General features: G+C 43.1%; 5 protein-coding genes across 9 annotated transcripts in view; 2 read left to right on the top strand and 3 right to left on the bottom strand.

The window, feature by feature from the left end:
• Positions 1–1428: 1428 nt before the first annotated feature.
• Positions 1429–65705, top strand: LOC121575320 (cyclin-dependent kinase 18-like). 3 transcript variants are annotated; one of them, XM_041888319.2, is made up of 17 exons: positions 1429–1694; positions 36399–36534; positions 44039–44187; positions 45804–45950; positions 51517–51573; positions 55037–55151; positions 58634–58728; positions 58847–58909; positions 58987–59110; positions 59561–59681; positions 60814–60911; positions 61061–61166; positions 61280–61322; positions 61418–61508; positions 61638–61715; positions 61850–61914; positions 65028–65705. In XM_041888319.2, exons 2-16 carry the CDS (start codon positions 36417–36419, stop codon positions 61882–61884), a joined length of 1440 nt encoding a protein of 479 aa, XP_041744253.1. In that variant the 5' UTR covers positions 1429–1694; positions 36399–36416; the 3' UTR covers positions 61885–61914; positions 65028–65705. The 3 variants fall into 3 exon arrangements, with proteins under 3 accessions (XP_041744253.1, XP_041744254.1, XP_041744252.1); XM_041888320.2 differs by lacking the exon at positions 65028–65705 and adding an exon at positions 62608–62834; XM_041888318.2 differs by lacking the exon at positions 65028–65705 and having other exon boundaries at positions 61850–62834.
• A 403-nt stretch (positions 65706–66108) lies between these two features.
• LOC121575317 (major facilitator superfamily domain-containing protein 4A) lies at positions 66109–74204 on the top strand. Of its 2 annotated transcripts, XM_041888316.2 has the most exons (10): positions 66109–66616; positions 70476–70674; positions 70891–71145; positions 71387–71516; positions 71805–71920; positions 72051–72224; positions 72675–72822; positions 72897–72967; positions 73049–73169; positions 73255–74204. In XM_041888316.2, the coding sequence occupies exons 1-10, from the start codon at positions 66384–66386 to the stop codon at positions 73305–73307; spliced, it is 1500 nt and encodes a 499-aa protein (XP_041744250.2). In that variant the 5' UTR covers positions 66109–66383; the 3' UTR covers positions 73308–74204. The 2 variants fall into 2 exon arrangements, with proteins under 2 accessions (XP_041744250.2, XP_041744251.2); XM_041888317.2 differs by lacking the exon at positions 73255–74204 and having other exon boundaries at positions 72925–72967; positions 73049–73138.
• A 1588-nt stretch (positions 74205–75792) lies between these two features.
• LOC121575316 (ETS domain-containing protein Elk-4) lies at positions 75793–91521 on the bottom strand. 2 transcript variants are annotated; one of them, XM_041888315.2, is made up of 6 exons: positions 91456–91521; positions 81976–82190; positions 80132–80866; positions 79724–79978; positions 78919–79044; positions 75793–78289 (listed from the first exon to the last, which is right to left on the bottom strand). In XM_041888315.2, exons 2-6 carry the CDS (start codon positions 82180–82182, stop codon positions 78191–78193), a joined length of 1422 nt encoding a protein of 473 aa, XP_041744249.1. In that variant the 5' UTR covers positions 82183–82190; positions 91456–91521; the 3' UTR covers positions 75793–78190. The 2 variants fall into 2 exon arrangements, with proteins under 2 accessions (XP_041744249.1, XP_041744248.1); XM_041888314.2 differs by having other exon boundaries at positions 91011–91491.
• Positions 91522–106572: 15051 nt separating this feature from the next.
• Positions 106573–118017, bottom strand: si:ch211-117k10.3 (Krueppel-like factor 15). Its single transcript, XM_045222879.1, has 3 exons — positions 117896–118017; positions 111641–112730; positions 106573–109599 (listed from the first exon to the last, which is right to left on the bottom strand). The coding sequence occupies exons 1-3, from the start codon at positions 117906–117908 to the stop codon at positions 109431–109433; spliced, it is 1272 nt and encodes a 423-aa protein (XP_045078814.1). The 5' UTR covers positions 117909–118017; the 3' UTR covers positions 106573–109430.
• A 941-nt stretch (positions 118018–118958) lies between these two features.
• The window catches only part of slc45a3 (solute carrier family 45 member 3), a 10373-nt gene continuing 7435 nt past the window's right edge, over positions 118959–121896 (bottom strand). The window contains exons 6-8 of the mRNA XM_041888313.2: positions 120876–121141; positions 120437–120664; positions 118959–120284 (exon numbers count right to left, since the gene is read on the bottom strand). Of these exons, the coding sequence (XP_041744247.1) occupies positions 120093–120284; positions 120437–120664; positions 120876–121141 (686 nt within the window). The 3' untranslated portion in view covers positions 118959–120092. The remainder of the gene's footprint in view (positions 120285–120436; positions 120665–120875; positions 121142–121896) is intronic.

Genomic DNA, 121896 nt, shown 5'->3' with positions numbered 1-121896 from the left:
ACAAAAATAGCCACTGACATACTTACTTACTGTAGGTAGACAGGAGAGGAGAGGAAGAAAACAGAACAGAACTTCTGTCCTTCTTTCCCCCTCCCTCTCTCTCCCTTCCTTCCAGCCAGCCTTGCCTAGCGGGACAGTGGCCAGTTACATTTGGAGGGATTTGTGTTAATTCCACTGCAAACCAATAATACAATTAATCCTATAAGCATCCAATCATCAGCAGGCCTTTGTTACCCTACTTCCTGTTTCCTGGCCTCATTCTGGGCCGGTCGGCACTCTGATCCTGACCTCTGAACCCTCAGCACCATTGCCATCAGTTACAAAACAAACATATGCGCTGCAAAGACCACTGCTCACACCGGTACACCTCCATTGACATGTTCAACACGTCACAAGTTCTTCAATACTTTAATGTCTGAATGTCTATTAAATGTTGTTGGTTGGTTGTCCGATAGACAATACCAGGCAAATATAGACAGAGGCAGGCACAGAAGAGTAGAGTAGTCCTTTGTTGGCATCAAACGTCTGTGGCCATGTGGGCATCACCATGCCAATGGAATGCAGACAGGCCTGAACCAGATGCTGGGAGAGTAGTTCATGTCTGTCTGAGGAAAGTTCACTTCTACGTTAAAGCAATATGAGCTCTACAGATAACATTTAGCACTTTAATTTTCCTAGCTCTCCATTCAAGGCCAGGTTTGGTAACCACTCACGGTTCTACAGACATTGTGAGTGATTGTATGTCTCCTTTCAGTGTCCTTGACTGTAAGTCGCTTTGGATAAAAGCGTCTGCTAAATGGCATATTATTATTATTATTATTGTTAAGTCATGACTAGGATACAGTCTTACTGTCCTAACTAACTGAAAGAAGCCATCTGGCTTCAGCTCTCATGTAAGACCATTCACATTAGCCAGCTGAGCTGAAGCCTAGATGTTAGGTTTTAAGGGTTAACCTGGGTCTTCAGGTGTCAGGCAAGGTTACTCATCAGGTGAGGATTGCTCAGGGAACTACCCCTGCTACATTCACATGTCACTGAGTTCACTACTCAACACTAATAGATGTTGACTCACACACATTCACACACACACACTGCTGAAATGGCTCTTCTAGATGTTATGTCATTACAACTATCACCAGTTCAAACATCACCAGTCAACTGTCACCATGTTCAAATAGTTATTTCTTCTGTAACACGCACACGCACACACAAACACACACGGACTAGGAGGCATATTGCATTAGCTGGTTAAAGTGAGAATCATGTCAACACTGCAAGGCTGGCTGAGGAAGGCTTGTGCTATGCTGAGCTGTGATTGGCCGTTGCTATAACAATGAGGGAGGGGGATAAAGGGGTAGGGGGGCGGAGAGAGAGGCTGATTATAAAACCCTCCATATAGCTCTCTCTTCTCCTCTGGGGATTTTCTCTTCAGTTTTTTTAGTTTGTCTTTTTTTTCAGGCAGCGGAGTGATTGCATGCAGGTGGACGGAGGGGTTGAGTCGTGCACTGTCAGAGGGGAAGACTGGAGTGGTTGTTTCTCTCTACCATTCTCTCTCTGTTTCTCTCTCGGTCTGGTCTGCGTCTTCTGCCTACGTCCGTCAGAAGAACATTAAGACACACCTGGGAAGTCTTTGGAAGCCGTGAGCAGAAGGAGAGAGGCTTCTGTTTCCCTTCGCGGACAACCTCTTCACTCCTGTAAGTACAACTGTTGCTGCTCTCTGTCTTTTTCCCTCTCTCACTCTGTATCTCTTTCTCTGTATATCTCTCTCTCGCTCTCTTCGTATCTATTTCTGTGTCTCCTTACTTTCTGTCTTTCTATGTATCCCCCCCTCTCTCTCACCCCTTCCCTCCCTCCTCTATGTCAAACAGCTGACATCAGGTGTAGACTGACCCTGAGACAGTGTGTGTGTGTGTGTGTGTGTGTGTGTGTGTGTTTCAGTTAATCCAAGTCACTCCGTGTTTCACTCACGCAGCATTTTATTGTCAGAAATTTTATTATGAGAAAGACTAACTATGTGTGTGTGTGTATATACAGTGAGCTCAAAAAGTATTGGGACAGTGACACATTTGTTGTTGTTTTGGCTCTGTACTCGAGCACATTGGAATGATACAATGACTATGAAGATAAAGTGCAGACTGTCAGCTTTAATTTGAGGGTATTATCATCCATATCGGGTTAACTGTTTTTTTTCTTCATCAATCTACACACAATACCCCATAATGAACAAGCGAAAACAGTTTTATTTTGTAAAAATGTTGATAAATTATAAATAAATAAAAACTGAAATACCTTATTTACATAAGTATTCAGACCCTTTGCTATGAGACTTGAAATTGAGCTCAAATACATCCTGTTTCCATTGATCATCCTTGAGATGTTTCTATAACTTGATTGGAGTCCACCTGTGGTAAATTCAATTGATTGGATATGATTTGGAAAGGCACACACCTGTCTATATAAGGTCCCACAGTTGACAGTGCATGTCAGAGCAAAAACCAAGCCATGAGGTCGAAGGAATTGTCCGTAGAGCTCCGAGACAGGATTCTGTCGAGGCACAGATCTGGGAAAGGGTACCGAAAATGTTCTGTAGCATTGAAGGTCCCCAAGAACACAGTTGCCTCCATCATTCTTAAATGGAAGAAGTTTGAAACCACTAAGAATCTTCCTAAAGCTGGCCGCCCGGCCAAACTGAGCAATCAGGGGAGAAGGTCCTTGGTCAGGGAGGTGACCAAGAACCTGATGGTCACTCTGACAGAGCTCCAGAGTTCCTCTGTGGAGATGGGAGAACCTTCCAGAAGGACAACCATCTCTGCACCACTCCACCAATCAGGCCTTTATGGTAGAGTGGCCAGACAGAAGACACTCCTCAGTATAAGGCACATAACAGCCCGCTTGGAGTTTGCCAAAAGGCACCTAAACGACTCTCAGACCATGAGAAACAAGATTCTCTGGTCTGATGAAACCAAGAGTGAACTCTTTGGCCTGAATGCCAAGTGTCACGTCTGGAGGAAACCTGGCACCATCTCTACGGTGAAGCATGGTGGTGGCAGCATCATGCTGTGGGGATGTTTTTCAGCGGCAGGGACTGGGAGACTTGTCAGGATCAAGGGAAAGATGAACGGAGCAAAGTACAGAGAGATCCGTGATGAAAGCCTGCTCCAGAGCACTCAGGACCTCAGACTGGGGCGAAGGTTTACCTTCCAAGAGGATAACGACCCTAAGCACACAGCCAAGACAATGCAGGAGTGGCTTAGGGACAAGTCTCTGAATGTCCTTGAGTGGCCCAGCCAGAGCCCGGACTTGAACCGGATCTAACATCTCTGGAGAGACCTGAAAATAGCTGTGCAGCAACGCTCCCCATTCAACTTGACAGAGCTTGAGAGGATCTGCAGAGAAGAATGGGAGAAACTCCCCAAATACAGGTGTAACAAGCTTGTAGCGTCATACCCAAGAAGACTCGAGGCTGTAATCGCTGCCAATGGTGGTTCAACAAAGTACTGAGTAAAGGGTCTGAATACTTATGGAAATGTGATATTTCCGTTTTTTACTTTTTTATAAATTTGGGAAGATTGTATCCCCCATATAATTAACATTCTATTGATAGCAAGAATTTTATATAATAATTTAAATTGAAAGATTCTAAGTTTTGAATCCGGCGTCGTTTTGCGAATCAATTCATAAACACTATGCCATGGAATCGGTACGTCAAAAATCTCTTCCCAACAATTTTGCAATCTATATGGGACGGCTGTCAATCCTTTGGTCCTTAAATGAAACTGGTATACTTTTTTATTTATCACCATTTTCTTTAACCAATTATATTCTTTAATGCAAGGCCGACAGAAGAGTTCCTTACTTTTTCCCCCTTCCACTTTCCTTTTTTCTTTTTTTTTTTGCGGTAATGCTGCAATTATTTGGTTGTAATTTTGGGTAGAGCAGACATTTCCATATGGTTTTGTTAGCTGCATGTGCGACATAACTCCACCAGTCCTACATTTTTTAAACATTTTGTCCAAAAAAAAAGTTTTTTTATCAATTAGTATATTTGAGTTTAACCACAATATTTGTTGCATTATTTGTTCTGTCGTTTCTGGAGGATTAAATTCAAATTGCAACCAACTTTATATGGCTTGTTATTTTTTTTTTTGAAATAGTGATATTTGGGAGATTATTTCCTTCCAAATAACTTAAAGTGAGAGGTTGTAATCTGAATAAAAGGAAAAAGTCCAGTGTAGCTCAGTTGGTAGAGCATGGCGCTTGCAACGCCAGGGTTGTGGGTTCGATTCCCACGGGGGGCCAGTATGAGAAATGTATGAAAATGTATGCACTCACTAACTGTAAGTCGCTCTGGATAAGAGCGTCTGCTAAATGACTAAAATGTAAAAAGGCCATTCTTGAACATTGGGTGAGACAATCTTACTAATTTGCTAGAGAACCAGTTCGGATTTAAGTATGACTGAAGCTTTTAGTGATAGGTCTAATGCTTTAATATTTGATCATTTCTGTCCTCCGAATTCATATTCATTATATAAATAGGCCCGTTCAATTTTGTCTGGCTTGCCATTCCAAATAAAATGAAATATTTTTTTCTCATATAATTTAAAAAACTGTTCGCTAGGCGTAGGCAAGACCATAAGCAAATAGGTAAACTCGGATAATACTAAAGAGTTAATCAGGGTGATTTTTCCACAAATTGACAGCTTTTACCTTTCCATGGTAGCAAGATCTCATCTATTTTTTCTAAATTACTATTAACATTTATTGGAGTGAGATCATTTATTTCATTTGGGATATGTATTCCGAGTATATCCACATCACCATCAGACCATTTTATTGGTAAACTACATGGTAATGTGCAATTAAATTTTTTTAGTGATCCAATACGTAATATAGTACATTTATCATAATTTGGTTGTAATCCAGAGAGGTTAGAAAATGTATCTAGATCCTCTATGAGGCTGTGGAGGGATTCAAGTTGTGGATTTAAAAGAAAACATGAATCATCAGCGTACAATGACACCTTTGTTTTTAAGCCCTGGATTTCTAATCCCTTGATATTATTGTTGGATCTGATTTGAATAGCTAACATCTCGATGGCAATAATAAATAGATATGCCGATAGTGCACAACCTTGTTTCACTCCTCTTGACAGTTTAAACATTTCTGAGAAATAGCCATTATTTACTATTTTACACCTAGAGTTACTATTCATGATTTTAACCCAATTTATAAGAAATTGTCCAAAATTGAAATGCTCCAGGCATTTATATATAAACCCCAGTCGTACTTTATCAAATGCCTTTTCGAAGTCTGCTATGAATAGTAGGCCTGGTTTCCCAGATTTTTCATAGTGTTCTATTGTTTCCAGTACTTGCCTTATATTATCTCCAATGTATCGCCCATGTAAAAAAAGTATTTAATTGCATCCAGAAGTTCCTCCTCTGTAATTTCACCTTCACATGAGTCTATCTGTATGGCTGTTAATTTTACATTATCAATAGAAAACAAATCTCTACAATTTGCTTCAGTTAGAGGAGATGGAGGCGACTGAAATGAAAACATATGCTTAAAGTACTTTGTTTCCTCCTTCAAAATATAATTTGGTGAATCATGGGTGACTCCGTCATTTGTAACCAGTTTCAATAAATTAGTTTTGGTAGCATTCCAATGTTGAAGATTAAAAAAGAATTTGGTGCATTTTTCCCCATATTCCATCCAGTTTGCTTAATTTTTTATAATATATTACACTTGATCTTTCTTGAATAAGTTTCTCAATTTCTTTATTTGAGCTGTTCTTGCCATAAAATGGACTTGGTCTTTTACCAAATACAGTGGGGGAAAAAAGTATTTAATCAGCCACCAATTGTGCAAGTTCTCCCACTTAAAAAGATGAGAGAGGCCTGTAATTTTCATCATAGGTACAGGTCAACTATGAAATACAAAATAAGGAAAAAAAATCCAGAAAATCACATTGTAGGATTTTTAATGAATTTATTTGCAAATGATGGTGGAAAATAAGTATTTGGTCAATAAAAAAAGTTTCTCAATACTTTGTTATATACCCTTTGTTGGCAATGACACAGGTCAAACGTTTTCTGTAAGTCTTCACAAGGTTTTCACACACTGTTGCTGGTATTTTGGCCCATTCCTCCATGCAGATCTCCTCTAGAGCAGTGATGTTTTGGGGCTGTCGCTGGGCAACACGGACTTTCAACTCCCTCCAAAGATTTTCTATGGGGTTGAGATCTGGAGACTGGCTAGGCCACTCCAGGACCTTGAAATGCTTCTACGAAGCCACTCCTTCGTTGCCCGGGCGGTGTGTTTGGGATCATTGTCATGCTGAAAGACCCAGCCACGTTTCATCTTCAATGCCCTTGCTGATGGAAGGAGGTTTTCACTCAAAATCTCCGATACATGGCCCCATTCATTCTTTCCTTTACACGGATCAGTCGTCCTGATCCCTTTTCAGAAAAACAGCCCCAAAGCATGATGTTTCCACCCCCATGCTTCACAGTAGGTATGGTGTTCTTTGGATGCAACTCAGCATTCTTTGTCCTCCAAACACGACGAGTTGAGTTTTTACCAAAAATATCTATTTTGGTTTCATCTGACCATATGACATTCTCCCAATCCTCTTCTGGATCATCCAAATGCACTCTAGCAAACTTAAGATGGGCCTGGACATGTACTGGCTTAAGCAGGGGGACACGTCTGGCACTGCAGGATTTGAGTACCTGGCGGCGTAGTGTGTTACTGATGGTAGGCTTTGTTACTTTGGTCCCAGCTCTCTGCAGGTCATTCACTAGGTCCCCCGTGTGGTTCTGGGATTTTTGCTCACCGTTCTTGTGATCATTTTGACCCCACGGGGTGAGATCTTGCGTGGAGCCCCCAGATCGAGGGAGATTATCAGTGGTCTTGTATGTCTTCCATTTCCTAATAATTGCTCCCACAGTTGATTTCTTCCAAACCAAGCTGCTTACCTATTGCAGATTCAGTCTTCCCAGCCTGGTGCAGGTCTACAGTTTTGTTTCTGGTGTCCTTTGACAGCTCTTTTGGTCTTGGCCATAGTGGAGTTTGGAGTGTGACTGTTTGAGGTTGTGGATAGCTGTCTTTTATACTGATAACAAGTTCAAACAGGTGCCATTAATACAGGTAACGAGTGGAGGACAGAGGAGCCTCTTAAAGAAGAAGTTACAGGTCTGTGAGAGCCAGAAATCTTGCTTGTTTGTAGGTGACCAAATACTTATTTTCCACCATAATTTGCAAATAAATTCATAAAAAATCCTACAATGTGAGAGTGTGCAAAGCTGTCATCAAGGCAAAGGGTGGCTATTTGAATAATCTCAAATATAAAATATATATATACTTTTTTGGTTACTACATGATTCCATTTGTGTAATGGGAGACAGGTAGCTTAGTGGTTAAGAGTGTTGTGCCAGTAACCGAAAGGTCACTGGTTCTAATCCCCGAGCCGACTAGGTGAAAAATCTGTCGATGTGCCCTTGAGCAAGGCACTTAACCCTAATTGCTCATGTAAGTCGCTCTGGATAAGAGCGTCTGCTAAATGACGTAAATGTAAATGTATTCTTTCATAGTTTTGATGTCTTCACTATTATTCTACAATGTAAAAAAATGTAAAAATAAAGACAAACCCTTGAATGAGTAGGTGTGTCCAAACTATTGACTGGTCGTATATATAATTTATATACTTAACAAAAATGTAAACGCAACATGCAACAATTTCAACTATTTTACTGAGTTACAGTCCATATAGGAAAATCAGTGAATTGAAATAAATTCAGAAATCTATGGATTTCACATGACTGGGCAGAGGCGCAGCCATGGGTGGGCCTGGGAGGGCATAGGCCCACCCACTGGGGGTCCAGGCCCACCCACTGGAGAGCCAGGCACAGCCAATCAGAATGAGTTTTTCCCACAAAAGGGCTTCATTACAGACATAAATACTCCTTAGTTTCATCAGCTGTCCGGGTGGCTGGTTTCAGACAATCAAGCAGATGAAGAAGCCGGATGTGGAGGTCCTAGGCTGGCGTGGTTACCCGTGGTCTGCGTTGTGAGGCCGGATGGACGTACTGCCAAATTCTCTAAAACGACATTGGAGGCTGCTTATGGTAGAGAAATTAACATTAAATTATATGGCAACAGCTCCAGTGGACATTTCTGCAGTCAGCATTCCAATTGCAAACTCCCTCAAAACTTGAGACATCTGTGGCATTGTGTTGTGTGACAAAACTTTTAGAGTGGCCTTTTATTGTCCCAAGCACAAGGTGCACCTGTGTAGTGATCATGCTGTTTAATCAGCTACTTGATATGCCACACCTGTCAGGTGGATGGATTATCTTAGCAAAGGAGAAATGCTCACTAACAGGGATGTAAACACATTTGTGCACAAAATTTGAGATAAATAAACTTTTTGTGTGTTGAACATTTCTGGGATCTTTTACTTCAGCTCATGAAACATGGGACCAACACGTTACATGTTGCGTTTATACTTTTGTTCAGTATTTTTGTTCAGTATATATACATACATACTAACTCGTGGAGGCCATGGGTGTTCAGTGGCATGTGTATGATGCGCCACTCAAACCACCTCGCTGGCCGGATTGAATGGGCCCGCTGGCCATATGTTTGACACCCCTGTCTGTAGAGTGTGTGTGACGTGTGCATGCTGCCATGATTGGCTGCTCTGTGCCAGGAATGGAGATTGCCCAGTGTTCATTGGCTGTGTGTGTGTGTCTCACCTGCACTGACCCCAATTACAAGCAGGCAGTTGTTTTGTGTTGTGTTGTGTTGTATGGGGCACATTACACTATTTACATAACTCACGTTTTATTGTTGGCTCTCTGACTCATCTAACACCCCCAAACCCGTTTTTAATCATGTTAATATGAAGCAAGAACCACGGCATAGAGAAACAATGGGCCTGGATTAATCAAAAAACACCACAGATATAAATACACTCACTGGGAATACAATCAAGCCCAGATTTATACACACATGCTAAGCCACACACCAAGCTGGTATCATTGTATGTGCGGAAAAGCATGTGTGTTTCAGTCAAACTTCTCACCTCTCCCACTACAAGATGTCCAGGCTGCAAAGTGATTCCCTTGGTGTGAGGAAAGGAGAGAGAGAGAGAGTAGAGAGCTGGGCCCGGTTTCCCAAAAGCATCTTGTTGTGGGAGAGGTGAGCAGCTAAATTCATCGTTAGAACCTTTGTAGGAGCATCGTTAAATCTCTGAGCTGTTTCCCAAAACCATTGTTATTAACACGTAATCTAACACCTGCCTCAGGCCATTCGTAAAACAGCTAATTGGATCGTTAGATGCTTTTTTGCCCTCTTGTGTCACTTTATACACTGAACATCTCCGCTGAACATTGTTTATCCGCCTCTCTGTAACCGCCGATAACTTCAGAACAAAATTGGCTACAAATACAAAAGTTGCCAATGTCTTTGCAACTAATAAAAAACCAGCAACGTATAAAAAGATGCTTTAAATTAAAACTGCATTAAAATATAAATACAGTGTGCTATAGGCTAGGCCTATTTCAATCATATTGAAATCAGTGGCGGCCGCTGATTGGCTGAATACCCGGGGCGTGAGGTGGTTGGAGTTGTCAACAAAGCAGCATGACAGAAATATGAAGCCAAGTTTTTGAACTAACGGTAGTTTCTTTGAGAAGATATATAAAGCGATCTGTGCATTTGAACAACAGCATAAATACACCTATTTCACTTTTGCATGTAAAAAACCGAATGACCACTGCTATACATGCTGCCACTGATTTGAACAGATTACATTATACTATTTATAACGAGCAGCCAACTCACGTCATGAAAGAATGAGTGCACCAGGGAGAATGCAACAAGCATGCAGATGCAATAAGTGATAACACATTACGTACCTGGGGATAGCTAGCTAACATAATGTCACAAAGCATGATGCGCTAGCCAGTTCACTATAATTCTGAAATAATTTCATATTTCCAAGTTAGTCATATATTAGTTTGGAAAGACTTGAACTTGGCATGGGAGCGAACTATCTAGCAAACTACCAAATGTAGATAACTGGTTAATTTGACCAAAAAATCAACCAAACTATTTCTCAATGTTTAAAAAAATTACTGTAGCTGGCTAAATCATTTGATCATGCTTTCTGATACACCCGGTTTTATGCTGTTTTAGTCCACACAACATGTCGCACTTTCACCTACAGTAGAACCCGATGAACAACATGGGGGGAAAAAATACAATTTGCCAAGCTTTTTTGTCCTACCAGTTCCGCGATGAGAAGGTTCTAGCTAGTGTATCCCTCTGTCCTTCGACTCTTGTTGGATGTAGTTGTCCAGTTTATCAGGTCCCAGGCTCCCATGACTGTTACGATTATTTATTTACAAGTTAATTACAATTTGCTTTTTGCTTTAGCGCCATCTGTACCTGATAGAGCAGATCTAGTCTCACGTAAGCCGTCTGGCATGAGAGACTCATTGGGAGGGAGACTAGAGCAGACCCAGAAGTTCTGACTGAACGGACGCAAATTTGAGTGCCCCAGGACAGTCCTTTTACTTTGTGCTGTTATAATTTATGCTATGAAATCCTGATATTTTAATTAGGGCAGTTCCTCCTCATATCAAATAGCTGGCAAAACAATCCAAGCAATGATCGCACGGCCTATGCGCCCACGGAGGCAGAGCTGCTGCTGCTGCTAGCAGACACAAATGGGCAGAGTATTAAGTAACTGAACAGCTTGTTTTGAACTATATATTTTTTCAACAGGAAAATGTACACATTTACCACACTTTTATGAGCATTTAAAACATAATCCATTAAATACAAATAGTTTTGGGGGACCAATCACAAGTGAGGCACCGCCCCTAACACCCTAATTGGCGGGCCGCCGCTGATTTAAATACATTTAATGTTCAATCAATTGAATTCTATTTTGCTACTTGTAGGCTACTGTCCGTAGTTTGTCTCAATATATTTCATGATGTGTAGCCTAACGTGCACAATGATGTGCCAAATCTTGATTTTGTGCATTATTATAGGGTAAGCATTAGAATAAGCTGCCTCAATATTTGCAGCCATAGATTATAATATCTTTCTAGGAGCTGATCCGTCGTCAGTATTGTGGAATAATTCTAATGTTAAGGTAAGATTTGAATGGAGAAAGCTGATCCGAGTGCAGCTTGCCTTTCTTTCGATCCTATCAGTATCGACACTTAGCGAACGTTCTCTCTGGGTGGTGTTTTGGGAAACGTACACTACCATTCAAAAGTTTGGGGTCACTTAGAAATGTCCTTGTTTTCGAAAGAAAAGCAATTTTTTTGTCCATTAAAATAACATCAAATTGATCAGAAATACAGTGTAGACATAGTTAATGTTGTAAATGGCTATTGTAGCTGGAAACGGCTGATTTTTTATGGGATATCTACATAGGCTTACAGAGGCCCATTATCAGCAACCATCAGTCCTGTGTTCCAATGGCACGTTGTGTTTGCTAATCCAAGTTTATCATTTTAAAAGGCTAATTGATCATTAGAAATCCCTTTTGCAATTATGTTGTGCTGATTAAAGAAGCAATAAAACTGGCCTTCTTGATACTAGTTGAGTATCTGGAGCATCAGCAATTGTGGGTTCGATTACAGGCTCAAAATGTCCAGAAACAAATAACTTTCTTCTGAAACTCGTCAGTCTATTCTTGTTCTGAGAAATGAAGGCTATTCCATGCGAGAAATTGCCAAGAAACTGAAGATCTCGTACAACGCTGTGTACTACTCCCTTCACAGAACAGCGCAAACTGGCTCTAACCAGAATAGAAAGAGGAGTGGGAGGCCCCGGTGCACAACTGAGCAAGAGGACAAATACATTAGAGTGTCTAGTTTGAGAAACAGGCGCCTCACAGGTCCTCAACTGGCAGCTTCATTAAATAGTACCCGCAAAACACCAGTCTCAACGTCAACAGTGAAGAGGCGACTCCGGGATGCTGACCTTCTAGGCAGAGTTGAAAAGAAAAAGCCATATCTCAGACTGGCCGATAAAATGAAAATATTAAGATGGGCAGTCTGAGATATGGCTTTTTCTTTGCAATCAATTTGATGTTATTTTAATGGACAAAAAAAATAGCATTTATTTCGAAAACAAGGACATTTCTAAGTGACCCCAAACTTTTGAACGGTAGTGTATGTTACATTTTTGTCTGTTGTAGGAAAGATGCATTGTTAAAACACTCGTAAGCCTAAGTTCCATCACTATCGGGAAACTGGGCCCTGGTGTCTTAGCCAAGGTCAGTCTGACATTATCAACCAACTCAGTCGAAATGTGATTAGACACCATGCTAAACCCAGTGAACTCTCCCTCACTCTCCTGGGGGTGTGATTGAGCTTAGAGGAGAAAGGGGAGCACACTGTTTAGATGCAACAGACACACTAATGCAGCTCAACAGGAACAGTCAGCACATATGAGCTTTCATGAAAGACACACAATAGCCGCTAACCTCTAGCCCCTTACCTCTCCCATGTTTGCATATCTGAAGTAATCGGATAGATAGATATAAGCAATATGGTGAGGGCCTACGCCCTATTGCTTAAACCTATACGGTTTCCACAGAGCTGCCAAACCAGGCTCAGTGTGGCATTGTCCTGACAGTATTGGTCTACACTACAGTAGGTGTCCCCCCCGCTGCAGCACATCATGTGCTCCTCCGAGGCCCCGGCAGAGACAGCAGATCAGGTGTGCTGCTCATAACAACAGGCATGTAATTCACACAATCCTTGCAGTCTGCAGACATGGGGTCAACTTTATTCCAGAACAATCAGTCATTTATTCCTGGAAGCTACAGTGTTTTCACAGAAACCATTTGCCTGATGTCTTCTGCCATGAGAAAAATATGTCAATCCGATGAGGTATTTTCCCATCCAGACACATAGTTGTTGATAGTCAGAGCTTCTAGTCTTCCAGCTTTATAGTCTTGTTCAGCGACTTCTAATGAGATGCATGCAGAAAATTATCTGAGGCAACAAATTCTCTACAATGATCATTCCAGTGACATCTTCATCTTTGGCACTCTTGCACAATCACACTGTTTGAAAATAAGGATCTTTCTGCTAATTGTCTCTTTCTGGTATTTTCCCTCTGAGTTGTGGAGTGAACTGTTGAGAACTCTGCCTGCTGGTCTAGTAGACTGTATTCTAATCTGGCTGGCTGTTCTGAGGCAGTCTGATGAGGTGATTTTAGATAATTGCCAGCTTGGTTCTCCAGAGGCGAACGCTGGCTGGGTAAGAGCTCATTAAAGACACTGGTCGTGTCCGAATACCCATACTAGCATACTACATATTTAAACTGCATACTATTTACTCATCGTCGCACACTATTTATCACGTACTGTTTAGTCAAATGTATGCAGTATGCCAAAGCCACAACACAGTAGCGGCTCCTGATTGGCTGAGTAGGTGTGTTGAGGCCAAGTGCGGGTGGATTTTTTCCAAATTCAACAAACATTTAGTTGTTGAACCAGCCAAATAATACACTCTGAATAGAATAGGAATGGAGATATAGGCCTACTCAGGTTGGTTATAGGCAGACTATCACATTCTATATACAGTGCCTTCAGAAAGTATTCATACTCCTTGACTTATTCCACATTCTGTTGTGTTACAGCCTGAATTCAAAATTGATTAAATTGTTGTTTTTTCACCCATCTACACACAATACCCCATAATGACAAAGTGAAAACATGTTTCTAGAAATGTTTATTTTTTGGGGGGGTAGATCAGCTTAATATTGCAGATAGATTGTAACTTCCATCAATGTAATTGTCTGCATCACTTCCAATTGTCTGCATCACTTTTTTTTGTGTATATATATATATATATATACATATATATACATATATATACATATATACATACACACATACACACACATATACACACATACACACACACATACATACCCACATACATACGTACATACATACACATACATATCCTTAAAAAAATAATATATATATATATATATTCCCCTTTATTACTTTCCAACCCTGCCACCCTTTTCCTACTTGGAGTAAACTAGTGAACAACAATGCTTAGGCCTCTACTTCCAGCCCATACTCATTACCTACATCCTATGAACACAGTCAATTTTACAATAATTACATTTTGTCTGTTCTCTCTCCTGAACTTCTTCTACTCTCAACCTCTCCGATCATTTTCATGATGTCCATCCGGTTTGCTTCTATATGCCATAGCTTTCTAACTGTGCTCCTTCACAAAAGCTCCCAACCTACAACCTATACATTTATTATGTACACAGCGTGCCTACATTATTAGTTATCTTGTTATTGTTTGTTGTTAGTTGTTATTATTCCCATCCTTCAATTCCATTCAACACCTCCCATCTATCTTTTAACACCATCCATATAGGATTTCTATTTGCCATATATATTTCAACTTTACTGTGATGTCTTACAAAAGTTCTGAACCTTTCTATTCTCATTGTTTCTACAGATTGTGAATTGAAAATAAACATTTTTGCTAATAGTATTATTATGTTATTGATCGATTGACTATGACTTTTCAGATCACCCAGTAGTGCTATCTGCAGGGTTAGCTCCAGGTAAATATTGCAATCCTTTAGCCATTCCTGGACCTGTGTCCAAAAACAAGCTACAAATGGACAGTACCAAAACAAATGATCTAATGATTCTGTATCTTCGCAGCAAAATCTGCAGAGCTGGGAAGATTGTATCCCCCATATAAATAACATTCTATTGGTAGCAAGAATTTTATATAATAATTTAAATTGAAAGATTCTAAGTTTTGAATCCGGTGTCGTTTTGCGTATCAGTTCATAAACACTATTCCATGGGATTGGTACGTCAAAAATCTCTTCCCAACTATTTTGCAATCTATATGGGACGGCTGTCAATCCTTTGGTCCTTAAATGAAACAGATGATTATGTTCTTTAATGCAAGGCCGACAGACAAGTTCCTTACTTTCTCCCCCTTCCACTTTTGTGGTAAGGCTTCAACTATTTGGTTGTAATTTTGGGTAGAGCAGACATTTCCATATGTTTTTGTTAGCTGCATGTGCGACATAACTCCACCAGTCGTACCGATGATATAATTTACAAAGATTATACCTTTTTTTTTAATTTTGTCAAAAAAAAAGTTTTTTTGTCAATTAGTATATTTGAGTTTAACCACAATATTTGTTGCGTTATTTGTTCTGTCGTTTCAGGAGGATTACATTGAAATTGCAACCAACTTTCTATGGCTTGTTTTAGAAATTGTGATATCTGGGAGATGATTTCCTTTTCAAATAACTGAAAGTGAGTGGTTGTAATTTGAATAAAGGGAAAAAGGCCATTCTTGAACATTGGGTGAGACAATCTTACTAATTTGCTAGAGAACCAGTTCGGATTTAAGTATAACTTTTGTATGACTTAAGCTTTTAGTGATAGGTCTAATGCTTTAATATTTAATCATTTCTGTCCTCCGACTTCATATTCATTATATAAATAGGCCCGTTTAATTTTGTCTGGCTTGCCGTTCCAAATAAAATGGAATATTTTTTTCTCATATAATTTAAAAAACTGTTCGCTAGGTGTAGGCAAGACCATAAGTAAATAGGTAAACTGGGATAATACTAAAGAGTTAATCAGGTATTTACCTTTCCATGGTAGCAAGATCTTATCTATTTTTGCTAACTTTCTATTATAATTTATTGAAGTGAGTTCATTTATTTCCTTTGGGATATGTATTCTGAGTATATCCACATCACCATCAGACCATTTTATTGGTAAACTACATGGTAATGTAAAAATTGTATTTTTTATTGATCCAATTCGTAATATAGTACATTTGTCATAATTTGGTTGTAATCCAGAGAGGTTAGAAAATGTATCTAGATCCTCTATGAGGCTGTGGAGTGATTATAGTTGTGGATTTAAAAGAAAACATGAATCATCAGCGTAGAATGCACCTTTGTTTTTAAGACCTGGATTTCTAAATCCCTGATATTATTGTTGGATCTGATTTTAATAGCTAACATCTCGATGGCCACAATAAATAGATATGCCGATAGTGTACAACCTTGTTTTACTCCTCTTGACAGTTTAAAACTTTCTGAGAAATAGCCATTATTTACTATTTTACACCTAGGGTTACTATACATGATTTTGACCCATTTTATAAGAGATTCACTAAAATTGAAATGCTCCAGGCATTTATATATAAACCCCAGTCGTACTTTATCAAATGCCTTTTCGAAGTCTGCTATGAATAGCAGACCTGGTTTCTCAGATTTTCCATAATGTTCTATTGTTTCCAATACTTGCCTTATATTATCTCCAATGTATCTTCCATGTAAAAAACCTGTCTGATTAGAATGAATAATAACCGACAATACCTTTTTCATTCTATGCGCTATACATTTTGCTAGAATTTTTGCATCACAACACTGAAGTGTAAGGGGCCTCCAATTTTTATAATGGACTGGATCTTTATATTTTCCACTTATATCCTGTTTCAGTAATAATGAGATCAGACCTTCTTCTTGAGTGTCAGATAATCTACCATTTACATAGGAGTGGTTAAAACATGCTAATAACGGTCCTATTAGTATATCAAAAAAGGTTTGGTATACCTCGACTGGTTTGCCATCCAACCCTGGAGTTTTCCCGGGCTTAAAGTCTTTAATTGCATCCAGAAGTTCCTCCTCTGTAATTTCACCTTCACATGAGTCTTTCTGTATGGCTGTTAATTTTACATTATCAATAGAAAAAAACTCTCTACAATTAGCTTCAGTTAGAGGAGATGGAGGCGACTGAAACTAAAACATATGCTTAAAGTACTTTGTTTCCTCCTTCAAAATATCATTTGGTGAATCATGGGTTACTCTGTCAGTTGTAACCAGTTTCATTAAATTATTTTTGGTAGCATTCCTATGTTGAAGATTAAAAAAAGAATTTGGTGCATTTTTCCCCATATTCCATCCAGTTTGCTTTATTTTTTATAATATATTACACTTGATCTTTCTTGAATAAGTTTCTCAATTTCTTTTTGTTTTTCCTCTAATTTATTCTGAGCCTCTATGTTACAGTTTTTATTGCCATCTATCTGTTCTGTTAGACTTTCTATTTCCTTTGTTAGTATAAACTCTATTGACCTAAATTGCTTTTGTTTTCGAGATGAGTACTGAATTGCATGGCCTCTAAAGGCACATTTAAAGGTGTCCCATACAATAAGGGGATTTGCTGTACCTATGTTATATCGGAAAAAGTCAGTTATAAATTCCTTTGTCCTAGTTAAAAATAAATTATCATACAATAGGCTTTGATTAAATGTCCAATATCCTCGCCCACGTGGAAATTCAGTAAGAGTAATGTATATGCCAATTATATGTCCCCTATCAACACTTTTTTTTTACTTTTGGTGCCAACGAGAATGAGATAAGAAAGAAGTCAAGACGACTAGCTTGAATGAGTCTCCGCCATGTATATCTCACTAGATCAGGATATTTAAGCCTCCATATATCTACTAGTTCTAATGTATCCATGACATTCATGATTTCCTTAAGAGCATGTGGGTGATTGTTTGTGGTGTGATTTCCTATTATATTCCTTCTCTTTGAGCCATGTAAATATTGTTCTTCTTTTGTTATTATCAGCTAAGCCATTACAATTATAACTGGCTATACTTATTTCACCATACACCATAATGAGATATACATTTCAAGTCTATTTATCATTATATATGTTTGTACATTTACCAATAAAAAATACCGTAATGATTGAGTGTCCATATAGCTGTACCGTGATATTTGCATTGCTACTAAGTATCCCTTCAATTGTTCTCCACTAATTCCCCCGCTAAAGCCCCCTCCCCATCCCAAGTTGAGCCGTCATCCCAGTTATCGGCATCCCACCCACATCCCTCCGGATCCCTAGGGCCCGAGAGGCCAGGACCCATCCTTCGAAAACAGCACACATTGCCACGCACAAAACAGAAGCAGATTAACCGCCAAAAGCATTTCTAATGCTGTCACCTCTATATATATAACTATTTAAAAATATATATCTATTCAAATATCTTGCATATCTTATTTTCCATCATTATCAATTAATATGCGTAATAATGTCGGCAGTTCATGCGTAGGATTTTAACATATAACCCGGATTGCCATTGTATTACATTAAATTTATTGACAAACAATTATTATCCTAGCAAATAATTACCGCGGTCCATCCCATACCCCCCCCAACATCCCCCCCACAACAGATGCCGGACAAACACACACGCACATACTCACATACTCCAACACACTCAACACACTCAAACTCTCTACAATTAGCTTCAGTTAGAGGAGATGGAGGCGACTGAAACTAAAACATATGCTTAAAGTACTTTGTTTCCTCCTTCAAAATATCATTTGGTGAATCATGGGTTACTCTGTCAGTTGTAACCAGTTTCATTAAATTATTTTTGGTAGCATTCCTATGTTGAAGATTAAAAAAAGAATTTGGTGCATTTTTCCCCATATTCCATCCAGTTTGCTTTATTTTTTATAATATATTACACTTGATCTTTCTTGAATAAGTTTCTCAATTTCTTTTTGTTTTTCCTCTAATTTATTCTGAGCCTCTATGTTACAGTTTTTATTGCCATCTATCTGTTCTGTTAGACTTTCTATTTCCTTTGTTAGTATAAACTCTATTGACCTAAATTGCTTTTGTTTTCGAGATGAGTACTGAATTGCATGGCCTCTAAAGGCACATTTAAAGGTGTCCCATACAATAAGGGGATTTGCTGTACCTATGTTATATCGGAAAAAGTCAGTTATAAATTCCTTTGTCCTAGTTAAAAATAAATTATCATACAATAGGCTTTGATTAAATGTCCAATATCCTCGCCCACGTGGAAATTCAGTAAGAGTAATGTATATGCCAATTATATGTCCCCTATCAACACTTTTTTTTACTTTTGGTGCCAACGAGAATGAGATAAGAAAGAAGTCAAGACGACTAGCTTGAATGAGTCTCCGCCATGTATATCTCACTAGATCAGGATATTTAAGCCTCCATATATCTACTAGTTCTAATGTATCCATGACATTCATGATTTCCTTAAGAGCATGTGGGTGATTGTTTGTGGTGTGATTTCCTATTATATTCCTTCTCTTTGAGCCATGTAAATATTGTTCTTCTTTTGTTATTATCAGCTAAGCCATTACAATTATAACTGGCTATACTTATTTCACCATACACCATAATGAGATATACATTTCAAGTCTATTTATCATTATATATGTTTGTACATTTACCAATAAAAAATACCGTAATGATTGAGTGTCCATATAGCTGTACCGTGATATTTGCATTGCTACTAAGTATCCCTTCAATTGTTCTCCACTAATTCCCCCGCTAAAGCCCCTCCCCATCCCAAGTTGAGCCGTCATCCCAGTTATCGGCATCCCACCCACATCCCTCCGGATCCCTAGGGCCCCGAGAGGCCAGGACCCATCCTTCGAAAACAGCACACAGTGCCACGCACAAAACAGAAGCAGATTAACCGCCAAAAGCATTTCTAATGCTGTCACCTCTATATATATAACTATTTAAAAATATATATCTATTCAAATATCTTGCATATCTTATTTTCCATCATTATCAATTAATATGCGTAATAATGTCGGCAGTTCATGCGTAGGATTTTAACATATAACCCGGATTGCCATTGTATTACATTAAATTTATTGACAAACAATTATTATCCTAGCAAATAATTACCGCGGTCCATCCCATACCCCCCCCCCCAACATCCCCCCACAACAGATGCCGGACAAACACACACGCACATACTCACATACTCCAACACACTCAACCCCCCTCTACAATCCACCATAAAATCAGATACTCAACGGTTGTTATATCCCAGAGCCCAACTCAAGAAAGGACCTGATTTACGAGTGCACATACAGTTACAGCTGATTGAGAGAGCATGCAAGATTGAGCAGAAATTGACAACAATGTGAGATTTGATTAATCTAAATCTATGTCAAGTCCTAGGTAATGGAGATCAGATCCACCCTCTTCACCTGAGACACAAACACTCTGGTTCCCTGTTGTAACCATTTTCCCCAAGCATCTCCGTGCATTCAGACCTTTGATTATTTTGTGCCACTTGGGCCACAATGATAAACCCCCTCTCTGATTGTCCGAGTGTGACCCCCTCCCCATGGGTTACTGCAGCCAGTGTTGCCAGCACTGCCACTACCTGGGTGGGGGTACCCCACCGGAATCCCCACCGGCTAGGTACAAGGTCGTCAAGGTTCTCATTAGCAGCTTTGAGAATTTCCTTGTATATAATGCTCTCCCATCAGGGGGCTCTGGCTTTGTAGGACCAACCCTGCCAGGCAGGCTCAGAATCTTGAGGGGGCGGTGCTGCTCAAGTAGGTCTCTGACCGCATTTATTTCTCTGTTTAGGCTGCATACTCACAGCAGGTCCATAAAAGAGATGGGAACTTCTCTTTGGTGTATGGGTCACTCAGGTGGGTGTCCAGGATATAGGGTTGGGGATCTTTCCATCATGATAGGGCAATTAAACATTAGATTAGATGTATACTATATTTAAAAATGTATATCCCTCGTCTACACAAAATTGAAAGCTCTCTCTCACTACCCCTGCTCATAGACACCCGTCGGCTCTGGGATATGCAACCATTTTCCCTCTCACTCACTTAACACCGCACCTTTTCAAACACCAAAAATGCACACCACATGGTTGACTGCGGAGGAAATGGGCCGAGTGTGCAAACGCACCCACATCCCACACCTGCCGCAAGGGGGAAAGGACGCCAGGGAGAACACAGGACCAACCCCAACAACCGTCCGCCAAAACAACAATTGCCCGCCAAAAATGCCATGTTCTAATTAGTTGTATTTGAAGATGTATTATTCTGCTTGTTATCTTTTCTTGTTATATCGTTTTATCCTTTTTTAAATACTATACTTACTATAATGTTATTTAATATTCCAATCCCTATCATTGCTAGTATTGGGTGTTCCATTATTTGACTCCTCTATTACAACTTTTAGAATATCCATGGAGTAGTCTTTGTGTCTCTGAACATTTGGTTGTCAATATATAGTTTATCGACAACGAGTGCAACACGTTTCCCTTTTAATCTATTTTCCTTGAAGATTGGATACAGAACTTTGCGCCTTTCTGCAATCTCCCTCGGGAACTGATCATTCATGCCTATTTTTGTGCCAGCAAGTCTTTTACCAAGGCTTTTAACCATTGCTTTATCCTTAAAAAATGCAAATTTGGCAACAATTGGGCGATCATATTTCTGTCCTCTTTGTCCAAAACGGTGTACACGTTCGAGTTGGATTTTATCGACAGCCTCGAGTGGGATTTGAAGTGCTGTATGCCGGAAATCCTTCATAATATTCTTGGTTATTTCTCCCTCCTTTTCCTGAATACTCGTAAGTACTAGATTTTCTCTCATCGATCTAGTTTGGATGTCTAGTAAGGCTTCTCTCAGAAGGTTGTTCTCCTTTTTAAGTTTCCTAACGTCTTTTTCCATCTTAGTTACTGTTACTTTAAATTTTTTGGTTTCTGTTTCCATTATCGCTGCTTTTTCGTCACTCATTTCAAGACTCGCTTTCAACTCTTCTACGTCCTTACTGACCAATTCTAGTATGCCCAATTTGTCATTTATCGACTTCAACAGGTCACTTTCCACACTTACCAGTCCCAGCGGTGAAAAGCATAAATAATCTGTATCAGTCGACGAGTCGCGTTTTCTCTTGGGGATTGGTTCTCCTCGTTTATCTTCCGCCATGTTTGGTTGTTGCGTGTTATTGTAACATTTGTCGATATATTTCTCTTGCCTTATGATTTGCTTTGTCTTATTATCCATATATAATTTTATTTACTGCGAATATATGAAATGCTAATATTTAGTCTAACTTACTGATTTTGAATATAATGTTTTTATCTTGAGGTGGTTTGTACCGCTTTCTATTCAATACGCCATCTTGCCTCCCTGTCTCTCTCTCTCTGTGTCTCTCTTTCTCTCTCTCTCTCTCTCTCTCTGTCTCTCTGTCTCTCTCTCTCTCTCTGTCTCTCTGTCTCTTTCTCTCTGTCTCTCTCTCTCTGTCTCTCTCTCTCTCTCTGTCTCTTTCTCTCTGTCTCTCTCTCTCCTCTCCTCTCTCTCTCTTGTCTCTCTCCTCTCTCTCTGTCTCTGTCTCTTTCTCTCTCTCTCTCTCTCTCTCTCTGTCTCTCTGTCTCTCTCTCCTTTGCACATTTATTGAAAATGAAATACAGAAATATCTAATTTATACTGAACGAAAACATAAACGCAATATGAAACAATTTCAACGATTTTACTGAATTACAGTTAATATAAGGAAATCAGTAAATAAATTCAGTAGGCTCTAATCTATAGATTTCACATGACTGTGAATACAGATATGCATCTGGTGATCACAGACACCTTTAAAAACAAAAGGTAGGGGCGTGGATCAGAAAACCAGTCAGTATTTTGCCTCATGCAGCATGACACTCCTTCTCATAGAGTTGATCAGGCTGTTGATTGTGGCCTGTGGAATGCTGTCACTCCTCTTCAATGGCTGTGCGAAGTTGCTGGATATTGGCTGGAACTGGAACACGCTGTCGCACATAAGTATTCACACCCCTGAGTCAATACATGTTAGAATCACCTTTGGCAGCGATTACAGCTGTTAGTCTTTCTGGGTAAGTCTCTAAGAGCTTTGCACACCTGGATTGTAAAATATTTGTACATTATTCTTAAAATAATTATTCAAACTCGGTCAAGTTAGTTGTTGATCATTGCTAGACAGCCATTTTTAAGTATTGCCATAGATTTTCCTGCCGGTTTAAGTCAAAACTGTAACTAGGCCACTCAGAAACATTCAATGTTGTCTCGGTAAGCAATTCCAGTGTATATTTGGCCTTGTGTTTTAGGTTATTGTCCTGCTGAAAGGTGAATTTGTCTCCCAGTGTCTATTGGAAAGCAGACTGAACCAGGTTTTCCTCTAGGATTTTGCCTGTGCTTAGCTCTATTCCATTTATTTTTATCCTATAAAACTTCCTAGTACTTGTCAATGACAAGCTTACCAATAACATGATGCAGCCACCACCATGCTTGAAAATATGAAGAGTGGTACTCAGTCATGTGTTGTGTTGGATTTGCCCCCAAACATGCCTCAAACATAACACTTTGTATTCAGGACAAAGTTCATTTATTTGCCAATTTGGCCTCTGCATGCCTCCGGAGGCTCTGCAATTGCGTCACACCTCCATACGGAGCCTCCGACCACATTTTCGGATCAAGCATAAACTGGCTTTTAGCCTTAGCGCTGAGACCTGTAGTGACGGTCACTCCTCAACCATGATATGCGTAGTGTTGATTTTCTGGTCTCTGAGGCACAGACGTATGGGCGAAAGGCCAGCAGTCAGCGCCAACCTTCTATGTGGCCTCTATTATACACGCAGGCACACACACACACACACACACACACACACACACACAGTTTTAGGTTATTGATTGTGAGAGAGCTGGGGGACAGACCGTAATAGGCGATTTGAGAGTACTCTGACAGATAAAACCATCAATAGAGCCAATACGTCACCACTCAATGACAATCAGTACTGTTTAAATGGCCAGGCTGTGACATCTAAAATTGATGCCACATTCAGTATGCTCAAATCTAAGACCCTTTCAAAACCATTTACTAAAGTGATATGATTAATCCTTTTGCTCGTAATGTCATTTAAATTGAGTAACACCAATGACACATTATTTAGACACACCAAATTATCAATGGAATCATAAAATGTATGACATGCTAAAGGGTATAAAACATTGGGACACAATATGTTATGTTACTTGTTATGTGTGACAAATGCACATTTTAGAGTGGCCTTTTATTGTCCCCAGCACAAGGTGCACCTGTGTAATGATCATGCTGTTTAATCAGCTTCTTGATATGCCACACCTGAGGTGGATGGATTATCTTGGCAAAGGAGAAATGCTCACTAACAGGGATGTAAACAAATGTGTGCACAACATTTTTAGAGAAATAAGCTTTTTGTGCATATGGAACATTTCTGGGATCTTTTCTTTCAGCTCATGAAACATGGGACCAACACTTTACATGTTGCATTTATATTTTTGTTCAGTGTACTAGTGATTTGTATTGTAAGGGGGGACTTGCTGATGTGTATTACCCAGTTTTGTGCAGTTTAGGAAAACTAAGAAAACTGATATTATGCTGTATATGATGGATATGGACTCAGACCTTGGAAGAAACTGACTTACAATAATAACAGTGATTGCTGTTGGGGAGGGTGGGGTATATTGAGCCATTTTCTACATTCAGCATCACTACATCAAGGGAAATATAGTATTCTTTCTAACAAAGATATCTACATATATTTCAGGATGTTGTCTATCCCTGGAAATAATCAGAATTGATGTTGTCCAAAAAAAGTGGCACAACATACCCCAGGTATGGGGTAAGTTGAGCCACCTTGGGGTAAGTGGGGGATGGTGTTGATAGGTCAAAGTTTAATTCATGGAATGGGGGTGTGGTATATTGTATATCTTAAATGTATGCCTACATTCAGATATAGATCTCTCTGTTCAATATCACTTACCCTTCCATTTCTTGACCAGTTGTCTGGGACGGAGATGTTGTTTCGATGTGCCAACTCGTAGGCAAGTTCTGTGCATTTGAGGTTACTAAGCCCATGAAACTGATCTGCGAGATTCTTGATATGTTTAGCAAGCTCAGAGTCATCAGGTAAGTAAGACCTTATGTGCCTCTGCTACTCTATCACAGCTCCTCCTTCGCACAGCTACTGTACATGTATATTTTATTTTTTGTCAATGTACCTCTTCAGTGTCATTCAGTAAATTTTTTCCTCCCTTGCTGCTGATCGAATTGACTTTATCCCTTCTCTCACTTCCTTGTGTAACCGGTGTGAAATGGCTAGCTAGTTAGCGGTGCGCACTAGTAGCGTTTCAATCGGTGACGTCATTCGCTCTGAGACCTTGAAGTAGTTGTTTCCCTTGCTCTGCAAGGGCCGCGGCTTTTGTGGAGCGACGGGTAACGGTGCTTTGAGGGTGACTGTTGTCGATGTGTGCAGAGGGTCCCTGGTTCAAGCCCAGGTAGGGACGGGAGCAACACTGTTACACTTGGCTGCTCTCTTAAGAACCTCACGGGGGGCTAGACCCCTGCTTGTTTTACATTAAATGTACATTTTGTATACATGGGCAATGATGTCTGCTCTGTAACAATACAAAGGCACTTTACAAAAAAATAATCTAATCTTGCATTCATGGCTCAATTTATCCCAAGGCAAACATTGACTATCTTAGCCCACACAGCTACAAGGATGCACTTTCATGCTAGGTTTAGGACCTCATATTGTAGTTTATAGAGACCCCAACTGATCTACTTTGATTTAGATACAAGCGTCATGAAACCTATAACGCAATAAATTCATTTGACTTTGTGAATAAAAATGTTGGACCTAACTTGATTACCACTTTTTCCATGTGGTTTCTTCCTTCACAGACTCCATGAAATGATGACCTCTTCCTAAATATTTGGTCACATTATTCATTTTGTGTATGGTTTCCTAGAAACAAGGGTGGCTCAACTAACCCATTGGCTCAACTTATCCCACTCTCCCCTAGTTGGAATTCAAGCACACTGCTTAACATAACACGCACACACACCATAACATCATACCCAACTGTGATTTAATTAGTGTGTGTGTGTGTGTGTGTGTGTGTGGGTGGGTGATTTAAGTATTTTAAGACGAATCATCAGCAGTGACATTTCTAGAGAGCCATCCAAGCCATACTACTCATGATGACATCCCTAACATGTTCTTATCTGCTTTCTCCTGTGTGTGGTGGGACAGACTGATTGACAGATGTTGAATCTAAGGCCCAATTCTCACTATTGACCAAACCATACTACACTCTTGAATAATGCAAGAATTCACAAGCATGTGCAGACAATTAAAGGGTTTATTTTCTTGTCTATAGGTTATATACATTACATTTTAGCTTCAAGACAAAATTACAGAGTTGCTAACAGCAGTCTTCATCAAGTAACAATAGACTATCAAATGAACGATTAACCCTCTCATACAAATATAAAAATACAGTAAGCCTACCGTACAACATTACAACAAACCACGCTTCATTTTTATCAACATCATGCAAATCATTACATGTAGTAAAAGCTAATTGCGACTGATAATGTGAGTATAAGTGAATTCACTGCCACAAGCTGTTTTATATGGAAGCTCAAACCTGCCACAAAAAATATAAAATAAAATGCCTCATGATTTGTCAACGTGCACAATTAGTCTGTGGTTCAGTCTGATCAACTGTAGTATACTGTTAACCACAGCTGCAGGTAGCCTAGAGAAGCCTATGCACTCTGATCCAATCTAGACCTGGCCAGGGGAAACGTAACGTCATATTTTTATAGCCTAAGCTATGTATGTATAGCCTAAAATAGGCCCATTTATTTATGTTCAGGAAAATGTGAATGTGATAAAATTTGGTTTATATTCAAACATCGGCTGGCTAGGCTACCTAGTCCTTTTCAATCCAAAATGATTGACTGGAATTAATCAAATCAACACATTTGATTGACATACTGTATGAGTATATTTTTATTACAGATGCAAAGGCCTACACGATGCAACCCTGCATACAGCGAGCTCAGCCCTGTTAGTTTTATTGTCCAATCGCAGTTGTTGTCTCTTTGTCTGTGTAAAGGGTTTAATGTTTTCATCCTCACTAGGGCCAGGCGTTTTTCCAGCCTCCTCTGGTGGGTGAGTATAGTGAATGACACTCTGCAGTAATACCCTCTGCAGCGCACTGCGATCAACACAGCCAAGGTCGACATCTGATGTTCCAGGTGCAATCAAATCACATACACCTGCATAAGCACATGAACAAGCACACACACACACACACAAATTTGCAGGCTCACAAACACACATGCTCACACACACATTTACAATATACACTTTTACAATATTTACACTTGCAAACATTGAGTGCACACAAAGCCCTTGTAATTACAAGCACAATATGACTATAACCAAAAAGCAATTGACCAAAGATAAGAAGTGTAACATAAATTACCTATTACATAAAGCTGCATGGCCAGCTGGAACACAATGGGGCACTCTGATGTTGACCCAGCAGAGTGAGATATTTGTTTTTCACTCAGGCCCATGGTTTACAGTAGGCCTTCTGTTCAGAGAGAGAGAGAGAGAGACAGATGCACATACACTAGACACACACACCAGACCAGAGAGAGAGCGGGGGAGAGACAGCGAGGGAGGACAAGAGAAAGACCAAAGAAAGGAATATTTGTTTTATTACGAAGCATCTCTGCCGCTGGCGAGAAAAATACAAAAGGTCATCTTTATTATTGTCTCACCACGGTTTAGGAGAGAGGGATGGATGGGGAGGAGGGAGAGCGCGGGGGAAAATTCTCACCATGCATAGTCCGTCTCTTGAGTGCATGAGACACGTGTGACTGTGATGTTGAACACATGACAACAGTCCCTATGGAACATGACCAGAGGAGAAACAAGACAGCCCTTCACCATTGTACTTATTATCTATAGTCACACACAATTACCACAACAGCCCTTTAGAATTAGAACATTTCACTAAAGCAAATCAGTGCTTCCAATTCTCTCTGTTTTCTTTGTGCATAATCTTTGTTTTATGTTCTGAGAGTAGCCCGTCTTTTTTCCTCTTGCACCTGGAAATAACCAACTTTGCACAGGACTGGTCAGAGGCAGTATGTGTCTGTGTGAGCTTGCGCGTGCATTGGTGTGTATGTGATCTGTACGGGGGACAGATGTTCAATGTTCCTGTGTGTGCCTTCTGTCTGCCGTCCTCTGGGGATATTCTCTTTAGGAGTGAGTTGTGCATGTTGCGCATGTGTGTAGAGACAGAGAGTGTGTGTGTTAAGTGCGTTTATGTAGACAACGAGTTTGTGTTGATGAATGAGCGTGCATGTGAAATGTGTGTGTGTACTTGTTTTCCTACCTTATCAGGACCCCAATGTCCTAACAATTCCCCCGAATGTCCTGACAAGGTAGTAAAACAAGTCCTGAATTTGTTCAAATGCTATTTTAAGCTTAAGGGTTAGGTTTTGGGCTTAAGGTTAAGTTGAGTTTTTTGGGGGGTTAAGGTTAAGGTTAGAGTTAGGTTAAGGAAGAAAAAAATATGTAATGGTCAAACATCTTTACTCCCCAAAAAGTCCTGAAATGTCATGAAAATAAAGATGTGAGTGTTTGGACAGCTATCGGCGGTTACACAGGCAGCACTTGAATGAGCAGTCTTTTAGTGCGTGTGAACTGTTGGGGCGAGAGGTAATATGACCACAGGCCCAGAGTGGGCCTCACTACTGTGCAGACACGCACACACACACACTGCAGAAGAACGGTCTGTCCGTAGTACAGTACAAAGACACACACTCATTCATTATTCTTCCTGAATTTCATTTATAAAAATAAACACTGTCTTTTTTTCTCTTCTGCTCACACCCCCCTCTCCTCTCATCACGTGCCATTCCTGCTGCATGTGCATGTGCTTTCCATCTTTCTAAACTCCTCTTTCTAAACTCCTCTTTCCATCTCCTCTTTCTAAACTCCTCTTTCTAAAATCCTCTTTCCATCTCCTCTTTCTAAACTCCTCTTTCCATCTCCTCTTTCTAAACTCCTCTTTCCATCCCCTCTTTCCGTCTCCTCTTTCTAAACTCCTCTTTCCATCTCCTCTTTCTAAACTCCTCTTTCCGTCTCCTCTTTCTAAACTCCTCTTTCTAAAATCCTCTTTCCATCTCCTCTTTCTAAACTCCTCTTTCTAAACTCCTCTTTCCATCCCCTCTTTCTAAACTCCTCTTTCCATCTCCTCTTTCTAAACTCCTTTTTCTAAACTCCTCTTTCCATCTCCTCTTTCTAAACTCCTCTTTCTCATCACAGAATTCATAGAATGGACAAGTCCATCAAACCATGTCAATGGCAACCCAATATGCCTGAGATAGTATTAAGGATTGTGATGCATACTTGCCATGGGACTTTTAACACATATTCCAATTTTCTCATCCTCTCTTTTTCCATGGAAATCTATGTGTATCTGTCTGTGTGTGACTGTTATCTCCTCTCTGGTGACCAGAGATAATGTTATTATGTTGGAGTGGACAGAAGGTCTGCCAGGTTCATAGGAAGTCTGATTGGAAAATCACAATCACCAGATTAGACTGCTGACCCACTGGGTGGTAATGGCTTTTCCTACCACTGAGCCCAGAAACACATTTCAGCCTATTCCAGACTATTTCAGGTGTGGATGAGCCAGAGAAAGAAAGAGAGAAAGAGACAGAGATGAGAGAAAGGGATGAGATGAGTCAGAGAGATCAGGGTAGCACCATTAAGGCCGTCTGTGTCCAGGACTGATCAGAGGGAATGAACGGCTGGACTGAGCACCCCAATACGACCAGATGCTCTTTGATAGTGTGACACCCACACGGGAGACTAATAGAGGGTAGGAGACCATATAAACCAGCCTTCACTGCTGCTCAGAGAGAGAGAGAGATGAGAGAGAGAACAATGAGAGAGATGGATAGAGAGAGAGCGAGATGTAATGATTGTGTGTGTGGGGGTATGGTTATATAAGGTATTGACACAGCAGTGTCTGGGCCATGACAGAGAGGTGACTGTATTGATTAAATGCTCTCCTGCTGTTTCTCTGCCTCATTATTCCATCCATCAGTGATCTGAGATTAGCATCAATAACAGCCAGGGAACACAACACACAGAGACTGCCTCTGTCTCTCTGTTCCTGACCTCAACCAAAGACCACAACCCAATCACTAGCTGTTCTGTTTGGTGTGGGAGGGCATGCAGTGCACATTAGGTAAGGGAACATTGGCTGAGCAGAGGTCCGCCTGTGCAGTGGGATGGCAGGATGATACCATCCCTTTATTATACAATTTAGTCATTTAGCAGATGCTCTTATCCAGAGCGACTTACAGTTAGTGCATTCATCTTAAGATAGCTAGGTGGCGCAACCACATCACAGTAAGTATATTTTTCTTCAATAAAGTAGCTATCAGCAAAGTCAGAGCTAGTACGGAGGGAAATAAGTCAGGTGCGATAAGTTGCAGGGGTTTGATGGCTCAAGCAGGGAGCCCAGCCAACAGAGAGTTGCAGTAGTCCAAACGGGAGATGACAAGTGCCTGGATTAGGACCTGTGCTGCTTCCTGTGTGAGGTAGGGTCGTAATCCATGGATGTTGTAGAGCATGAACCTGCAGGAGTGAGTCACTGCTTTGATGTTTGCAGAGAACAACAGGGTGTTGTCCAGGGTCACGCCAAGGTTCTTTGCACTCTGGGAGGGGGACACCGCGGAGTTGTGAACCATGATATAGAGGCCTTGGAGCGGGCAGGCCTTCCCTCGGAGGAAGAGCAGCTCCGTCTTGTTGAGGTTGAGCTTGAGTTGTAGGATGTGGAAAGGGAGGAGAGTAGGGTCGAAGAGGCAGAATCAGGAGACATAAGCATTTAATAGAAAGGAGAGATGATAGGATAGAAGAGGAGAGAGTAGTGGGAGAGAGAGAGCGAAGATTGAGACAGCGCATTAACATCTGGGTAGGGGCTTAGTGGATAGGGTTGGGGGAGAGGGTGACAGAAAAATAAACAAAGTAGTGATCAGAGACCTGGAGGGGGGTTGCAGTGAGATTAGTAGGCGAACAGCCTCTAGTAAAGATGAGGTCAAGCGTATTGCCTGCCTTGTGAGTGGGAGGGGACTGCGAAAGGGAGAGATCAAAAGAGGCAAGGAGGGGAAAGAGAGAGTTGGAAAGAAATTACTTGAAGGCAGACGTCGGAAGTTTGAAGTAGCCAAGTACGAAGAGTGGTAAGCCATCATCAGGAAATTAGCTTATCAAGGTGTCAAGCTCATTGATGAACTCTCCAAGGGCACCTGGTGGGTGATAGATGACAACAATGTTAAGCTTGAGTGGACAAGTGACAGCGACAGCATGGAATTCAAATGAGGAGATGGACAGGTGAGTGAGAAAGAAAATAGGAAATCTCCACTTGGGAGAAATGAGTAGCCCTGTGCCACTACCACGATGACCAGATGCTCTCGGACTATGAGAGAAAACGTAGTCAGATGAAGAGAGAGCAGCTGAAGTAGCAGTGTTCTCTGGGTTGATCCATGTCTCCGTCAGGGCCAAAAAGTCAAGGGACTGAAGGGCAGCATAGACTTGAGATGAACTCGGCCTTCTTGACCGCAGATTGGCAGTTCCAAACGCTGCTAGAGACCAGGAATTCCACATGGGTTGTGTGCGCAGGGTACACTGAATTAGAAGGTTGCAGCCAAGGGGTTGGGAGCATCTGTAAAGCCTACAGGAAGAGGAGCGAACAGGTATAGAAAACACACACAGTTGCCAAAGCTATGAAAAAGAGTGGTGTGGAGCCTTCCTCAATTTTCCTTCCTCGAATAACTCCGCAAAACAACTAGTCAAAATGTATTTGTTTCGCGACGAGATCGCCGCTAACACAACCACCGGTGGAGACTGAAGTACTAATACTAATTGCTAATTGCCTTGCAGAGGTGAGGTGTGAAATATCGAAATGTCTGTTTGTAGCCAGCACTTTAAGCCAGAGGATTTTGAAACAGAACTGAAGTCTCAACTGATGGGGTTGCCATGTTGTCGAATGTTGAAAAGGGATGCTATTCCATTGATTTTCCCCTTCACTTCAAAAAGGAAGGCATCCGATCAGCCAACATCAGCGCAGCAGAAAAGAGCGAGCTAGCTTTCAGAATATACTGGCTAGACATTCCAAAACATATCAATGTAATTAGCCAGCTTATATATGGCAATGTGATTTGTAACATTGCCGGCTAACATTAGCTTCGTTAGGTTACGTTAGTTAACCTTTAGCTAGCTAGCTAATGAACTACCACAGATGGTAACGCAACTGTTTTCTATTTAGAGTCCGATCCCATGAACATCTGCAGATGCATCAACATCAAGCTCAGCACCAGGAACTAGTGTAAGTCACAATCTAATATCGACTAAATCTTTCCATGACTCCACGATGAGCAAATACATCTACTGGAACTAGGCATAAACATGGTTTGTGTCTTGTTGTCATAGTTGGTGTGTTTACAAGTAGGCTACAACTTCTAATGTAGTTCTCTGTATTATGGAGGCTTAGTTGATTGTTCATGCAAGGCTTGAAGTCTAAATTGGAGAAAGGGAGGTATTAGAAAGGAGGGGATGTTGTTGGTGACTGACTGATGTCTGTTGGTGGTGGGTATTGTGTGTGAAGGTTAGTATGCATGATATATTGACATGAAGAAAAAAAACTGCCTATTCACTCTATTGTTGGCAGTGCTTGTCTACATAACAGCACAACCACAAGCCAACACTTTACATGTTGCATTTATGATTTTGTACATTATATAAGCGCAACATGTAAAGTGTTGGTCCCATGTTTCATGAGCTGAAATAAAAGGTCCCAGAAATGTTCCATATAAACAAAAAGCTTCTCCCAAATGTTGTGCACAAATTTGTTTACATCCCTGTTAGTGAGCATTTCTCCTTTGACAAGATAATCAATCCACCTGACAGGTGTGGCATATGAAGAAGCTGATTAAACAGCATGATCATTGCACAGGTGCACCTTGTGCTGGGGATAAAGGCCACTCTAAAATGTTCCGTTTTGTCACACAACACAATGCCACAGATGTCTGAAATTTTGAGGGAGCGTGCATTTGGCATGCTCATTGCAGGAATGTCCACCAGAGCTGTTGCCAGATAATTGAATGTTAATTTCTCTACCATAAGCCACCTCTGTTGTTTTAGAAACTTTGGCAGTACGTCCAACTGGCCTCACAATCGCAGACCATGTGTAACCACGCCAGCCCAGGACCTCCACATCCGGCTTCTTCACCTGCTAGATTGTCTGAGATTGTCAGAAACTGTCTCAGGGAAGCTCATCCGCGTGCTTGTCGTCCTCACCAGGGTCTTGACCTGACTACAGTTCGCCGTTGTAACCAACTTCAGCAAATGCTCACCTTCAATGGCCACTGGCACGCTGGAGAAGTATGCTCTTCACAGATGAATCTGTACCCGGCAGATGGCAGACAGTGTGTATGGTGTCGCGTGGGCGAGCGGTTTGCTGTCACCCTTAGAGTATGTTTGGAATGCTCTGGATCAACATGTACAACAGCGTGTTCCAGTATCCGCCAACATCCAGCAACTTCGCACAGCCATTGAAGAGGCGTGGGACAACATTTCACAGGCCACAATCAACAACCTGATCAACTCTATGCAAAGGAGATGTTTCGCGCTGCATGAGGTAAATGGTGGTCACACCAGACACTGACTGGTTTTCTGATCGACGTACCACGTACCTACCTTTTGTTTTAAGGTATCTGTGACCAACATATGCATATCTGTATTCTCAGTCATGTGAAATCCATAGATTAGTGCCTAATGACTTTATTTCAAGTGACTGATTTCATTATATGAACTATAACTCAAAGAACTGAAATTGATGCATGTTGCGTTTTATATTTTTTGTTCAGTGTAATAACCATCATATCGAAGTAAACTTGAAATCACGCGAAGATATGGTGTGTGGTCCTCCCACCACGACTTGGGAAAGCATGCAATTTATTAGACTACAGACTAAATAAGTTATGATGAACTTCACAGGGTGGTGAAAGTGCAAGGTGATTCGCTTGATGCTCCTTTCCAATAACTATCGAGGGTCCTATTCTGGTGACATGATGATCGATGCTTGGCTGCCATTAGACAAATTAAAACAATATTGCTCTTTTGTCAATAATAATCTCATCATGTAGGCTATACCTGCACTGTATCCGCGAGCTGTTTTTTTTGAGTGCACCTGCCAATACCAGATTGTGCACATTCGCTATATAGCGCAACATTTTTTGTGACAAAACCATCAGTAGGGTTGAAAATGCGATGGAAACTCATTTAACTTGTATTTTTTATTCGGTACATGGGAATTTAATCGCAAAAGTTTTTGTTAATGTGCACTACGTCATCACGCACAGACTTCTATCCGCAACAAGTCAATTTGATGGAAACATCTCTGGTGGGAAAATGTGCATATTTTACTTATGCATATTTTAGAATATTCACATGAAAATCTGTCGCCAATTAGATGGAAACCTAGTTACTATAGCAAATAAGTAGACATGGCTTGTATTCAAGAACACAGCAGCATGCAGGAACAGTTATGACATATACAGTAGAATAAAAATATACTACTAACGCTTTTAATAAATAGTAGAGTTCTACAAAGGGATATGGTGTATTTGGGTGGTGCAGTGAGGTGTTCGGAGTCACTTTGATACAAGGGGAGATTGTTGTTATGGGACCTTTCACATCTCCTCTTGAGTCATCAACTTCTTTGTATTCAAGCGGTATTGTCTGTGAGAGAAAGACGAAAACGCTATTACACATTCATGAGCAATCATTGTGTACTGTCTGTATTCCTACTGTAGCAGCATTGTGTAGAATGAGATATCTCACAGACACGTTACCTAGCTAGCTACTACACACAGGTATAGTTACTCCAAGACTAATATGAGTCATGAAGCCAAAGTCATTCCTTTACCCTCCGCCATCATCAAAACATTTCTCTGGTTTTGCTCCTAATGAGAGGCACTGAGGCTAGCTAGGCTAGTTAGCTAGCTAGCGATAAAGTTAGACTACAGTACATTTTAGGTATAGCAAACACAGCTAGCTAAACTTGGCTAGTAGTGGTACTAGCAAGCCCCGTTGTACTGTACTGAACAACTGCCTTGTGTAAAAAAGAACGCTTATATTGCTAGCTAGCTACCGACAGCAAAACAACTTACTCGTTTGTCATATACCCTTCTGAGTCCTGGTCCAGCTGGTCTCGCAATTATTTTTCTCGCTGTCTCAACAGTTCTTCAGTGTATTCCGGCTCAAATAAATAGGGCTGTATGTTCCTATGTAAAAGAACATCAAAAAATGTTTTGTCGTCCAGCTCTTCTTGGAAAGAGGAATCATCAGAAGCAGCAATTGTAGCTAATTATTTAGCAATCTTGGATAGACAGTGCACGGTAACATAGCTCCGGTGAAACTGTAAACTAGTACTGCACCCGTTTTGAAAATCCTGCCTTTGAGGGTGGGAACAAGGAAGTATGGCTCCCGTCAGGCTGTCTTTACAAAACCAGGGAAAATGAGTCAACCGAACTGAGTTATCCTGCAATGTCCTGGCAGATAGGAACCAATGGCTCTATTGAACAAGGACAACCATACCTACACATGCTGCTAGTATGATACACAAAGGCCACAATAATTGCTACAAAACATGACGCCATACATTTTTAGATCAGACAGCAGGCTCAATCAACCAAGGACGTCACAAAAATTCTAAAATTCAGCTATAGTGTATAATTATGTCAGAAACACCCTCTCATCACTCATAATTATGTAGGGAGACTGAAAAATCCCAAATATTGTCTAGTGGTGAAGTTTCCCTTTAAAGTAGATGGCCCTAGCTAGGAAAAACACAGTACTAGACAACAGATTAAGACTAAAATTATCCTTACCACTCCTGCTGCTGCTACTCTGTTTGATTATTTATGCATAGTCACTTTAACTCTACCCACATGTACATATTACCTCAATTACCTCGACTAACCGGTGCCCCCGCACATTGACTCTGTACCGGTACCCCCTGTATATAGCCTCACTACTGTTATTTGATTTTACTGCTGCTCTTTAATTATTTGCTATTTTAAATGTTTTACTTATCAATTTTTTTACGTAACACTTTTTTAAAATTTTCTTATAAACTGCATTGTTGGTTAAGGGCTTGTAAGTAAGCATTTCACTGTAAGGTCTACCCCGGTTGTTGTCGGCACATGTGGAAAATTAAATTTGATTTGATTTGTGTAATAATAACAACAAAGGAGAAGTTACAAATTCACTTTCCTCTGTTCAAACAGTCTAATCGTAATTCTCTTTCACCCAAGGGGTTATGGTAAGTGGTAGTTAATCATATGACGTGGTTGTAGCCTGTAGAGTGGGACTCTTCTACTGTAAGTGTAAAGGACATGGTGTTGTTTGAGTAACTTTGCTTTGGATCTGAAAACTTGTGTTAGATCCCAGGGCTAATGCTTTGGCTTTACCTCAGTGGGCTAACATGGCTTGGAGTGATACAGAAAAACAATACCCAGTCATTTACATACATGTATGCCTTGTCTGACTGTCTCGCGCTCTCTTTCTCAGGTACGGCTCCTCAGCGCCATGAACAAGATGAAGAACTTTAAGCGACGTTTCTCTCTGTCCGTCCCTCGCACCGAAACCATAGAGGAGAACGAGTTCACCGAGCAAATCAACCAGCTCAACATCCAACACACTCAGGGTAAGACCTTTAACACTACCTAATTCTACCCAACAATGTCAAATGACACACAGCAATTCTCTCCTCTGTCCTTGTCTCCAGTGGGTCTTGCTGTTATGAGCGTTGCTAATGAATGACCAGTCCCTTTCACAGCGTATTGGGACCATATTTAGACACAGGAAGCTCAAAGTCCTGATCCCAGAACTTACATTACTCCCTCCCGCCATTCATTCATTCCTTTATTAATGGATCAGGCCATTCTTGGATCCATTTGTAATCAAACCACCAGCCCAGTCATCTCTGTACCAGCCCCAATTAGTCTCCACAGCCCGATTAGTAGCACTGATTTCCGGCTGGGCTGAGGGAAGGCTGGGGGTTAGATGAGGTTAAGACACACATTTATACAAGCTCTGAGTGGAGAGATGGAGGAGAGGTGAAGGAGAAAGGGAGGTGTGTGTGAGAGAGAGAGTAATAGGGGGTGCTAGGAGCTGAGGCTGATGACAGTAAGCAGGGTTCAAGACACATTTATACAAGTCAATCTCCCTCGCTGTGGGCCACTGGGTCAGAGTAACAGCCATCCTCCCATCTGGCCCCAGTCTACCCTGCATCAATGACAGAAAACAATGTTGATAATATTGATTATCATTATTTTAATTATATTAATATTGTAAATCTCCAAAGTAAGCTTTGGCAATATGTACATTGTTACATCATGCCAATAAAGCACATTTAATTTAATTGAAAACCTTTTAACCATTGTGTTCTTGGTGTTCACCATTTCTCATGCACACTTGACACAGCAACACTTGACCTCATAGTTACTTCTCTCACTATTGAGGCAGCTAACCTTGTACTGAAGTTTAGTTTATTAGGATCCCCATTAGCTGGTGCATATGCAGCAGCTACTATTCCTGGGTTCCACATAAAAAACATGTACATGAAAGATTACAGAACAGTTATAGACAAGAACATAAGAAGTCAATGAGCACACTGGGATTCAGAATGGAGGTCAGGATGGATGGGAATGTAGCGTTGTGTTATGCCAGCGGTTGTCAGCTGTCTGGGGGAAGCAGCTGTGTCTGTGATCTAACCCCAGAGAGTCCTGTACCCCTCTGATGCAGACACAACTCCATGTCTGAGAGAGTGAGAGAGTGAGAAAGAGAGATAGAGGTGGCGACAGAAGTGTTAATAGGCTCTCTGTCAATCCAGACATTCTACCCTTCACAACCCCTTCTTCCATCACAGCCTCTTTCAGACAATAACTGAACAAAAATGTCATGAAATAATCCTTGATTTGAATCAGGGCAATGCTGTCCAACTTTCTGACCATGTTTGGAGACGGACTTGGCTCACATTCTTCCCAGGATTAACCACATTCCCTGGATATTCCTTTCAACTCCTAATGAGGTTGGGATTCAACATCAGCAACATAACCTTTCCTAGACTTTCAAATAATGTTTTTTCACATTCAAATATAGTTCAATCAAATTCCTTTACACTGAAATACCATAACACACAATACATTTGTCACATCAGAGGAGCTGTCTTTACAGTGGTCATATATTTATTGTTTCAAATACATCTTTATTGCAAACAAAAAGAGAATAACACAATCAGGTCGCAGATCAGAATTACTATCTAGGTTCCTTAGGGAAGCTTTATCAACATAATATCCCCTTCAGTCGCCCATCTCAGCTGGTAAGCAGCTGCATCAAACTTTAAAAGACAGAGAAAATTCACACCTGAATTAGACTGATTAATTCAGTATCATACCCCACAGGCTAACACACAGACACATCTACAGCGTTACAGCTAATCTAATGAGACATCCCAAATCAGTTTGGATTCACACACAAGCCTAACACAATTACCACTCCACTACTGCAGGATTAGCTCCTAGCTATGTGTGTGTGTGTGTGTGTGTGTGTGTGTGTGTGTGTGTGTGTGTGTGTACCAGGGAGGCCACCCGCCTGCCACTATCAGTCTAATCTTTAAGTCAATCTAATACAGCAACCTAGTTTATATCCAGTGCAGCTTCTCAATTAAATCATCACTTTGAAATTCTAACAAGTGTACTGATGGAAAGATAAATCAGTTAATCAGTTCAGATCATCACATCAATCACTGTCATACTAACCTTTAACAGAGCCAGCCAGAGAAGAATGGATGCCCCCTCTGTAGAAACATATTAGTAGCCTACAACCATAAGCTTCATTAGAAATCACCTGTAGTGAGGAACCAAAAGACAGCAGACAGTTCGGGCTCCATTTTAACAAACCTAACGCAATGGTAAATCTAAGCGCAGGCGGTAGCTCTATAGGTTCAGGGGGGTTTCAGAAATATTTTTAGCTATTTTCACTATTATAATTATCAGCGCACTTGCTGGCATTGGCGCAAAAGGGTTGGGTTTTGATGAATAAACTAGTTGTGGTTGTGTCGAGGCTTGGCCCCGCACTGGCCAATCAGAATGTGCTCCATGGGGATAATGTGGTTGCTTCAAGCTGTGCATTTACGGTCTTATGTATTGCCTTGGAATCAACTCCAATTCTAATGTAGTCCGTTATAGTCAAATGGTTTACAGAAACTAAATAACAAAATGTAGACCTATCTTTGCCAAATATGTTAACTTGAACCCATTTGCAGTCCACACTGTTCCAAGTAATTGCATGGCTTCAATAGTATTCACACTGAAATAGGGGCTAGGCCTACCGTAAATTGCATTATGGCTGAGCATGGACATGCCAAACATTGTCAATAAGCAAGATTAAATTCATTATTGATAAGGCCTAAAAAGAGAAAGAATAATTCTAATCAAATTCTAAACAAAACAACAACTTGTTTTAAAAAGGCTATGACACACTTACAGGCGCCATCATTTCTCCCAGTGGGCATATACTATTAAAACAAGGCAGAGTATGTTGGTTTTTACGCACATCCAAACTTTTCATAGTAGCTGAACAAAGATCCAATATAAATATAAAGGGAGAATGTCCACTCACCTTTATACTTCTCCAAAATAGGCCTATGTTTTATGAACATAATCAGAACCATCTTACAGATCACATCACATTCACACATCTCCAGAAGTTGCATTGCATGCGCGCCACGGATGTTGTAACCATAAAACCAGGAAGGTGAATCATTCTAATAAGATTGGTTGTAATACAATTCAAACGAAAAACAAGCAATGTTGTTTTTTAAACAATAAATACATGTAAAATGTAATGATATCATAAGATGGGCAGGATAAAAAAAACAGGCATTGCTGTTGAACCAGCCTTCGTTATAGTAGGCCTAAGGGGGGCTTGGGTTTTACAACTGAAAACAAGCTATTTTTATAGGTTACAGATAACTTCTAAATGCGAGGTTCCCCGGTATTCACCACGGTACTCATCTCTCGTTTCACGATGGGCATGGACACGTAGCCTACATCATGGAGGGGTTTTTACGCACGTCCAAAACGGGACCTACATGGCTTGTCACGCCTGCTCCCGCTCCCCTTCCCTGGCGCTCGAGGGCGCCAGGCTGCCCATCATTACGCACACCTGTTACCATCATTATGCGCATCAGCGCTCATTGGACTCACCTGGACTCCTTCACTTTGTTGATTGCCCCTTCTATATCTGTCTGTTCCCCAGTTTGATCCCCGTGTCTGCATTAATGTCGTTATGTTTCCCCTGTCCAGACGCTGTCCATGTTTTGTTTCATGTCTGTATGTATTAAATGTTCACTCCCTGTACTTGCTTCTCATCTCCCAGCGTCTGTCCTCACATGGCTAAAATAAATGTGGGCCTGCCTGCAATGCATACTGTAGATACAAAGGGAATTTCAGTTCAGTTTTACTCCTCTCAAACTTGACATTTTAATAAAGCTTTGGTGATTAAGATTTTTTTCCAAGAGGTCTCAGGAGGCAAACCCTTTATCGGCAGTCTTGACTACTTCGCGATTGCATTGGGCAGACAAAGAAAAGCCTTAATTGAGACGAGGGCAGGCTATGCTTGGTTTTTAATCAAATAAAACAAAATGGGGAAAAACATTAGCTTATGTTTCTAAATACAAAGTATACAGGCATCAAAAGCACATTGGGCTACTCTTGTTCCATGCGCATATGGGCAGTGTGTGTCATGGCTGGATAGGCTGTGTTTCCGCTGTCAAAATTCATGCCATAACCAACTGCTTTACTGCTAAAACCAGCTTTTGGTTGGTCTTAAATATCCCCATCAGAGCTTCCTGAAATTAGCACTTTGGATAATGTTTTTACAGGACACATCTCAAATAAACAGCAAAAAAATAAACTTCCTTTTTCAGGACCCCGTATTTCAAAGATAATTAGTAAAAATCCAAATAACTTCACAGATCTTCATTGTAAAGGGTTTAAACACTGTTTCCAATGCTTGTTCAATGAACCATAAACAATTAATGAACATGCACCTGTGGAACAGTCATTAAGACACTAACAGCTTACAGAAGGTAGGCAATTAAGGTCACAGTTATGAAAACTTAGGACACTAAAGAGGCCTTTCTACTGACTCTGAAAAACACCAAAAGAAAGATGCCCAGGGTCCCTGCTCATCTGCGTGAACGTGCCTTAGGCATGCTGCAAGGAGGCATGAGGACTGCAGATGTGGCCAGGGCAATAAATTGCAATGTCCGTACTGTGAGACGCCTAAGACAGCGCTACAGGGAGACAGGACGGACAGCTGATTGTCCTCGCAGTGGTAGACCACGTGTAACAACACCTGCACAGGATCGGTACATCCGAACATCACACCTGCGGGACAGGTACAGGATGTCAACAACAACTGCCCGAGTTACACCAGGAACGCACAATCCCTCCATCAGTGCTCAGACTGTCCGCAATAGGCTGAGAGAGGCTAGACTGAGGGCTTGTAGGCCTGTTGTAAGGCAGGTCCTCACTAGACATCACCGGCAACAATGTCGCCTATGGGCACAAACCCACCGTTGCTGGACCAGACAGGACTACCAAAAGTGCTCTTCACTGACGAGTCGCGGTTTTGTCTCACCAGGGGTGATGGTCGGATTCGCGTATATCGTCGAAGGAATGAGCGTTACACCGAGGCCTATACTCTGGAGCGGGATCGATTTGGAGGTGGAGGGTCCGTCATGGTCTGGGGCGGTGTGTCACAGCATCATCGGACTGAGCTTGTTGTCATTGCAGGCAATCTGAGGTGGCAATCTGGGGTGGCAGGTAGCTTAGTGGTTAAGAGCGTTGTGCCAGTAACCGCTGGTTCTAATCCCCGAGCCGACTAGGTGAAAAATCTGTCGATGTGCCCTTGAGCAAGGCACTTAACCCTAATTGCTCCTGTAAGTCGCTCTGGATAAGAGCGTCTGCTAAATGACTAAAATGTAAATGTAAATGCAATCTCAACGCTGTGCGTTACAGGGAAGACATCCTCCTCCCTCATGTGGTACCCTTCCTGCAGGCTCATCCTGACATGACCCTCCAGCATGACAATGCCACCAGCCTTACTGCTCGTTCTGTGCGTGATTTCCTGCAAGACAGGAATGTCAGTGTTCTGCCATGGCCAGCGAACAGCCCGGATCTCAATCCCATTGAGCACGTCTGGGACCTGTTGGATCGGAGGGTGAGGGCTAGAGCCATTCCCCCCAGAAATGTCCGGGAACTTGCAGGTGCCTTGGTGGAAGAGTGGGGTAACATCTCACAGCAATAACTGGCAAATCTGGTGCAGTCCATGAGGAGGAGATGCACTGCAGTACTTAATGCAGCTGGTGGCCACACCAGATGCTGACTGTTACTTTTGATTTTGACCCCCCCTTTGTTCAGGGACACATTATTCAATTTATGTTAGTGACATGTCTGTGGAACTTGTTCAGTTTATGTCTCAGCTGTTGAATCTTGTTATGTTCATACAAATATTTACACGTTAAGTGTGCTGAAAATAAACGTAGTTGACAGTGAGAGGACGTTTATTTTTTTGCTGAGTTTATTTCCATCTCGCCCATCTGAGCGCAAGTGATCTGATATAAGACAGGTACATTTCCGAACATGGCGTTAGGGCTGGAAAATGCCAGTGCTCCAGTTTACATGACGAAAATTGCAAACTAACGTGCGTTTGACACTAGCGCTACCTTAACGCCAGCCGGAAATAAAGCCTTTCATGTCTTTGTCCACTTCTCCAATGATTGTGTTTCCTAACTGGCTTAACCCTTTACTACATAATTCACTTCATCAGATACATCTCCCATCTCAGATAGGATAGGACTAGAACATTGTGTGTGCGCGTGTCTCACCTGCCCTGGCCCCAATTAAAAGCAGACAGATCAAAGGGTTGCTGTAACTGTGATATTTAAATGATGAGCCAAAACAGGCTCCCTTTCTTTCTCTCCCTCTCTGTGCCCACTCACAGCAGGAATATTAATCAAACTTAGAATCAAACTCACCATTCATCTATTGCCACTTCATTCCATCCAATTCCCTCTCTCTCTCCTTCATTGATCTCTCTATTCGATCTCTCCATCGCCCTTTTGTCCCATCTATTTTTGTCACCTTTTTCTAACACCATTAAGAGAGCTGGTTAGATACTTGCCTCCTGCCTCTGAATCATTAACTTTTATCTCAACTCAAATCTATCATCTAAATCTCCATCATCACCTGAATGCATGTACACCAAAAATGGTATCTGTGTGAGTCTCTGTGTGTGTGTAGGAGTAGCCAGGGCTTTTGAATTTCCACTAATAAAAGGAAGGCTGTGATATTGTATCTGTCAGAGAGAAGGAGACAGAGAGGGATGCAGACAGAGAGAGAGAGAGCTCACTGGGCACACACTGGTTGAAACAATGCTGTTAACACGTCATTTCAACGAAATTACGTTGAATCAATGTTGAATAGTAATTGAATTGACATCTTCGCCTAGTGAGAGAGAGAGGATATCTCCCGCCGTTTAGCCCCATGCTCACACGCTTTTGTTAACAATCAGTGTCTCCATGGAAACACGGAGTTAAAGAGCTCACTGCAGTCTACATCAAACACCCTGAGAGGAAGCGGGCTGAACACACATTCACATGCGCACGCGCACACACACACACACACACACACACACACCCATCCAATCAGTATACATACAGGTATCCACATACACAGACACACATACACAGAGGTGTCAGTCGATGCGCTGGAACAGACATATCCACTCCAAACACACCCAACAGCAGCTAGACCAACAACCCATTCACACACAGGATCAAACCAAGGCTGAAACGCGAGCTGTTCAGAGGACTGTAAACACATGCACACATTTCCACACTGTAGCTGATGCAGCCTTGTGTAGTGTCCAGACTGAATGAGTGCTGTATTATTTATTCATAAAGAGCAATTGTCCACTCAATCTGCTGTGTACAACACTGAAAAAGAGAGGTTGTTCAAGCAAGCCTGTCTTTGTGTGTGTTTAAGGCTACAATATGGAGTATTTATCAGCATCTGTGTGTTGCATGTTTTTCCATAACACTAAAGTGTGCGTTCTCGCTCTCTCTGTCTGACCTACAGCACTGACTCCAGACAGCCTGACCCTGCCTTCGCTGCACCCCGAGGCCAGTCCCAGTCCAGTGAGCCCTGAGCCAGCCACGCCCGGAGCACAGTCCCCCTCCTATCTCCAGTACCGCAGCAAAGCACCACACCGACACTTCTCTATGGTGGTGAGACAGGGAGGGATAGTTACGGAGAAGGAGAAATATAGAACGTTTAGAAATGATAAAGTTCACATTGACATTTGATATTTTATTAGGATCCCCATTAGCTGTTGCAAAAGCAGCAGCTACTCTTCCTGGGGTCCACACAAAACATGAAACATTACATAATACAGAACATTAATAGACAAGAACAGCTCAAGGACAGAACTACATACATGCCAATTAGTATAGTATAGCTCAAAACACCAAAGTGGTTCCAATCCGAAAGGAACTGCTATACTGAGAGGGACACCAACATAAATATAGCCTCCTGTACAAATTAGGTAACACTTTACTTGAAGGGGGTATACATAAGACATTCGTAACACCTTTATAAAACCAGTTATTACACCTTTATGATATCATAAGAGCTACTGACTGCGTTCCTCTCCTCCCTCTCCAAGCTGAGTGGCCATAACGTCCTCTCAGCCTCAGAGCAGCAGCTGCTATACAGCCCACAGGGAATTACAAGCCATCGTCTGAATGTTCTTTCTTTTCCATCTCTTGCCTTCTTCTTTTTTTTGGGTTCCACATAACCCGCCGTGCCAGACACCTTTAGTTAGAAAATTAAACCGTCTTACTTTTCAACAAAAATAACTGCAAAGAGCGACAGTCACAAACACGTGTTTGTGCATGCACAAGCACACACACACCCATCCACCCTGGGGAAATTCACATACACACAAACACCTTATTTTAGACAGTTCCAGATGTGTGCTGCAGGGGGAAGTGTGAGATAGATAGTCACTCACAGGAGAAACTGTGTCAGAGGGTGGGAGAACAGATGAACTGAACAGAGGACTGATTCATCTTGTCTTACATTAAGACAGGTCTCCATTCAGAACCACAGACAGAATAGACCCACAGACAGAAGATGACATTCTCAAACTAATGGTCATCTAGTCAATCCTAGCTTTAAATAGCCACAATCACTCCTTACCTCTATACTGTAATAACCGATCACAACATTAACCTAAAACTAACCCTACAAATAGCACTGTTGGCAATTTGGAAAGTCATAGTCAATCAATTAGCAATATAATAATACTCTTAGCAATACTCTGAGATTAGAAAGGTTCAGAATTCATGTAAGATATCAGCACAGTTGAAAAATATATGGCACATGGAACACAAGAGAGGGTGGTCTACAGAGATAGGTGGGATGGGCTGAGAGTAGCTGTGAGGTGGGATTAAAAGCTCATGATCTGTAATAGTTAAGACCGAAAATACCATATATACACACCGGTTATGTCTGAGTACCATTGAATGTGTAAATCAAACTATATTTTCTGTCATGTAATACTGTGTATAGAAGTACCATGTATGTGAAATGTATGAATAATGTGTATGTAACAAAATGGCTGTAAAAAAGAAAAGGAAAAAAAGTTAAACAAAGTTACTTTTGTCCTCCGAAGATGGTGGGGTGGTGGATGGAGCAATACATAATAATAATAATGAACGTTCTGGTGCAATGTTTCATTGATCATGTGAGAATATTGCCCATTTATGATGTGTGTATATTGACAAATAATGATTGATTGTGTGTGAGTATTGCATATCGATGACTGATTGATTCTCTGCAGGATGTGAGTAAGCGTATGTCTCTGCCCATGGACATCCGCCTGCCTCCAGAGATCCTCAAGAAGCTGCAGATGCAAAGAGAAATGGAGATTGAGAACAACTCTCCTCCCTGCAAACCCCTCAGCCGCATGTCCCGACGGGCTTCACTGGTTAGTACCCCTATATACTAATACAGTGGTTCCTGACCTTTTTCGGTTACTGTATCACCAACTGAATTTTGCTCTGCCCGGAGTACCCCTGAAGTACCCCCTCATTTGAATTTTACCAGTAGGCCTATGGTGTCATGAGTCTTCTCGAGTACCCCCTGTGGATAGGCCAAGTACCCCCACTGGTCCTAGTACCCCTTGTTGGGAACAACTGCTCTAATACCCCTATACCCTAACCCAAACCCCTCAGCCGCATGTCCCTACGGGCTTCACTGGTTAGTATCACATACCTCAAACTCCTATACACCCACACCGGAATACCCTAATACACCCATACCCTAAATCAATCCACTCAGACGCATGTCGTGACGGTCATCACTGTTCAGTACCCTGTACCCCCTTATACCCCTTTACACCCATACTGCAGTACCCTAATACACCCATACCCTAAATCAAACCCCTCAGCTGCAAGTCCCTGCGGGCTTCACTGGTCAGTAGACTACCCCCTATACCCAATATCACAGTATCCCAATAACATGATCCCTAAACCATATGGTCATAACCATACATACAGTGCCGTGAAAAAGTATTTGCCCCCTTTCTAATTTTCTCCACTTTTGCATATTTTTTTTATACTGAATGTTAATCAGATCTTCAACCAAAACCTAATATTAGATAAAAAGGAACCTGAGTGAACAAATAACACAACAATTACATACTTATTTAATTTATTTCATAAACAAAGTTATGCAACACCCAATGCCCCTGTGTGAAAAAGTAATTGCCCCCTTACACACAATAACTGGTGGTGCCACCTTTAGCTGCAATGACTCCAACCAAAGGTTTCCTGTAGATTTTGATCAGTCTCTCGCGTCGCTGTGGAGGAATTTTGGCCCACTCTTCCATGCAGAACTGCTTTAACTCAACGACATTTGTGGGTTTTCAAGCATGAACTGCTCCTTTCAAGTCCTGCCACAACATCTCAATCGGGATTAGATCTGGACTTTGACTAGGCCATTCCAAAACGTCAAATGTGTTGCTTTTTAGCCATTTTCACGTAGACTTGATTGTGTGTTTTGGATCATTGTCTTGGTCCTGAGTGTGCATTCCACAGTAAGACCCTCATACCAACGGTCAAGTAGTGTGATGGTGTGGGGATGCTTTGCTGCCTCAGGACCTGGACGACTTGCCTTAATAAAATGAACAATGAATTCTGCTCTGTATCAGAGAATTCTATAGGAGAATGTCAGGCCATCTGTCAAAGTCCAGACCTAATCCCAATTGAGATGTTGTGGCAGGACTTGAAACGAGCAGCTCATGCTTGAAAACCCAAAAATGTTGCTGAGTTACAGCAGTTCTGCATGCAAGAGCGGGCAAATATTCCTCCACAGCGATGTGAGAGACTGATCAACAACTACATGAAGCGAAGTCAGGCGCAGGACACAGAGCTAATCGAAAACGTACTTTACTCGTAGGTAACGTAAATCACATAACCTCCACGCAGGGAGGAACAAACCCGCTCACCAGACGACAACCAAACATGAAAAAACACGCACAAAACACAGTGGGAGCCAGAGGGATAAATAGGGAAGAAATCAATACATAATGGGAACCAGGTGTGAACAATAAAGACAAAACAAGTAGAACACAGAAACATAGATCGGTAGCAGCTAGTACTCCGGCGATGACGAACGCCGAAGCCTGCCCGAGCAAGGAGGGGCAGCAGCCTCGGCTGAATCCGTGACCCCCCCCCCGACGCGCGGCTCTAGCCGTGCGCCGACAACGGCCTTGGGGACGGCCAGGAGGACACGGCGCAGGGCGAGTCGGATGACGACGGTGGAAATCCCTCAACATGGAGGGATCGAGGATGTCCCTCCCAGGGACCCAGCACCGTTCCTCCGGACCGTACCACTCCCACTCCACGAGATACTGCAGGCCCCCCACCCGACGCCTCGAATCCAAGATGGAACGGACCGAGTACGCCAGTGCCCCCTCGATGTCCAGAGGGTACCCCCTCGATGTCCTCAGACTCCTGAAGTGGACCAGCTACCACCGGCCTGAGGAGAGACACATGGAACGAGGGGTTAATACGATACTCAGGAGGAAGCTGTAACCTATAACAAACCTCGTTCAATCTCCTCAGGACTTGAAATGGCCCCACAAACCGCAGACCCAGCTTCCGGCAGGGCAGGCGAAGGGGCAGGTTTCGGGTTGAGAGCCAGACCCGGTCCCCCGGTGCATACACGGGAGCCTCACTGTGGTGGTGGTCGGCGCTCGCCTTCTGTCGCCTGATGGCCCGTTGCAGGCGTACATGGGCAGCGTTCCAGGTCTCTTCCGAGCGCCGAAACCACTCCTCCACCGCAGGTGCCTCGATCTGGCTCTGATGCCAAGGTGCCAGGACCGGCTGATAACCTAACACACACTGAAATGGAGAAAGGTTAGTGGAGGAGTGGCGGAGGGAGTTTTGGGCCATCTCTGCCCAGGGGATAAAACCCGACCACTCCCCCGGCCAGTCCTGGCAATAGGACCGCAGAAACCTACCCACATCCTGGTTCACTCTCTCCACCTGCCCATTACTCTTGGGGTGAAAACCTGAGGTCAGGCTGACCGAGATCCCCAGATGTTCCATGAACGCCCTCCAGACCCTTGAGGTGAACTGGGGACCCCGATCAGATACAATATCCTCAGGTTCCCCGTAGTGCCGGAAGACGTGTGTAAATAGGGCCGCCGCAGTCTGTAGGGCCGTAGGAAGACCGGGCATTGGAATGAGACGGCAGGACTTAGAAAACCGATCCACAACGACCAGGATCGTGGTGTTCCCTTGTGACGGGGAAGGTCCGTAACAAAATCCACCGATAGGTGGGACCACGGCCGTTGTGGAACAGGTAGGGGTTGTAATTTCCCTCTGGGCAGGGGTCTAGGTGCCGCTACCTGACCAAAGCCCCGGATAAACCTCCGGTAGTAGTTGGCAAACCCTAAGAATCGCTGCACCTCCTTAACCGTGGTTGGAGTCGGCCAATTACGCACGGCCAAAATGCGGTCAATTTCCATCTCCACCCCTGACGCGGACAGGCGGTGCCCTAGGAAGGAGACAGACTTTTGAAAGAACAGACATTTCTCCGCCTTGACATACAGGTCATGTTCCAACAGTCGACCAAGCACCTTGCGCACCAGGGACACATGCTCGGCTCGTGTAGCGGAGTATATGAGAATATCATCTATATACATCACTACACCCTGTCCGTGCAGGTCCCTGAAAATCTCATCTACAAAGGATTGGAAGACTGATGGAGCGTTCATCAACCCGTACAGCATGATGAGGTACTCATAGTGCCCAGATGTGGTACTAAATGCCGTCTTCCACTCATCTCCCTCCCGGATACGCACCAGGTTGTACGCGCTCCTGAGATCCAATTTTGTGAAGAAGCGTGCCCCGTGCAATGACTCCGTCATACTAGCAATGAGCGGTAGTGGATAACTGTACTTGACAGTGATCTGATTGAGACCCCGGTAGTCAATGCACGGGCGTAAACCTACATCCTTCTTCTTCACAAAAAAGAAACTAGAGGAGACAGGTGAAGTGGATGGCCGAATGTATCCCTGCCCCAGAGATTCGGAGACATATGTTTCCATAGCTGCCGTCTCTTCCTGTGACAGGGGATACACGTGACTCCGGGGAAGTGCAGCGCCTACCTGGAGATTTATCGCACAATCCCCCTGTCGATGGGGTGGTAATTGAGTCGCCTTCTTTTTACAGAAGGCGAGAGCCAAATCGGCATATTTGGGGGGAATGTGCATGGTGGAGACCTGGTAGGTGTTTCCATAGGTTGCCCCTATGGAAACACCTCCCCGAGCACTGACTTGACCATCCCTTGAGAGCCCTCTGTTGCCATGAAATCGTGGGGTCATGAGAAGTTAACCAGGGAAGCCCCAACACCACTGGAAACGCAGGAGAATCAATCAGATAGAGACTCATTTTCTCCTCATGACCCTCCTGCGTCTTCATCCAGAGTGGAGCTGTGACCTCCCTAATCAGGCCTGACCCTAAAGGGCGACTATCTAAGGCATTTACATGGAAGGGCACATCAACAGGAACAATAGGAATCCCTAAACTACTGGAAAACTGACGATCAATAAAGTTCCCAGCTGCGCCTGAATCTACAAGCGCCTTATGCTGGGAATGAGGGGAAAACTCTGGAAATATAATATCAATACACATATGCGCAACAGGGAGCTCTGGGTGAGTCGGGTGCCTACTCATCTGAGACGGTCCACCAGTGCTCTGCCTACTGCCTCGACTCCCTAAAGACCCTCCCCAGCACCGACCAGCAGTGTGTCCTCTGCGGCCACAGTTGGTGCAGGAGATGGCCCTTCTTCTGGTCTCCCTAAGCACAGCACCTCCGAGCTCCATAGGGGTAGGGTCGGAGGTGCTGGGGGGATGGAATGGACGGCCCCTGATCCGGACGTCCGCGGGTTGCCAACAGGTTATCCAGCCTTATCGACATATCCACCAGTTGGTCCAGTGTAAGGGTGGTGTTCCTGCAGGCCAGTTCCCGACGAACGTCCTCTCGTAGGCTGCATCGGTAGTGGTCGATCAGGGCCCTCTCATTCCATCCTGCGCTGGCAGCCAGAGTCCTGAAGTCCAGTGCGCTCCTCTTCCCCTGTCTGAGGTGGAATAGACGTTCCCCCGCCGCTCTCCCCTCCGGTGGATGATCGAATACCGCCCGAAAGCGGCGGGTGAAATCCTCATAGCGTACTGACGCTACGTCTATTCCTCCCCACTCGGTGTTGGCCCACTCGAGCGCTCTCCCCGACAGACAGGAGATGAGGGCGGACACGCTCTCGTATCCCGAGGGAGCCGGGTGGATGGTAGCCAGGTAGAGCTCTACCTGGAGCAGAAAACCCTGGCACCCGGCAGCTGTACCATCGTATGCCCTCGGGAGCGAGAGCCGAATCCCACTGGACCCAGGTGACGAAGGGGTGGACAGCGGTGTGGGTGGTTGTGTAGTTGGAGGAGCTGTATGATAACCACCTCTCTCCCATCGCTCCATGGTGTTCAACACGCGCTCCATTGCGGTGCCGAGAGTCTGGATCATGGTCGCCTGCTGTTGGACACGTTCCTCCATTGATCCGGACGAAATGAATGTACCTGCTGACTCCATTAAAGGTGCGTGTTTCTGTCAGGCGGTCAGTGTGATGCGGTAGGACGAAGTCAGGCGCAGGACACAGAGCTAATCGAAAACGTACTTTACTCATAGGTAACGTAAATCACATAACCTCCACGCAGGGAGGAACAAACCCGCTCACCAGACGACAACCAAACATGAACAAACACGCACAAAACACAGTGGGAGCCAGAGGGTTAAATAGGGAAGAAATCAATACATAATGGGAACCAGGTGTGAACAATAAAGACAAAACAAGTAGAACACAGAAACATAGATCGGTAGCAGCTAGTACTCCGGCGACGACGAACGCCGAAGCCTGCCCGAGCAAGGAGTAGGAGCAGCCTCGGTTGAATCTGTGACATATGCTAACTTTAGGCTACCTTGTGTGTTTTTCCATACAGTCTGACATTGGCTTTGGAAAGCTGGAGACGTATGTGAAACTGGGAAAACTGGGAGAGGCAAGTATGTCACTATGGTTACGTTCTTTCAACTGCAGTTTAAGGCACACATCCAGCTGATTTAGTAGGTGCAGGATACAGAGAAATTAGAGTTTTTTTAACTAAAATGTGTGTGGGTATTCCCAGTGTGGTTATTCAGTGCGTGGGTTTTCACCTTCCTTTTAACCCATGAAGTGAGGGGAATTTGTGTATTTCATAAGTGAAAGTAAAATAAAGTATTTTCTTTATAAACATTTGAATTATGAAAGATTATGAAATTACGTTGAAAAGCGGAAAGGTTACATTCCAATCCTATTTCTAAGCTGCTTGGTCAAGCCATGTGGGGGGGTGGGGGCATTGCAATTTCTATAACCATATTAAAGAAGGGGGCATTGCAACTTCCAGAATACAATACATCCCAAGCTCTTTTGTGCTGTTGCTATAAAGACCTCCCTTACCAGTAAACACGAACACATTTGGCCGACATATCAAAATGTGTTGGGAATATGTAGTGTGGAGAGCGTTTGCACATTGGGAAGACGTCGCTGAGACATCAGAAAATAATGTTGATGCCTGGCCGACGTACAGTGCATTGGGAAAGTATTCAGACCCCTTCCCTTTTTCCACATTGTTACGTTACAGCCTAATTCTAAAATTGATTAAATTCATTTTTTTCCTGATCAATCTACACACAATACCCCATAATGACTAAGCAAAAACAGTTTAGACATTTTTGCTAATGTATTAAAAATAATAAACAGACCCTTTGCTATGAGACTCGAAATTGAGCTCAGGTGCATCCTGTTTCCATTGATCATCCTTTAAATGTTTCTACAACTTGATTGGAGTCCACCTGATTTGGAAAGGCACACACCTGTCTATATAAGGTCCCACAGTTGACAGTTCATGTCAGAGCAAAAACCAAGCCATGAGGTCGAAGGAATTGTCCGTAGAGCCCCCGAGTGGATTGTGTTGAGGCACAGATCTGGGGAAGGGTACCAAAAACATTCTGCAGCATTGAAGGTCCCCAAGAATACAGTAGCCTCCATCATTCTTAAATGGAAGAAGTTTGGAACTCTTCCTAGAGCTGGCCGCCCAGCCAAACTGAGCAATCGAGGGAGAAGGGCCTTGGTCAGGGAGGTGACCAAAAATCCGATGGTCACTCTGACAGAGCTCCAATGTTCCTCTGTGGATATGGGAAATCCTTCCAGAAGGACAACCATAATATAATAATAATAATAATAATATGCCATTTAGCAGACGCTTTTATCCAAAGCGACTTAGTCGTGCGTGCATACATTTGTGTGTATGGGTGGTCCCGGGGATCGAACCCACTACCTTGGCGTTACAAGCGCCGTGCTCTACCAGCTGAGCTACAGAGGACCATCTCTGCAGCACTCCATGAATCAGGCCTTTATGGTAGAGTGGCCAGACGGAAGCCACTCCTCAGTAAAAGGCACATGACAGCCCGCTTGGAGTTTGCCAAAAGGCACCTAAAGGACTCAGACCATGAGAAACAAGATTATCTGCTCTGATGAAACCAAGATTGAACTCTTTGGCCTGAATGCCAAGCGTGACGTCTGGAGGGAACCTGGCACCAACTTCGGTGAAGCATGGTGGTGGCAGCATCATGCTGTGGGGATGTTTTTCAGCGGCAGGGACTGGGAGACTAGTCAGGATCAAGGGAAAGCTGAACAGAGCAAAGTACAGAGAGATCCTTGATGAAAACCTGCTCCAGAGCACTCAGGACCTCAGACTGGGGCGAAGGTTCACCTTCCAACAGGACAACGACCCTAAGCACACAACCAAGACAACGCAGGAGTGGCTTCGGGACAAGTCTCTGAATGTCCTTGAGTGGCCCAGCCAGAGCCCGGACTTGAACCCAATCAAACATCTCTGGAGAGACCTGAAAATAGCTGTGCAGCGACGCTCCCCATCCAACCTGACAGAGCTTGAGAGGATCTGCAGAGAAGAATGGGAGAAACTCCCCAAATACAGGTGTGCCAAGCTTGTAGTGTCATACCCAAGAAGACTTAAGGCTGTAATCACTGCCAAAGGTGCTTCAACAAAGGACTGAGTAAAGGGTCTGAATACTTAGATAAATGTGATTTCAGTTTATTTTGTATACATTTGAAAAAAATCTAAAAACCTGTTTTTGCTTTGTCATTATGGGGTATTGTGTGTAGATTGATGAGGGGGAAAAACGATTTAATCAATTTTAGAATAAGGCTGTAACGTAACAATGTGGAGTAATTCAAGGGGTCTGAATACTTTCCGAATGCACTGTATAAACTATGTAGAACTGTAGAATTTAGAATGTAGATATTCTAAATATATCTGTGAGACGTCTTGCCAATTAGCAAACGATGTCTAAACTGCATCTTCCCGATGCATCATGTATACATCCCCTGGGCAGAGGTATCTGTCCTATCTGGGTTTGTTGTCCCTCTCACACATTTATTCTGTCACACACCGACACAAACACACGCATACACAGAAAATGTAATATGTTGTTCTCAAGGCATAAAATGCTGAATTCTGTGTAGAATATTGTTCAATCAAAGACAGGCTTGGCTATTTCTAAGACTATGTATGCTATATTGCTTAATTTCCTGCTACAAAAGGAATAGGCTACTAGCAAACATTGTGACAACCAACTACATACTGTGTGACAACCAACCCCGCGATGGGGTTGGTTGTCACAAGTGGACAGTGTGTGTTTGATGGCTTATAACTCCATGTTAGAATAAGATGAAGATAAAAAGGGTCCCCATTTCAACCCAAGACCTTTCTTTCTATTAAATGTTGAAAAGAGTCTTGTAAGACATACTCGTGCTAAGAAATACACACAAGAGTGAAAAGTGTGACAACCAATCCCAGTCTCCCCTACTACATACCTAGTTCTACATAGCAATATGAGATTGATTTATAGAACTGGGTATGTACTCTCACACACAGTGGCTACTTCCTTTATCTGTTGTCTCAGACTGTACTCATGAATGCCCAGCTACTGTTATTGCAGAGTAGAAGTCAGACTGAATAGGCTACATCTGTCCTAATCATGCTCACTCATAAGGGTCAACAACTGGGCTGCATCTCATTTCAGATAGTTGTCCCCTTCCATCCGCCCTAATTCACTCCCTTTCACAATAGCTGGATAGGTGTAAGCAATCCCTGTACTTAGTTTAAAATACCTTACATCCTGCCATGAGACAAGCCAGTGTTTCAAGAAAGAGACAGCAATGACATTAAGCTACCTGGTAGCCAAATGAACCTTGTTCTTTATAGGCTAGGGTTAAGGTTATGGGTTAGGGTTAAGGTTATGGTTAGGGTTAGGCTCAGTAGTTAAAAGAGTCAGGGTTAGACATTTGGCATGGCCATAAAGTGACGACCATTATATATATAAAAAAAACCTGACTGATGTGATTAACTAATTATTCCCGTTTGCTATTTCCCGTTTCAATTACTTCCTGTTCCTGTGTAGGGGACGTACGCCACGGTTTTTAAGGGGCGGAGCAAACTGACGGAGAACCTGGTGGCGCTGAAAGAGATTAGGTTAGAGCATGAAGAGGGAGCGCCCTGTACAGCTATCAGAGAAGGTAAAAACACACAACACCCTATACAACCATAGTCTCGGAAATGCCAGACCTAGAGCAACAGCACTAGGTCTGGGAATTATTTTGGATTTTGGAGGACGCTCTTCACACAGACAACTCTCCCAACAAATCACGAGTTTGGGTAGGCGGTGCTTAAAAATAATCCCCTTGGAAACATGACAGAGGCGGACACACAATGCGGACGAAGATAGCTAGGCTAGTTTTAGCCACAGCCAGTCAGTGGTTATAAGCTTGTAACACTAACGTCATGGTGCATGCAAACTACTCGCTTGCAGAATACACTCATTGAAAATATCCTATGCGAGCTCCATCTAGCTAGCTGCCGGAAACGTTTACAGCAGGGCTCTGGGCTGATTTTCTGGCGTCCAACTCCACCCTTTCCTCTCTGCCAAACTGATGTCGGTAAAAGTACAGACGTGTATGCTGGAACATTGGTACATTGTGGGAGGCAACCTGTATGTCTAGAGCAGGGATGTCAAACGTCCGGCCCGCGGGCCGGATCAGGCCCGCAAACGGGTTTAATCCGGACCGCGAGATGATTTTGTAAAGTATAAAAATGCGCTGCAATTTTTCAATAAAATAAACTGCTGTTCCAATTGCGTCCACTGGATGGCGCAATAGCAATTGTGTTAAGCAAGCAAACTGTTTATACCGGGGCAGAGCAAGTAGGTCAAGCACGTGCAGCCAATGAGCTACTTTGTTTTGCCCGCGATATTTATTACGGCTTCTACTTTTAACATTATGTGCTTTGGCACCCTCATTGCCCCAATATGTCTCTGTCAAAAAAGAGAAAAGTGGAAGCAGAGTGCAGAGTGTTCCAAGAAAAATGGTCATCCTCCTATTTATTCACGGAATTGAATGGGAAAGCTGTATGTTTGGTGTGTTCACAGCATGTTGCAGTGCTGAAAGAATATAACCTTCGTCGCCACTATGTGAGTCTTCATGCCGACAAATATGACAACTTTCAAGGACAGCGGAGAAGAGAGAAGGTGAATGAACTGTTGGCGGGTCAGCAGTCTGTGTTTACTCACAGCCGAGACATCAGTGACGCTGCAGTGAAAGCTAGCTACCTCATTGCTAATGAAATCGCAGTGGCTTCAAAACCATTTAGTGAGGGTGAATTTGTAAAAACATGCATGATGAAGGCAGCGGAGATTGTGTGCCCTGAAAAGCGTCAGGCTTTTGTAAATATCAGCCTGACAAGAAACACAGTTGCAGACAGGATTTACGATCTTTCAGTGGATTTGGACAGCCAGTTGAAGCAAAAAGTAAAGTCATTTATTGCGTTTTCGGTTGCAATTTATGAAAGCACGGACATTACAGATGTTGCACAACTGGCCATTTTCATCCGCGGAGTTGATGACACATTGACCGTCACCGAGGAGTTCGTGGAGTTGGTGCCGATGACCGATACAACGACAGCAGCTGATATTTTTACCGCACTCGTCGGCGCGCTGGACAGGGTCGGAGTGGACTGGTCCCGCGCTGTCAGCCTGGCTACAGATGGTGCGCCCTCAATGATCGGGAAAAAAGCAGGCGTTGTGACAAAGTTCAGAGAGAAAGTGCAATCTGCAAATGGAGGACGTGATTTTTTGACTTTTCACTGTATTTTGCACCAGGAGGCTTTGTGTTGCAAGTCATTAAAGATGGATAACGTCATGAAGGTGGTCATCCAAACTGTTAATTTCATCCGATCCAGAAGCCTGAATCACCGTCAGTTTGACAGCCTTCTCAGAGAGAAAGACCACATCTATGGCCTGCCATACCACACTGAGGTAAGATGGTTAAGCCGAGGTGCTGTGCTGAGGCGTTTCTTTGATTTACGAGAAGAAATTGAACAGTTCATGGAAGAAAAGGGCAAACCAGTGTTAGAATTTCATTCCGCAGAATGGATGCAGGACCTTGCATTTATGGTGGATGTTACAGAGCACCTGAATAACTTGAACAAACAGCTGCAAGGGCGCAACAAAGTTGTCACGCAGTATTATGACAGCATACGTTCTTTCAAGTTGAAGCTGTCATTGTGGGAGACGTAACTTGCCGGTGGTGATGCAGCTCACTTCCCCTGTCTGAAAAATGTGTGCGCGACCCAACATGTGGCAGACATGAAGCGGTTCAAAGATAAAATAACGGGACTGTTACGGGAGTTTGAGCAACGCTTTCAGATTTTTGGTGAACTGGAGAAAGACTTCAACGTTTTTTGCTCGCCATTCACCGTGAATCCCTCTGATCTGCCCATCAGCATCCAACTTGAAATAATAGACTTGCAGTGTGACTCGGATTTGAAGGGCAAATTTGCCGCAGCTGGCTTGGACACATTTTATCAGAATCTCTTGCCAGGTTACCCCAACTTGACAGCCCTCGCTGCAAAACTGTTGTGCATGTTTGGAACCACATATCTTTGTGAGCAAGTTCCCTGTAATGAGCATAAATAAAACAAAGCTGCGCTCAAGGCTCACGCACAAGCACTTGAATCACATCCTGAAGTTGGCTGCCACTCAGGATGTGACGCCTGATATTGATGCGCTGGTGAAAGCTAAAAGATGCCAGGTATCAGGAGTCAAATAAACTATGCAACCCCACTTAAAGTGCTGCATGAGACACCCTGATATAGTTCTGTGATCTGTGATATACTTCTGTGAATCACTGAGGCATTGTGTGTTTGTGTGTTCTTTGTCCTCAGAACTTTCAAATAACTTGAGGTGTTTTATGATTAATAGTGATGTTGTGCTTTTGGACACACTGTCCTCAGGCTCCAGCTTTATGTTATATGTTTTTATGTTGATGTGCTATTGTTTTTAATTGTTTTTATTTTATTTGTATATTTAACCTATTCTTGACTCTGTGGTTTTTGCACTTGTTTGGGGAACAGGATTTCATTCTTTTTATCTACATTTCTGCCTGAGAAATGACACCCTGATATAGTTCTGTGATCTGTGAAACAGTTCTGTTAATCACTGAGGCATTGTGTGTTTGTGTGTTCTTTTTCTTTAGAATTTTCAAATAAACTTGACGTGTTTTATGATTAATAGTGATGTTGTGCTTGTACTATTTTGGACACACTGTCCTCAGGCTCCAGCTTTATGTTGTATGTTGATCGTATTAAAACAAAGAAAACAATCTGAAGTTGTTGTTTTTAAGTTATATATACCATGATTTTTCCGGTCCGGCCCACTTGGGAATAGATTTTCCTCCATGTGGCCCCTGAGCTAAAATGAGTTTGACACCCCTGGTCTAGAGAGACTAATACAACCATCAAACCTCTCCTAACCTATTCTCACCCCTCCTAACAAAACACATACTGCAACAACAGGGTTTTTGCCTCAGATTTACTACAGTAGCTTTTCAGAAGAACTCAGGAGTAGAACACTGCCACCCAGTGGAGCTAAAATGTCAATGGCATGTCCTCATGCCTCCATGCAGCCAGAGCAGCATCCAACCATTTTCTCTGTGCGTCTCTGCAGTGTCTCTACTGAAGAACCTAAAACATGCCAACATTGTCACGCTGCATGACATCATACACACAGAACGCTCCCTCACTCTAGTCTTTGAGTACCTGGTGAGTAGAACACACATCTTTCAAATACTTCATGATCAGTATAATAACCAGAGTGTTATATCTGCTTGTTTTACTTACAAGTTAAAGTTCTGCAATGGTGTGTCTGTGTGTCTCTCAGGACAGTGATCTGAAACAGTACCTGGACAACTGTGGAAACCTCATGAGCATGAACAACGTTAAGGTTAGTCAACCCTACTGAACACTTAATCATCATCATCAGACAGAGAAGTGAAGTCTTCTCTCCTTCTCTCTCTGTAGATCTTTATGTTCCAGTTGTTACGTGGTCTGTCCTACTGCCATAAGAGGAAGATCCTTCACAGAGATCTGAAACCTCAGAACCTGCTAATCAACGACAAGGGAGAGCTCAAACTAGCCGACTTTGGTATGATGCACACACACACAGTCTTCCCATACAGATACACTGACATTGGTAACCTAGCAACAGATCTCCTTCTATATTATCTAGGGCCGGGACGATAACAGCATCGCGTTACTCGTAAGTATCGTGGCAAGGAAACAAAACACGAAGCAGATTTAACTTCTTTAATGTTAGAAACAAACAGTATGTTGTCATCCAGAGTAATTTATTTATTTTCCAAGCTATAGCACACTATTTTACATACAGCAAGTTTTTAAAGGACCAAAGAGTTTGGTCTGCTTCCTGTTTTCTTTCTTGGCATAGAAAAAATATTGCGATATTGGTATCGTCCCAGCCCTAATATTATCCCTAACCTTTTCAACACCCATCCTGCATGTAGATAGAAGACCAGATCAGTAGATAAAATACTCCCTCTCTGAGATCCAGCTCATGACTGTTTATTTGATTGGTCAGGTCTGGCCCGGGCCAAGTCTGTGCCAACTAAGACCTACTCCAACGAGGTGGTGACTCTATGGTACCGCCCCCCTGAAGTACTGCTGGGTACCACAGAGTACTCTACACCCATCGACATGTGGTGAGTACATTACACACGCGCCTCCATTCTGACTCACAGAGACATTTCAACAAACCTACTCACTGTCACATTGATTAACCTTCATTAACACTACCAGAGTGAAAACCTAAATGAGGGAGAACATGTTTTGATTAGATTTGTATACAACACTATGAATCATCACAGCAACATAGCTATGCTGTTCCTTACCTTAACTTGCATGTAAGCCACCACTCCTGATATGGGCAATCACCATGGTGATCATTTCTGCATCACATTCATTAACCTTGAATCTCCAAAGGCTGTTATCCAGCAACACAACAATAGAGAACCTTTCATAAACTAATTTGCAAAACATTCCTTTCATCAGTGGATGGGTCTCCATCAGAGCAGACACCCTCAGTGATAAACAAAGGGAAAGTGTACTCTATGACACCCTGCCTCTTACACAGGCCTGCTTGTGATCCCTACACACAGTCTTTGATGTATGTGTGTCTCTCTGTTCTACCGACGAACCTCTTGCTGTCTGTCTGTGTGTGCGTGCGTGCGGTCCAGAAGTCCCCACAAGAATAGTAAACAAACAAAAATTAGACCAACTGGGGACATTTTGCCAGTCCCCACAAGGGAAAAGGCTATTTCTAGGGGGTTAGGGTTAGAATTATTGTTAGAATTAGGGTTAAAGATTATGTTTAGGAGTTAGGGTTAGGTTTAGGGGTTAAGGTTAGGGGTTAGGGAAAATTTGATTTTGAATGAGTCAATTGTGTGTCCTCACAAGGTTAGCAAAACAAGACTGTGTGTGTATGCGTGTGTGTGCATGCTGGCCCCCATGTGATGTAATGTTATGATTCCATCAGTGTGTGCGTGTGGCTCCAGGGGTTTGTCATTTCCATGGAGACACTACCACCTCCCTTCAGGCATTAGTCTCCAAAGATACATTTGGCTGTGTTCGAGAGCATCAAAAGCGTGATGTATCATGGGTACATTGTGTCTGACTGACTGATCTACAAATAATATGGAGTAGTTATTTATGACACAAGGTGATTTGTAGATCAGTCAGTCTTGACTCAACTTTAAAGTCGGCTGTAATGTCGAACGTGCCCCCTTCACTTTCCATTTAAATCCTATGTGTCTGTGCTTTCTGTGTGTGTTAAAGGGGCGTGGGCTGTATTCTATTTGAGATGGCAACGGGTCGTCCCATGTTCCCCGGCTCCACAGTGAAGGAGGAGCTGCACTTGGTCTTCAAACTCATTGGTAATTCTATTCTTTCATTTATACCACAGAGAGCAATCTTCCTGGGGTGAGTAGTTAGGATTCAAATACATACATACAGACAGACAACCCCCCCCCCATACAGACATAGAATATGAAGAATGACCCTCTCCCCTCACCCTCTCTCTCAGGTACCCCAACAGAGGACAGCTGGCCAGGTATCTCCAATAATGATGAGTTCAGATCCTACATGTTCTCCCAGTACAGACCTCAACCACTCATCAACCACGTGCCCAGGTTACACAACCACAACACAGCCACAACACAACCACAATAAGACCACTCACCAACCACTTGCTCAGGTAACACAAAATCACAACTAAAACACAAGTACTGTGTTTCCTCTCCAGGCTGGATACTGAGGGGATTGACATGCTTACTGCTCTACTCCTGGTAAGAAACCACCCCCACACCAACCTGTAACCACTAGTGTTGAATACCAAACCAGTATTCTGGTTTTAAGTGTGTATTTCTCTGTTTTATTTCAGTATGACACTAGGACCAGAGTCTCAGCTGAAGCATCTCTAAGACACCCCTACTTCCTCAGCCTGGGAGAGAACATCCACAGCCTCGCAGACAGTAAGACACACACAGATGTATTTGACTTTAGTCGTGTGCTGAGGATGATGTATTAAGTGGCAATTTATGTTTTGTGCATTATGTACAGAAAACACCATTGACCAATATTTCTCTCACCCCTCACCCTAGCCTCCTCAGTGTTTTCCCTCAGAGAGATTAAACTGCAGAAAGACCCAGGCCACCGCAGCTCAGTGTTCCAGCCTCCAGGTACAGTCTCAACACACTGCAACACATATTACTTCCATAAACCATCACAATAATACGAAACAACTACTGGAAATAAACCATGAAACATGTTCAGTTCAGTCATGTCATCCCCATGTTCTCTTTACCAAACCCAGGTCGGGGGAAAAACAGAAGGCAGAGCATATTCTAAAGGACGACCAGCCAGAGGAGTGCAGACAGGGTGAGACTATTCTGAGAGAAAGCCTCAAGGAGGAATTGGCTTTAAAGACAAACACACACCAATCCCCCATACAAACACAAATACAAACATCCAGGTCATATCCAGAGCCCTATACTACGAATGTAGTTTGAGGAGTTAGCGAGGTCACTTGGGTCAACTCTGAGTTCAACTTGGGATAACTGGTACCACGAAAGTGGCACACCTTTTAGCCAGGTACATTTTTATGCCAACAAATCCTTCAGATCTAACCTGCTCCGGGACAGGCTAACTCAGAGCCGTGTGTTGAGGACCAATGAAATCAGATTCCCTCCCTCTCACAAAGATTGTATCATCATCCACTTCATTTGAGGAAGACAACTGATGAAATACTTTATTCATCAAATGTGTTTGTGCATGTAAAAAAAATAGTAATGTTAAAATACCTATCACATTACGCATTTTATTAATGACAAATGCATTTGAAACTTCACGCACAGTAAAACTTTTGTATGACTTTATAAAATGATTTTATTGATAGGAGTGGGGGAAAAAGGTGCTTGTGCATTTATAACCACACCAAATAAATAAAAACTTCACTTCTAAAAGTCGATTTCAAATAATAGCCTGCTGAATTTGCTAGATAACTCTTCATTTATTTTGATTTTGGCACAAATGAAAATGTGGCACTGACTTGCCCATGAATTTATGTTTCAGCATTGTCTCAATGAAGAGTTTCGGTGTTCGACTAGCCACATGCACACGCAGTTACAACCCTGCTAGAGTTAGCGGCAGGCAGACGAGCAATATCCACCATCGTAGTACGGTTGAAGCCCGAGCTGGAATGGAAGCTAATTGAAGCTGGCTAGCTTCAGAAAACACTCAGTAGATACAGTGCATTCGGAAAGTATCCCTTGACTTTTTCCACATTTTGTTACATTACAGCCTTACTCTAAAATTGATTAAATTGTTTTTTTCCCCTCATCAATCTACACACAATACCCCATAATCACAAAGCAAAACCAGTTATTTGGTAATTTCTGCAAATGTATAAAAAATGTAAACCTGAAATATCAAATTTACATAAGTATTCAGACCCTTTTACTCAGTACTTTGTTGAAGCACCTTTGGCAGCGATTACAGCCTCAAGTCTTCGTGGGTATGATGCTACAAGCTTTCCACACCTGTATTTGGGGAGTTTCTCCCATTCTTCTCTGCAGATCCTCTCAAGCTCTGTCAGGTTGGATGGGGAGCATTGCTGCACAGCTATTTTCAGGTCTCTCCAGAGATGTTCGATCAGGTTCAAGTCCGGCCTCTGGCTGGGCCACTCAAGGACATTCAGAGACTTGTCCCGAAGCCACTCCAGCATTGTCATGGCTGTGTGCTTAGGGTCATTGTCCTGTTGGAAGGTGAACATTTGCCCCAGTCTGTGGTCCTGAGCGCTCTGCAGATCTCTCTGTACTTTGCTCCGTTCATCTTTCCCTTGATCCTGACTAGTCTGCCAGTCCCTGCCGCTGAAAAACATCCCCACATCATGATGCTGCCACCACGTTTCACCGTAGGGATGGTGCCAAGTTTCCTCCAGACGTGACGCTTGGCATTCAGGCCAAAGAGTTCAATCTTGGTTTCATCAGACCAGAGAATCTTATTTTTCATGGTCTGAGAATCTTTAGGTGCCTTTTGGCAATCTCTAAGTGGGCTGTCATGTGCCTTTTACTGAGGAGTGGCTTCCGTCTGGCCACTCTACCATAATAAGCCTGATTGGTGGAGTGCTGCAGAGATTGTTGTCCTTCTGGAAGGTTCTGGAATGCACCTGAGCTCAATTTCGATTCTCATTGCAAACGGTCTGCATACTTATGTAAATAAGGTATCTGCAAAAATGTCTAAACCTGTTTTCACTTTGTCATTATGAGGTATTGTGTGTAGATTGAATCCATTTTAGAATAAGGCTGTAACGTAACAAAATGTGGAAAAAGTCAAGGGGTCTGAATACTTACTGTAGCTTGCTTCGTAGTATACCCCTCTGGTCAACCTCAAAGGTCTTTCCTGGTTAAATAAAGGTACAAAGTTTAATTAACACAAACACACATCTAATCCCCTCGCGCTCCCCACAACAGAGGATGGATACAGACAGGGTTTCTGAGAATGAGCTTGCACTTAATCTCAAATGGTTTGGAGCTTAGGTCCCTCACTCCATACAGATCCTATTAAATTACTAAAGGAGCTATGTCATAAACCCTCAAAGTTCCAGAATGGGATGATAATGGCAGCCATTTTGGTCAGGGAGAAATCCAAAATAGTTAATTGGAAAGAATGGCAGTAGAGGCATAATCTTGATTTTACTTATGTAGGAAAATAAAAGTAAGATGTGGTATATCAGAAATTGTGTAATAAAATTGTCAACCTAAAATATTGTCATATAATTATAAATACAGTTTATAGGGGTTTTATACCAATTATCTATAAATAGCCTCTAGAATATGTAAACAGACCATAAATGTCTAAATTATTGATTTCTTCAAAAGCTATGAGTGTTAAATGATACACAATCAGTACTTGTTGCATTTACAACTTGTCTAAATTCTATCATCAATTTCAGCCAGGTTATGGCTGTTGATTGACTGCATTGTTTGTTTGGAATGTTGGCAGTTAATTTGACAAATTATTGGAATCATTCCACTTAAACTTGTTGGCTAACTAGATAATTATACTGTGCAGATAATCTTCAAATTCATTGTTTCACAGCACTGGCTGACCAACTCCCTTACCAAAATGGCTGACCTTTTATACTGTCATAAGAAGGTTAATTTCCATTCTCTCTGATGCTCAGTTGGGCATCAGTCCTAAAATGAATGTTCAAAACAATAGGTGATGAAACCTGCAACCCATGAATATTAGCCTTCTACTGTCATGTTAATAATACACTGGATTCCCACTGCTGATTCTGGGGACTGACCAAGAACTCTCTCCCATTCTACTACCCAGTCCCCTCCCCTCTCCACTCAGCCCCCTGCAGACACCCAAGCCAACCAATCACTCTGCATGTTTCACTGACTTCTTCTCTTTTCGCCATTTCCACATCTCCCTTTCCCTTCCTCCTCTCCTTCTGTTTATGCCTGCCATGAATCTGCTAAAAGCCTGTCTGCCCAGCACTTTCACATCTGATGAAGTAAAGGAGACAAGGAAAGGAAGCCACTTTAGACTACTGAGATGCAGTTCTCTCTACCCCACACTGGAGAAGAAGCCAATACTCTTCTAGAGCTACCTTTCCATGCGTCCTTTCCTTTCTCACCCCCAAGCTGAAACAATTGTTAGAGGTGAAAGCAATATGGTGGACCTGTCAGTGGTCATGAAGGAAAGAAGGTGAGAGTGAAGCCATGTAAAAGCATTGAGACCCACTGGGAGAGATGTGTGTTACACTTTAAAAGTTCCCCTCTCTTTATTTTAGCAACCCCTGGGGCAGAAGTATTATTGTATGTGTTTTGTTGTGGTAAATGAAGATATTTTAAATACTGTAATGAAAAGAAATAATATATGTATTTTAACAGATGTTGTCATGTTCTTTCTCAGTGAATTTTATGCCAGACAAAACAAGAGATGACTGTATTAAATGACTGTAGACGATGTCTAAATGTTTTATAAAATATATAAAGTATATTTAGATTTTGTATGAAATGTGATATTCAATATTTTGTGTGATTTGTTTACTGCGCAATTATTAAAACCAGAAACTGAATGTATTGTGACTGCCATGAAGCCAAAGGTGATCAAATAATAACAAATAAATGATATCACTCTGTAGTACAATGACCAGCTCTCATACAGTACTAATACAGTATACAATACCGTCTATGACTGAGTGTCTTCCATCATGATTGAAAAGAAACAGAAAGAGAGAAAACATTTTAAGTGTTCAATAGGTGCCACAATTCCCAATCTGGCCCTAATACTACCTTGGCTATCTAATCATCCCAATTTTGTCACTGATGATCCTTTGCACTTAATCTCAAATGGTTTGGACTGTAATCTACCTATTGAGATCATGAGGACCGACAGGAGGCGCTACATCCACAACACAGAGACCAAATAGACAGGTCTATAGATCTATTCAATAGAGAGGTCCAGAAAACTTAAACTCATCCATTCAAATGCATTACACGGAAAATAACGTGTAATCATGACACTTCACATCGCCGTGGAAGATGCCATAGTCTCCTACACAGCAGCACAGTTAAGTGATGGACATCAGTCTCCAGGGGAGGGCACTGCTAGTTCGACAGGTCTATCAGCGTGACGTGACTGGGAGGCAAATAAAAGTTTATCAACTCTACTTACCAACCATATATGCTAGCATCCCAACTTCGCCAGTCCACTTTTAAAAAACATCAGCGCGCGTAAAGGTTCCTTACAACCGTCCTCTCAATGAAAGGAGGTGGTTTCCCTCTCCTAACCTGCTCCAGCGTTCATCACGGCGACCCACTAGCAACAACGAGATGATGTTTGTAGATGATCGGGTCTGGGCTCTGTTCAAGCGCAACTGGCAGCACACACTGACTTACTGGAGCGTGTTCTTCAGTTTCGGGCTGTGTATCGCGTTCCTGGGGCCGACCATCCTGGACCTGAGGTGTCAGACCCAGTCAACTCTGCAGGAGATTACCTGGGTTTTCTTCGCCCAACAGCTCTTCCTCATGCTGGGGAGCGCCTTGGGAGGACTCTTCAAGAAGACGTGAGTGAAAGCTGTCTGGTTATGACGAGATGGTATACAGTTTGTCAGAATTGATTTTTCGTAGCAGGTTAGGATAATTAACGTAGGTTCTGAGAATTAGGTTAAGGTTAGGCTAGCTCAGGGTTTCCCAAACTCTGTTTCCACCCGTGCACATTTAGATGTTTGCCCTAACACTACACAGCTGATTGAAATAACCAACTGATCATACAGCTTTCATTATTTGAATTAGCTGTGTAGTGCAAGGGCAAAAAACTTGCACCCAGTTTCTGATGAACTCCACCAATGGAGTTGAGCAGAGACCAGGCTTTGTGGAATTCAGCTTCGACTACATTCGCCCCAAGGTCAATACTTCCAATAATTTTATTATGAAACGCTTACCTTGTACCCATGTTTGTCCTCTGTAGTTGCATGATTTGTTTGCCAAAAGCCATACTTTTTAATAAAACGTTAATCAAATATAACCAGACTGTATCCTTGTTGCCAACTTAGAGCAACAGCAATGAGCAAACAGTCATTGGTTGTATTTGATTAACGTTTATTGAAAAAGTATGGTTTCAGCAAACAAAGGCACGCAACTACAGAGGACAAACATAGGTACAAGGTAAGCATTTCATAATTACAATTTTTGGAAGTATTGACCCTGGGCAAATCGATGTAGTCTGAGCTGAATTCCTTAAAGCCTGGTCTCTGCTCAACTCTGTTGGAGTGCATCAGAAACTTATTTCACCATGGAGTTGAGTTTAGTCAGCTAGGGTAAGGCAGGAACAGACTGGGACCAGAAATCGGGCCGGCATCTCTGACACACCTGACCATTATTATTTTTCTCGAGGCCCCATTACTAGCCAAATAATAATTTATACAGGCCCAGTAGGATTACTCATTATACACTGAACACAATTATAAACGCAACATGTAAAGTGTTGGTCCCATGTTTCATGAACTGAAATAAAGGATCCCAACATTTTTCCATACGCACAAACAGCTTCTTTCTCTCATTTTGTGCACAAATTTGTTACCATCCCTGTTAGTCCGTATGTCTCCTTTGCCAAGATAATCCATCCACCTGACAGGTGTAGCATATCAAGAAGCTGATTAAACAACATGATCATTACACAGGTGCACCTTGTGCTTGGGACAATAAAAGGCCACTCTAAAAGGTGCAGTTTTGTCACAACACAATGCCACAGATGTCTCAAGTTTTGAGGGATCATGCAATTGGCATGCTGACTGCAGGAATGTCCACCAGAGCTGTGGCGAGATAATTCAATGTTAATTTCTCTACCATAAGCCACCTCCAACATCATTTTAGAGAATTTGACAGTACGTTCAACCGGCCTCACAACCGCAGACCATGTGTAAACACGCCAGCCCAGGACCTCCACATCCGGCTTCTTCACCTGCTAGATCGTCTGATATCAGCCACCCAGACAGCTGATGAAACTGTGGTTTTGCACAACCAAATAATTTCTTTACAAACGGTCATCTGCATGCTCGCCATCCTCACCAGGGTATTGATCTGACTGCAGTTCAGTGCCGTAACCGACTTCAGTGGGCAAATGCACACCTTTGATAGCCACTGGCATGCTGGAGAAGTGTGCTCTTCACGGATGAATCCCGGGTTTCAACTGTACAAGCCAGATGGCAGACAGCGTGTATGGCGTTGTGTGGGCGAGCGGTTTGCTGATGTGAACAGAGTGCCCATGGTGGGGTTATGGTTTGGGCAGGCATAAGCAACGGACAAGGAACACAATTGCATTTTATCGATGGCAATTTAAATGCACAGAGATACTGTGACGAGATCCTGAGGCCCATTGTTGTGCCATTCATCCGGCATCACCTCATGTTTCAGCATGATAATGCACTGCCCCATGTCACAAGGATCTGTACACAATTCCTGGAAGCTGAAAATGTCCCAGTTCTTCCATGGCCTGCATACTCACCAGACATTGAGCATGTTTGGGATACTCTGGATTGACGTGTACGACAGCGTGTTCCAGTTCCCGCCAATATCTAGCAACTTCGCACAGCCATTGAAGAGGAGTTGGACAACATTCCACAGGCCACAATCAACAGCCTGATCAACTATGCGAAGGAGGATGTGTTGTGCTGCATGAGGCAAATGGTCACACCAGATATTGACTGGTTTTCTGATCCACCCCCCTACCTTTTTTTAAAGTTATCTGTGACCAACCAATGCATATCTGTATTCCCAGTCATGTGAAATCCATAGATTAGGGCCTAATTTATTTATTTCAATTGACTGATTTCCTTATGAACTGTAACTCAGTAAAATCTTTGAAATTGTTGCATGTTGCGTTTTATATTTTGTGTTCAGTGTATTAATAGTCTGATTTAATCAACAAATACGATAGTCCTTTTAAAAAAAGGTTAAGGCAGTAGTTCCCAAACTAGGGGTCGCGACCCCATGTGGTGTCGCCTGATATAAATCCTGGAAAAATGCAACAAAATATATATTATAATATCGTCTTTGTATCTCAATCATTGTAATGTGGTTAACCTTAAAAACATTCAATTCAACCAGAGAGCACCCTTAGATCATGGGTAAAGGCCGCACTTGACCATTACACTTGAATCATTCCCACGGTGAATGGCTAGGTTCGCTACGCTATGAAACCACACACTATTGCAGAAACCTTTATATTACCGGCCGGCGGCCGCAATTGATATGGTGAAAACAATGTGTGGTGAGGCAGAGGCCATACCTTTGTCAGATAACTGTTAAACAAAGAATTTATGCTATTGCTAGCAATCAAGATGAAACTCTGACTGAACAACTCAAACTCCCCAGCTTATACTCTCCAAATGGACGTTAGCTGTGAGGGCCGAGATGCCCATGCAATGACTTTTGTACGCTATACATGTCGGGGGATGCTATCCACGAGGACATATTGTTCTGTCTCACGATTCCCAAGCATGAAACAGCACAGGGGATGTTCAGTGTGCTGCGTGGCTATATTGACAAAAGATGCCAACAAGGCCTTGTGCCTGGCTGTGTGTGAATCTCTCAGTGATGCTCATTAATTGGGAAGTTGAGTATTTTTCTCTCTCACCACCCCAGAATATAACAAATGACTGCCCTCTGACAACTGGCAATATTGTTCCTATACCAATTAAGTTTGTTTCAACCAAATGTATCTGTCTGTCCCTGTGACCTTCACAGATCTCCAGTCCAATAGTTCTGCCCTGATACGTTTCCTGATCTACTGCCACATGACTGTTGTTTAAATACACACACCTGTATCAGAGCTGAAGAGATAACAGAGAAAGGGAGATATAGAGAGAGGAGGAGAGCGAGAAAGTGGTGAGAAGAGAGTGGGAGAGACGTGGGGAGGGAGAGAGCTAGAAAAATTGAGATTTACATTCTGGTTTTAATTGCAGCTTGTTGAACTGAACATTACTACTGAGGCCACTACACAGACAGTTAATGGAAAGTTGGCAAGAAGGCGGTGTAGATAAGGCGTCTCCGCTGTACACTAGGTGCCTCAGGGGGTCTGATAAACCGGGTAAATAAATAGCACTTACCTGGGTATTGGGTCAAGGTGACATTCCAGTTACAATACTGCCCACGTTAGCAGAGCTGGAAAAACAGCCCCTCAGCTACCCCTCCATGGAGTTTCCTCTGGGCCCCGGGCTAAGGCCAGAGAGGGAGCGAAAGAGGGCTGGGTCCCGTCGCTACCTGGATGGCAGACCAGATGAGACTGGAAGTGGAGAGAGAGGGCCAGTAAGGGGGCTCAATTACATCAAACAGAGGGAGCTATAAATTGTAGTTAAATGAAAACAGTTCTCTTTCCCAAAAGAGTGCTCTAATATCCTTTCTCTCTCCCCCACCTCTTTCCAGGCTCCGCTGCTCCCTCTCAGCTCTCTTCGTCTCCAGTCTTGTCATCTCCATGGTGTTTGCCATCATCCCACTTTGCCACCATGTGCTGATGCTGGCTGTTGCCATGGCGATATCTGGCACGGCAATGGGGGTGATTGACACCATCGCCAACCTGCAGCTGGTGACGCTCTACCAGAAGGACTCAGCAGTTTTCCTACAGGTCAGGGAGAGGCAGGCGTAAGGGAGGGGGAAGGAGAAGGGATGGAGGGGAGGAGAAAGTAAGGGGGGTCAGGGATATTTTGATCACAAATTATGCAAAAATGATTCAAAGAACAGGTGCTAATTTTCTTTCCCTCTCTCCTTCCTTCTCCATCTCCCACCATACCCCCTCCATTTTCCTCTCTTTCTCTCCCATTCCTCCCTGTCTTCTACCCAGGTTCTGCATTTCTTCATAGGGCTGGGAGCGTTGGTCAGTCCCCTGGTAGCAGACCCATTCCTGTCGGAGGGGAGTTGTGTTCTGGGGGGGAACATGACAGCCAACTTCTCCACTGACCTCCATCACCTCCGCAGCTCCCTGGCAGGCAAGGGGCCAACCACCCTGCACAACGTATCCGAGCACTACCACCTCCGCACAGAAGGCATCATCACCACCAATGTGTCCTACGCATTCTGGATCATGGCTCTTATCAATGTAAGTGTATAAACGCTTTGTTAGCAGTTGGATTGTGGCGTTGAAGCTGTAGGTTGATACTGTAGCTGCAGGTTAGCAGTAGCGACTGGTTGATTTGAATAGCAAAACAAAAAGGGAGATTGTTCTGTAGGGCAGGCTTCCTCAATCACTGAGAGAGATGGTCCCTTTTGCATAGACAGTAACGAGGGAGTCACAGAGAGAAATGTGTAATTTTTTAAAACTGCGTGTGTGCTCTCTCTAGCTGCCTGTACCAGTAGCAGTGTATGTGTTGATGTACCGTGAGAGGCTGTTCCCCTGCTCGAACCACAGCCCACGTCTACTGGACAAGGAGAAAAACTCACAGAAGAACCAACAGGACCACAATATCCAGGGTAAGACCACCCCTTACCCAACTCAGGGTAAGTCTCACAATGCTCCCATCACACCTCCACAGATCCAGTGTTAAACCTCCCCACACATTCACACAACTCAAGGTAAGACCCCCCCTCAAATATATACAACGGCTGCCAGGGTAGAATCCCTTACAGCCCCATCTCCAAACGCCTCACCAACTAAAACATGGCTAGTGCTGGGCTGGAATAAAAGCCTGTACAACCTGTAGCTCTCCAGGTCTGGGGTTGAAAACCCCTGAACTAAACATTCCTGTGCTGTACATCCAGGTCACGGGGGTTTGTTTGGCTGCTGTAATTATGGTGATGTGAAGGATCGCCCCGCCTCCTACTTCCTCCTCTACATTCTGGGCGGAGCCGTGCTCTTCATCACCGACGGCATAATTGTGAGACTGAACCTAACCCCCCTCCCCCCCATAATTGTGAGACTGAACCTAACCCCCCCCCCCCACACACACACACACGACTGCTAACTATCACCATCAGCATTCTAACATAATTTTTCTTCTCTTACAGGGTTCTTACACAGGATTTGTCTACACCTACGCGGTGTCTCCTCCCCTCTCTCTGCCTCACAAGATGGCAGGCTGTCTGACCAGTGTGTTCTGGGCATCTGTCACTGCGGGCAGACTGGCGTCTATATATCTGTCATACAGATACACACAACAACGACTAATCTCTGTCAGCCTGGTACGGACACACACACGTGTGGTTTTGCATACTGTATTAGTAGCGTGTTGAAGTGCACTGAGAAGTGAAACTGCTTTAAAACAGACGTTATTGGAGAGATGATTAAATATTTGATGGGTGTGTTTTTAAAACAGTCAGGTGGCTGCATGGATGGCTTTATTGCACACTCATACAGTATACACACACACAATGCATCCATGCACACGTGAAGAGCACTAAACACAATTTGAATTCAAAGTCATAAATATCTGCATCAATGTTATTTTGTATTATGTCAAATGCATAACAAGCGTATAGATGCTTAGCAAGCATAAGATTACAGGTGGTAGATATGCTGATGTCCACCTTACAACATTATTTAGGGAAAAGGGCATGGACATATGACCATGTGAAAATAAATAATCTTACTTCCACTCTCCTGCTCCTGCGCTCCCTCTCTCTGTGTTTCAGGTGGGGGTGATAGTGGTGCAGTGTCTGCTGTTGATCCTGTACTCCAGCCGTGTGTTCCTCTTCATGGGGACATGTGTGTTAGGCCTCTTCATCAGCAGTGTGTTCCCCTGCATGGTGGCCCTCACAGAAGACATGGTCAACTATAAAGGTATGCACGCACACACACTGTAAGAATGCTTGTATTTGAAATGTTATGGGTAAAGTCTCCTCTTCCTATCTTAGGTTGTGCCACTACTGTCCTGGTGACCAGTGCTGGTACAGGAGAGATGGTGCTGCAGCTTCTCACGGGACAGGTAAGGAACTCTGGGGCGGTTACTGCTCTGTGAATAGGCTAGCCTGTGTTGTCTAGGTGTAATGTGTGTTTCTCTCTTCAGTTGATCCACAGTAAAGGCAGTTATAGTTTCTTGTTGGTTGGTATGATATCATCCTGCATCGGATTCACTGTATTCCTGGGGCTACTCTACATCCAGCATCTACACAGGAGCTCCCAAGCAGGTACACACTCACACATACACCAACAGGTTGTGAGGAAACTATTTTAGTAAACTAAATCTCAAATTGTATTTATTTCTCTCCACAGCCACAGGTGCTAGTAAGGAAATTGCCATGACAGAGAAGCCTTCAAGTGAGTGATGGAGAGAGGCTGTGAGGATGGAACAACGGAAAGAGAGGACTGTTTAAACAAATGACAAAGTGAAGGAAAAACAGAAGTGACCCAACTTTTTAAAATGGCTGGAGGAAAGGCAGTGAGCACTGGAATCCAATGTTAGACTTCAGTCCCTCTCCTTTCTTCCAGCTCTCAACACCGACAATCAAGTTCAACCCAAAGACAATCCCATCCTACCCAGTACCCACCCTCAGATCAAACAAACTGATTCAGATTCAGCTGGCTTTAGATACAAAAATAAATCTTCCAATTTTATCATTCTAAACAGTCTATTTCTGAGTGGTACAGTATTATATTTGTTTAAACTGAGAAATGTTGTTTTATGCTGTAGCTGTCTGACCTTGAATGTAGCATTCATAAACCAGGAGTTGGGAGAGTAGATGTTAACTTGGCTTGTTCATGTCTTTGTCTTTTTAAATGCTGTCATGAACAGGTGGAGACCAAAGCCTCCTCCATTGGCATGCTGCTTATTTAAACTCAATGTCAGCTGGTATCCTGCTGGATCCTTAACTGCTCCGTGTCTTATAGAGCTTTAATGTAGACAGTGACCCGTGTGACTCAGGTGGAGTGGTCACATGAGGACAGATGGTGTTGCTATGTGAGCAAGGTGTGGTGGTTAGTTACCTCGTAAAACTCACTGGATTAGGAAAACAAGTCTCGTGGGGACATACTTCCAAATCTAGTCTTCAGAGGCTAAGAAACAGACACAAACAGGGTGACTAGAGATCAAGGTTGTTTTAATAGTCTCTGTTATAAACGTTTCCTACTTCTCCTCAAACACAAACGCGCCACTCCAAGACAAGTAGCTTGTAAACATTTGAAAAGCATTTTGAACAAATAATTTACAGAAGCGAACAAAACAGTAGAAGCAAACAGTCAGTTTGTCATTTCAACTGCAAAAGTACTGGTTTTATAATTGAATTGATTCAAATAAAAACATTGTTTAAATGTAAAATACATTTTTTACAGAAATATGCACTAGGTGTAATGCTGGGTTGAATAGGGTCTAATGAATGGAACCTGAATCAATGTTCACTCCTACCTTCACCTACAATATGGCTGCCTATTCAGAGGTTGTCTATCAAAACTATAGTCATATTATAGAACTCTGTTGGACTACTGTATGAAGTTAACAAATCTAACTCTTTAAAGAAAATACACATTTGTAATAGGGCCTAACTAAACAAAGGGACTGTGCTTCATTTAAAATCATAATGCCTCTTAAAGTGGCAATTGGCAGATTAAACAAAGCGACGCCCCGTTTCAGTAAAAAGCTGAGGGATGGGGCTGGAGAAATGTAAGCACTCAAATTCATAGACAGAACTATGGATGCAAGGACTGACCATCCATATCAAAACTATAGTTTTAACCATGTTGAGTCTATATAGTGTTTGTTTACATTTACTTTGTTTACAAACACTGGAATAAAACAAGCTTATTCTGGGTTCTGATGGGATATGACAGTTGAACTAAGCTCATGAGCCATTAAGTTATATTCTTCAAGAATCAATAGGTACATATTCATAAGTCAAATGGATTGACCCTTTAAAGATGCACTTCCTTAGAGTTTAAAATGTACTCTTTAGATTTGCTATATTAAAGTATTTTGTGCATAGCTTTACTGTTGATTGGGAAAAAGAAATTGACATAATATTCATTTACAGCTATAATTAGGGTCAATATAGCTTTTTCAAAGAACACAGGGGGAAATATTCAGATTTAAAACATAAAAGGGACACTGGCAAAACCAATACTACAGGAACCCCATTGTTCTAAGTGCCAATGTTAAGACACACACACACACAATATTAAAAAAGGTCCAATGCAGCAGTTTTTACCTCAACACCAAATAGTTTATGGGTACAATTAATTACCTTACTGTGATTGTTTTCAATTAAATGTGTCAAAAAGCAACAAAAATAGCTTCAAAGAGCAATTTCTCAAGCAAGAATTTTGCTAAGACTGTCAGGGAGTGGTCTGAGTGGGAAACTGAAAATGAGTTGTTATTGGCAGAGAGGTTTGGAACCGTTTCTTATTGTCTATGAACTAATTTACCGCATGGTGATATCACCATGGAAGGCCAAAACTCCATCCCACCAAAACAGGCTGAAATTTCAGGCAGTCTTTTCAAACAGCTCTTCAACTAAAAGGACATTATCATTTTCACAATTTCATTATTATTCCAACCTCTGTGTGGAAATATATATAAAACACATGAGAATCAAGTCTGACTGCACTGGGCCTTTAACAATATCAAAAATACTTAAAGACAGATTTAAGTTTCTCTCTGTAAGGCTTTGATTTGCAAATAGTCAATGTCATCATCACTTCCCAACACTGAGTAAAGAAAACCCACAATCAAACAAGACATCAGCGTTAAAAACCAACTACAGAACAGCATTGAGCCTAGCATCTGGCCATATTACAAAAACACAGATTACAATTCGGGGGGGTAAATGGAATTAAATTAAAATACAAGTCAGCTGAAGTACACATCACTATTTTGTCATTTGATTGTATCTGACACATAAGCAGATGAGGGAAAGGGAGATTTGATTGTGTACTGATAAATCATATACATGTGTACTGTAAATGTCTCTTGTGCAAAATCGAGCTTAGCAGAATCTCTCTAGACAGGATTCTTGGTACATTAAAACCTCATTCATGTTCCTGATTCACAGGACTTGCAAATGTGGGCGATAATATTCCATACTTAAAACAGCCACGTCAGTTTGCGATATTAGAACAACAAAGAAGTTACTGCAAACAACGTTACTGCAAACAGTTTTTTTCCCCTCTGACATCTTTGTACGCACGATAGAAGAGCACAATATGTACTGCACACCAACAATAACAACGGTGGTGGGGGCGGTCAGGGGCACAGTTTCCCCGAACTGCGGATTCCATCTTTAAGGCGACTGTCATTCAAATCAAAATGACTATGCAAACCTGTTCTAAAACATGAATAATACAAAGAAATATCAAAATGTTAAAGTCACATTACAACATCATGAGAATAAGTAACAAACCATATTGTGGCAGGCTTTGTGTCATCTTTGAACGCCCTGTGTGGGTTTTCTGACAGTAGCCTGGGTACCTGACTGGTTCTGCCTTCAACCATGCCACATCATTGCCCTTCCCAAAGTATTGGCAAGGTGACATGTTGGCAAAGCAGAAACAGACTGGCACCAACCAGGCTATTCACTGGCCATGTCATGGGAAGGGCTGTTACCCCCACCTGTTAGTTCGCTGGGAGAGGAAACATACTGTATATAGGAGAGCAGACATTACAGACAAGTAAAGGACCGGTAGAAATCTAGAAAACGTACACTATGTATTCTAGTACTTTATCAATTTACTTTATAAACCAAAACGCTGTTGTAGTGCTCTGTTGAAGTTTGCACCCAGGGATAGGGTATAGGCACTGGAGACCAGCGCAGGGCAGTGGGGAGGAGGGTAGAGAGTGGACAGGGGAGGGGATGGCTGTTCCCCCTCAGGTTTGGCTTGGGTTTAGGGGTTTAAGGCACCACGTTCACATGGCTGATTCTTATAGAGCAACGTTACAGGTTCGTGACAAACTCCTCTGCCATCCAACACTAACAAAAGTACACCTTACTTATCAATTCTATCAGAGTCCAGATGTGACTTCCCTTCACACATTTCATGTTTTCCTTATAGCTTCACATCAACAGAAATGCACAGCCTTAGGGTTAGTTTATGGTGAGGATCCTTATTTGCTCAATCTCCACAAGGTTAGTGGTTATTTGGCAAAGGAGGTGATATTCATCTGTCCATTCTACTACCTGGCCACAGGATTGTTTACATTTTGCTTATAGGTTAGGAATGTGGTTAAGGCTAGGTTTTAGGTTGGGGTTATAGTAAGGGTTATGGCTTCTCATAAATTGACCCAGAGGCATAGGGACTTTTTCCATACATAAATTCAATATCTTCCAAGCGTCACACATGCATAAGTCCCATAAATATGCATGTTTTTCTCTGGTAGAGACTGAGGTGGTTTGGTTCTATTCTGATATGGCCGCCTGTATACTGGTCTAAGTGAGAGGGATACAGTAAGGACTTCATTAAATAACACATTTTGTTATGGCAAAAGACCGTTATACACTGCAGAGAGCAGTCACGGTTCTGACAGACCTCACACTGCTTCATATATACTGGCAGACCTCACACTGTTTCATATATACTGGCATGTAGAAGAGGGGGTTGACTGTTTCAGATGAGGGTTTTGGTAAGGGTAGAGTTGGTGTTGGTAAGCGGAGAGGTCAGTTGAAGCATTTCCCATCTGAGAGGGCCGGGGAGGAGAAACATTAAGGTTAGCTGGTTAAAAAACGTTAAAAACATACAAGAAATAACAGGAAAATTATCCATTAAAAAAATATCTAAAAACTAAGTCGGAATTGACAACACACCATCAAACAGTTTGTTGTGAAATTCCACAAAAAGAATAGAAGGAAATTCTATGAAGAAAAAGGTCTGTAATCCATTTGCTCTCAGAGTGGAGACACGATTGGCTGTTCCAGGTAAAGTGATGCACATTTCTAACTGGTCAGCATCAAATCAGTAGACTTTGCAGCACACATTACCATGGCAATTCCTTAAAAGTCTGGCTAAGCCCTCTTTAGGAGAGGTGTCAATGGAGACCTGAAGATGGCAAGTTAAAAGAACAAGAAGTGTTCAAGGAATCAAAGATGTGTGCGTGTTGGAAACCTCTAACCACCTCAGCCCCTCCTGGCAGTGCGTGGCCCTCATTCCCCTCATTCCCCCCCCCCTTCTGGAGCAGAAGATGGGCCTCAGTGTCTGGGGGCTCCACAGGTTCCAAGGATAAGGTCCCTTATGTCTTATGGGGGTCTGGAGTGAGGGGTCCGGGGGTGTTGGTCCCATCCAGGCTGTGTGTGGGGATATGGAAATGAGGGGTGAGCACCGAGGGGAACTGGAAGAGAACACAAGAGAACACAGAACAGCTTCAATGGGTCATAAAGAGCAGAATTTGGGTCCATAGAATAGAGGACAGAAACAGAAGACACAGTATGGAGCAGAGAGACACAGAACAGGCTAGAGCAGGAACTGACGAGGACACAGAGAGGGATGAGAGAAAGACACTGAAGTGCAGTGGAGATTGGAGGGCTCCCTGAGAGAGGATAGCGTGATGAGAGAGGGATGAGAGAGGATAGCGTGATGAGAGAGGGATGAGAGAGGATAGCGTGATGAGAGAGGATAGCGTGATGAGAGAGGATAGCGTGATGAGAGAGGATAGCGGGATGAGAGAGGATAGCGTGATGAGAGAAGATAGCGTGATGAGAGAGGATAGCGTGATGAGAGAGGGATGAGAGAGGATAGCGGGATGAGAGAGGATAGCGGGATGAGAGAGGATAGCGGGATGAGAGAGGATAGCGTGATGAGAGAGGGATAAGAGAGGATAACGTGATGAGAGGATAGCGTGATATGAGAGAGGATAGCGTGATATGAGAGAGGATAGCGTGATATGAGAGAGGATAGCGTGATGAGAGAGGATAGCGTGATGAGAGAGGATAGCGTGATGAGAGAGGGATGTGTTCTGACCTGGAACAGGGTGTGTGCTCCTTGCTGGCGCCGGGTGGCAGGGCTGAGGGGAGCCACCGGACTGAGCGTGCTCCAGAAGTGGATGTTAGACAGCAGGGGACTGGGGGTCAGCAACAGAGTGGGCGTCTGTAAACACACACACACACACATACATAGGCTAGTAGTTAGGAGAAAGCCGGAAACCGTGTCAAGGAAAAAAAAACACTTAAAAACATACTCAAATTGTCATTTGGGAATATCTCAAAATTATCACCAATTGGCACAAAAGTTCTCTCAATGCTGGAATTAGAGCTGTAAGTGCTAGTATTTGAATTGAAAACAAAATATGTTCTATTTTGTATCCATAATAGAGGCTTTGATTGTTTACCAGCAAGCCAACCCAGATGAGAAGCTAGCCAGGGGCTGGCTCCAACGGAGCAGTCTCATGACCACAGTAGCATAGATGTTAACCCACAGAGGGAAAATCTGAGAGAATAATGAGACCATTGTCAGGTCCTGCTGATATAACCTAATATTATGATCACAACAGGAACATGTGGTCAACATCCCATTGACAGGCCAAAGGAATGACAACAGTCGTTGTCATGGTAACTCGGTTCTGACTGGGAGAAGGGGTGTTCAATAAAACTACAACACTGCTGCCATCTGCTGGGGGAAAACTATCAATGAAGTTTGTTTACATTTCACCTAGCCTCATCCCTAATCGTAAATGTATCTTCTCCTAATCAAGAATACATCTCAAACAATAATACTGTGAGTGTGGAGTGTATAAGATTGTGTAAAAATGCTTGTGTGTGTGTCTCACCTGTAGCAGTGCTGGTGTGAGAGAGGCGGTGGGTAGTGAGGGGCTGTAGAGGTTAATAGGTGAGAGGTCAGAGGTGGTGACCACCAGTGTAGGAGTGGAAAGCTCCAGGACTTTAGGAGGCTTGCGGGCCTTGCCCCCTGTGATATGGCCACTCACACACACCGGAGACAAACTCATCTCCCTATTCCCTCCCTTGTCCCTGTCTCTGTTTCCTACACACACCTCACCACCTGACACATGGCCAGAACTCTGCACCTGAGAGAGAGAACGGGAGACATAGAGAGAAGGAGAAAGCACACAGTCAGTTGAATCACAGAGAGCAAAAACATCAATAAATAAATCAATCTTCATGTTGGAAGGAGATGGACTAAATGTCGCAGAAAGTGTGTGTGTGCGTGTTATCCTTACCACCTGTATCTGTGTCTCTGTCGGTTGGGAGGAGATGGACTCGATGTCACTGTCAATCACCAGCTCCTGGGTGGAGTCCGGCACCATGCTGGGGGAGGGACTCCGAGAGGGCAACTCTGATAGGCTGAAACTATGCAGGATTCGAGGATTCGAGGATTCCAAGGGCTTGGCTTGCTCAAACGCGTACACAGCCTGAGGCAGGAGGGCGGAGTGTGTCGTCACTACATCATCTATGGGAGGCAGGACTTGGAGAGGGTACAATGGCGGATTGGATGTTTCTATGGTAACCTGAGGAGGTGGAGGGCTTCTCTTGGGAGGGGTGGTCCCAAACTTGATGACTGACGGTGACTGCATTGGCTGAGAGGGCGGGTCTTGGGCCCGGGTATTGGACTTCCTGTCGGCCATCTTGTCCCCGGGGTTCTCCATCTTGATGGACTTGAAGAGCTGGCGTCCATTTTGCAGCGAGGTGAGGGTGAAGGAGGTGTACAGGCCAGAGTGGATGTAGTCATTACGGTTAGACGGCTTAGTACTGGACCCCTGTGTCGCTGTCACACCTCCACTCCTGTCCCCACCCTCATCATCTCTGGATGTGTTGTCCCCCCTCTCTGAGAGTGGCAGGCCACCCCCTGCACCCCCCTCCCCATCGGGCCGAACAGAGGCATCCCCTTTCAGAATGTCTGGGTAAGAGACGAAGCGGTACACAAACTTCTGCCCGTTCACCTTCTTAATGATGTTCTACAGGAGAAAACAAGGAGAGAGTGATGTTACATTGTGGAGAAAAAGTAGACAGACAGCTGTACGAAAGACAGACTCCTCCCTTTCCCTGTCTTTTCTCCCTCTCTTACAAAAACAGCCCACAGAGTAACCTCTGCGTGGGAATGTTCCATCCTTCCTGTCTGCACCAAACAAACAGCCAATCAGGCCTGTCGTGCTCTGTCTTCAGCTAAACACAACTCACCACCCCACCCACTGACAGATGCAGGCTGTCTATAGGCCAAACCACAGAGAGAGTGGGAAAGATACACAGCAAACGAGCAGTACTCTGAGAGACTGGGTGGTGACATGTCACAGGAGTGCTTAACCACAGAGACTTCCCTGCCCACAGCTACCCAGCCCAGCACTAAACTAAAACCTAGGGCCCTATAAAATCTGCGATGCGGAGAACGCAGACGGAATCACGGAATCCAGACACAAACAGAATTCAACAAAATTCCAAAATGTATTGAACTTAGAAGGAATTCAACTAAATGTATTGAACTTATTAGAACATTTATTAATTTGCCCAATATTTTCACAAGACATGAACAATATGCATCAGTGATTCATTTGTTCCTTAAACTTTCTGAAGAGGCAACGTGGGAATGCCCCTGTCTGTGTGCGTTTGTCTACCACTTTGTGTAGCCATTAGCGATGATGCTAATAATAAGAGTCTTCTGGTATATGGAAAGGCTTTCCAAAAAACCTTCTCCATTAAATATGTACTACAAAGTAACCTATGCCTACATAGCAGAATGATTATTTGCATCAATCCAGTTGTGATTTGTTTAGCAAACTCTGCAAGCAAATATGCGCTACAGAAACACTGCTGACCAAACAAGTATCTTGCTGGTGTGTACTTGAATTAAAGGGTATCTACACCCCAAAATGAAAATGTCTTAGAAGTGGTCTCCTGATGTGGTTTAAGCATTGTTGTGGACTTAGAACACCCAATTGTGTTGTTTTTCTATTCAAAAAGTGTGATTTTGAGACAAATCAGAAACCTGTCCTCATTTTCTCAACAGGTCTCATCAAGGGGCCCCTTGTCTAAGCTAATGTGAGGTGTGTGTGTGTGTATGTGTCTACACCTTGTCGTAGTAGTATCTCAGGGCTCTGCTGAGCTTGTCGTAGTTCATGTTGGGTTTGTTCTTCCTGGCGCCCCACAGCTTGGCCACCTCCTCCGCCTGCAGCAGCTTGAACTCGCCCTCCTCATTGGTCCAGCAGATCAGATGATCGTTGGTGGGGTCCAATAGGAGCTGGAGCAAGAACTGCCACAGGGTCACAGAGCTGTCCATGCTCCCCGCTACAGAGAGAGAGAGAGAGAGAGAGATGTAGAGACAGGGCATGTAGAAGACAGATCAGACATGCACAGTGTCACCAACAGACAGTTATCAAACTGTTGAACTGTGACTACTCATAGCCTGATATAGACCCCCATTCAGAATCTACAGCCTCAGTCAACAAACCTAACATACCTGCCTTTTTCTGCACTCAACACGAAAGCAAAAAATTTGAATTGGCACCAAGGCTATCAGACATCAATATAAGTTCCAGCATTTTCTAATCTTGATCACCTAATAATAAGTTACTGTTTGGAATTCAAGGTGATTTGAAGATCAGTGATTCTGCACAGCCTAGTGCCTTGGTCAGGCCAATCATCTCGAACGCCCTTAAAACAGCGTTTTTTATTCAATCAGTCGTGACGACGACAAGATGTTTTCTAACAACCTTTTCACCTTGTTTGTAGAAATGCTGTACACATTCATTAATTTGCTCCAAGACCTCTCCATCACGATTGACAACTCCACGATGTCCCCCTCCCAGAGTGCAAAGAACCTTGGCGTGACCCTGGACAACACCCTGTCGTTCTCTGCAAACATAAATGCAGTGACTCACTCCTGCAGGTTCATGCTCTACAACGTAGAGTTCGACCCTACCTCACACAAGGAGCGGTGCAGGTCCTAATACAGGCACTTTTCATCTCCCGTCTAGACTACTGCAACTCGCGGTTGCCTGAGCTCCCTGCTTGTGCCATTAAACCCATGCAACTTATCCAGAACGCTGCAGCCCGCCTGGTGTTCAAACTTCCCAAGTTCTCCCATGTCACCCCGCTCCTCCACTGGCTTCTAGTCAAAGCTCACATCCACTACAAGACCATGTACTAACACTTGCACTTGACTTTTTTTACCCATTACTAGCTCTGACAGCTACTTTGAGGAAAAAATGACTTACTATGACTGTGATATGTGGTTGTCCCACCTAGTTGTAATATATAATATGCCATTTAGCATGTATGCCATTTTCTAATGAGCAACTGAAAAACACACGTGCCAATTGGTGGGTTCAGTGGATCTTTAACATCAAAGTAAGCTACAGTGCATTCGGAAAGTAGTCAGACCCCTTGACCTTTTCCACATTTTGTTACGTTACAGCCTTATTCTAAAATTGATTAAATTAAGCTAATTGTTTTCCTCATCAATCTACACACAATACCCCATAATGACAAAGCGAAATTTTAATTTTTGCTAATTTATTAAAAAATAAACACGGAAATACCTTATTTACTTAAGTATTCAGACCATTTGTTATGAGACTCGAAATTGAGCTCAGGTGCATCCTGTTTTTCGACTGATCATCCATGAGATGTTTCTACAACTTAATTGGAGTCCACCTGTGGTAAATTCAATTGATTGGACATGATTTGGAAAGGCACACACCTGTCTATATAAGGTCCCACAGTTGACAGTGCATGTCAGAGCAAAAACGAAGCCATGAGGTCGAAGGAATTGTCAATAGAGCTCCAAGACAGGATTGTGTCAAGGCAGAGATCTGGGGAAGGGTACCAAAAAATGTCTGCAACATTGAAGGTCCCCAAGAACACAGTGGCCTCAATCATTCTTAAATGGAAGAGGTTTGGAACCACCAAGACTCTTCCTAGAGCTGGCCGCCCGGCTACACTGAGCAATTCGGGGGAGAAGGGCCTTGGTCAGGGAGGTGACCAAGAACCTGATGGTCACTCTGACAGAGCTCCAGAGTTCCTCTGTGGAGATGGGAGAACCTTCCAGAAGGACAACCATCTTTGCAGCACTCCACCAATCATGCCTTTATGGTAGAGTGGCCAGAAGGAAGCCACTCTTCAGTAAAAGGCACATGACAGCCCACTTGGAGTTTGCCAAAAGTCACCCAAAGGACTCTGACCATGAGAAACAAGATTCTCTGGTCTGATGAAACCAAGATGGAACTATTTGGCCTGAATGCCAAGCGTCACGCCTGGAGGAAACCAGGCACCATCCCTACGGTGAAGCATGGTGGTGGCAGCATCATGCTGTGGCGATGTTTTTCAGCGGCAGGGACTGGGAGACTAGTCAGGATCGAAGCAAAGTACAGAGAGATCTTTGATGAAAACCTGCTCCAGACGCTCAGGACCTCAAACTGGGGCGAAGGTTCACCTTCCAACAGGACAATGACCCTAAGCACACAGCCAAGACAATGCAGGAGTGGCTTCGGGACAAGTCCCTGAATGTCCTTGAGTGGTCCAGCCAGAGCCCGGACTTGAACCCGATCAAACATCTCTGGAGAGGCCTGAAAATAGCTGTGCAGTGACGCTCCCCATCCAACCTGACAGAGCTTTAGAGGATCTGCAGAGAAGAATGGGAGAAACTCCCAAAATACAGGTGTGCCATGCTTGTAGCGTCATACCCAAGAAGACTCAAGGCTGTAATCGTTGCCAAAGGTGCTTCAACAAAGTACTGAGTAATCAGAAATACTATCAAATTCCCAAATGGGCATATTTATATGCCTACATTTGCGCGCAGGCCAGGTAGCCTATTGGCCTACTTCTATGCGTGAGCGTCCTTACTCAACATTGACAGGAGCGCTCCAAACAAAAGACAATGACTACATTGACAAAACTCGTAATGGAATGAAATAAACACAAGTGTAGCATAGGTTGTGTACTCTGCAAACAATGTGAACGGGAATAATAATATTGAATACATTAAAATAAATTACCGTAACCAAAGTAACAAACATTGTAGATTAGAAATTATAGGAATTAACGGCAAATGTACTACTGGTGATATGTGTAATGGGGAACTGATATACACTAACAATCAAAAGCAAACAATTCACACAATGAAGTTATGAAACAATGAAAGTGCGCAAATTGGCGGGAGAGAGCGCATTCTGGATATAGAAGTGAATTGTGCATGTGGGCATATGGTCAATCTGGCGTCTGCATTGGCCATGCAGCATTTACGGTGATATGTCCTCAGCAAAAGTCAGGGCAATGCCTCGTGCGCTTCACAGAGCAGTGCAGAGCTGTTGTCAAGGAAGTGAGTTTGTGTTTATACAGGATGTACCGCTCCCACCTACCATCAACCAATCATGTCAATGTGGAGCTATACAGACCCCTCCGCATTGTTACAACATTTGGGAGGCGCATGGCAATGCGGTACAGAGCTCAATTTTGGCCTCTGCAATTGCGTCACACCCTCCATATGGAGCCTCCGACCACATTTTCAGATCAAGCATGAATTGGCTTTTAGTCTAGGCCTCCGCAAAGGATTAGTTCACTGAGATGGGCGCAAATAAAATAAAAAAATTATATGTATGTATATATGTATGTATGTATGTATGTATGTATGTATGTATGTATGTATGTATGTATATATATATATATATATATATATATATATATATATATATATATATATACATTAATATAAATATACACACACACACAGTGGGGGAAACAAGTATTTAATCAGCCACCAATTGTGCAAGTTCTCCCACTTAAAAAGATGAGAGAGGCCTGTAATTTTCATCATAGGTACACGTCAACTATGACAGACAAATTGAGAAAAAAACATCCAGAAAATCACATTGTAGGATTTTTAATGAATTTATTTGCAAATTATGGTGGAAAATAAGTATTTGGTCACCTACAAACAAGCAAGATTTCTGGCTCTCACAGACCTGTAACTTCTTCTTTAAGAGGCTCCTCTGTCCTCCACTCGTTAACTGTATAAATGGCACCTGTTTGAACTTGTTATCAGTATAAAAGACACCTGTCCACAACCTCAAACAGTCACACTCCAAACTCCACTATGGCCAAGACCAAAGAGCTGTCAAAGGACACCAGAAACAAAATTGTAGACCTGCACCAGGCTGGGAAGACTGAATCTGCAATAGGTAAGCAGCTTGGTTTGAAGAAATCAACTGTGGGAGCAATTATTAGGAAATGGAAGACATACAAGACCACTGATAATCTCCCTCGATCTGGGGCTCCACGCAAGATCTCACCCCGTGGGGTCAAAATGATCACAAGAACGGTGAGCAAAAATCCCAGAACCACACAGGGGGACCTAGTGAATGACCTGCAGAAAGCTGGGACCAAAGTAACAAAGCCTACCATCAGTAACACACTACGCCGCCAGGGACTCAAATCCTGCAGTGCCAGACGTGTCCCCCTGCTTAAGCCAGTACATGTCCAGGCCCGTCTGAAGTTTGCTAGAGTGCATTTGGATGATCCAGAAGAGGATTGGGAGAATGTCATATGATCAGATGAAACCAAAATAGAACTTTTTGGTAAAAACTCAACTTGTCGTGTTTGGAGGACAAAGAATGCTGAGTTGCATCCAAAGAACACCATACCTACTGTGAAGCATGGGGGTGGAAACATCATGCTTTGGGGCTGTTTTTCTGCAAAGGGACCAGGACGACTGATCCGTGTAAAGGAAAGAATGAATGGGGCCATGTATCGTGAGATTTTGAGTGAAAACCTCCTTCCATCAGCAAGGGCATTGAAGATGAAACGTGGCTGGGTCTTTCAGCATGACAATGATCCCAAACACACCGCCCGGGCAACGAAAGAGTGGCTTCGTAAGAAGCATTTCAAGGTCCTGGAGTGGCCTAGCCAGTCTCCAGATCTCAACCCCATAGAAAATCTTTGGAGGGAGTTGAAAGTCTGTGTTGCCCAGCGACAGCCCCAAAACATCACTGCTCTAGAGGAGATCTGCATGGAGGAATGGGCCAACATACCAGCAACAGTGTGTGAAAACCTTGTGAAGACTTACAGAAAACGCTTGACCTGTGTCATTGCCAACAAAGGGTATATAACAAAGTATTGAGAAACTTTTGTTATTGACCAAATACTTATTTTCCACCATAATTTGCAAATAAATTCATAAAAAATCCTACAATGTGATTTTCTGGATTTTTTTTCCTCATTTTGTCTGTCATAGTTGACGTGTACCTATGATGAAAATTACAGGCCTCTCTCATCTTTTTAAGTGGGAGAACTTGCACAATTGGTGGCTGACTAAATACTTTTTTCCCCCCACTGTATGCTGAGCACTTGTTGGCTGCTTTTCCTTCACTCTGCCGTCCTACTCATCCCAAACCATCTTAATTTGGTTGAGGTCGGGGGATTGTGGAGGCCAGGTCATATGATGCAGCACTCCATCACTCTCCTTCTTGGTAAAATAGCCCTTACACAGCCTGGAGGTGTGTTGGCTCATTGTTCGAAATGATAGTCCCACTAAGCCCAAACCAGATGAGATGGCGTATCGCTGTAGAATGCTGTGGAATAAATGGTGGTTAAGTGTGCCTTGAATTCTAAATGAATCACAGACAGCGTCACCAGCAAAGCACTCCCACACCATAACACCACCTCCTCCATGCTTTACGGTGGGAACTACACATGCAGAGATCGTCCGTTCACCCACACCGCTTCTCACAAAGACACGGCCGTTGGAACCAAAAATCTCCAATTTGGACTCCAGACCAAAGGACACATTTCCACCGGTCTAATGTCCATTGATCGTGTTTCTTGGCCCAAGCAGGTCTCTTCTTCTTATTGGTGTCATTTAGTAGTGGTTTCTTTGCAGCAATTTGACCATGAAGGCCTGATTCACACAGTCTCCTCTGAACAGTTGATGTTAAGATGTGTCTGTTACTTGAACTCTGTGGCGCAGTGGTCTAAGGCACTGCATCGCAGTGCTAACTGTGCCACTAGAGATCCTGGTTCGAATCCAGGCTCTGTCGCAGCCGGCCGCGACCGGGAGACTCATGGGCGGCGCACAATTGGCCCAGCGTCGTCCAGGGTAGGGGAGGGAATGGCCGGCAGGGATGTAGCTCAGTTGATAGAGCATGGCGTTTGCAACGCCAGGGTTGTGGGTTTGATTCCCACGGGGGGCAGTATAAAAAAATTATATATGTATTCACTAACTGTAAGTCGCTCTGGATAAGAGCGTCTACTAAAATGTAAAATGTATTTATTTGGGCTGCAATTTCTGAGGCTGGTAACTCTAATGAACTTATCCTCTGCAGCAGAGGTAACTCTGGGTCTTCCATTCCTGTGGCAGTCCTCATGAGAGCCAGTTTCATCATAGCCCTTGATGGTTTTTGTGACTGCACTTGAAGAAAGTTATTGAAATGATCCGTATTGACTGACCTTCATGTCTTAAAGTAATAATGGACTGTCATTTTTCTTTTGCTTATTTGAGCTGTTCTTGCCATAATATGGACTTGGTCTTTTACAAAATAGGGCCATCTTCTGTATACCCCCCCTACCTTGTCACAACACAACTGACTGGCTCAAACGCATTAAGGAGGAAAGAAATTCCACAAATTAACTTTTAAGGCACACCTGTTAATTGAAATGAATTCCAGGTGACTACCTCAGGAAGCCATTTGAGAGAATACCAAGAGTGTGCAAAGCTGTCATTTACATTTTACATTTTAGTCATTTACCAGACGCTCTTATCCAGAGCGACTTACAGTTAGTGAGTGCATACATTATTTTTATATTTTTAATACTGGCCCCCGTGGGAATCGAACCCACAACCCTGGCGTTGCAAACGCCATGCTCTACCAACTGAGCTACATCCCTGCTGGCCCTTCCCTCCCCTACCCTGGACGACGCTGGGCCAATTGTGCGCCGCCTCATGGGTCTCCCGGTCGCGGCCGGCTACGACAGAGCCTGGATCTGGCACTTAGGCCAATAAACAGTCAAACTATGACTATGAATAGCCACCTCATCAAGGCAAAGGGTGGCTATTTGAAGAATCTCAAATATAAAAAATATTTTGATTTGTTTAACACTTTTTTGGTTACGACATGATTCCATATGTGTTATTTCATAGTTTTGATGTCTTCACTATTATTCTTCAACGTAGAAAATAGTTTTAAAAAGGAAAAACCCTGGAATTAGTAGATGTGTCCAAACTTTTGACTGGTACTGTATATATACACAACATTAAGAACACCTGCTCTTTCCATGACAGTTTCACGCTCAACAGTTTCCTGTGTGCATCAAGAATGGTCCACCACCCAAAAGACATCCAGCCAACTTGACAAAACTGTGGGAAGCATTGGAGTTAACATGGGCCAGCATCCCAGTGGAACGCTTTTGACACCTTGTAGAGTCCATGCCCAGACAAATTGAGGCTGTTCTGAGGGCAAAAAGATGGGGGGGTGCAACTCAATGTTTTGTATACTCAGGGGGTTTTTTCTTCCATTAAGGTCTTCATCCATAACTGTCGGTTACACAGTAATTGTGCCAGCCCTACCGATAACTGATATTCAATAAATGGGGATTAAAAAAACGGGAATCTCATGCTTATCCAAACACTTGCGGCCACTCATGTGTCGTCATTATTGTCACATTGTAAGAAATTAACATTTGAGGCATATTTCTTGGACAATTGCTCTTTTGGATGCCAATTTATGAGAACTCAGTGTGGAAAAATGACACTTTAATTCCCCCACTGTAAAACAGTATATCGGCAGATATATTGTACATGTACGTTTTGTCCCAGCAAAAATCGGAATCAGACAAAAAAAAACTTAGGGGTTGGGCTCTAGAACTCATTAATAACATTTGTATGTCTCTGCAAGCAGTTTGAAGGAAGTTAAAAGTAGTTTTGCAAGCCATGATAACTAGAATTAGCACAATGACTGGAAGTCTACAGGAACAGATAGCATGCTAGCGCAATGACTGGAAGTCTACAGGAACAGCTAGCATGCTTGCTGTTCACATAGACTTACAGTCATTGCACTAACACTAGTTTACATAATATTTATTGGGAGTGGAGGCAACGATTTAGCGCTGCTGCTAAATGAATACAGAGGAAACACTTGTCATCCACCCTCCATAACACTCAAAATATGACACATTATAAAACAGTCAAGATGCCATGCAAGAAAAGCTCAAACTATGCTAAACAGCACTATCACAATAACCATGTCTACTTGGCGGCATAAGAGTGGAAATTACGGGCATAGTCATAGTTTGACTGTTTATTGTCATAAATATCAATAAAGCCGCTTACATCAGAACTGAACTGATAAGGAGTATACATTTGTTGCACTCTGCAACACATGTAGGCCAGATCAGGTTGTGTACTGAACACTACCTACCTAACGTAGACTATCTACCGTGTGTGTGCGTGTATATATGTATGTAAGAGGCTTAGTTGAAAAGTCAATCTGCCCTGACTCATCCAGCCCAGCTGGGACGGGGACACATCCCCCACTCACAATCCGTCTCATTCTTACGGTGTAAAACTGGGTAACAACGATACAGACTGGCTCACAGTGAGGCCGCCAAGGAACACAAGATTATAGATATGATTAGAGCAATTCTGATTATGTAACGAGGACATCCAGCACTCAGCTAGGACCCACAGAGCAAAGAGCACATACAGTGATGTCACTTGTAATATATGTTGCAGTTAAATTGTCGTTTGACCACCCAAACAATATCATAATACTGTTTAACAAAAAGCACTAAGATATGGTATTAAAATGTGATGGCTTGTTAACGTTAGCAGTTAGAAAAAAAGTCATGTCAACAACTAACAGTTAGCTAACGACGTTAGCTAGTTTGAAATCACAGACTCGATGAAATGCCATGTTGTAGCTAACAGTTACGCTAGCTGCACGAAAACAACCACTTGTTAGCTTGCCAAATACTGAGATGTTGGCTAACTATGCATTTACCTAGATTGCAGCTAGTGCAATTACTTAGCTATCATTCATTTCCCTACGTTGTCACAATATCTTACAGTTTAGAGTAACTAGCTATCTAGGTTAGCTAACGTTAGTTACGGTAGCTTACCTTGCTAGTCGAACTCGTTGAAAATTTGAGCCGCCCAGAAGTGTCGATACAACTCCCAAAACATGACAGAAAACGAGCTTGCTAGCTTCAGCTAACTGAGTAGCAAATAGCTAGCTAGCTAGTTAGCTAGCTAGCCCTTTACGTGAAAACTATCAAATTGCCATATACATTTTGGGTGATAAAAAAATTTGTGCGAATCTTTAAGAACAAGAAATTAAACGCATGCTGAGATCACTTCCCTTTTTGTTTGCGTTCCATATGCGGGTTGTTTTCTGTCCCCGCCAACCACTTTTATTTTCAGCTACATTTGTCTCAACAAAAAAAAAGTGTTTTCAACGATGCTTCACTTTCGCTGTTGACCCAAAAACATTTGACAGTATAATCTAATTTCACAAGTTACAATGTAACAGGCAAGTTTGCAAAGACTTGACTGCTGTTGTCATACCTCTGCTCTGCTCGTCGCGTGGAGCATTCGCGCGTGGGAGGCGTGGTGAGAAATGTTGCGGCAACAGCTTCTTCTTCTTTGTGTGAATTTCCGCCAGACTAGATGCTGTGTTGCTTATTGCTGTCTTCGCAGGTCGGAGTGCGGATTGCACATTTTGGTCAAAACAAAACGGGGAAAAGGGGAATGGGAAAACCTTTAAATTGCACCACCATCTAACCCTGCACCTATACACTATTCCCACACCACCCCAACCCATTACTTTGGCCCTAAATAATCATACACCAGGCATTTGGCCTGGGAGGATAGAACCCCTTCACTCAAAACGTCCTGTAGATCTTCTGCACGAAAATCTCTCACACCCAAATATTTCTCTGCTGCTGCAACTACCACATCTATCTTCTGTGATTTCCACTCCATCAGCGCAGTGCAGTTGAGCACCACGGAAATAAACGCCAGAAATCCAACCTTACTAAAACTCATCCTCTCTGGATCTCTCTCTTCAGGCCTACTCACTGGGGGGCTTCCAGTCGAATCACTCACCCTTGGGCTATCCTCAACTCTCTTCACTGCTTTAGGATAGGAAACTTTCTGCCCCACTTGAACTCTGACAATCTCCATCTGTTTCTCCCTCACAGGGCAGTTCGGATCCCCAGCTGCATGGGCGCCCCTACAGTTGACACATAGTGCTTTCTCCATCCCAACTGTACACTCCCTCTGACTGTGCCCTCCTGCACGTTTCTCACAATGTGAGATCTCCCTTCTGCACACTGCTGCAACATGTCGAATCCTTGGCACTTAAAGCACCATAGTGGGTTCGGAACATAGGCCCTCACAGAATAGCAAATTTAACCTAACCTGACCTTATCAGGTAGAAACTCTGTGTCAAAGCTCAACAAGACAGACAGGGTATTCTCAGTCTCGCCATTGCCACCAGGTCTATGTCTCACCAAACTGCAGGTGTCACAAACACCAGGAATATTCTTCTTCATTTGATCCACCTCTACACTCAACGCTACCCCACTGATCACCCCGTTGAACGGCGCCCTGTTCCAGTGAGCAAAGCACGCCACAGGTTGAGCCCCGAGCCAAGTGACGTGAAGCGCTCGCTTCCTCTGGGCGGAGGATGCACAAAAAATCTAAACAATTCCACTTCTGGAAACTTTCACAGATGTAACCATTCCCAGTTTGTCCTTTACCCAGCTTGACACAACATATAGGTTGGACAAAAAGCAGGAATCCACTCTTTCCAAAAATCTCACTTCCACTGGTCCAAAATCTTCTCTGGTAGGATTCACAGGGCAAACACTGGAAGTCTCTACCACACCTGTCGCCGCAGGTAGGCCCACTTCATCCTGGACTGGCTCAACCTCAGAGCGCTCACCACTGCCGACCGACTCCATTTCGAGATCCTCAAGTTTCTCAAGAGAGCATGAAGACCTAAAGGTAAATTTACATGGTTTGTATTCAGGAGACAAAAGTACATACTCAGGAGTCAAAGGTGTGTACTCAGCAGACAAAGGTCTGAACTTAGCGCCATTCTTATGCTTTTGTGTCATCGCACCTATTCCAGCAAAACCCTTCAATTTTCTAGCTAGCTAGTTATGGTTCCATGCATTTGATTTATTCAGACTTTCTCCATATCTAGCTAACTATCTGGCTATCTTCAGAAAATGCTACGAACGAGACTACAGATCCAAACTCACTTCCCTTGCGGCAACCGGGTGTGCCCAAATAAGCCCTGAAGGCTATTCGAAATCAACTACCAAACAGATTTACTGTCTATTGATATCAATAGAATGTGTTGTGTCTCTCAATATGTTTTTCTTTCTTGTTGTAAATTTGTGTTATGTCATTTATTTAATAATTCTGCATTCACAACATCTAGTAATTTCGTAAATACCAGCATACGACTGGGAAAAATACAAAATGTTGATACAAAATGTATTCTGTTCATCTTCCTTTTGATTTAGAAAGTGAAAGCAGCTCTGGATAAAAAAAAGAGCAAAACAATCACAAACCTTCTAGTGACCTCCGTTTGATGGTATTTCCCAGTTCAAAACGTGAATGCACCCAACTTAACAACTGGTAATTACCACCTTCCCACTTGGTTATTAATGCAGCATAGGCTTTTTTATTTCCGCCTTTCAGGTGTCCCCCTGATCCTAAAACACAAATCCAGGTAGGCACCACATATTTTGTTATAAAATAATAGGCTATAATAGGCTTTTTTCTGTTTGATATCCTTCCTTTCACTGCATTTTAAGTGAATCCGACATGTAAAATGTATTTATGCTTACATATGCTTTTGACAGTACAATGTTTAGAGCAGCACTAAAAGGTCAGAGGTCAAAATAAACTCAGGACAACCTGCTCAACAAATACACCATCTGACCACAGTGTGGCAGCCTGGCACCAAATATTGATTTTATTGATCATCAGGTTTTCAAAGGGGGAAAGAATGTACCCAATGTACTCAGTGTCTACTGTCCAGAGATTAATTGTATGCTGCCCCGGGAAAATAGCAGGCCTTTTCTGTACAGTGGAGGCATCTGGGGTGTGGTATTGGAGTGTCTAACTCATACCTCTATTGATCAGATGCTTCAGTGGCAGTGGTGAACTGAAATTCAGCTACTTCCATATAGTGGATATTTTTCATTATCACAACGATCTAGCCCCAAACTGTCACGATCGTCGTAAGCAACGGACCAAGGCGCAGCGTGATATGCGTACATCTTTTAATGAGTACTTTTCAACAATTAACAAAACAACAAAATGATACGTGAAGTCCTAAGGTTAACAAAACACAAACCTCTCTGGAACAAGATCCCACAAATGACAAGTGCAAAACAGGCTGCCTAAGTATGGTTCCCAATCAGAGACAACACGCCACAGCTGCCTCTGATTGGGAACCACCCCGGCCAACATAGAAATACATGATCTAGAACCTGAACATAGAACACTAAACATAGAAACTAACACCCTGGCTCAACATATAAGAGTCCCCAGAGCCAGGGCGTGACAGTACCCCCCCCCAACTAAACCCAACAGGGGAGGGGCCGGGTGGGCATTCCGCCTTGGAGGCGGATCCGGCTCCGGGCGTGACCACCACTCTCTAGCTACCCCCCCGTAGCGCCCCTGGTCTGGTCTGGCCCCGCTGGCTGGAGCTGGACTGGACATCGGTGGAGCGGATTGCTTAGGCTCCGGTGTGGACCAGGCACCGGTAGAACAGGCACGGGTTGTGCCGGACTGACGACGCGCACCACTGGCTTGGTGCGGGGAGCAGGAACAGGCCGGACCGGGCTGACGACGTGCACCACTGGCTTGGTGCGGGGAGCAGGAACAGGCCGGACCGGGCTGGCGACGCGCACCACTGGCTTGGTGCGGGGAGCAGGAACAGGCCGGACCGGGCTGACGACGCGCACCACTGGCTTGGTGCGGGGAGCAGGAACAGGCCGGACCGGGCTGGCGACGCGCACCACTGGCTTGGTGCGAGGGGCAGGAACAGGCCGGGCCGGGCTGGCGACGCGCACCACTGGCTTGGTGCGGGGAGCAGGAACAGGCCGGGCCGGGCTGGCGACGCGCACCCCAGGCTTGGTGCGAGGGGCAGGAACAGGCCGGGCCGGGCTGGCGACGCGCACCACTAACTTAGTGCGGGGAGCAGGAACGGGTTGGGCCGTACTGGGAACACGCACCACTAACTTAGTGCGGGGAGCAGGAACGGGTTGGGCCGGACTGGGAACACGCACCACTAACTTAGTGGGGGGAGCAGGAACGGGTTGGGCCGTACTGGGAACACGCACCACTAACTTAGTGCGGGGAGCAGGAACGGGCCGGACCGGACTGGTGACACACACCACTTGCTTAGTGCGAGGAGCGGGACTGGGTTTCGTCATAAACCTCCGCTCCCTCTGCTGCCTAACCAGTTCCTCTCGCCGTGCCTCTACTCTCTCCTTCTCCCTTATCGCCTCCAGTAGCTCCTCCCTCTGACCAACTAACTCCTGCTCCCTCATGACCAATAGCCCCCATAACCTGGTGGCCTCCTCTCCTATTCTGCAGATTCGCCCTGTAGCTGCCTCCTGCTGCCCCGTCGTCCACGCCGTGTGCCCCCCAAAAAAAATGTATTGGGGTTGCCTCTCGCCTGTCCGACGACGGCCCGGTTGGCGCCGCTTCTCCTCTCCTGCCTGGACATCCTCCCTCATCGCCCTCCGGTAGCGGACGGCCTCCTCCTCGGTGATCTTCCCCCAACCGAGGAGGACATCCACTAGCGTTACCTCCGGCGTTTGCTCCTGGACACGCTGCTTGGTCCTTATTTGGTGGGATCTTCTGTCACGATCGTCGTAAGCAACAGACCAAGGCGCAGCGTGATATGCGTACATCTTTTAATGAGTACTTTTCAACAATTAACAAAACAACAAAACGATACGTGAAGTCCTAAGGTTAACAAAACACAAACCTCTCTGGAACAAGATCCCACAAATGACAAGTGCAAAACAGGCTGCCTAAGTATGGTTCCCAATCAGAGACAACACGCCACAGCTGCCTCTGATTGGGAACCACCCCGGCCAACATAGAAATACATGATCTAGAACCTGAACATAGAACACTAAACATAGAAACTAACACCCTGGCTCAACATATAAGAGTCCCCAGAGCCAGGGCGTGACACAAACAAAGTGTATGGTCAGCTCATAACAAGCATAATGTATGTAAAGGGAACTTGTATGAGACGCAGTTATATAGGCTAGTAGGTATTTTATACCAAACCTGTGTAAGTAATGTAATACTTTAGTCATGTTATGTTAGTTTAGCTAAGTCTGCGAGTGTGTTTTACCTGTACAGTTCACTGTATTGAGGGCACTAGGAGAGGAATTGTTAATAGAATAGTCATGCCAGATTGGAATTGCTGCATTACTGTACAGACTGGTATTTACCACAACAACAAAACATACTACAGTTTACTATAGAATACTATTGCACTTACTGTAGAATTCTATAGAATAGTATACTGTTTAACTGTAGTATACTGTTTAATCCTATACTCCACACTGTAGTATCCCTTTATCGTGTAGTGCTTACTGTAGACTTTTGTAGTATACTGTAGAACACTTTACTACACACTATACTATCCCTTGATCATGTGTAGTGCTTAGTTGAGAATTTTGTAGTATACTGTAGAATACTATACTACACACTGTACTATCCCTCGATCATGCAGCGCTTATTTTAGAATTTTGTAGTATACTGGAGAATACTATACTACACACTTTAGTTTCCCTCGATTGTATAGTGCTTACTGTATATACTGTTTTTATATACTGGAGAATACTATACTACACACTGTAGTACCCCCCTTGATCGTGTAGTGCTTAGGCCTACTATAGAATTTTGTAGTATACTGGAGAATTCTATGGTACACACTGTAGTATCCCTCGTTCGTGTAGTGCTTACTATAGAGTTTTGTAGTATACTGTAGAATACTATACTACACACTGTAGTATCCCTTGATCATGTAGTGCTTACTTTAGAATGTTGTAGTATACTGTGTAGAATACTATACTGCACACTTTAGTATCCCTCAATCGCGTAGTGCTTACTTTAGAATTTTTAGATCGATTGGACAGCTAGCTAGCTTTACTGCCAACTGCTAGCTTTGTCGATGCCATTTTGATTTGAAAGTGCTGTCCTTTGGGAGCTCCTGGGGATTTCCTCTGAGGTTCCCCCCTCGATTGTGTAGTGCTTACTATATAATTTTGTAGTATACTGTAGAATACTATACTCCACACTGTAGTATCCATTGATTGATTCATTTTATTTGATTATTTAAAAACACCATAAAACCACAAATGTGGATACAATGCATTAAGACATTTGTCGAGATTAACACAACAAAGTTTAACATGTATTTCCATTGTGGTCGTAGTTCAAACATCAAACATGTTACACATTTACAGCTAAACCACACGACAAAATACTATAGTATACGATGGTCTAAATTCTGTAGTATTACTATATTTATATACTATAGTCAGGGCTGGCCCCCCATTAGGCAGGATTAGGCTGCTGCCTAGAGCGGCAGTTTGATGGGGGTGGCATTTTCCAAGCTAAACTGACCAACAACACCTCACACAAAGCTGCCCCAAAACAATGAAAACGTCTCTCACACAGTGGAATATGGGCTATTAAGGTGAGCGCTGATGCCGCCCCATGATAAGCAGTGCCCGCTTTGCCAAAGGCAGGTGCGCAAAATATGTATCTTGTCAATGCCCAGTGCACCTCTTCATGGTGCTGTTGGAGAGACGCAGCGCTGCCGCGCTCCACCAATGCTCCGTCAAAGTCATCTAACATAAATCATGTAACAGATATAGCCTATGGTAGAAAGAGTAGACCTATGTGGCCTTTATTATGACAATGTCATGAGACAGACACGTTTTACATCATGCGTGTTTCCGATCAAATAGCCTAAATGGCGCCATATCAAATAATAATTTGCTTCGACGTAAATATGAATTAACATGTTAACAAACACACCATATCTCTCAGTTCCATTACATTACACATAAGAGTCATTAGACGAAGGAGTCTTCTGTATAGGGGAGTTTTGTTAAGCACCCTGACGCTCGGTCTGAACATTAACAGGCATTGCTTCCGCTATGGTTTGGAAGCATAATGACCTTATCTTTCATATCAGTGAGACACAATAATAAATCAATAAAACTTTCAATTGATACTCACACAGCCATATCTCCATGTTACAGCGTGTGTTTACGGACGACAGAGAGACCATCTGTGCTAATTAGCTATCTAGCATGCTCTGAACACCTGTGTGCAATGGAAGAAGGCCACCGGAAACGTGTTGTCACTGAAAAATACGGTCGGCTGCAACTGTGATAAGGCTGGTTAAAACAGTGTACAGTAAGTGTGTATTTTGCATTTGTGAAATTATTTTGATGTAATTAGAACGTAAAGGGCTTTATGTTAATATCCCGAGTGGCGCAGTGGTCTAAGGCACTGCATCGCAGTGCTAGCTGTGCCACTAGAGAACATGGTTTGAATTCAGGCTCTGTTGTAGCAGGTCGCGACCGGGAGACCCATGGGGTTGGCACACAATTGGTCTAGGGGAGGGAATGGCCGGCAGGGATGTAGCTCAGTTGGTAGAGCATGGCGTTTGCAACGGCAGGGTTGTGGGTTCGATTCCCACGGGGGGCCAGTATGAAAAAAAAAAATGTATGCACTCACTAACTGTAAGTCACTCTGGATGAGAGCGTCTGCTAAATGACTAAAAATGTAAAAATATGTTTCTAGAACCTATTACAATTGAGAATCAATTCACATTTAGATGGAGTATTTGGCTGTTTTTGCTGCCAGAGCCAGTCTCATTCCAAAATCAAGGGCATTAATATGGAGTTGCTGCTATAACTGCCTTCACTCTTCTGGTAAGGCTTTCCACTAGATGTTGGAACATTGCTGCAGGGACTTTCTTCCATTCAGCCACAAAAGCATTAGTGAGGTCGGGCACTGATGTTGGGCGATTAGGCCTGGCTCGCAGTCGGCGTTCCAATTCATCCCAAAGGTGTTAGATGGGGTTGAGGTCAGGGCTCTGTGCAGACAAGTCAATTTCTTCCACACCGATCTCGACAAACCATTTCTGTATGGACCTCGCTTTGTGCACGGGGGTATTGTCATGCTGAAACAGGAAAGGGCCTTCCCCAAAATTGTTGCTACAAAGTTGGAAGGACAGAATCGTCTAGAATGACATTGTATGCTGTAGTGTTAAGATTTCCCTTCACTGGAACTAAGGGGCCTAGCCCGAACCATGAAAAACAGCCCCTGACCATTATTCCTCCTCCACCTAACTTTACAGTTGGCACTATGCATTCGGCAGGTAGCGTTCTCCTGGCATCTGCCAAACCCAGATTTGTCCGTCGGACTGCCAGATGGTGAAGCGTGATTCATCACTCCAGAGAACGCGATTCCACTGCTCCAGAGTCCAATGGCGGTGAGCTTTACACCACTCCAGCCAAACACTTGGCATTGCGCATGGTGATCTTAGCGGGAAAAAAATATATTTAAATATACTTAAATCATACTTCATTAACATATTTTAAGAATATTTAAAATTATCTAAATGTGAACTATTTTAAATACATTTAATGCATTTAATGTCAATTTTATTTGTATTTTATTAGCATTTAAGTATATAGAAACATCAAGGATGATCAATGGAAACCTGAGGTCAATTTCGAGTCTCATAGCAAAGTGTCTGACAACGTATGTAAACATTTCTAAAAAGCAGTTTTCGCTTTGTCATTGTGGGGTATTGTGTGTAGATTGATTAGACATTTTTCATTTAATCAATATTAGAATAAGGCTGTAACATAACAAAATGTGGAAAAAGTCAAGGGGTCTGAATACTTACCAAATGTACTGTATATGCTGTGTAAAACAGCTAAAAGGCTATAAAGTAACATTAACTGTAAAGCTATCAGTCACTAGTGGAAACATTTACAACTACAATTAAGTTACGTTATATTTTTTATGTATTTTACATCAGACGATCTGGTAGTAAGGTTGCTAGCTAGCACTCCTAGCAGGTAATGCAGGTTAGCTGGCTATCATTTTCTGCTAGTGAAGTTGCTAGCTAGCAAGTTAGCATAAACTAGCCCTAACTGTGCTAGTCATTGTCTAAATGACTGGTAGAAGCACATTCATAACCATACAGGGGTAATTAGCCCCCAGGGGCCAGTTACCCCCTAGTAAGGGGGTGGGGTGAGTTGCCCCCAACACACTCATCCAACATATACTTTGTTCAAAACTTATCTAAATTTTTCTCTCTAAACAGGTGGATTATTTATCTTAAGGCTTTCCTTGTTGTATATATATATACTTTTTTTTATAGATTTAACTTCATTGGAATGTATCTACAACTTTTTTATAATTAGATCAACTTACCACAAAATCGTTTTGTTGAAATATGAAGAGTTGTGATGACACAGAGGACATTTTCTGTTGAGCGAGAGCAGTGGCAGCCAGGGAAAGTGTTGGGGAAAGAATTTGATGACAGCTTGTGGTCTTAATGTGAATGACAGGGGGGCAGTTACCCCAGGGGGCTAGTTACCCCCTAGTACCCTACTTGTAGTGTTAATGACATTTAAGTTATTTTGCAAATGCTCTTATCCAGAGCGCCTTACAGTAGTGAGTGCATACATTTTCATATTTGTCGTACTGGTTCCCCGTGGGAATCGAATGCACAACCCTGGTGTTGCAGGTGCCATGCTCTACCAACTGAGCCACACGGGACCATGCACCATGCATTGCCTTTGTTATGCTAACTAGGCCTTCTTTATGGCTATGCTTGCTACTTTTGATATCTTTATATTGTTTGTTTGCCATGTTATGTAGCCATTGATAAATTAGCTTGCTATAGCTTCGGCCTACCATGCTATATTTATGCATAGCTTTACCAATTTAAACTGAGTGTACAAAACATTAAGAACACTTGCTCTTTCCATGACAGACTGACCAGGTGAAAGCTTTGATCCCTTATTGATGTCACTTGTTAAATCCACTTCCATCAGTGTAGATGAAGGCATTGAGACAATTGAGACATGGATTGTGACACTCAGAGGGTGAATGGGCAAGACAAAAAATGTAAGTGCCTTTGAACGGGGTATGGTAGTAGGTGCCAGGCGCACCGGTTTGTGTCAAGAACTGCAACACTGCTGGGTTTTTCATGCTTAACAGTTTCCCGTGTGGATCAAGAATGGTCCAGCATCCAAAGGACATCAAGCCAACTTGACAACTGTGGGAAGCATTAGAGTCAACATTGGCCAGCATCCCTGTGAAACGCTTGACACCTTCTAGAGTCCATGCCCCGATGAATTGAGGCTATTCTGAGGGCAATATTAGGAAGGTGTTCTTAATGTTTTGTACACTCAGTGTATAGTATTCACTGTAGTGTTTTTGCAGACATGACTGTAGTATACTGTAGTATTTACTGTAGTGTTTTTGCAGACATGACTGTAGTAACACCTGCCAACTAGGGTTAGCTAAAATGGCACAACTACCAGACTACACCAGTTACTGTTAATGTTTTGTATACTCAGTGTAGTATACTACAGTCATGTCCGCAAAAACTTGACAGTAAATACTATAGTATACTACGGTCATGTCTGCAAAAACACTACAGTGAATACCAAGGGTTGGAACTGGTTCAGGGAACAGAACCGAAAACCATAAAATAACAAAATTATTTGAGGAACAGAACCCAAACCGGAAGCAAAAGTTATCTATACTGTTCCAGAACAGAACCGTTATTTTAAAAGCATGGGAACCGGTTAATAACGTTATTTTACGTTCCAGGCATTTTTTTCCATTCCCACAAAAATCCTAACAATGCTCCTATGCAAAGCCCTCACTCTGTCACTCAGAAACCAGTGTCTGCCTGCTAGCTGGAAATCTTTGCCAGTGGGTGTGCTTGTGTGTAGGCTACCTGCCCCTCTCCTCTGAAGCATAGGTTACTGTAGCCTACTGACGACTTTATAAGCATGATTCAGAAATTAGGGAGAGATGTTTAAAAGAATGGATTAACTTTTTCAATGCTAGTTAAGGATACTATAGTTATCACGTTTCACATTGGATTTATTTACACCAAGTCACTTGGCTCTGTCATATCCTCACATGGCCTCTCCTATCATTGCTACGCAGACGACACACAATTCATTTTCTCCTTTCCCCCTTCTGATAACCAGGTGGCGAATCGCATATCTGCATGTCTGGCAGACATATCAGTGTAGATGTCGGATCACCACCTCAAGCTGAACCTCGGCAAGACGGAACTGCTCTTCCTCCCAGGGAAGGACTGCCCGCTCCATGATCTCGCCATCCCGGTTGACAACTCCATTGTGTCCTCCTCCCAGAGTGCAAAGAACCTTGGCGTGACCCTGGACAACACCTTGTCGTTCTCCGCTAACATCAAAGCGGTGACCCGATCCTGCAGGTACATGCTCTACAACATTCGCAGAGTACGACCCTACCTTACACAGAAAGCGGCACAGGTCCTAATCCAGGCACTTGTCATCTCCCGTCTGGATTACTGCAACTCGCTATTGGCTGGGCTCCCTGCGTGTGCCATTAAACCCCTACAACTTATCCAGAACGCTGCAGCCCGTCTGGTGTTCAACCTTCCCAAGTTCTCTCATGTCACCCCGCTCCTCCGCACACTCCACTGGCTTCCAGTTGAGGCTCGCATTTACTACAATACCATGGTGCTTGCCTACCTCCTTACCTTCAGGCTCTGATCAGACCCTACACCCAAACGAGGGCACTACGTTCATCCACCTCTGGCCTGCTAGCTCCCCTACCTCTACGGAAGCACAGTTCCCGCTCAGCCCAGTCAAAGCTATTCGCTGCTCTGGCACCCCAATGGTGGAACAAGCTCCCCCACGACGCCAGGACAGCGGAGTCACTGACCACCTTCCGGAGACACTTGAAACCCTACTTCTTTAAGGAATACCTGGATTAGTATAAAGTAATCCTTCTTCCCCCACCCCCCAAACAAAACAAAAAAAGTGGTTGTCCCACTGGCTATCATAAATTGAATGCACCAATTTGTAAGTCGCTCTGGATAAGAGCGTCTGCTAAATGATGTAAATGTAAATGTAAATGTAAATGTATTATCTACAAAAAGGTAAGACATGTTTTTAATTATAGTGCTGCTTTGCACACACAAGCTTGTTAGCTAGCTAGCTAACTAACTAACGTTTGCTCTGGTCCAATGTTAAACCAACTCGGAAGTTCAAAGATATTCAAAGTTCCTCCATAGAAGCTGCTCCTCCGTAGGTATAATTCTGTGAGCCTAATTCAGATAATTCATGTCATAACAAGCTCCCCAGCGCTTCAAGGCAAGCTTCCTCCATCCTCTCTTGCTCTCTCCTCACCCACAAAATGTCAGTTGCATTGCACACCCTCACTGTGACTGGCAGCACAGTGTGTGTTTGTCTTTCATTATGATTAAACCATGCTGTTACCGCAAAATACAGTGAGGGAAAAAAGTATTTGATCCCCTGCTGATTTTGTACGTTTGCCCACTGACAAAGAAATGATCAGTCTATATTTTTAATGGTAGGTTTATTTGAACAGTGAGAGACAGAATAACAACAAAATAATCCAGAAAGACACATGTCAATAAATTGATTTGCATTTTAATGAGGGAAATAAGTATTTGACCCCCTCTCAATCAGAAAGATTTCTGGCTCCCAGGTGTGTTTTATACAGGTAACGAGCTGAGATTAGGAGCACACTCTTAAAGGGAGTGCTCCTAATCTCAGATTGTTACCTGTATAAAAGACACCTGTCCACAGAAGCAATCAATCAGATTACCAACTCTCCACCATGGACAAGAACAAAGAGCTCTCCTAGGATGTCAGGGACAAGATTGTAGACCTACACAAGGCTGGAATGGGCTACAAGACCATCGCCAAGCAGCTTGGTGAGAAGGTGACAACAGTTGGTGCAATTATTTGCAAATGGAAGAAACACAAAATAACTGTCAATCTCCCTCGGCCTGGGGCTCCATGCAAGATCTCACCTCGTGGAGTTGCAATGGTCATGAGAACGGTGAGGAATCAGCCCAGAACTACACGGGAGTATCTTGTCAATGATCTCAAGGCAGCTGGGACCATAGTCACCAAGAAAACAATTGGTAACACACTACGCCGTGAAGGACTGAAATCCTGCAGCGCCCGCAAGGTCCCCCTGCTCAAGAAAGCACATATACATGCCCGTCTGAAGTTTGCCAATGAACATCTGAATGATTCAGAGGAGAACTGGGTGAAAGTGTTGTGGTCAGATGAGACCAAAATCGAGCTCTTTGGCATCAACTCGCCGTGTTTGGAGGAGGAGTAATGCTGCCTATGACCCCAAGAACACCATCCCCACCGTCAAACATGGAGGTGGAAACATTATGCTTTGGGGGTGTTTTTCTGCTAAGGGGACAGGACAACTTCACCGCATCAAAGGGACAATGGACGGGCCATGTACCGTCAAATCTTGGGTGAGAACCTCCTTCCCTCAGCCAGGGCATTGAAAATGGGTCGTGGATGGGTATTCCAGCATGACAATGACCCAAAACACACGGCCAAGGCAACAAAGGAGTGGCTCAAGAAGAAACACATGAAGGTCCTGGAGTGGCCTAGCCAGTCTCCAGACCTTAATCCCATAGAAAATCTGTGGAGGGAGCTGAAGGTTCGAGTTGCCAAACGTCAGGCTCGAAACTTTAATGACTTGGAGAAGATCTGCAAAGAGGAGTGGGACAAAATCCCTCCTGAGATGTGTGCAAACCAGGTGGCCAACTACAAGAAATGTCTGACCTCTGTGATTGCCAACAAGGGTTTTGCCACCAAGTACTAAGTCATGTTTTGCAGAGGGGTCAAATACTTATTTCCCTCATTAAAATGCAAATAAATTCATAACATTTTTGACATGCGTTTTTCTGGATTTCTTTATTGTTATTCTGTCTCTCACTGTTCAAATAAACCTACCATTAAAATTATAGACTGATCATGTCTTTGTCAGTGGGCAAACATACAAAATCAGCAGGGGATCAAATACTTTTTTCCCTCACTGTAAAATGTACTCTTAACGACTTTACTATACAGATTAAATTGTTTACCCGCTGCATAGCAAGCTGCTCTTTCCGCACTGATTGGTGAAGTAATTTAACGTCGAGCTAAATGTAAAAAAAAACTCAAATCTATTTCAGAGGTTTAAAAAGGAACAGAAACTATCTATATAAACCTGTACTTTATTTTGGTTTGAACCAGTTCAGAACTTTATTTTGCTGGTGGAACAGTGGAACGGAACAAAAAAAATAGTTATGTTCAAAATGAAACGATTGGAAAATAATTTTGGTTCCAACCCCTGGTGAATACTATAATGTACTACAGTCATGTATGCAAAAACACTACAGTGAATACTATAGTATACAGTATAAATATAGTCATACTACAGTATTTATACCATAGTAGACAAGTATCTATTTTATGTGGGTACACAGAGGTTTTCAATTAAAGAGAAAATGCATGCTACTAACACCACACTGGTTCAAGCGCTGGCCAGAAAACACAGTGAACAAAGGATAAAGATTTGTCAAACCATTGAATGACTGTTGGGAGTATATAAAAAATAGTGGACAAATTATTCATTTTTTCCAATTCTGTGAGGGTTTAAGGAGATGGACTGTAATGTATTTCTTTACTGAGATGGGCCTAGTACTCGCACATAGCAGAAGTTGCCCTTCGGCACAGATCTAGGATCAGTTGGGGTACCCTCCCTCCCCAATCTAAACCTCAACCACCAACCTGTGAAGCGTGATGTCACCTGTGGCTCTCATTGGAATGTGTCAACAGCTATAGGGCCAAGAATTGTGTATGTTTATTCTAGAACGACAGTAACCCCTAGGCCTGGGCAGTATGGCTGGAGCTTATTTGCAGCCTCACAGTTCTTCTAGCGATCTCAGGGCTGCACTTAATTCCAAAAAGATGTCTCCTTCCCTCTGCTCTCATTCACTTCCTTTCACAGATCTGGATAGGTGAGAGCAATACACCGGGAACTATGGTGAGTGATGGAGGCTTACACCTACCCAGTCCTCTCAGGTTTGTGAACGGTAGAGTCAAGTGAACAAGGGCAGATGGGAAGGGGTGCTATTTTTTTGGGATGAAATGTAGCCCAACCTTCTTCCAGACACACCTTCAGTCCCAGAGCGACTCAGCTCCACACATTGCCAGACATTCCAGTCTTACAGGCAGGCTGGCTTCTGAAGCACACTGGGATAATTCCTCTCTCTCTCTAGCATTGTAAACCCACATTTCTTCACCCTGTAACAGCGGAATCAATGTTAGAAATATGCCAGGGTTCGCAGTACTGAAGCCTACGGCATTCTCTTCCGAGGCAGAGACTTGTAGGAACAGCCTCCCACTGTGCCACAATCAACACCGTTATTTGGTGCAGAGACAAAGCAATAATTTTACAATCTTGGATAAGCATGGATAATTTTGTTTCTTGAAATACACAACAACAAAAAAACATAAGCCATGACTCAAATAATGACGAGGATGGTGCTTCAATTTTCTTATCCTTTATTCTCATACATAGGAAAATAGCATTTCTGGTATTCCAAAAAAAAGTAACCTGTATTTCAGCAGAACTGAATTATTACAGTAGTTGTGTGTGTTTGTGTGTGTACACTGGATGATAGAGTTACTGGGAGAGAGCGACCTATGGTTGAAGGTAAGGCAGAAAAGGGAATATTTACAATAGGACTGATTCAGAGGGACTAGACCAGCCATGGACACACAGCTGGGTCAGACGTCTGTCTAGGTGGGTTTGTGTGGTCACGATCTAATCAAATTAGTCATGTTCAAAGAAAGCAATACACAAACAATCTTAAAGAACAACAAACTGTTTCTGTAATGGCAAGAGACCATTTAATGATGATGATTGCCAGTGATACTGATGAAGTGCGGTGGTCCATTCTGAGTTTACCCATTCAAATTTAACAAGAAGCAAGAAAATGTGTTTTAAACAAAGGTTTGGCTCGTCATAGGTTCTGAATCACTGTGATGGGTGGCAAATGTGAGTGATGGATTGCACATTTGAGTACAATATAAGTGGGTATTAAGCACATGTACCCACTCTGGTTTCTCTCAAGGGATATGGGCCAAGACTGCTAGCCTGAAAAGTCCATTGTTTTCTCTATATGGTTTCCTAAGTGCAGTAGCCTGTTGAAAAAGCACCTTGTACACTCAAATCCAGAGCTACAGCTTATATACTCATAGCAGAGCCCTCCAGTCCTTGGCATAGCATTTAGAAAATATCTTTATTGTCCATGTCTTACAGCGAACAACGGAAATGTGTCTTCTGCTCCTTTCTCAGCACATATCACACACAGTTGAGACAAGCACAGGTTCAAGCTGCAGTGCAGGGCCCCTGGATGGAGAGCATGTTGTGGGGTTAAGGGCCTTGCTCAAGGGCCCAACAGTAGAGGAACGTCTTTAGGATGTGAATCCAGCAGCCCTCCAGTTGCCAGATCAATTCCCCCTTATCTTTCCAGTGCAATGCCCCAGGATTTGAACCAGCCACCTTTCAGTTACAGGTCCAATTCCTTAGCCTTTGGGCTACCTATAACTGTTCTCCATGCTTAACCCTCTCCTGCTAGACCTGCTAACATAAGTGCACTTGAGAACAGAGGGCTAATCTTGATGGGGTGTGATGGGTTAACTAATTAATGGAAGAGTGGGTCTCATAATTAACTCCTGTCTGGCTGATCTGATGACCCCTCAATAACATTCCACAGTTTCACCAAGCACAGACACCACTGGATAGCTTAATGTACTGACTAAGGGTTTCTCTGGATAGGAGCTTCTATATGTTCTGTACATGTAAATGAGATATTTGACAGATACAGATTGGACAAAGATCAGCTGCCCTTTTCAGGTACAGTACTGTACACTATAAATGATTAGCTTTGCTTGCTAACCTACTAACCTTCACTACTGTAAATGACTAAGCAGTTCTTCACATCGGGTTGCTTTGCATTGTAAAGCCAATGTATAAAACATACAGTATACACACACAGGTAGCTTTCGCCGAGTCTCTTTTGTCAGTTTAACATTGATTTCAAAGACATAGAAAGAAAGTAAAAGAGCTTATAGGTTCTACACCAGACAATGTGTGAGCAGTTCACACAAAAAGGTGATTGAAAAGTCAAGAGGACTTCTTGCTTGGCAACAAAAAAACCTAATCTCAGTTGTTTAAGAGCATGGACCAGGTGGGCCGCGGTGTCTGCTGGTTTTCACTCAGTCACTCGCCCTTCAAATCAGCATCTGACGCAAACCTGGGAAACCAGGTTGGTGTGAGTGGACTCTTAACTAATCAGTTATTACATAATGGACCAGTAAAGCACCATGGTGAAAACCAGCAGACACTAGTCTGCAGCCCTGAGGTCTTTTAGGGAGTGGGAGGAGGCACGAGGTCAGGGAAGCGGTGGTAACAGTACTGGATTGGCCGTTATGGTCAGGGAGGGATGTGGTTGGGCCAGAGGTTTGGCACCGAGGGGAGCAGGAGGGGATATGTAAGAGATTTAGACTCAAACCTGTTCTCTGAGAGAATCTGGCAGCTCACATATCAACACAGTACTTTCAAGTTTCAACTGGGCTAATAGCACAGATTATGGGCTAGAATGAGCTGGGTCAGTGCATTGACCTCTAAAACTGTCTTGAGGGTGTAACTCCTGAAGCAGATTCACAGAGCAATAGAATATGTAGAATAGAATGTGTGACAGTGTAGTGTTTTAAACACAATCCAATGACATATAAAACATTATCTTCTGAGAGTTAGACCGTGCACAGCTGCCTGTCACGTTTGTCATCTGCTCAGGGTAACGAGGTGTGTGTGTGTGTGTGTGTGGCAGGGGGATGTGATTTAACCTAAAGGCCTGAAATCCACTTTAAGCTGAACAATCACATCCCTGAGATGGCCGTTACCCATTAGTTCACTGTCTAGCACCAATACCTCATCTGCTCTGCTGCAGGAGGGAGTAGAGGAGAGGGTGAGGAGAGGCCGGCAGGGTCTGAATCAGATTCAGAACCCTACTCTTAGGTTTTGGTCCAGGTCTGCTCCTGTAGCACCAGTGTCCTGATGAGGACTCAGACTCCCTAACAGGGCCTCCCCGGGGAAGGGCTGGGTGGATGAGTCTGATTATTCTGTCAGCCTGTGGTCGGGTTGAGATTGGACTGGCCTGGGTTGGGCAGGCACAGCCAGGGTGTAGGTGGGGGACCAGGCTGCTCTGAATTCTAGAGGCAAGTTCTTATAATTCTGCCATCCAGGTCAAGCGCTGCAACGGGGTTAAGGGTGAGGAGGGTGGCATCAGGATCACGACTGGACTGAGCTGGGTTTGCTGTGTCGACATGCTGGCTGGGTCAGACGGTAGTTCTGACGATTCTGCCAGGCCGGGGGCTGCGGTGCACCTTGGTGTGTTTGGAGAGGTGGTCACTGCGGGCAAACTTCTTCTCACACAGAGAGCACTCGTAGGGTTTGACCCCGGAGTGGGAGCGCCGGTGACGAGACAGCTCATCAGAACGAGAGAACCTACAGAGATAGAGGTGCTTTGATCATTTCTCTGAATTCTAATTGTTTCTACGCTAAACACTTAGCTCAGTCAGTTCCAGCTAAGTGTGTCAGGAGGCCTGTTATTCCCACTGTTTGATTGCCCCCAAATTAGCGCTCAGACACAGCTCTGAGGGAAATAGGAACACTAAATGGTGGGTCAAACAGTATTTACAATTTACAGTGCCTTCAGAAAGTATTCATACCCCTTGACTTATTCCACATTGTGTTATGTTCCAGCCTGAATTCAATATGTTTTCTTCTCACCCATCTACACACAATACCCCATAATGACAAAGTGAAAACATGTTTGTAGAAATGTTTGCACATTTATTGAAGATTAAATATAGAAATCTCATTTGCACAAGTGTTCACACCCTTGAGTCACTACTTTGTAGAAGCACCTTTGGCAGCGATTACAGCTGTGAGTCTTTCTGGGTAAGTCTCTAAGAGCTTTCGACACCTGGATTGTGTAACATTTGTCCATAATTATTTTCAAAATTCTTCAAGCTGTCAAATTTGTTGTTGATCATTGCTAGATAACCATTTTCAGTTCTTGCCATAGATTTTCAAGTACATGGAAGTCAAAACTGTAACTCGGCCACTCAGGAACATTCACTGTCTTCTTGGTAAGCAACTGGCCTTGTATTTTAGGTGATTGTCTTGCTGAAATGTTAATTAATCTCCCAGTGTCAGGTGGAAAGCAGACTGAACTAGGCTTTCCTCTAGGATTTTGCCTCCATTCCATTTCTTTTTTATCCTGAAAAACTCTCCAGTCCTTGACGAAGAAAATGAAGAGTGGCACTCAGTGATGTGTTGTGTTAGATTTGTCTCAAACACCTTGTATTCAGGACAAAAAGTGAATTGCTTTACCACATTTTTTGCAGTATTACTTTAGTGCCTTGTTGCAAACAGGATGGATGTTTTTGGAATATTTGTATTCTGTACAGGCTTCCTTCATTTCACTCTGTAATTTAGGTTAGTGTTGTGGGGTAACTACAATGTTGTTGATCCATCCTCAATTTTCTCCTATCACAGCCATTAAACTCTGTTTTAAAGTCACCTCATGGTGAAATCCCTGAGCGGTTTCCTTCCTCGCCAGCAACTGAGTTAGGAAGGACGCCTGTATCTTTGTAGTGACTGGGTGTATTGATACACCATCCAAAGTGTAATTAATAACTTCACCATATTATTGCACACAGAGTGAATCCATGCAACTTATTATGTAACTTGTTAAGCACATTTTTACTCCTGACCTTATTTAGGCTTGCCATAACAAAGGGGTTGAATACTTATTGACTCAAGACATTTCAGCTTTTCATTTTTAATTAATTTGTAAAAATTTCAAAAAACATAATTCCACTTTGATATTATGAGGCATTGTGTGTAGGCCAGTAAAAAATAAATACATGTCAATTTAATCCATTTTAAATTCAGGCTGTAACAACACAATGTGAAAAAAAGTCAAGGGTTGTGAATACTTTCTGAAGGCACTGTACAAACAACATTATAAGCATATATTTTCACATCCTCTAACTACCTTAATAACCCTAACCCCAATCCTTTCCTTACAGAGCTCACTGCAGTTGCTTATTGGGAAACTGTAACTGTTAGCAACAGTGAGTGTGTTGTAATATCTAATATTTGCTGAACTTCTATATTGTTACTGTTTTATACCAGCTCTACTTCCTACCTCTGCAGAGACAGAACAATATTTACTTTATGTTCAGCTTTACAAAATAATTACAGTGCAATACTGTATGTCAATATCCTAACAAAAATAACAACTGTGATAGAGCATCTGTTTGCCACTGTCATCATTATACCCACTTCATTTTGAACCAGTCATTACAGACTTTTCTTTATTCTCTCTCCGTTTTATTAACCTATCACATGCTAATGACTAGCCTATATGGTAATAAACTACATTTAACAAACCCAAGATTCCTGTGTTTTCTCTGCATCTTGACTAGCATTGTTATATATATATATATATATATATATATAAATAAATATAACTCACCTCCAGACACAGTCAGGCCAGCTGCAGGTGTAGGGCTTTTCTCCGGTGTGTCTGCGGAAGTGGGCCTTCAGATGGCTGCTCTTGGTGTACATCTTCTCACAGCCCGGGTGAGAACACTTGTGCACCCTCAGCGTCTCTTTAGGAGGGGGTCTGTTCACCCTAGGGGGGGCCACAGCTTTCACCACGGCCCCTCCACTGTGACCCACAACCACTGTTGCCCCAACAAGCCCCCCGGTAACCCTCACAGTGATTGGTAGAGGGGCAATCTTCACATACTTCTGGTCTGGAGCGTCCGTGCTGGCTATGTTGAGAAGGGTGGCTGAGGCGGAGGGCACCTGTGGGGCCAGCAGGGTAACGTTCTGCCCTCCGTGGAGTCCCAGGACCAGGTGGGCCAATCTCAGCCCGCTGGATGCACCAGGAGGAGAGCCTGTCTGGGGGTGAGGCTGGGCCAGAGGCAAGGACTGGACCTGGAGAACCAGGGGTGCTCCCAGGAGCACTGGGGGGGTGGTGGGGGGTGGGGAGGGGAACAGGGCTGCTGGGCTGGGGGTGTGAGGGGTGTTGGGGATTTGTGGGGTGGGGGGTGACAGGGCAGCGCTGGTGCCTGGGTCACTGTGTCCCCCTGGGGAGGAGAAGGGTTGTTTCATGGAGCTGGAAGGGGAGGGAGCGGGCTCCTCTATGGGTTCACCAGGGAAGAGAACCCCCTCTCTCACCAGCTCCATCTTCTCCCTGAGGAACTCCTCGATGTCCTCCAGGGTGGGAGAGAAGGGTGAGGGCAGGCGGGGGCTGAAGTCAAGCAGACCCTCTGTGGGGGTCAGATAGAGTCGGAGCAGGCCCCCTTCCTCTCCGTCATCCTCCTCCTCTCCAGGGCTGAAGCTGAGTCCAGCCCCCATGTCCCCAGCCTCGGGGCTGTAACACGAAGCAAAGCTACCCCCCTCGCTCCCCCCCTCACTGCCCTCTCCCTCCACAAGCCCCAGGGAGACCAGGCTAACGCTGTCCCTAAAGAGGTCATTATCAGAGACCAGCGCTCTGCTGCTTAACGACACCATTGATACAGTCCAGATACACAGGAGAACCACGCTTCTCACTACACCTGCATAGAAAACGTGGGGGATACTGCAGTTAAAAACATAAATGCTGAATCATGAATAAGAATATAATATTTAATACAGATTGAATTAAGTACCTAATTATAGGGCAAAATAAATATAATGGGGGATGTATAGAAAGGGTAGTTGAAAGCATTAATTCTCGTCAGAAAGTAAAAAATCATTCAATTGAATGTGTTTCATTTGCAAGATCTCTTGAGTTATTACCATTTTGTAACCTGGTAATAATAACTGAAACCTGACAATCTACAAATAATTAGGCCAAACATCCAATCCGAATGGGATCAAGGCCTATATACATGTACTGAAACAGAGCAAATCTATCACCAAATGAAAAATAAACACATTAGTGCTTTTTAATGTCATTCATAACAATGTAGCAAAACTCTGGACAATTAAATGGATTCATTGTGCATAATGATGTGCCCAGTGTAAACAGTGGCAGGGTTGCCATGTCGGCAATTTTCCTTTGAAAACTATGTTGAGGGTGAAAATGTATTGGTCACGGGTTGCGGATTTTTGGGCTACTTCTAAATTCCACCGCGGCCGCCATGGCATTTCTCTTTTATTTATTTTTGATTCATTTCACTGTAACCTGCTACTACTGCCTATCAGGGAGTGATGCATGCTGTTGCTGAGTGAGTAAGTCAGTGGCCATGTTCGAGGGGATCATAGCCACAATAGCATGGGTAAATTGTGACTGACCGATCTACAAATAATAATGAGTTGTTATTTATGATGCAAGGTGATTTGTAGATCAGTCAGTCGGCAGTCACCTGCAGTCGTTTTGATGCTCTCGAACACGGCCAATGAGTGGTGGGGAGGGAACGCCGGAGGGGTGTGTGTGTGTGTGTGTGTTGAGCACAGTCATTGGTGTTGAGAAAGCGCTGCAGAAGGCAGTCATGCCAAGCGATGTGAGAACAACGAACTAATAAACTAGCACTAGCTATCTACATACTTCTCCCTCATAATTCTTGTTTGCCTCGTTCGTTGTATCCTGACCGCCCCCAGTCCTACCAATCATTACTAGAGCCAACACTGCAAGGGAGAGAAACTGAGAAATAATCATCCAACAGTTTCAGCGAGAGGATCAAACTATGTGTTTCTCTCTGGGTAGACTATGTAGCCAGGGCTCGAAATTAAAGGCCTCCTGTCGTCCCGGGACGATAAAGAAAATATGTCTGGGACGGTTTAAACAGACTAGGAAAGTTCTGGGATGATTGATTCAAAATCATACAACTACTGTACATCAAAAAATGTTAAAACGCAATGAGGCTAATGCAACAAATCAGAATATTTAGCTTAAAATGTTGATAAACTACAGTGGGGAAAAAAAGTATTTAGTCAGCCACCAATTGTGCAAGTTCTCCCACTTAAAAAGATGAGAGAGGCCTGTAATTTTCATCACAGGTACACGTCAACTATGACAGACAAAATGAGGAAAAAAATCCAGAAAAAACATCCAGAAAATCACATTGTAGGATTTTTTATGAATTTATTTGCAAATTATGGTGGAAAATAAGTATTTGGTCAATAACAAAAGTTTCTCAATACTTTGTTATATACCCTTTGTTGGCAATGACACAGGTCAAACTTTTCTGTAAGTCTTCACAAGGTTTTCACACACTGTTGCTGGTATTTTGGCCCATTCCTCCATGCAGATCTCCTCTAGAGCAGTGATGTTTTGGGGCTGTCGCTGGGCAACACGGACTTTCAACTCCCTCCAAAGATGTTCTATGGGGTTGAGATCTGGAGACTGGCTAGGCCACTCCAGGACCTTGAAATGCTTCTTACGAAGCCACTCCTTCGTTGCCCGGGCGGTGTGTTTGGGATCATTGTCATGCTGAAAGACCCAGCTACGTTTCATCTTCAATGCCCTTGCTGATGGAAGGAGGTTTTCACTCAAAATCTCACGATACATGGCCCCATTAATTCTTTCCTTTACACGGATCAGTCGTCCTGGTCCCTTTGCAGAAAAACAGCCCCAAAGCATGATGTTTCCACTCCCATGCTTCACAGTAGGTATGGTGTTCTTTGGATGCAACTCAGCATTCTTTGTCCTCCAAACACGACGAGTTGAGTTTTTACCAAAAAAGTTATATTTTGGTTTCATCTGACCATATGACATTCTCCCAATCCTCTTCTGGATCATCCAAATGCACTCTAGCAAACTTCAGACGGGCCTGGACATGTACTGGCTTAAGCAGGGGGACACGTCTGGCACTGCAGGATTTGAGTCACTGGCGGCGTAGTGTGTTACTGATGGTAGGCTTTGTTACTTTGGTCCCAGCTCTCTGCAGGTCATTCACTAGGTCCCCCCGTGTGGTTCTGGGATTTTTGCACACCGTTCTTGTGATCATTTTGACCCCATGGGGTGAGATCTTGCGTGGAGCCCCAGATCGAGGGAGATTATCAGTGGTCTTGTATGTCTTCCATTTCCTAATAATTGCTCCCACAGTTGATTTCTTCAAACCAAGCTGCTTACCTATTGCAGATTCAGTCTTCCCAGCCTGGTGCAGGTCTACAATTTTGTTTCTGGTGTCCTTTGACAGCTCTTTGGTCTTGGCCATAGTGGAGTTTGGAGTGTGACTGTTTGAGGTTGTGGACAGGTGTATTTTATACTGATAACAAGTTCAAACAGGTGCCATTAATACAGGTAACGAGTGGAGGACAGAGGAGCCTCTTAAAGAAGAAGTTACAGGTCTGTGAGAGCCAGAAATCCTGCTTGTTTGTAGGTGACCAAATACTTATTTTCCACCATAATTTGCAAATAAATTCATAAAAAATCCTACAATGTGATTTTCTGGAAAAATAATTCTCAATTTGTCTGTCATAGTTGACGTGTACCTATGATGAAAAGTACAGGCCTCTCTCATCTTTTTAAGTGGGAGAACTTGCACAATTGGTGGCTGACTAAATACTTTTTTCCCCCACTGTATTTCTTCACATAAGCGCAGCAATGTGCACGAAGCAGTAGCCTACGCGCAAATGTTCCAAAAATGCAATTAGCGGGAACACACCTTTCTAAAAAGCGCACCGCACATGCGAGCGATTTCATCTGACAGAGTTGAAAATAATTTTGAAAGAGGGGAGATCTAATATGACTAGGATGGAGACTGCCTGCTGGACAATGAAATTAAGTTGATTTGAAAACCAATAGAACAATAGAAAACGCTGATTTCAATGGCATAAGGAATTGTTTATAAAATCATTTGGCTAAGCTACTTTGAAAATGTTTTTGTTTAAACAAATGTTTACAGTTAATGGTTATGCCCCGTGTAGCTCAGTTGGTAGAGCATGGCGCTTGCAACGCCAGGGTTGTGGGTTCGTTTCCCACGGGGGGCCAGTATGAAAATATATGCACTCACTAACTGTAAGTCGATCTGGATAAGAGCGTCTGCTAAATGACGTAAATGTAAATAGTTTCAAAATGCAGACTGCCTCCGTTCAGATTTCAAGGTGGGTGATGTGTGCGGTGCGCAACAGGAACTGGCGTTTCTCTCCGCTCTTGTGACCATTTGATCTGAATGAACCGTGCTTGGAGTATGTCAACAGAATCAAACCTTTAGACATTAATTATACTAAATTATAATTGTCAAACATGACTGGCGTTTAGCCTATATTTAAGTAATTAAAAGTATCTTTAAAATGTGGCTTCGGTATCGGTGTGGACTGTGAGGCTGAAGCCAATAAGTATTCAACCTAGGCTACACTTACATGTAGGCAAATTATTTATGTACTTTTATGCGAAATAGATTGAAATATTATTCCAATGTTGGCTTTTTTAGAGGATTCTTTTGACAGGCCCATGTATCTACTTCAGTAGTAGGCTACTCTTATTAGCCTTTTAAATCTATGAATTACCTATGTCCTATGAGTAGACCCAATTTAATTTGGGACGGTTTAAAATTGCACTTTGGAACAATTTTGGGATGGTGATGAAAAAAGTATTGAGCCCTGTATGCAGCAAGCTAGCTAGCTAACATTGGCCAGAAAGTTGAAGTTAGAGGAGAGAGAGCAGCACAGAGGTGAGGACAGAGCGGAACCGATTAACTCCATTACTGACTATCAAATTATAATAGTAGTGATTGATTGATTAATAGTATAATGAACTCTGTTGATGTACTTGGACTCATGATGGATCGCCTCTCTCTTTTTCCCTTTCCATCTTGCTCCAGAGGGATGGATGACTGGGACATTAGGCTGCAGCCACACATCAATTTACTTTTTTTATGGAATAAAAGAAGCCAAAAAGCAAACTGTTTGGGCTTTTCGATTTTTATACTCCAGTTGAAAATAAAATTATTTGAAAGCAATGTGACTTGTATTAACACTATTTCACAATGGTTAAAACCGTTTTAGTTGTTCAGTTTGTCATTCTTTTGTCTTTTGTCTTATGTTTGTTGTGTAGTAAATATTTCAGCTTTTATTTCTATTGTTTCCTGTGATGCACATTGTGTTGCATTCCATGTCTGAAATGTGCTGTATAAATAAAGCTTGATTTGAACACCATTTCACAATGTTTTATGAAAAAAACATCCATCATACCCATTCCCTATCTATCCATCACTTCTATAGTTCAAATGAAATCATTTGGTGTGATAAACCAATAACAAAGGGAGAAATGCAGAGATCAAGGTAAAGCAATTTTACCAGTTGTATTTAGATTGTCATTATGGAGACACCTATTGGATAAATGTGGCGACTCCTCAATTGCTGCGAAAAACATTTTTTGCCCTACTTCAGGCCGTGTAGTGGGTTTTCAGTAGTTATGCCTCAAAATTGTAGCTGGACCTGGCAACCCTGAACATTGGCCACATGACGCGCATATGTGTATCGGGCGCAAAACAACATGGAGCAGGACTGTAATAAGTGCGTATTACACCAAAGTGAAAACTGTAAAGCGTAATGGGCCTACAATCAATGAACTATCTTCGACATTAGCAAACAGTATTATTTAGAACTTCAACTGCTTTTAAATTCAGCGCATGGGCAGGCGAGGCGCATGGCAAAAGCGACCTGACTACAACAGCCAGACAGGAATTCACAAGTCTCAAGTTCGCAGTGTAGGGTCAACATATTATAAATACAAATCTAACAATACAGCGCAACCGAAGACAGCAAATACCACTAGTGAGGGTGAACTTACCGTCGATAATCATGAACTATATTAAAACCTTTCGAAATGCACGGTTCTCGAAGGTTTTCACCGTCGTCTTATTTTTGCAGAAAGGGATCCCGTCCTTGCCACTGTTCCATGTTGGCATTCTTTCTGAGGCCATCACATGACTGCATTGCTGTACACTAGGAGGCACGGATCCAATTCCGCCGTTCTGATTGGCTAAGCGTATGGAGGCTCGCCCTAAAACAAGGGATTTTATTGGTTTCCGCTCGATGAACGCGGTTTGCCATTATTTTTGGAAATGTCACTGATGTAGGCCTACTGTCCAGAGTGCCGCATTCAAGTGCTAATCGAAACTAGGAAACGGACATTTCCATTTCAATCATTTAGCAGACGCTCTTATCCAGTGCGACTTACAGTAGTGAGTGCACACATTTTCATACTGGTCCCCCGTGGGAATCGAACCCACAACCCTGGCGTTGCAAGCACCATGCTCTACCAACTGAGCCAAACGGGACTATTTCCGACTTGCTAATTGGTCTGCTTGAAGTTATACAAACAGTTAGCAAGTCGAACATTTCCAAATGTACTAGTTCCGACTAGTACGTGAACGCGGCAAATGTATCTAGTGTTTTCAAAATGATGTCATACACATCGTGGCTCGTTCAGAAACCGTCAGTCATGAACTGAACAAGATGGTAGCGCTTTGAACTGCAGGTATGGTACAATGGACCTTTTGTTCAACTGTAGCCTATGCATTGCTTAATTAGTATGAACAATGACAGCCTTCTTCATGCTTAACCAAATGTTGGTGTCACTCAGCCCGGTGGAGAGCACAGGGATGACCACGAAACTAGAGACCTCCATTCTGGTGTTTGGGAGAGTGCAGCAATACAATGGGGACCTCTGCTGGAGATTCAGGATATTGGTCACAACGATCCAGAGTCGGCTATAATTTTAATCCCCTAATTTTGTCGATTTTGGTGGGGTAATCTGATTCCAACTTCTGTATTGAACATGAAGGACTGTTAAGGTTTTATAATTTAGATTACATATGAAAAATGTATTATGTTTAAAATATTTTATTCATAACACAAAAGGAAGGAGAAAGAATGCTTGCATATAAAAATGCAATAATGTAAGGCACTACGACCTGCTATTACCCTGTGTAATAACTTCATGTTTTTAAACACTGGATAGGTGCAGTGAGATGTGTTGTTTTACAGGGTCAGCCATAGTAGTATGGCACCCCTGGAGCAAAGTAATAACTAATCATTTTCCTTGATACAATTACAAACAGTTTAAACCGTGAAAAACTATAAAACCAACCAATATATTATGTAAGAAATATATAGCTAATTTTTGCAGAACATTTTACCATTAGGTGAAAGCATGTCCAAGGACACCATGCCAGGAAAACATGGAATAACTGTACATTTCCCACCTGATGACAATGTATTATTACATTCAAGTACATGGTTTAAAAATAAGGCATTTAGCTATCAGCCTACAATGGAAACTGATTTTCCTGCACTGAGCTCCCTGAGGAATACAATGCCACACTTCATTCCCAATACATACACACAATCATATGTTATCAATACATACCATTTCACTCTCTTTTCAAGTAATCATGATATCATAGCATATCGAAAACAGAAGATTTACATGTTGGGTTAAGGCATAGGGATAGGGGACAAAGACTCTTGATGTATTATCCAAAACACAATTGTCACTGTTCATATGACTACCTAGTTCTTTATGTCAACATAAGAAACTATAAGGTTCGTAAACTCATTACAATTAGAGATAAAGAAATGCCATAGCGGAATGACACACCAACCAACAGTAGATAAATACATTGACAAAACTATATGAAATGTGCCCAGAAGTAACAGCACACAATGTGATTCTGTGGCTGGAAGTAAAAAGTATGTGCAGAAAGAATGATCTGTCCCTTAGATTGTGTTGTTAATCTCTACCTGTGTCAACATAGCTCTTGAGCTGTTGACACAGTATGTATGACATGAAAAATTGGCCAGTCTGTCTGTCTGTCTCAGAGGTGCTGATGTCAGAGCTGCAATCCCAAACCCTTTGAGGAGTCAGACGGCATATTTCTCATTCTACAGGATTCTATACCAGATTCTATAACGGACTGCCGAAATCTAGTAGAAATCTGCAATTCCACAATAGAACACAGATAACAACTAGAATCCACAATGGATTAACCCTTTAGCCCCCTCAGCGTTGGAGTGTCGCCCTTTGACCCTGTGAGCCTGTGGAAGTCGCTGCGTGTGAAGACGACCCCGGTGGAGCAGAGCAGGGACAGGAGGCTGAGGAAGCAAGCTGAGGCCATATAGGCACTGACGCTGTGTGATTGCTGCACTATGGAGCCCAGACACAGAGCAGGCAGCACCTGCAGGGGAGGGAACAGAACACAATAGAACAGTACATTATTAGGCATAATTGTTGAGACAAATATTTGTCCCAAGACAACACAAAGACACACAGACATGCACGCACAGGTCAACCGGTCTAACTTGTAGAGAGACTAGCAGCTGTCCTTACCTGGGAGAGCAGGTAGGCACTGTCCAGGATAGCCATGTCCAGACACATTCCTCTCTGAGGCAGGGATACGGCCTCTCCCTCTCTCTCCAGGGGCAGAGACACTTTGGGGGAGGCAGAGGTGAGAAGGGGGGCCTTGCCATGGTCGGGGGGAAGGAGGAGCTTGGAGTGGGTGTGGTTGTCACTTTCTCCTGGGTGAGAAGGTCTGGATTTGTAGCTGGAGAAAAAGACCTGAGAGAGAGAGAGATGTGGTTTAACTACTGTGATCACTTCTGTCAGAACGTGGCGTAGTTGTTTCGGTCGGTGCCGGCCATTCATCTGGCTCCTGTGTGTGGGGGTTCTGCTGGGCCTGCAGGTCTTGCCCCAGGCCTCTCACCTAGCTGCACTGCTCTACCCACAGCGCCCCCGCTGGCTGGAGTGGTAATGTGTGTGTGTGTCTTACCTGTCTGTCAGAGTGGTACAGACACAGCAGGGTGTAGGGCAGGACCTGCAGCACACAGAAGGTATATCCAGTAGCTGCGGCCATGACTGTGACCATCACTACACTCTTTGAGAAGCTCATCACAGCTGTAGCTAACGCTAGCAGGATCACACTGCTAACGTACACAGCCCGGGCACCTAGCAACACCATCCAGCGCTCCATCAGGATGGAGCAGACCACGGAGATCAGGCACTGCAGGAACAGACCCATGCTCGCCATGCGTACACCTGGGAGATATGAGGGGAGAGTAGGTCTATGGCTGCATTGAAATGGGTGAATTGAAAATCTTTTATAAAAATGTTACAGGGTAAGGAGGAGACCAAAGGAAAAAAGGAGGTTGCTGTTAATGAAAATATAAGAAATGTATATAGTAAGTATAAGCTGGAAGTAGAGGCCTAAGCATTGTTGTTCACTAGTTTACTCCAATTAGGGAAAGGGTGGTGGGGTTGGAAAGTAATAAAGGGGAATATATTTTAAAAAAATATATATGTATGTGTATGTGTGTGTATATATATGTATATATGTGTGTATGTGTATGTGTATATATATATATGTATGTATGTGTGTATATGTATGTATGTGTGTATATGTATATATATATATATATGTATACAGTGGGGGAAAAAGTATTTAGTCAGCCACCAATTGTGCAAGTTCTCCCACTTAAAAAGATGAGAGAGGCCTGTAATTTTCATCATAGGTACACATCAACTATGACAGACAAATTGAGAAAAAAAAATCCAGAAAATCACATTGTAGGATTTTTAATGAATTTATTTGCAAATTATGGTGGAAAATAAGTATTTGGTCACCTACAAACAAGCAAGATTTCTGGCTCTCACAGACCTGTAACTTCTTCTTTAAGAGGCTCCTCTGTCCTCCACTCGTTACCTGTATAAATGGCACCTGTTTGAACTTGTTATCAGTATAAAAGACACCTGTCCACAACCTCAAACATTCACACTCCAAACTCCACTTTGGC

Source organism: Coregonus clupeaformis, chromosome 10, assembly GCF_020615455.1.
Source record: "Coregonus clupeaformis isolate EN_2021a chromosome 10, ASM2061545v1, whole genome shotgun sequence".
NCBI lineage: Eukaryota > Metazoa > Chordata > Actinopteri > Salmoniformes > Salmonidae > Coregonus > Coregonus clupeaformis.
The sequence above is the reverse complement of the archived record's forward strand: the minus strand, read 5'-3'. Positions and strand labels throughout refer to the sequence as shown.

Coding starts and splice junctions, on each gene's coding strand:
- LOC121575317 (XM_041888316.2), top strand. CDS start 66,384: ATGATGTTTGTAGATGATCGGGTCTGGGCTCTGTTCAAGCGCAACTGG. Junction 66,617..70,475: donor GGAGGACTCTTCAAGAAGAC/GTGAGTGAAAGC, acceptor ACCTCTTTCCAG/GCTCCGCTGCTCCCTCTCAG. Junction 70,675..70,890: donor ACTCAGCAGTTTTCCTACAG/GTCAGGGAGAGG, acceptor TCTTCTACCCAG/GTTCTGCATTTCTTCATAGG.
- LOC121575320 (XM_041888319.2), top strand. CDS start 36,417: ATGAACAAGATGAAGAACTTTAAGCGACGTTTCTCTCTGTCCGTCCCT. Junction 44,188..45,803: donor ACCGACACTTCTCTATGGTG/GTGAGACAGGGA, acceptor GATTCTCTGCAG/GATGTGAGTAAGCGTATGTC. Junction 51,574..55,036: donor AACTGGGAAAACTGGGAGAG/GCAAGTATGTCA, acceptor GTTCCTGTGTAG/GGGACGTACGCCACGGTTTT.
- LOC121575316 (XM_041888315.2), bottom strand. CDS start 82,182: ATGGACAGCTCTGTGACCCTGTGGCAGTTCTTGCTCCAGCTCCTATTG. Junction 79,979..80,131: donor CAGAGACACAGATACAGGTG/GTAAGGATAACA, acceptor TCTCTCTCTCAG/GTGCAGAGTTCTGGCCATGT. Junction 79,045..79,723: donor TCACACCAGCACTGCTACAG/GTGAGACACACA, acceptor GTGTGTTTACAG/ACGCCCACTCTGTTGCTGAC.
- si:ch211-117k10.3 (XM_045222879.1), bottom strand. Junction 109,600..111,640: donor TGGCCTGACTGTGTCTGGAG/GTGAGTTATATT, acceptor CTATCTCTGTAG/GTTCTCTCGTTCTGATGAGC.